Genomic DNA, 111,728 nt, shown 5'->3' on the forward strand with positions numbered 1-111,728 from the left:
CATAATATGATAGAATTTTTCATTAAGATGGAGAGTGAAGTAGTTGACTCAGAGACTAGCGTCCTGAATTTAAATAAAGGAAACTACAATGGTATGAGGAGCGAGTTGGGTAGGATTGATTGGGGAATGTCACTCAAAGGGTTGATGGTGGATAGTCAATGGCAAACATTCAAAGATCGCATGGATGAACTACAGAATTTGTTCATCCCAGTTTGGCATAAAATTAAAACAAAAAAGGTGACTCAACCGTGGCTAACAAGGGGAATTAGGGATAGCATAAGATCCAAGGAGAGGACATAAAAATTGGCCAGAAAAAGGAGTAAACCTGAGGATTGGGAGCAGTTTAGAATTCAACAAAGGAGGACAAAGGGATTAATTAAGAGGGGGAAAATAGAGTATGAGAGTAAGCTTGCATGGAACATAAAAACTGACTGTAAAAGCTTTTATAGATATGTGAAGAGAAAAAGATTGGTGAAGTCAAGCGTAGGTCCCTTGCAGTCAGAATCAGGGGAATTTATAATGGGGAACAAAGAAATGGCAGACCAATTAAATACATACTTTGCTTCTGTCTTCACAAAGGAGGACACAAATAACCTCCCAGAGATGTCGGGGAACATAGGGTCTAATGAAAGGGAGGAACTGAAAGAAATCAGTATTTGTATGGAAATGGTGTTAGGGAAATTGATGGGATTGAAGGCCGATAAATCCCCAGGGCCTGATAATCTACATCCTAGGGTACTTAAAGAAGTGGCCCTAGAAATAATAGATGCATTGCTGGTCATCTTCCAAAATTCGATAGACTCTGGAACAGTACCCATCCCACTATTCAAAAAAGGTGGTAGAGAGAAAACGGGGAATTACAGACCGGTAAGCCTGACATCGGTAGTGGGGAAAATGCTAGAGTCCATTATAAAAGATGTAATAGCAGAGCACTTGGATAACAGTGACTGGATCGGATAAAGTCAACATGGATTTACAAAGGGTAAATCGTGCTTGACTAACCTACTGGAATTTTTTGAGGATGTACCTGGTAAAATAGATAAAGGAGGACCAGTGGATGTGGTGTATTTGGACTTTCAGAAGGCGTTCCGATAAGGTCCCGCATAAGAGATTAGCGTGTAAAGTTAAGGCACATGGGATTGGGGGCAAGGTATTGACTTGAATAGAGAACTGGTTGACAGACAGAAAGCAAATAGTTGAAATAAACGGGTCTTTTTCCGAGTGACTAGCAGGGTACCGCAGGGATCGGTCCTTCGACCCCAGCTATTCACAATATATATTAATGATCTAGATGAGGGAACTAGATGTAATATCTCCAAGTTTGCAGACGACACAAAGCTGGGTGGGCGTGTGTGCTGTGAGGAGGATGCCGAGAAACTCCAGTATGATTTGGACAGGTTGGGTGATTGGGCAGAAGCATGGCAGATGCAATATAACGTGGATAAATGCGAGGTTATCCACTTTGGTGTCAAAAACAGGAAGGCAGATTATTATCTGAATGGCAATAGATTGGGAGAAGGGGAAGTGCAACGAGACCTGGGTGTCCTTGTGCACCAGTCGCTGAAGGTAAGCATGCAGGTGCAGCAGGCGGTTAAGAAGGCAAATGGTTTGTTGGCCTTCGTAGCGAGAGGGTTTGAGTACAGGAACAAGGATGTCTTGCTGCAGTTGTACAGGGCCTTGGTGAGCCCACATCTTGAGTATTGTGTGCAGTTTTGGTCGCCTTATCTGAGGAAGGATGTTCTTGCCATGGAGGGAGTGCAGTGAAGATTCACCAGGCTAATACCTGGGATGGCAGGAATGACGTATGAGGAGAGATTGGGTCGATTGGGCTTGTACTCGCTGGAATTTAGAAGAATGAGCGGGGATCTCATTGAAACTTATAAAATTCTAAAAGGACTAGACAGACTAGATGCGGGAAGGATGTTCCCGATGGTCGGGGTGTCCAGAACCAGGGGTCACAGTCTAAGGATAAGGGGTAAGCCATTTAGGACAGAGATGAGGAGGAATTTCTGCACCCAGAGAGTGGTGAACCTGTGGAATTCTCTACCAAAGAAGGCCGTAGAGGCCAATTCATTAAATATATTCAAGAAGAAGTTAGATATATTTCTTAAGGCTGAAGTGATCAAGGGATATGGAGAGAAGGCAGGAACAGGGTACTGAATTTGGATGATCAGTTATGATCTCATTGAATGGCAGAGCAGGTACGAGGGGCTGAATGGCTTACTCCTGCTCCTATCTTCTATGTTTCTACCTTTCTGACAGGTGCTAGTCTGCTTATCCCAATCTATATGAATGTTAAAATCCCCCATTAAAACTACTCTGCCTTTACTACATGCTTGTCTAATCTCTGCATTTATACAATCTAGCACTTCACAGCTGCTTCCAGGGGGTCTATGCACTACTCCCACTACTGTCTTAAATCCTTTCCTATTTCTTTCAATTTTACCTATAATATCTCCACTGCCTGCTTACCTCTCATTATATCCTCTCATCATTGAAGTGATTTCATCCTTAATCACTGAGGCTACTCCTCCACTTTTGCCATTTCTCTCTCTTTCCTGTCGACCTTCTAACCTGGTATATTTAGTTCCCAGTCCTGTCCGTCTTGCAGCCGCGTCTCAGTATTGGCTATCATGTCACACCCTCCAATTTGAATTCGCGCCTGCAGTTCATTCAATTTATTCTTCCGTGTGTTTGTATAAAGAACGCTTATTAGGGCTATTATGTCCGTGTATAATTGAGACACGGACTGCAGGAGTTGGTTATAACAGGTCTTTACTGAATGGAGGCAACCTGGAACTACTATGCAAATGTTACTACACAGGCTTATATACAGGGGTGGTCACTACTGGTACTGCAGTATACAGGGGCTGCAGAATATAGTTCCTTCTACAAAGTACATACACTACAATTCCTCCCCTTTTAGCTAAACAGTACATAACATTCGATTAACAATGAAATAACATATTTACAATTACAGTTGCTAGATACATTAGTTGAAGTTAAGCAATTATAAGTTCAGTCTTTGAGGAGGCTTCCTGATTCTGTCTGGATAACGCCTCTTTGGGGTATCAGGTTCTTCTGGCAACGTTGAGTCGTGATCAATGTCGTTGTTTGGTTCGTCTGCTTCCAATATCACCGATTCTGAGGTAGATGCAATTGGTACTTCGGTTTCATCACCAGGTGTATAGGATCGTGGTGTAGATTTGGCGTTTTCCAGTGACTCTAGAATCTGGTCAGCATGGCATCTTACAATGCTCTCTCCAACGTCCACGGTATACATTAGAGGTCCTTGCCGTGTGCAGATCGTTCCTGGCTGCCATTTCTCTATGTGGTAGTCCCAGGCCAAAACTGGTTGACCTAGCTTAAAACTCCTGGTTGGCCTTTCATTCATATTCTGAAACTGCCTGTTCTCCACATCTCTTCTGATGTTTGGCTTAACCAAATCCAAGCGGCATCTTAGTCTTCGATTGAAGAACATCATGGCTGGAGTTTGGTTGGTAACCGCATGTGTCACATTCCGGTAGGCAAACAAGATGTTATCCACCTTGTGTTGTAGGGGTATGTCTTCATTACACATTGCCTTGATAGCCTTCTTGAATGTTTGAACGAACCTCTCGGCCAATCCATTAGTGGCTGGATGATATGGGGCGGATGTGTAATGCTTAACACCATTGTTCTTTAAGAACCTCCGGAACTCTTCAGACACAAACTGTGGTCCATTGTCGGAGCAAATCTGTTCAGGCAGCCCATTCCTGGCGAATATGGTTCGTAAGACTGTGATAGTTTTTCTGTGGTGGTTGAGGACATTTTTATTACCTCTGGCCACTTTGAATGTGCATCCACCGCAATTAAAAACATCGAGTCCATAAATGGACCAGCAAAATCAATGTGCACCCTTTGCCATGGAGATGAGGGCCACTCCCATGGATGTAGAGGGGCTTGTGGTGGGGCGTTTTGGACCTTCTGGCATCCTGTACAGCTCTTGGTCATCTCTTCGATTTCTCTATCGATTCCCGGCCACCACACAAACGCCAGAGCTAAATTCTTCATTTTTACCCCTCCCAGATGACCCTCATGAAGCTCATTGAGCACTCTATCCTTCAATTTGGGTGGAATTACTACTCTGGATCCACACATCAAGGTTCCTCTGCACACTGACAGCTGTTCTCTTCTCAGCGAGAATGCTGGCAGCAGTGGTTCGCCATGTGCTGGCCATCCCTTCACTGTTAAATCATAGACCAAGGAGAGTGTCGGGTCATTTCGTGTTTCCTTTTCTATGTTTGCATTCGTCACAGGGAGACATTCGACTATGGTCGAGTGGAATATCTCCACTGGATCCACTGCAAGTTCTTCTTCCACTGTCGGCAACGGTAGGCACGACAATCCATCAGCATTTCCATGCTGTTTAGTTCCTTTGTACTCAATGTCATATTGGTGTGCCCCTAGGAAAAGGGACCACCTCTGTAGCTGTTGTGTTGTCATTATCGATACGCCCTTCTGAGGGTTGAAAATGGAGACAAGAGGTTGATGATCAGTAAGTAAAGTAAATTTCTGACCGTGCAGATAGTGATTGAACTTCTTCACCCCCCACACCAGGCTGAGGGCCTCTCTGGCAATCTGGGTGTAGTTACGCTCGGCTGAAGTTAACGAGCGTGACGCAAAAGATATCGGCCTCTCTGAACCATCAAGGAATTTACGTGACAGTACCGCCCCAATGCCGTAGGGAGACGCATCACACGCCAGTCTTATCGGAAGTGATGGGTTGTAGTGAGCCAATACTTCTCTTGAAGTGATTAGGTCCTTACTCTTCTGAAAGGCCCGCTTACATTCATCGCTCCATTTCCATGCTACTCCCGTTTGTAGTAGGGCGTTCAGTGGGTGCAGAATTGTGGACAAATTCGGCAAAAACTTATGGTAGTAATTCACCAATCCGAGGAATGACCTCAGTTGCAACACATTTTCAGGCGCTGGAGCCTTAACTACCACTTCAATTTTGTCAGGGGACTTATGTAACCCCTCTTCATCAATCACATGGCCACAATACGATATCTGTTTCTTAAAAAACTCGCACTTGGGGCGATTGGCCCGTAGCCCATGTTCACGTAGTCTAGTGAGCACCTGCTCTAAGTTGGCAAGGTGTTCACTGTCATCTTCACCTGTCACTAGGATGTCGTCCAAGTAACATTGAGTCCCTGGAATTCCTTGCAGGACTTGTTCCATCGCTCTTGCCATATCGCCGGAGCTGATGCCACTCCGAATACCAGTCGATTATACTGGTAAAGACCTTTGTGAGTGTTTATCGTGAGATACCTCCTAGAGGATTCCTCAACCTCCATCTGCAAATACGCTTGTGCTAGGTCAATTTTTGTAAAACGCTTCCCTCCAGATAGTGAGGCGAAGATATCTTCTATCCTTGGAAGAGGATATTGTACAGTGTGAAGGACTGGGTTCACCGTCACCTTGAAGTCCCCACAGATGCGAACCTTCCTTGGCACCTCAGACTTATTGTTTAACATTTTCTTCATGACAGGAACGATGGGTGTCGCCCACTCGCTCCAGTCTACCTTAGATAACATGCCTGCATTCTCCAGATTCTCCAGCTCTGCCTCGACGGCTGGGCGAATTGCATATGGTACCGGTCTTGCTTTGAAAAACTTGGGAATTGCATTCTCTTCTATTTTTATCGAGGCGGTTACGCCTTTAAGAGTTCCCAGTTCTTGTTGAAATACCTCTTTGGCGTTAGCTAAGATTGTTGACAATCGTCCAGGAGTGACGTCGTCATCCTTTTTACCAGCCACCGTCAGTGCCTGAATGGAGTGCCAGTCTAAACTTATCTTTCTGATCCATTCACATCCCAATAACGGTGGTCCACCATCTTGCAGTATGTACAGATACAATTTCTGTCTTTCCTTGCCGTTGTATTCGACAGGCACCCTTATTTTTCCTCTGGGTTATACTTTTTGCCCTGTATACATCTTCAAGACAATGGATGTCTCTTTCAAGGGTATGTGTGAGAATAGCCGCTTGTAGTCTCGTCGATTCATGACGGTTAGAGCTGATCCTGTATCCAATTCCATTTTGACTTGGGACCCTGCTATCGTGAGGGTGACCCAAATGGTTCGGTGATCCTCTTTTGCGATTACGTTGTGAAGTTTGAGACAGCTTAGTCTCTTGTTCCCGGATTCACTATCGCTCATCTGGTCTTTGGAACTACTGTCCGTCATCTTTTGTACTTTCCTGTACGGTTCCTTAGTAGCCTTTTTGTTGTCGTCGGTCTTCTTCCCAGACCCGCAAACTCGTGCAATGTGTCCCATCTTTCCTCATTGCCTGCATATTTTGTCCTTGGACCAGCAGTCCTTCTGGTCATGGGTTGTTCTGCCACAGCGATAACATTTTGCAAATCCACATGTCATTTCGTGGGTGCCGTATTCCTGTGGCTTTTGCTGTATTTCCGCAGCTCCCCTTGCTGCTGCTTCGTACGATACTGCCACGCTGAAAGCCTTATCTAGCGTCAGCTCTTTCTCTGAGAGTAACCTCTTCTGGGTTCCTTCACTCAGGAGTCCACAGACAAATTTGTCCCGTAAGGTATCTGCCAGTCCTGCTCTGAACTGGCAGTGCTTTGATAGCTTGCGTAGTTCCGTAAGGTAATCAGCATTGCTCTCATCTTTATGCTGATTTCTCCTGTGGAATTTAAATCTTTCTGCTATCAGCAGCAGTGTAGGATTTAGGTGTTCCTGTAGGATAGCAACAATTTCGTTAAAACTCTTCGCCTTCGGTTTGGCTGGAGTAATCAGGTCCCGCAATAGGCCGTACGTTCTTGCGCCCATTAAGTTTAGCAGTACCGATGCCTTTTTCTCATCGGCTACTTCGTTTGCCTCGCAATATACCTCGACTCTTTCCACATACGTGGTCCAGTCTTCTATTGCATTATCGAAGGCAGTGATAGCGCCAGTCTTTGGCATCTTGGAAATCTAAGATGGCACCTCCCGCGCTTTGCCTTCTTCCCCGATTTAACAAAATGGCGCCTCCCGCGCTTTGCCTTCTTCCCCGCTGGATTAAGATGGCGCCTCCCGCGCTTTCTGTCTTCTCCGCTGTTGCTAGCGCTGTTGTTGGCATTTTATGCCTTGATGGCGACGCCCTATGGTCTTCGCGCACTTCCCCCCGCGCTGCTGCTGACGCCGCTCTCCGCGGTTCCCGTGGCAAACTGCAGCTCCTCGCGGCTTTCTGCGCGTTTAATTTTTATTATTTCCCCGTCATCGGAACAACCCTGTGGGACTCTTGCCTCCCTCTTCTCGGGTCTGTACGCTGCCCGGCTTCGTAGCACCGGCCGCGCCCTGTGTGCTCCACCCTCTCTCTCTCCTCTTCCCGACAACGTTGCTCGGCCCCGTTGCAAAGCCATCCGCTCGAGCTCTAGACCGCCGCAGCCCAGGAAGGATCAGTGTACTACCTGCCACCAGCCCGATTAGCTGAAGCACCATCGACAGGATAACCAAGCCCCTCTCTCGACAGCCTCTCCTGCAAATCTTCAACTCCGCTGACTCAGAGGCGGATGCCCACGGTCGACGCCCGTTTCTTCTGTTTCTTTCTTCCTTCTGGCCTCGACCTCTGATAACTTCGCTTCAGGGATGGATCCCCATGAGGTGGTGCAGACTGTAGGTAAGTTCGTATCTGCTCGTCGCCAGTATTATGTCCGTGTATAATTGAGACACGGACTGCAGGAGTTGGTTATAACAGGTCTTTACTGAATGGAGGCAACCTGGAACAACTATGCACATGTTACTACACAGGCTTATATACAGGGGTGGTCACTACTGGTACTGCAGTATACAGGGGCTGCAGAATATAGTTCCTTCTACAAAGTACACACACTACAAGGGTCACACACCCTGGCCTGTCCTTCAATTCTAATGTTTTACTCACATGTTTCTTATTTCTCTCTCCTGGTTTAATCACTTTACATCTTTTAGTTTTCCCTTTACCTGTAATGCCTAAAGCACAATTTCACACCGTGGAGGAGTGGCAGTGGCTCTGTGGAGCATGAACCTGCTGACCTCTCTCAGGATGACAGCATTCGTCCTCCCACCTCTGCCATTCCGCCAGTGCCTTGTTGTTGCCTGTCAGCCAGCCAGTCCAGACTGGTGCCGCCCATGCTGAGGTGGTGCAGTCTACAACTGGGCCTTCTAGGCCCAGAGCTGCTCGAGATCGTCCGCCAAGGCCTTCTGTAGTCTTCTCCACTGAAAGTCAGCAGCCTACCACCAGCCATGCTGCAGCCATTGGGGTAGCACTGTGTAGGAGCATTAGGACAGGCAAAGGCACATGAAAGGCAGGCACTAAGGGAATGCACAAGGGTGATTAGTTGACATTTGAATGCAATATGGCAATATTTTGTTTGTAAATGTTATGTGGAATGTTAATTTTGTGTTGGCTTTTATTTTTGCATTGTGGCAATGTGATGGTCAGTGACAGGGAAGATAAGGTGTGGGACATTGGGGAATTGGGGTTGTGTCTACTGGTATCGCACTGGGACAAATTCTTCACGGACAGTCTGGCCAGAAAGGGGCTATCTAGATTGCCTCCTCCCTTCCTCCTCCTCATCCTTTTCCTCCTTTTTTTCCTCCTCCTTATGTTCCTGCTCCTCAGCTGGTCGCCATATAGCTGGTGGCAAGGGCTGTGTCCTCCATATGGCGAGGTTGTGCAGCACCAGCAGACCACCACGAATCTTGATGCCTGCTCTGGCAAGTACTGCAGGGTTATTCCAGCGCGGTCCAGGCAGTGGAAGCATTGTTTTAGCACACCAATGGTCGGCCTGCTCTATCACATTTTATGTGGCAGCATGGCTTTCATTTTATGCCTGCTGCCCACATGTGTGTGGGTTGCATACTGGAGTCATCAGCCATGATGTCAGTGGATAGCCCTTGTCACCCAGTAGCCATCCTTTGCTTTAGCGTGGTGGCTCAAATGCAGATGGCACTGCGGACTGCCGCAGAATGAGGCATCGTGACTGCTGCCAGGATGCCGGGCATCGACCTGCATGATTCTCTGCCTATGGTCACACACCGGCTGGCCGTTGAGGGAGTGGAATCCCTTTTGGTTGCGCCACATGTCAGAGTTTACATGCAGTACCTGCAAAGCGAAGTGCGTGCAGTCAGTGGCACCTTGCACCATGAGGTAGCCTACAGTCCTAGCGAAGCCGTGTGCTCACTCCGCCTGCTTGTTTCTAGCAACAGAGAATGAAATGCAGTCAGCTCTCTTTGAATACAGAGCCTCAGTGACACAACAGTGGACAGCAATATCTACAGCTCCAGACTGGAAGGAGCCCCATGCATAAAAATTCATCACCACGGTCACCTTCACAACCACTGGGAATGTGGTCCTTGACTGACTCTAAGGTTGCATTTGTGGTTGCAGCAGGTGGCAGATTTCAGTGAAGACTCTTATGTTCATTAATAAATAGACATTCTTATTATGAACACAGCTAGCTTTTGCTAGTTACTTTATTGAGCACATGTGGACTAGGTACTGTATCTGTAGAGGCTTCCATCTTGACTGCTGCCTTCTGGGTAGCCTAGTGCCTCATGGGTAATGTAGTCTTAATATACATACAGCTGGGTAGTGTAGTCTTAATATACTTACAGCTATATACAGCTCTACACAGCTCTACGGCTCCACCTAGTGTCCACTATAGAATGACATGTTATTGATCATTACATCCCCCTTTCTTTGAGGTTCAACAAAATCAATATCAATCAACTTTCAAGAAAACAATAAAGATAATATCAGTAACACTTTTGTTGGTGCTCTATAAACATAAACATTTTCAAAACAGTCAACACATTTTCAAAGCTTTACATTGTACTCAAAGATTAAGTCTATCAGGCTTTTTTACTTCACGTGTGGATCTTCTCAACACGGGTAAGTCTGATGTGTCTTCATGAGATTGTTCTGGCGGTGAATGACAAGATGCAGTTGCGGCATTGTCATCAATCTGGTCTTGAATAGTCTCTTCTGTTTTTAGGAGGGAACGGCGGTTCCTCCTGAGAATCTGTCCTTCCTCAGTTCTAACAGTGTATGACCTTGGTCCTACTTCCTCAAGAACTGTAGCTTTCCTGTTCCATGCATCTGGATCCTCAATCCTGACAACATCATCCCTTGTCAATGGTTTTAGAGTTTTGGATGACTTGTTATAGTATGATTTCTGTTTCAGCTTTAACAGTTGAAGTCTCTGTCTCAGTTCCTCACTTTGCTGTTCTTTTGCACAGCAGGGTAGCGTGGTGTGCAACTTGCGACCCATTAGTAGTTCAGCAGGTGAAGAACCACAGTCTAAAGGTGAGGCTCGGTAGCTCAGCAGGGCGAGATAAGGATCAGACTTGCTTTCTGTCGCTTTCTTCAGTAGCTGCTTGAGAACTTGAACACCTTTCTCTGCCTTACCATTTGACTGAGCATACAAAGGACTGGATGTGATGTGCTGAAAGTCATAATGTGCTGCAAACTGTTGCCACTCCTTACAGTTGAAGCACGGACCATTGTCGCTAACGGCAATCCTGGGAATTCCATGTCTGGCGAAGACGGATTTCACATGCATTATGACACTGCTTGCTCTGGTGCTTGAGAGCAGCGCCATCTCAGGATAGTTAGAATAGTAGTCAATCACTATTAGATAGTCTTTACCATTTAAATGAAAAAGGTCCATACCAACCTTTTGCCATGGTGCTGTTGGTATGTCAGCTACTATCATTGGTTCCTTTGCTTGTTTGTTTTGGTGTTTCTGACATGTCTCACATTTGCCTATCATGTTCTCAATGTCCTTATTTATGCCAGGCCAATAAACAGTGTTTCTTGCCCTCCTTTTTCATTTTTCAATTCCGAGGTGTCCCTCATGAATCCTTTTGAGCATGTCTTGACGTAGAGCCTGTGGAATGACTATTCTGTTCTGTTTTAGTAATAGTCCACTTGCGACACTCAATTCTGACCTTATGTGAAAATATTTTGGACAGGAACCTTTTGGCCAACCATGATGAATGTTCTCTATTACTGTTTGTAATACTGTATCTTTTACTGTTTCTTCTGCTATTTGCTTTGATTTTGTGTCTGACACGGGCAGCGCAGCAGTGACCATACTCACATGAACATCCACGTCTTCTTCAGTAGAGCTCACATGACTCGTTGTGGGTGCTCGGGATAGTGCATCTGCTAACACTATGTTTTTGCCTGGTGTGTAGATCAGTTCAAAGTCATATTTTTGCAGCTTCATCATGAGTCGTTGAATCCTTGGAGACATCTCATTCAGGTTCTTTTTTATGATGGCAACCAGTGGGCTGTGGTCTGTCTCAACTGTGAAGGTGGGAAGTCCATATATGTAGCCATGAAACTTTTCTAGTCCAACTACCAAGCCTAGACATTCCTTTTCAATCTGGGCGTATCAACACTCAGTATCAGTCATAGACCTGGAGGCATAGGCAACAGGCTTCCAATCTTCACCCTCTGCTTGTAGAAAGACCACACCTAGGCCATCTTTTGATGCATCCGTTGACACTTTGATTCTTTTTGTTGGGTCAAAGAAGGTGAGTACAGGTGTGGTTGTCAGCACTGTTTTGAGGTTTATCCACTCTTGTTCATGTCTTTCTGTCCATGCAAACTCATTTGTTTTATGTAGCAGGTCTCGCAGACAGGCTGTCTTGGCTGACAAGTTAGGAATGAACTTTCCAATGAAGTTTATCATCCCCATGATGCGTAGCACTCCTTTTTTGTCAGTGGGTCGGGGCATTTTGAGTATGGTGTTTACTTTTTCCATATCTGGCTCTATTCCTTTACCAGATAGATTATCTCCTAGGAAAGTGACTTCCTGGACGCCAAACTGACACTTGGCTTTGTTGAGCTTCAGTCCATTCTGGCGTATGCTCTGTAGCACTTTAGTCAGTCTCTCATTGTGTTCTTTCAGTGTGGAGCCCCAGATGATGATGTCATCAACATAGACCCAAACTCCTTCCAGACCTTCAATTATGTGTTCCATCGCTCTATGAAAGATTTCAGATGCAGATATTATCCCGAAAGGCATTCTGAGGAAACAATACCTGCCAAATGGTGTGTTGAAGGTACAGTATTTGGTGCTCTCTTCATCCAGTTTTAGTTGCCAAAATCCTTGTGAGGCATCGAACTTTGTAAAGTATTTGGCACCTGACATTTCACTGGTGATTTCTTCTCGCTTGGAAATCTGATAGTGTTCACGTTTTATGTTTGCATTTAAGTCCTTTGGATCCATGCATATTCTTAGATCATTGTTCTTTTTCTTTACACATACCATGGAGTTAACCCAGTCTGTTGGCTCTTCGACTTTCCTGATGACTCCTAGTGTGGTCATTCTGTCCAGTTCATTCTTGAGCCGGTCACGCAGGGGTGCTGGAACTCTTCGTGGAGCATGTACCACTGGCTGAGCATCCTCCTTTAGCTGGATCTTGTAAGTGAATGGTAGAACTCCAAATCCTTTGAACACATCCTGGAAATCATTCACTACAGAATCCACCGAGTCATCTGGTCTGCTTATGGCACAGTTTATACGGTAGACTCTCTTGACCAGTTCTAAGTCTTCACAAGCTTTGTCACTTAGTATCGAATCAAGTCTTTCAGCCAAAACAGAAAACATGAGATGATGCACTTTGTCTTTGACTGTCACTTTGAGTCTGCATACACCTAAGCTATCTATTTTCTGTCCATTATAGTCCTTCAGTAGTACTGACTTTTTCTGTATTTTGGGCTTTTCTTTCATATTGTTAATGTCACTCATACTGATTAAGTTTGCTTTTGCCCCAGTGTCTAGTTTCAAGGTAACTAATGCTCCATTTACCTGCAGTGGGATCATCCATTTGTCCACTTTTACTGCATTAACTTTATGTTCAGCATTGTCCATTTCTGAGTGCTGCACATTTTCTGCATCCTTTTTGATATCGTCACATGACACCATTTGTACAAAAATTGTCTCACTTAAATCAGTGTCCTCAATTACATTAACTCGTTGCCCTTTCTTAGTTTTTACTTTTGAAAAGCATTGTTTGGCAAAGTGATTCTTTCCATTACACTTTGTGCACATTTTTCCAAACGCTGGGCATTGTCTTAACTGGTGTTTGTAACCACAGCGTTTACAATTAAAAATTTCATCCTCCGATTGCTTTTCATTTCTGTTCTGCCCATGTTTCTTCCCCTTGTAGGACACAGCACCAACAGCAGCATTATCACTCATTACAATCGCATCATTATTGATTTCACTGAAAGTCTTCGCGTGCTTTCGAGCTAGCTCGCTGGCTTGGCATATTTTCACCGCATTTTCCAAATTTAGTTTGGTTTCTCTCAACAGACGTTCCCTGACTTTTTTATCATGAATACCAAATACAATCTGGTCACGAATCATGGATGCTTTGAGCTCAGAGAAATTACATGTCTGTGCTTTCAGTTTCAGATCAGTTATAAAGCTATCAAAAGTCTCATTTTGTTGCTGTGTCCGAGAACGGAAGATGTATCTTTCATACGTCTCATTCTTTTTGGGAGAGCAATGTGCATCAATTTTTTTTAGCACATCTTCTAATTTTTCTCTGTTCTCCGCTGGATTAAATACAAATGTATTAAATACCTCTATCGCCTGTGGGCCTGCAACCGTGAGCAGCAACGCTATCTTCCTTGCGTCTGGCTTCGTACCGAATCCGATGGCTGCAATGTAGAGTTCGAATTGTTGTTTAAAAGTCTGCCAATTGTAGTCGATTTTTTCTGTGAGTTTCAAACGCTCTGGTGGCTTCAAATTCTCCATGTCGCTTTTCACAATTTTCAGCAGATCTTCACCACCCTGGTACCATCTTATGTTCATTAATAAATAAACATTCTTATTATGAACACAGCTAGCTTTTGCTAGTTACTTTATTGAGCACATGTGGACTAGGTACTGTATCTGTAGAGGCTTCCATCTTGACTGCTGCCTTCTGGGTAACCTAGTGCCTCATGGGTAATGTAGTCTTAATATACATACAGCTGGGTAGTGTAGTCTTAATATACATACAGCTATATACAGCTCTACACAGCTCTACGGCTCCACCTAGTGTCCACTATAGAATGACATGTTATTGATCATTACAAAGACGTCCTCACTGAAGCGCAGGCGTCTCACACATTGTTCCTCGCTGAGGTTCAGGTACGAGAATTGCTCCCTGAACACGCTGGGTGGATATGGCTTCCTGCTGAGAGCCCTTTACCCCCTACGCCTCCTCCCCCCACTTCCAGCAGGTTGTCCTGCTCTGCGCACCCTCTGTCCATTCCCCAAGTCTTGCTGCAATCCAAGGGGATTGCCTACTAGTGCATTCATGTCTGTCAGCATGTGGTTTGTGCAGAAGCCTTGAAGTCAGGAAAAAGTCCTCCAACAGGTACCACACCACTCCCTGTAGACTTTAACAACTTTAAACTACTATAGATAGCACAAAACACTTGTAGAGTCATAGCAACAGCCAGTAGAAATTAATCAGCAAATAACCTGTAAGTAGGTGATGATCCCTGTAAATAGCACTTGTGGTGGGTTCTTCCTACTTCTGAATGCGTGTTCAGCTGCGTGAGGTTAAGAGAGGGCGTTAGCTGGAGTGTTGAGCTCCAAAATGGCAGCGTTGGCGTCAAATCAGCATTGCACGCGCAAACACCCTCACCAATACGTCGTCCGGTGTGACTCACACCAGAAGTGTGCGCATGCACCATTTTGGACCTCTAAGTGCACTCATAGCACTCAAAAAATGGGCGCTACAAATCAGAATTTTGCGCTCAAGATTTACTGATCTTCAAGCAGAAGCCCTGTCCACTGTTAGTTTTGTCCATTCTCAATGGTGTTTAAGGTAAGCTATATGCAGAAGGGCATTCTTAAAGGGACAGAGTGCTTCTTGTTTTTTTTGGCTTTTTTCCAGAAGGTTTTGAGAATTTGTATTTATTATTGGGGGGAGTGGATACTTTATGATAAGAACGTGTGCAAAACGCTTATGTTAACAGAAAAAACATCAAATCATTAGGGAAGATTTTCCTGGGTCTGCACCAAAGTGCACTGGATTGGTTGGTTGCAACAACAGTCGGATAATTGGGTGAGTCAAAGCATGTCTATAAATGAATCTGCCAGATTTTATTTCCATTTAAATGAATGAAGGAAATTCGAGTGGGTTCCTTTACAAGCATGTGCTCAAGCATGAGATGACCGGCCTAATTTTCTTATATTCACTGGGCCCGGGCAATCAGTGTGCCTCGGCACAGACCCAGGAATGCCTCCCTTATTGTCTCTAAAATCACAGGAAAGCCAGCTGACCGAACTGGAAGATTCTATCAGAAGTGGAGATCTGTAAAGTGGGTCCTAGAATGCAAACTTTTACTCTAAGCCAGGGAACAACAAGGCATCTAACTACAAGCTACAGAGTGCTGTACAGTTTTTCTGCACTGCTTCATTTCCTAAACCATAGGGGGTTCACTGGTGACATCTGTGGGGCTAACTAGGCCGCAGGTTCCTGTTCCCTCTCACCCTACTGTGACTTACCTGGTGCTACCTCCCCATCTCACCAACTACATCCTCTGGAGTGTGCATAATTATACTGCTTTTTGCAAACAGTGGATGCAGGGTGCAGTTCTTGTTCTGGACTTCTGGTGGGACAGGTAGGCCGCTCTTCCAGGCCTACAAATGACAGAGGATGACCATTTGCTGGAATACTGGCTCTAAGAGATACCTTATAACAGAGCTTGTGTTTACTGTCTGTGATGATTTTGTGGTTGCATCTATGCCTGCCTATGAATGAGTGAAGCTTGAAGAAACTTTGACTATATTTTACTGGAGCTGGGGAAATTTTTTTAAATATTTTTTTACAGCTTTTCATTTATACAAAGCTAGATTTGCATCTGAATGTCTCAACAACTGTGAGAGCACCAGGATATTTTTGTCCTCACCCACCATGAGAGGTTTTGAGAACCAGGTTTGGAATTCCCAATTAGCATTCCTTTGTTTGGCATTATAATGGAGGAGGAGGAGGAAAGGATGTTGGAGAGTGAGGCAGCATATGAGAAGGATGTACCCCTCTGGACATTTACCCTCTCCCAAAGAATTTGCAGGTCATGCAGAACCCCTGAAGAGCTTAATGAGGAGCTCTGCATCAGAAGAGTGCACTTCACCAGAGGCAATAGGGGGGATGTGCCAGCTAATGCAAGAAGACCTGTGGGCAAGATCACTAGTCTGGAAAACTTTGCTGTGGCTGTAGAGGTGACAACCACACTCAATTTTATGCCACTGCTAATTTGAAGCAGCTATGGAAGACCTGTGTAATATCATCCAGAGTGCCGTCAGACATATATTCACCAGATAGCTGACACACTTTCCTGCTGAGAAATTCATCTAATGTGGCATAACTGCAAGGTGGTAGTGTGATAGGGCCACACAGTTTTATGGTTGTGCTAGCTGCTCCAAAGTGCAGGGTGTAATTGAAGGCACCCATGAAGGCTCCTACAGTTGGAACTGAAAACTGGGCAGGGCATATAATGGATGGTCGATCTGCAACCGCCAGTTTAACACTTGCGCCAAAAGTGAAAATTTCCCCCCTATATTACATCAGACTTCATTGTCCCTACATGACCTTGTAAAGCTTAATCAGCTGATTGAATAAGTCAGCATGAAATAAAAGTGCACCCTTTCCTGTGTAACTACAGGCCGGGATTTTACTTGTCTCGGCAGGTCTGGAGTGGGTGATGATGGTGGCGGGTTGCGGCCCCGCTGCTGGCTCCATCCCGCTGTCTAAAATGAATTTAAGTTGATAGGACTTGTTAATCCTGCCCAGTGCACTTCCTGGGCCAATTAGAGGAAGCGGGTCTGGTGACATCATTCATGACGTGTCATCAGCCGGTTTCCTTAAAGGGACCATGGCCAACTTTCTTTTGACATTTGTGCCGTCAGTGTTCTACAGCATTGAAGTGCTGCAAACACTGACAATGACTGCACAGAGGCAGAGGGCTGCACTCAGGTTCTCCCATGATTCCCTCCATATCCGATTGGCAGAAGACACCCCCCCAGGAGACCAAAACAGCCTGGTTGCAGATTGCAGAGGAGGGCACAAGGAGGGATGTGGTCAGGAGGACCTGGGTGCAGTGCCGCAAACATTTCAATTATCTCAGTAGATCAGGAAACGTTCGTACAAAGCCACAGTCAATTTCATCCTGCTATGCCTCTCATCACATCCCCATCACTTTGCCTTCCCTATCCTACTCCTGCACATCCTTACTCATACTAACTTACCTTGCACCTCCACCCATCCCTCTCTCTCTATCTACATTATCACATCCCCATCTCACTAGCCACACCTCACACTCACCCTCATCCTAGTGCAATCATACCAACTAACAACACACAAGAATAGCCACTTGGGTCTTTTCTCCAATGTTTATGTAAAGTTTCTATTAATGTGCTGTCAAATATTGAAATCTTTACTTTCAACACTTTCTGGTCTTGGACAGATTTGTGTGCACCTTTGGAAGTGGCTTAGTGAGTTGCAGTGAATGGTGAGATATAACGGTATGCCCCGCAATGGTGATGAGTGTGAAAGGAATGGTTTGGTCATTGTAGGGATGCTTTATGGTGTTGGTGTGGGGTGGTGTCAGTGCCGTGCCCAGTTGCCAAGCCATTTGTGTCCCATTAGCTCCCAAAGGCACCCAATTTCACCCCCATTCTCTTTACTACAAGGAACTCAAAGTGACCATAAACTAACCTATTCTTTCCTTATACTGTGCTTCCCCTGGGTGTCTGAAAGTGCACGAGCCATCCATTACAGCACCCTAATAACAACAGAAAATGCTGGAAAAACTCAGCAAGTCAGGCAACATCCGTGGAGACAAATTTGAGTTGACGTTTCGGGTTTGACCCTTCTTCAAAACTGGAGAGAAAAGGAACTAGATCGAAGGCAGGGCTGCGATCGGACAAAAGAATAAAAGAACCAAAAGAAGTAAAAGAGATAAGAAGCTAGACGAGATGGTAATAGGCTGTGATTAGGTGTAAAGTGTACTGGCAGGGCAAAAGATAGCTGCCAGGTGTGAGAGAGAAACAAAAGGAAAGGGGGGGGGGGGGAAAGGAAAGGAGTGGAAAAATATAAGTGAAAATGAAATAGGGGCCGAGGTTATGATCTGAAATTGTTGAACTCGATATTGAGACCGGGAGGCTGCAGACTGCCTAATCGGAAGATGAGGTGCTGTTCCTCGAGTTTACGTTGAGCTTCCGTGGAACAGTACAAGAGGCCAAGGACGGTGAGGTCCGAGTGGGAATGGAGCGGTGAATTGAAATGACAGGCGACCGGAAGCTCGGGGTCACCCTTACGGACTGAACGGAGGTGTTCCGCAAAGCGGTCACCCAATCTGCGTTTGGTCTCCCCAATGTAGAGGAGACAGCACCCTGACAGTCAACTCACTGTGCCACGTACTTTCTTACTTAGCTGCTGCTCCCCCAACCTTCTGCTGCAATCTTCATCCATTTTGACTTTCTAAAGGCTGCACTCCTAATTTCCAAGCCACACAGGGTACAATTCCCAATTTACATAGGACTAGTGCTACTGACTTACCAATGGATATTTAAATAAGCTGAGCCCGCAGTTTACAGTGAGGTCAGCGCTGAAGAACATTGACAGGCGGAAGTCCTGGCTCAGGGGTGTAACACCTGAATTAAGGTACTCCTTTAAGCTCTTTAAAAATAGTGTTATTGAAAAGACTATTATGAGTTCAGTCTATGAGCACATTGAATAGATATGGCACAGCACAACGTTAGTATAAAATCTCAGCTCCTTACCTTCCCAAGGAGGTTGACAATCTCCAAAACCACTTTCAGACAATAAACATCAATAAATAGTCCACATCTTATATGTTATTAAGTCTAAACTTTATTTAATATCTCAGAAGGAAACAAAATTAAGCACTGAATCTGAATGTATATTAATCACATTTGTTATGTTAGTTCATTTATTAAGCTTTAAATTACCAAAATGAGTAGAACATTATTCAACATTTTCAGATCTCTGATAAACAATTATTTTTAATTATTAAGTATACATTCATAATGACTTTAATTGGAATATAAAATCCTAATGGGTCAAAGCTATAACATTTAAAGCAATTAATAGTGAAAAATTACCTTTAGCTACTGATAATTAGAAAATGCATCAGAACAACACAGTAAGATTTTCTGCGTAAATGCGTTCAACTTCATTTCAATTAACTAAACCTTACAAATGTGATATCCAAGTTAAAAGTGTTTTTGGAACTGTAGGGAAATAAGCTGAAAGCTAAATGCATTGTTAACAGAAATTAATAAACTATAGATCCAACTTTTCCTCTCTTTTTGCACTGGGAGTGATGAGTTCCCAGGCACACGAGCAGAGGAAAAAGAGAAGGGGAACCATTACATTGGGTCTCCAACCCTCTTTACATTGCTGCAGGATTTCCTGGTGCTTCCGTGAGAGGGGCAGGGCAGTTATGTTTCCAGAAGGAGCAGCCATGCAAATGAGATGGGAAGGGGTGTAATCACTTCATCCACCTCATTTTCCTCCCCCAACAAAATTCAAACCAAGTCTTTTAAAGTGTGGGCCTATCAAATCAACAACTGTGGGAGTACGAAACAACAACAGAAAATGCTAGAAATACTCAGCAGGCCATGCAGCATCCATGGGAGTACATTCACCACACGGACGGCAGCGGTTCAAGAAAGCGGCTCACCACCACCTTCGCAAGGGCAACTAGGGATGGGCAATAAACGCTGGCCTTGCCAGCGATGCCCAGATCCCATAAGCGAATATAAAAAAAATATCCTTCTATTCCTTTCTCCCTCATGTACTTATCTAGCTTCCCCTTAAATGCATCTATGCTATTCACCTCAACTATTTCATGTAGTAGCAAGTTCCACATTCTAACCATATTCTCGGTAAATAATTTTTTCCTGAATTCTTTATTGGATATATTAGTGACTATCTTATATTTATGGCCAAAATAACAACAGAAAATGCTGGAAAAACTCAGCAGGTCAGGCAACATCCGTGGACAGAAATTTGAGTTGATGTTTCGGGTCGAACCCTTCTTCAAAACTGGAAAGAAAAGATAGATCGGAGGCAGGGCTGCGATCGGACAAAAGAATAAAAGAAACAAAAGAAGTAAAAAAGAGACAGTAAAGGTATTAGAAGCTAGACGAGATGGTAATAGGCTGAGATTGGGTGTAAAGTGTACTGGCAGGGCAAGGGATAGCTGCCAGGTGTGAGAGCGAAACAAAAGGAAAGGGGGGGGGGGGAAAGGAGTGGAAAAATTACAAGAAAAAATGAAATCGGGGCCGAGGTTATGATCTGAAATTGTTGAACTCGATATTGAGTCCGGAAGGCTGCAGAGTGCCTAATCGGAAGATGAGGTGCTGTTCCTCGAGTTTACGTTGAGCTTCCGTGGAACAATACAAGAGGCCAAGGACGGTGAGGTCCGAGTGGGAATGGAGCATTGAATTAAAATGACAGGCGACCGGAAGCTCGGGGTCACCCTTACGGACTGAACGGAGGTGTTCCGCAAAGCGGTCACCCAATCTGCGTTTGGTCTCCCCAATGTAGAGGAGACCGCATCGTGAGCAGCGAATACAGTATACTAGATTGCGAGAAGTACAAGTAAATCGGTGTTTCACCTGGAAGGGGTGTTTGGGGCCCTGGACAGTGGGAAGGGGGGAGGTATAGGGGCAGGTGTTACATCTCCTCCGCTTGCACGGGAAGGTGCCAGGCGAAGGGGAAGGGCTGTTTGGGGTGCTAGAGGAGTGGACTAGGGTGTCTCGGAGCAGGGACCGCTCCCTGGTCGCTATGGACTCCTCCATTCATTCCACACTCGCAGCGACCCTGGAGACAAAACCTGCCAGAGACTCCTGCATCTGTGCATGGAGATCCATCACCTCTTCTTTTGCGGATGGACCCAGAGGCAGAGGGTCGTCATGCAGCACAGCTGAGCTGAGCTGGTAGAGTCCTGCGCCCTCCGACGAGGACTCTCCACTGCTGTCCCTGTCTCCAGAATCTGCTGAGGCTCACTTGTGAGCTGTGAAACACCAGGTGACAACACTACTCTATGTCCTGAAGGTCCCCCCGAGGTGTGAGTGTCTGCGCTGGTGCTGGGTGCGCTTACTTCTGCTGATGCTGTGCCCTCAGAGGTTGGAGCTTCCTCTGAGGAGTCTGGCTGCACAGCCTCTTCCTCCTCCACAGTGAGGACGGGGGCTCTGGATGGTACTGTGGGGGAGTAAAGGAAGGAGTTACTGATGTAATGCCAAGGTTCCTCTGGTGACTCCCAGCGAGTTGGCATCTGCTGACACCTGCATCCATGCAACATTGGTCTCAGTGGGAGGCCTCTTCCTCCCTGACCTAGGGAAGAGGACCTCCCTGTGGGCCCCAACCCCATCCAATAATGCCTGCAGTGAAGACTCGTCGAATCTGAAGGCAGCTCGGCCTCTGCCGCTGGCAGCAGCTGGTGCAGGCTCCTCTGCCATTGTGCAAGAGTGGTTGAGAAGCCTGCAGATGTGGAGAACCTTGCTGGACACTTTGAAAGCACCACAAATGATTACATCATAGTGTGGGGATTTCTGACTCGAATTGGACAATTAGCAAGGCTTCCCACATGCTGGGAATTAATTGGCCACTTGAGGGAAAATTGCGTGGAGCTGGCTGACACTTTTTTATGTGTGTCAGAAACCCCACATTCGGGGAAATCCGACCATTCCCCACACAATCCGAAAATTGGGGCCAATTGTGTATGTATTGAAAATAGAACAGTTAGGAGACACAATGTCTGCTTATAACCAGTTAAGGTGATATTAAGAATTGAAGTGAAGTCCTTTGTAAGAATGGCATCAATAGATACATCATTCATAACCATTTTTTATGATAAGTTTTTGAACATCTATACAGCAGACAGGATTCTGAAAGTTAACAGCTGAATTGACAGTAACAATAGAAAATAATTCAACAGAAGATGACTAGAGATAATGGGGGAAAATTCGGTATCGCCCCATTTGGGGCGCCGTTATTGGCGGTGCGCAAATTTTAGCGCCTGCCGCTAATTATCGCCTCCGACAGCAAGCTTGGCTTTTATCGCCCCTGGAGGTGATTGGAGCACTAAATCAGGCGCTACACACCTCTCTTAAGGCGCTAAGGCCGAGGAGCGAGGTGCTACCTCAGAGGGCGGGTGCAGCGCAGGTGCTGTCAGTTAGCGATTGAACACAGACACACTGGCGCCGGTCAGTTCTTAAAGGGGAGGGTCGATCTTGCTCTGCAGCCACACCCTGCACATCGGAGCCTTGAATCTCGGCCTGGGCAGACCTGTGGCTAAATCTTGCAGCCAAAGACTATGGAGAGGGCCAGGGCGCGAGCACAGCGCTTCAGCGAGCGGGCCTTGGAGGCTCTTGTTGATGCAGTGGAACGCAGAAGATCTATTCTGTACCCAGAGAGTGGCAGGAGGCCTTTGCCATGCGAGTACAGAAGAGTGTGGAGGGAGGTGGCTCAGAGAGTCTGCTCAAGCAGCATTGTGCCTAGGACCCATCTCCAATGTAGGAAAAAGTTCAATGACCTCACTCGGGTCGTCAGGGTGAGTGCCTTTTTTTCAAAATCTCTCCATCCTTCCATCTCAACCTCAGTTTATGGCCATAGGGTCTTAAAAGCCCCAGTGCCCAACACTCATCCAACACCTATGGCCCTTTCATCAAAAACACACACACACATTCCACACTTTGCATACAATAAGGGCTATTCAACTATGGCAGGCATTTCAGGCAAGACCATGGCTGCATACAATAAGGGCTATTCAACTATGGCAGGCATTTCAGGCAAGACCATGGCTGCATACAGTAAGGGCTATTCAACTATGGCAGGCATTTCAGGTAAGACCATGGCTGTATAGTTACTCAGACGCCATCCTTTTTCTTGCAGGCCAAGCTATCTCATAATAGGAGACAGCAGCAACGGACCGGTGGAGGGCGGCCTCAGCTGCAACCCCTCAGTGATCTTGAGGTGCGCGTCCAGAGGATTGTGGTAAGCCGGGTGATTGGTCCCGTCGCCACTGGAGACGCCGACCCCGTTCTGGACAGCAATGGTAAGGTTTATGTCCTCTCTCCTTCCACTTGTTCCTCACAACACCAGCCTTTGACACTTTCAATCCAAATTACTAAATCGCTGCACTCATGCCTCCCTTGCTGCCACCCTGTCCTCACGCTAAAGCCACTCTTGTACCTCCCTGCTTTCAGGTGGTGATTCACCAGGTGAGGAGACGGGCCCTGAAGTGGGAGTGAAGCTGAAGGCGAAGAGGAAGAGGAAGCCGGAGTATCAGCGCCACCCTCTCCTGAGGAAGCCCATGAGGAACACGCCTTCCCTGGAGGGGAGTAGGGGGGAATGGTCTGATGAGGGTGAAGCTCCAGGACCCAGCGGGCTGCAGCAACGCGATGGGGGTAGGGAAGCTCGGGGGCCTTCTCCCTGGAGGGAGAGTATGCTATCGAGTCCTGCTGCACTGGACGCAGAGGAGGAGCGGGTCCTCACTGAAATGAGCGCCCAGGCACACTGAGCTCATGGCTGCAGTGGCAAGGGTGCCCGAATCCGTTGAATCACTGGCAAGGAGTGTGGAGCTCTTCGGTGTAGCACAGGCGGCTGCCACGCAAATGCTTAGTGCTGCAATGCAGTCACTGGCTGGTCTCATGCAGATGCAGAGTGAGGCCACGCGAGCACTGACTGCTGCCACCCTCGCTGGATCGGGCACATTTCCCCGGGGCTCTCACTGCGCTGCAGCAGGCCAGCAATCTGTGCTCCATCAGATTGCTCCGGATGCTGAAGTGCTGCCCCATGGGAGTGCCAGTGTGTTGGTGAGCAGGGAGTTGCCGTCCTCTCTCAAGATGACAGCATTCCTGCTGCCACCACTGGCACTTCTCCATTGCAGTTGCCACTGCCTGTAGGACAGACTGCTGCCGCCCATGCAGAGTTGGTGCAGTCTGCAGCCGGGCCCTCCAGGCCCAGAGCTGGTCCAGGCCGTCCTTCAAGGGCATCTGCAGTCTCAGGTTATGCCAATCAGCAGCCTTCCACCAGCCTTGCTCCAGCCACTGGGGTCCCATTACAGAGGAGCCGCAGGGTGGGAAGGGGGGAAATTTCGCAAGGGAAGGAGATCACCCTCGAAGGGCAAAAAGTAGGAGGTGTGACAAAATGTTTTTCATTGTTTTATTAAAGGCTGAGGTTCGTGGTCAAATTTTTGTAACTGTTTTGGACATTGTCTCCAGGCTGTGAGAGCCAGTTATGTTAATGACTTTTTTTTTGTGTTTCTTTCTATTAGTTTGTCATGCGGAAATGAGACACACAGAGTTTGTCAAATAAAGAAGTTTCTGTATTCAATATGTACATGTTTGGTCTTTGCAATCATTGTTGCCTTGACTGGCTTAGGGGTTGCGGGATGGTTTCATTCAGGTTGTTTGAATGGCAGAAGCCATTTCCTCAGAGGGGGCCTAGAAGCAACTTGCTATGAGCCTTTGACGGACGGCCCTTCTACTTTGTACATTGTGTGCCTCCCTCCCGCCTTGGTGCTGCTGATGATCATCCTTCTCATCTTCCTCCTCCTCTTCCCCCTCCTCCTCTGCTGGTGCTCCAATGCCTGGTGGCATTGGTTTGGTCCTGAAGATTGCAAGGTTATGCAGCATACAGCACACAACAACGAAGTGGGAGACTTGCTCAGGCGAGTACTGAAGGGCTCCTCTAGAATGGTCCAGCCAGTGGAACCGTTGCTTAAGCATGCCGATCATGTGCTCAACAATGTTCCTGGTAGCTTGATGGCTCTCGTTGTATCGCAGCTCAGCAGGGGTGTTGGGCGTATGGACCAGTGTCGTCAGCCAGGTGCACAGAGGATATCCCTTGCCCCCGAGAAGCTAACCTCCTGGGTGATGTGGTGCCTGGAAAAGGTCTGCCACAGGAGTCTGGTGCAGGATGAAGGCATCGTGGCTGTTGCCAGGAAAGTGGGCATTGACAGCGAGTATCAGCTGTCTGTGGTCACAGACCAACTGAACGTTTAAGGAATGGAAGCCCTTTCGGTTGCGGAAATCTCGGCATTCTCTTGCAGCGCACGCAAAGCCACATGCGTGCAGTCAATGGCGCCCTGCACCATGGGGAAGCCCGCTATCATCGCAAAGCCCATTGTGCGTTTTTGCTGCTTGTCTGGGGTCATGGGGAAAGAGATGTACTCTTGTCTCCTTTTAAAGAGGGCATTTGTGACCTGACGGATGCAGCAATGCACCACAAACTGGGAGATATTGGCGATGTCCCCAGTAGCTGATTGAAATGAGCTGGTGGCATAAAAGTTGAGAGCCACAGTTGAGGCTGCAGATCTGGCTGAAGCAGGTGGCAGAGCTCAGTGACCACCTCCTTGCTGAAGCGCAGCCTTCGCAAACACTGCTCCTCAGACATATTAATGTAGGAGAACTGTTGGCGAAAAACCCTGGGAGGGTAAGGTCTCCTGTACAGAGGCCTGTTGGCCCTCCTCCATCTGGCCATGATCACCACTCTCTCTCTGCGTCTATGTGCCCTCCGAATGTGATGGAGAAGGACGATGTTCCCATCCATTGCAGCCCCCATAGTATCTAGGCAATCAAAGTTATGAAGGTCAAAAACCAAAGTACCTGCAAAGTTATGGTCAGAAGCCAAAACTACATCAGACAGCGTTGACTCAATGCAGAAGTCTCTCTTTCTCTCTTTGTCTCTCTCAAAATCTCTCTCTCTCTCAGAACGAGTGGTGCAAAAATGGCTACCACACAGAAGCCAGGAAAAGGCCCCCTTTAAATAGCGTCCCCCCAGCCCCACAGCGACTGGGAAGCGTTCCAGTCAACCTGTCGTTGGGTGCGCCAGGCAGAAAGGAGGGGGGCGCCACTCAATTTCTGTTCCGGGGCGTCACAAGGGCGTTGCACTCTCGAATGACTTCAAGATCTGTGTGCGCAGGAGATCTGGTGGTATTGTTTAGCGCCGCCGCAAAATGTCCGGTCAATTTCGCGAGAGGCGCAGATATTGCCACGCCCAGGTGCTAGTTGCTTTGCGCCCCACTTGGCACCCTCTTAAGGCGCTAATGGGAGGCGCAACCAACTTAATTTTTCCCCCAATTAGCTTACATCAGTAGAAAACTTCAAAGGATAAACCACTAAAAAAAGAGTATAAAAATATGGAACTTTCAGATAGAAAGTCAGAAGTCGCTGAAAGGGGCAAGCGATTCTCAACTTCAGAGGCAGGCTCTGTAAGTTTCTAACTCTTTGAGTCGCGGGGATCAAAAGGTACTCTTATTTGATATTGGTGGATATTCTGGATTAGAAATAAGACTTAGAAATGTAAAAATGTAATGAAGTTAAGATTTGAGAATAAGGGTCTCTGAGAATAAAAATGTAAGCTATTTGCATCTTGTGACTGAAATCACCAACTATGAGGTGAAGTTATGATATTGAGGTATGAGTTGGGATTGTTGGTAGGTGAGTGATGGGGGTGTGGTGCATTGAGCAGTGTGTGAGACTAGTGGTGCAGTTGGTGGGATATGGCATTTGAAGATGCATTCACTGATCTTGACCACTCGTGCGAGGTCATTAAACTTCTTTCAGCACTGGATCCAGGTCCTGGGGAAAGACTGGTGGCACTGACCGGTTCAGCAAACTGCTCCCAATGCCTTCTTACAATTTGTCTAGAGGGCCTCCTACAGTGGGTAGAGGATCTGTCTCCTCCTTTCAAACCCCTGTACTAAGGCCCCCAGTGCTTCGTCTGAGAACCGAGGTACCCTTTTGAGTCATAGGTACCTTCCCCTTTCCGTTGATACACTAACAATGAGGTGCTTCTTTCAGAAAGCACCTCCCCCTTAAGAAGTGCAGACTGCCTTTCATACTGCAGGCTACCTTTAAATAGAGATCATATTTCCCATGAAATTGGGCCCCCTATTGAGCCAAACAGCAGCGCGTTCAGCGCTGGGCTCAGCGCTTCAATCATGTTAATTAGCTGGCAGCATGATTTTTGCCTGCTGCTTGCATTACTTTCAATGGGTGCGGCAGATCACGATCCTGCGCCCATTTTCAGGCCTTATCAAATTTAGTCTCTGATATACCTTTAAGTAGTGCTCAAAATTCTGAGCAATGACTTGTTTACTTCTGTTCAGCTGGGCGCTGTTAGGAGAGGTTGTTAAATGAAGAGTGACCCACCAAAATGGCGTGCTGCCTCTTTAATGAGTGCTAGCAGGCAATGTTCCAGGCAGCCGATAATAGTGCTGGCTTCAACTCCTTTACCAAGATGACGGCTTGTGCTAAACGTGGGCTAAACCAGCATTGTAGCTTAAGATCCCATCTTGGCCACCTCTTTAAACTCTTTAGTACTGGGCCAAAATTGCCCCCATCAGAGGTTGGATCTGGATTTGTGAATAGTTACTCAAATTAGCTTAACCTGGAGAATTAAGTGCTATTTGCACTTGACAATTCAGGTGAGATTAACACCAGTTCTAAACCATTTAGAACTGACTTAGGCCTGTACATGAATATTGGTCTCATAATGCCTCCTCCAGAATGAGGAGAATCAAGTGAACAACCAGCTACGCCAACCATTACCACCTCACTTGGAACATGCACACACAAATACACACACTACACAAATGTAACTAATGGTGTTGATGATAAAGCACAGGGTGAGGCACAGTGCATGAGTGTGGAAGTGTCTACCGCCAAAGTTACAGTGGATGATTGGAAGAACCCCCATGGAAATCATAGAATCATAGAAATTTACAGCACAGGAGGAGGCCATTCGGCCCATCTTGTCCGTGCCGGCCGACAAAGAGCTGTCCACCCTAATCCCACTTTCCAGCACTTGGTCCATATCCTTGTAGGTTACAGCACTTCAAGTGCATATCCAAGTACTTTTTAAATGTGATGAGGGTTTCTGCCTCTACCACCCTTTCAGGCAGTGAGTTCCAGACCCCCACCACCCTCTGGGTGAAAAAATTCTCCTCAAATCCCCTCTAAACCTTCTACCAATTACTTTAAATCTATGTCGCCTGGTTATTGACCCTTTTGCTCAGGGAAATAGGTCCTTCCTACACTCTATCTAGGCCCCTCAAAATTTTATACACCTCAATTAGATCTCTCCTCAGCCTCCTCTGTTCCAGAGAAAACAACCCCAGCCTATCCAATCTTTCCTCATAGCTAAAATTCCCCAGCCCAGGCAACATCCTCGTAAATCTCCTCTGCACCCCCTTCAGTGCAATCACATCCTTCCTGTAATGTGGTGACCAGAACTGCATGTAGTACTCCAGCTGTGGCCTAACTAGTGTTTTACACAGTTCAAGCATAACCTCCCTGCTTTTATATTCTATGTCTCGGCTAATAAAGGCAAGCATCCTGTATGCCTTCTTAACCACCTTATCTACCTGTCCTGCTACCTTCAGGGATCTGTGGACATGCACTCCAAGGTCCCTCTGATCCTCTGCACTTCTCAGTATCCTACCACTTATTGTGTATTCCCTTGCCTTGATGGCCTTCCACAAATGCATTACCTCACACTTCTCCAGATTGAATTCCATTTGCCACTGTGCTGCCCACCAGATCAGTCCATTGATATCTTCCTGCAGTCTACAGCACTTTTCTTCATTATCAACCACACGGCCAATTTTTGTATCATCTGCAAACTTCTTAATCATACTTCCTACATTCAAGTCCAAACCATACACAATTAAACAGCACAATTGAACAAAATTAATTCATTTTTAATATAACTCACAGTCCCTCATTATTTCATTGAGTGGAAAATAAAGGTTAAGTGGTCAAAAGCTAGACAAATCTACTGTCTCCTGACATTTCCTCTGTAGGTACCTGGAAAGTCTCTCATAAAATGGTATTGCCGGGCAAATGGTTGATCTTGATTCAGATCTTTATGAATCACATGGTATATCTCAGTCATAGCATCCACAATAAGCCTGAGCCACCTCACACTCTGCTCCTCTGTCATGCCCAGATAGCTGACTCCGTTACAGTTGACCTGCTGTGTAGGTTGCAGATTTTGCAAGTTGTGGGCTGCCTATGCCCTCTGTGCACCCAAGACACCCTATCCTCCTGCTCCACTGAGACATACCCACCAATGCTATTGGGCACTGTGACACAGCTGTGCTGTTGGGCAGAACATTTCTCTATTCACTTCTTTCACTACTATGGTGCTAATTCCAAATCTGTCACTGCATAAATAACTCCAGGTCTTACCTGGAGTAAGATGCTCGTTACCAAAGTCGTAAACCGTAAGAATGGACTTTTGAACTCATTAGTAAACACAGGAATGTCAGGGCTAATCAAAGGCCGATTGTATCACTGCAGTCTGAAACTCTAACTTCTTCTCACAAATTGATACATAATCTCTTTCCACCTCAGTATAAGGTCCAAAAAAAATTCTTAATCTATCTCTAAAACAGATATTTTAATTTGCTGTATCTCATACTTTTATTTTTATACCATGTTTCATAAGGTAAATTAATAATTTTTTTACAGTGGATATTAACCTGATTTTTCTAAATCCATTTCTCTAATTTGAGACATGTGGCTCATGTAACTAAGAAAGCTTAATAAAGGTTTTACTTTAATTGGCATGCTTGCTATTTTTGAACTCACAAATTTAGGGGTACAATTAATTTTGAAATAGTTGACTATTTTTCTCCATATATCTGTATTATAGTGCCAGTGAAGACTCCAAAATTGTTGTTATTGATTTCTTCTTGCTGCAGTTTACAAGAGAGAACAAGTCTTAGACTGAGAACTTGGTGCCTTTTTTGCTGCGTCAGTAGCTGCTATTTGAAAAGGAGAGAAAAAAATGCACATTAAATGAAGTCAGGTTTGATTATGTGAAACAAATTAGATTGGTAGTTTTATAATATTTAAAATTATAGTTGACAAATTACTCCAACCACAAACACAATTTATATATATAGATATATACATCAGCTTTTGTCAGGACCCCAAACAATCTGAATGGTTGTTTACAATAGCAAAATACTGCGGATGCTGGAAATCTGAAATAACAACAGAAAATGCTGGAAACACTCAGCAGGCCAGGCAGCATCCATGGAGAGAGAAACAGAGTTAACGTTTCAGGTCTGTGACCCTCCGTCCGGATATAGCTCGGGGGGAAATCCACCCCTACATCTAACTTAAGACCTTTTACAAGATGCACTTGGCTGTATTTGTACTATTGTATTTTACTAGAATTTACAGCACAGAAACAGGTCATTCGGCCCAACTAGTGTATGCCGGTGTTTATGCTCCAGACGAACCTCCTTCCACCCTACTTGATCTAACCCATTCAGCATATTCTTCTATTTTGTGATTGATCTTCAGATGTCTAACCTTGTTTTGCTGCACGTTCTTCTTCCTTTCGTGCTTTCTCTTCCTCAATGGCTTTCATTTTTGCCTCATGCTCATCAGCCAGTGCTTTCCACTCCTTTCTGTTGTTGAGTATGCCACTGAACATAGGCTGAATTTCAGAATGAAATCTAGTGAATTCCTAATATAACAGAAATATTATTAGTGCAAGCACATATTTACTAACTAATTACACATTCACAACATTTAAATTTTAACAATGTAGTAAAGTGTGAGGTGATACATATTGGTAGGAAGAGTAAGGAGGCCATATACTCCTCGGAAGACAAGTGTCTAAATGGGGTAGAGGAACAGAGGGATCTGGGGGTACAGATGCATAAATCACTAAAAGCAGCAACCAATGTTCCCTCTAAGGGAAAAACCGTGCATGTGCTGTATTTTGAATGGGCCGCGCAGCCCCTTAAAGGGACCATGCACCTAAAAAAAATGAAAGGGACCATTGGTAGCAACACAGATTAATAAGGCCATAAACAAAGTACTGGGGTTCATTTCTGGAGGGATAGAATTGAAAAGCAAAGCAGTTGTGTTAAACTTGTATAAAACTTGGTTTAACCACGCTTGGAGCACTGTGAAGAGTTCTGCACTCCATTTTATAAAAAGGAGCTAGAGCCACGGGAGAAGGTGCAGAAAAGATTTATTAGAATTATACCAGAACTGAGGGGTTATACCTATCAGGAAAGATTTGACAGATGGGAGCTCTTTTCTCTAGAAAAGAGAAGACTGAGGGGTGACCTAGAAACATAGAAACATAGAAGATAGGAGCAGGAGTAGGCCATTTGGCCCCTCGAACCTGTTCCACCATTTAATGAGATCATGGCTGATCATCCAAATTCAGTACCCTGTCCCTGCCTTCTCCCCATATTCCTTGATCCCTTTAGCCTTAATAAATATCTAACTCCTTCTTGAATATATTTAATGAATTGGCCTCAGCTGTCTTCTGTGGTAGAGAATTCCACAGGTTCACCACTCTCTGGGTGAAGAAACTCCTCAACTCAGTACTAAATGGCATACCCCTTATCCTTAGACTGTGACCCCTGGTTTTGGACACCCCCCGCCATCAGGAACATCCTTCCTGCATCTAGTCTGTCTAGTCCGGTTAGAATTTTATAAGTTTCAATGAGATCCCCTCTCATTCTTCTAAACTCTAGCGAATATAAGCCTAATCGACCCAATCTCTGCTCATACGTCATTCTTGCCATCCCAGGTATCAGTCTGGTGAATCTTCGCTGCACTCTCTCCATGGCAAGAACATCCTTCCTCAGATAAGGTGACCAAAACTGCACACAATACTCAAGGTGTGGTCTCACCAAGGCCCTGTACAACTGCAGCAAGGCATCCTTGCTCCTGTACTCGAATCCTCTCGCTATGAAGGCCAACATACCATTTGCCTTCTTAACCGCCTGCTGCACCTGCATGCTTACCTTCAGTGACTGGTGCACAAGGACACCCAGGTCTCGTTGCACTTCCCCTTTTCCCAATCTATTGCCATTCAGATAATAATCTGTCTTCCTGTTTTTGCCACCGAAGTGGATAACCTCGCATTTATCCACATTATACTGCATTTGCCATGCATCTGCCCAATCACCAAACCTGTCCAAATCATATTGGAGTTTCTCTGCATCCTCCTCACAGCACACACGCCGACCCAGCTTTGTGTTGTCTGCAAACTTGGAGATATTACATCTAGTTCCCTCGTCTAGATCATTTATATATATTGGCCCAGAAATTCGGGTCCCAACGCATGAGTACAGACGGAGTACCCACGCGTGGACCCGATGGAAGTGCCGATTTCTTGCATGCACTACGCATGCGTGGGAAATCAGCATTTCCGATCCTCTGAACGAAGGGGTTCAGAGGTCGAACGCGTGCGTGCAGGAGTCTGCGCGTGCGCGTTGAACTTCTGCTTTTTTTTTTTTTTGACAGGTTTGCCCGTGCGTGAAGGCCTGTACTTTTTGCACATTTAAAAACCAGACGTAAGGACTTCATTTTAAAAGGTAAGTGGTCAATTAATTAAAATTAGAACATTTTTTCCACAGGTTTATTATTTTTAAATACTTTACAGTAAGGTAAGTGTATTTTTAGCCCCGAATTTTTTATAAAACTATTTTTTTCAAAAATTTAAATTATTGTTTAAAATAGTTATTTAATGTTATTTATAGTTGATTTAAATAGTGTGATTTTTTTTCAAATTTATTTTAAGGTTAAGTACTGTTTTGGGCGCCTGGAGTTTTCATGAGTTTGACAGGTCTTATGTCAAACTCATGAATGGACTTTTCCCTCCTCTGATTGGTTGCCCAGTGCTCACGTGATCCCAGCCGACGCATCGCACTAACTACGCCGCTGGATCACGCAAGCACAGCGCGCCGGGAGCTGGAGCGCGCCACAGACCGGAAATGCACGCAGGCCCAGGCCTCAACTGCCGGCGCGCTAGGTAAGTGCAGGTCGGGGGCTTGCACCCGCGGGAAGCCCCCGACCCGAATTTCTGGGCCAATGTGAATAGCTGGGGTCCTAGCACCGATCCCTGCGGAACCCCACTTGTCACTGCCTGCCACTCGGAAAAAGACCTGTTTATTCCAACTCTTTGCTTCCTGTCTTCTTAGGCAGTCCCTCGGAACTGAGGATTGTAAAGTCTGTGGGTTGTACAGTTAATAACGACACAGACTTCAGGAGTAACAAACAAACAGGTCTTTACTATTCAGAGGTCAGGGCGAATCTGCCCCAGTTATCCTGCCACAACACTTATATACTGGTGTGGTCACTGTCGGTATTACAGTATACAGAAGCCAAACAAATAGTGCCACACCTAAAGTAGTTCTCTTAAAGGTGAACGGTTACATTCAATAGTTCCCTTAAAGGTAGACGGGTACATACACTACAATCCTCCCTTTTTAGCTTATTACTTACAGAGTCCCCGTTAAACATACATATCTTCAACTTCATATAAAACAATTTACAGATATAATCTCGGTGGGAACAGTTCATAGATTCAGTCTCTGATCTTGACTCGTTCCGAACAGCATCTCTTTGGTGTAGCCGGTTCACATGGCTAGCGTGACTCCTCCATAGCCTTTTTCTTGACGTAACAGCTTGAACTTTCGTCCTGTTGAACCAGCAGTGCGGACCTTTACAACCAACTGGCTGTCTTGATAATTTCCGGTTTTTCAACTAATTTAGCTCCTTTCGTAGTGTCCCGCCTGAGATGGTAGAAGTGATAATATTTTAGACGGTTATTATCTTCTGCTTCTTCTTTTTCTTTTCTGCCTTTTTGAAACTCTCGGAGCTCCTTTCTCGGCTGCCAGCTGTAGCGCCACCAACTCTCTATGTTCCTTAGACCTTAAGTGCTTCATCCGGATTTCAGCACTTTGGGAGTTTTCATCACAAACTGAGCAGACCAGATCCTCGTAATATTCAGTGTCACTCAACAGGTCATGGTAATATTCGGGGTCGTCCTGAGTTAGGCCAGTGAGAGGCCCTTCTACTTCCTTCTTATCCATCTGGACGTTAGCCGACGGTGGTTCCTTCCCTAACCATCTTTCTTGAAAAGACTTCTTCAAACATTCATATTCATCCCGCTCTTCCTGGGTTGTCTGCCATTCCTTCACTACTGACCTCATTTGTGAGTTCAATACCTTCCCTTCCATCGGGGATTGCGTTATCAGGCTATTTAATCCTTCTACTGAAGCAGCTGTTTCAACATTCTTCTGTTCACATTGACGGGATTCAACGAACTCTTCATAGAGTAAACTGTAATACAAAATCTGTGTTGCCACCTCAGTTATTTCCGTAACTTTTGGGAGCTCCGAATTCCTTCCCTTTGAAGATTGAAGCTCGTGTTCCCATTGTGGAGTCTTGTCTCTCAGCATGTGAAGGAGTTGGCTGACCGTTAACTCTTCCACGGGGACTCTGTGGATCAGAGTCTTCTCCATTTCATCCACCTTTCCCTCCAATGCTTTCACCTTCCTTTCCTCTTGTACTTTGGTTTCAAGCGCTCGAAGAAGTTGCGCCTTGATGCTCCCTAGCTCATGTTCAGGGCCCATTCTTACAGTCTCTGTGTTTCTTACAGTTTCCTTTCCTTCCACTGAAAGGGTTCCCAGTTGAATTTGTTCTTCAAGTCGTTGAACCTCGGTCATTGCCGCCTCATATTTGACTTGGGTTTCCTTCAATATTTTTATGAGTTCTTGGACATCTTGGCCTAGAAATTCAGTTGCCTTAGCGCCGCTTTTGAGGCGCTAGAGGGACTAGCGCCAGAGTTATGGCCAGTTTAAAAATTCCCTGGGGCCCTAAATCGGCGTTGCACCGGTAGCGCTGCGCCGGCACCGATGACGTCATCGGTGTGCGCAGCGTCCCGGTTGCCGTGGTAACCCGCCCGAACTCCGAAATTGAGTTGCGGCCGCCTCGCCCGTGGCAGCCGCAAGCAACGTTCTGTCAGAGGTGCCTTACTCCAGTTTGCGCCGGCGCATTAAAGGCCCCGCGGCAGCCGGCCACTTTCCTGCCGGCCGCCTGCCCGCAGCTCCCTCCCCGGACTTCTCCCCCCACCCCCCCCGGAACAGATGCAAGCCCGGCACTTGTCCGAGGTGCCGGGCTCATTTTTAAGCTGATTTGCGCGGGCCGCGGCCGGGTGCAGGCAGCTCCTCCTTAACGGGAGGAGGAGGCCTGCACGTCCCCAGCCTGCCGCACCGCATCGGGTGCCGCAGTGCCGGAATTGCGGCGCAAAACGGCAGTTAGCGCCGATGTACCGCCGCAAAGACCCTTCAGTAGCGCCGGCAGCCGTTTGGGCGCGGCACTACTGAATTTTTGGCGCGCGCAGGGGGACTTAGCGCCGGCACTAACTTCCGGCGCTAAAGCCCTGCCTACGCCAGAACCCAATTTCTAGGCCCTTGTCTTTCATGTTCTGCCATGTCTTTCACCTCTAAATTCTCATCTATGGATGGAACTTCTACCGATGAGTCTGTCTTGGCCTTGAGCTCATCAAGAATTTCCTGCAGCCTTTGGACTTCTTGCTCATGTTCAACCTTTAGTTGTTCATATGCTTCTACTGAAACTAGCTTTTTGGAGGTTGCCGAGTTAATCCCCTCCAGAATTGTAGCCTGGGCCTGTTCATACTGTTCTTTCAACTTCTCACACTCTGCTTGTAAGGAGTCGTAGAGAAGAACTGGAATAAAATCCTGGCTTCCTGAAGATTCCTCTTCATTTGCTTCTTTCGCAATTTCCTGTTGGAGTTCAGCCAAGGCTGCTATGCTATCTGCCTCTTGAAGTCTCACTGCCATCAAATCTTCTTTATTCTTGCAGTCTATCTCAGCCATTTTCCGTTTACTTTCATTTAACTGAGTGAGTAGACCCTTATTCTGGGCTGAGAGATATTGCACCTTCTCATGTAGACCATAGCACTCCTTCTCTGCTCGACATAGCTGGTTACTGCTGATTTGGTTCTGTGTTTCAAGTTCCAACATCCTTTGCTTAGCTTCTTTCAGTTTCGCCCCTATAAGCTCCTCTTGCAACATGGCCACATTATTCACATCAGGTAAAGAAGCGTTTCTCTTTTCCATGTCCAAGATTTTTTTCTGCATCTCTTTAAGTGCACACTGCGATTCAGCTTCTCTTAACCTTGCCTGCACTAGCTCCGTCTCCAATTGCAGAACAAAATCCTCAGTGTAGCGTGGTTTGCCTTTATGCTGTATCTCTAGATCATGCAAATATTCTAACTCCTGAACATCAAAAGGGAGAGGTGATCGGTAATTGGTCACGATGGCTCTATGGTCGCTCTCTGCTTGAGCCAGCAGGTTCTGTTGTCTTTCCAGACTCTCCCATTCGGTGTCATAGAACTTTTTCATTGTTTTCATCTCTTGTACGAGACGGTAACTTAATTGTTCTAATTGTTGTCGTACTTTGAAATAACGTTGAGTTCGAGCCCGGTGTTCCTCCGTAATGCATATGTCTGTAACTTGAACAGACTCAGAATTCTCTGTCTTTATGCACGCCATCGTTTTTCCAACCTTAGTCAGTGAGTTCATGTTAACCTTGTTTTTCATACGTGGGCTGGACTTATCGTCTTCCGGCTCAGAGTCTGAGCTGCTTGTCTGCACCGAGTCCTCACTCGTCATTGCTTGTAGGTAGTGCCATTCCATGTCTATTTTCTTGATCCACTCCCGTCCTAGAAGTGGTGGTCCTCCCTCTGGTAGTACGTACAAGTTCATTCTTGGGTGTACTTTACCCCTATCTCTCACCTTGACTCTTATTTTTCCCATGGGGTATACTTTATGCCCCGTGTATGTCTGCAATACGAACTTGGTATCTCTTAAGGGTATGTGTGGGAATAGCCGGTGGTAATCCCTTTGATTTATGACTGATACAGCTGATCCAGTGTCCAACTCCATTTTCACTTGGACTCCAGCTATTTTTAGCATGACCCAGATAGTTTGTAGGTCAGCTTCCTCACTCACATGGTGGATACTCAGACTACCCAGCTCCTGGCCGTTTGGATCTGAGTCTGGATTCTGTTCGTCTGAACTCTTCTCAGCCCCCTTGTATACCTTGTTGTACTTTTCTTGTGATGGCTTCCTTTGGTTGTTGGTCTTCTTCCCTGACCGGCATACCTTAGCGATGTGACCCAGTTTGCCACATTTCCTACATTCTTGGTTCTTAAACCAGCATTGATTCTGGTCGTGTGTTGTCTTCCCACAACGATAGCATTTTGTTGTACTCGAGGTAATTTGGTCCACCCCGAGTGCCGCCGCCTTTAGTTGCATTTCCGCCGTTCCTTTCACTGCGGCTTCGTGTGATGCGGCTATAAGGACAGCCCTGTCAAGTGTAAGGTCGTTCTCTTCGAGTAGGCGCTTTTGCGTCCCTTCCTTGGACAATCCGCCTACGAACTTGTCTCGCAGTGCCTCTGTCAGATTCCCTCCGAACTGGCAGTATTTCGCTAGCCTACGCAGTTCGACCAAGTATTCTGCGTTGCTTTCGTCTTTCCGTTGCGTTCTTGCATAGAATTTGAATCGTTCAGCCAACATCAACGGTGTGGGGTTCAAGTGGTCCTTCAGAACAGCCACCATCTCTTCGAAAGACTGATCCGCCGGTTTAGCTGGTGCTAGTAAATCCTTCAAGAGCCCGTATGTCTTTGCGCCCATCGAGTTTAACAATGTTATCGCCTTGTCGTCTTCCTCTATTTTGTTGGCTTCACAATAGATCTCGATGCGTTCCACGTACGTGGCCCAGTCTTCTATCTCAGAATTAAAATCGTTAATATTCCCTCGCTTAGGCATCTTCCTTTCCTTGGAGCAGCACAGTATTTCTTTAAGTATTATTTATTATCTGTTTATTTCTAAATGGCGGTTTTCCCGCGAAAATGGCGGTTTCCCGCTCTTCCCTTCTCTCTCTCTCTCTCTCTCTGCCCACTTCAATGGCAGTTAAGATGGCGGTTTTTCCCACGAAAATGGCGGTTTCCCGCTCTTCCTTTCTCTCCCCGCCCACTTCAATGGCGGTTTCCCGCCTCTGTCGTCTTCTCCGCCTAATGGCGGCTTTCCGCGTTTCTTCCTGGTGGAAGGGGTACGCTTTCCCCACAGCGGACAGGTTCAGCCGCTGGGCTGGCTCTCGCACAGCTCCCCTTACTCGGCTCTGTCTCTCTCTCCCGCCCGCACGGCTCTACCGGCGCTGGGTACACCCCGTTAACGGAGGACACTTCAGCCGCTGGACTGGCTCTCGCGCAGTCTCTCTCTCCGTACCCGGCTCTGTCGCTCTCTCCCCCGCACGTTCGGTTCTACCGGCTCTGGGTACCCCGTTGGTGGAGAACAGTTCAGCCGCTGAGCTGGCTCTCGCGCAGCCTCCTTTGCTCGGCTCTGCCTCTCCCACACGCTCGGTTTCAGCGCTCCGCGGCTTCGTCGCCGCCCGGATCTTCCCCGCCAATCGCGGTCCGGCTGTCACCCGACGCCGTTGGACCCGACTTCTGACCGGCTCAGCTCCCCCTCGACCGAGGTCGAGTGCTCTGCCCTTATCCTCCGGATACTTCTACACCTTCCCCTACTCACAGTCTCTTCGGCCGCCTTGTTCCCCGCTGATCGGCTCACTCCGTACCGTGGTAGAAGGGTAGTCAGTGCCTGTTGCAGACGGAAGCTTTTGTTGCTAAGTCTTCCACCTTTCTCCTGCTGCAGCCTCGTGTTTTCTCCCAGCAGAACGACGAGGGCGGTTGCCTCTCTTCGACGCTCTTCTTGCTTTGGTAGTCTTGCCACAGGGTACGATCGGACTCGTTGCCACTGTAAAGTCTGTGGGTTGTACAGTTAATAACGACACAGACTTCAGGAGTAACAAACAAACAGGTCTTTACTATTCAGAGGTCAGGGCGAATCTGCCCCAGTTATCCTGCCACAACACTTATATACTGGTGTGGTCACTGTCGGTATTACAGTATACAGAAGCCAAACAAATAGTGCCACACCTAAAGTAGTTCTCTTAAAGGTGAACGGTTACATTCAATAGTTCCCTTAAAGGTAGACGGGTACATACACTACAAGGATGACTTGCTTCCACATTAAAAATGAGTTCTCAGGTGACTGATGAGTCCAATGCGAGACCTACAGTCTCTCTCACAGGTGGGACAGACGGTGGTTGAAGGGGCGGGTGGGTGGGGTGCTTGGGTTGACGTGCGCTCCTTGCGCTGCTTGCGCTTGGCTTCTGCTTGCTCCCGGCAAAGAGACTCGAGGTGTTCGGCGCCTTCCCGGATGCTTCTCCTCCACTTTGTGCGGTCTTGGGCCAGGGATTCCCAGGTGTCGGTGGGGATGTTGCACTTTTTCAAGGAGGCTTTGAGGGTGTCCTTGAAGCATTTCCTCTGCCCACCTGGGGCTCTCTTGCCGTACCGGAACTCCAAGTAGAGCGCATGTTTTGGGAGTCTCGTATCGGGCATGCAGACAATGTGACCCATCCATTGGAGCTGATTGAGCGTGGTCAAAGCTTCGATGCTGTGGATGTTGGCCTGAGCAAGAACACTGACGTTGGTGCGCCTATCCTGCCAATGGATTTGTAGGATGTTGCGGAGGCAGCGTTGGTGGTACCTCTCCAGTGTTTTGAGGTGCCTGCTGTACATGGTCCATGTCTCTGAGGCATACAGCAGGGCGGGTATCACTGCTGCTCTGTAGACCATGAGCTTAGTGCCGGGTTTGAGGTCCTGGTCTTCAAACACTCTCTTCCTCAGGCGACCGAAGGCTGCACTGGCACACTGAAGGCGGTGTTGGACTTTGTCATTGACGTCTGCCCTTGTTGACAGTAGGCTCTCGACGTATGGAAGTCCAAGGCCTTGGCGTGGATTTTGATAATCGGGGGGCAGTACTGTGTGGCGGGGGCAGGTTGGTAGAGGACCTTTGTCTTATGGATATTTAGTGTAACGCCCATGCTCTTCCTGTCTGCCAACCAGTTCTCTATCCAAGACAGTACCTTACCCCCAATCCCGTGTGCTTTAACTTTGCACGCTAATTTCTAATGCAGGACCTTATCGAAAGCCTTCTGAAAGTCCAAATACACCACATTCACTGGTTCTCCCTTATCTATTCTACCAGTTACATCCTCAAAAAATTTCAGTAGATTAGTCAAGCATGATTTACCTTTTGTAAATCCATGTTGACTTTGTCCGATCCTGTCACTGTTTTCCAAGTGCTCGGCTATTACATCTTTTATAATGGACTCTAGCATTTTCCCCACTACCGATGTCAGACCTACCGGTCTGTAATTCCCCATTTTCTCTCTACCACCTTTTTAAAATAGTGGGGTTACATTAGCTATCCTCCAATCCATGGGAACTGTTCCAGAGTCTATAGAATTTTGGAAGATGACCAGCAATGCATCTACTATTTCTAGGGCCACTTTCTTAAGTACCCTAGGATGTAGATTATCAGGTCCTGGGGATTTATTGGCCTTCAATCCCGTCAATTTCCCTAACACCATTTCCCTACAAATACTGATTTCATTCAATTCCTCCCTCTCATTAGACCCTATGTTCCCCAACATCTCTGGGAGGTTATTTGTGTCCTCCTTTGTGAACACAGAACCAAAGTATGTGTTTAATTTGGCCTGCCATTTCTTTGTTCCCCATTATAAATTCCCCTGATTCTGACTGCAAGGGACCTATGCTTGACTTCACCAATCTTTTTCTCTTCACATATCTATAGAAGCTTTTACAGTCAGTTTTTATGTTCCCTGCAAGCTTACTCTCATAATCTATTCCCCCCCTCTTAATTAATCCCTTTGTCCTCCTTTGCTGAATCCTAAACTGCTCCCAATCCTCAGGTTTGCTGCTTTTTCTGGCCAAATTATATGTCCTCTCCTTGGATCTTATGCTATCCCTAATTTCCCTTGTTAGCCACAGTTGAGTCACCTTATTTGTTTTATTTTTATGCCTGATAGAGATCATTAAGTATATAAAAGGGTCTGTTAGGATACATGTGCAGAAGATGTTGCCACTTGTGGGAGAGACCAGAACTAGCAGCCAAAAATATAAAATAGACACGAATAAATCCAATAGGGAATTCAGGAGAAACTTTTTTACTCGCTACCACAAGGAGTAGTTGAGGTGATGAGCTTAGATGCATTTAAGGGGAAGCTAGATAAACGCACGAGGGAGAGAGGAATAGAAGAGGAATAGAAGGATATGTTGATGGGGTTGGATGAAGAAGGCTGGGAGGAGGCTCGTGTGGAGCATAAACACCGGCATGGACCAGTTGGGCCAAATGGCCTATTTCTGTGCTGTAAATACTGTATAATACTATGTAAAGTTTGCTTAATTCTACTTAAGATGAATATAATGAACAAAATAACCTTGAGAAAAGTTGTTTTTTAAGTTTTTATAAATGGCTCAGCATTTCTAGCTATATGAGGATCGTTAGAATATTTCTGAAATGAGAACCATCTCTATTACCATTACAATAGGTAGTATACTGGGTTATTATAACAGGCCTATGTGTTATTGAAATGGGAGCGGGCAGGGAAGTGGAGTTGAGGCCAAGATCAGATCAGCCATGATCTTATTGAATGGCGGAGCAGGCTCGAGGGGCCAAATGACCTACTCCTGCTCCTACGTCTTATGTTCTTATGAAACATTCCACTGAGGAGGAGAGCCACACATCCTCCTGCTGAAATCTTGCCACAGGAAAGAAACTGTCAAGAAACACATTACTTGGTAGGTGGAACCAGTAGCTTTTGATTTTTAAACAATGAACCTGTTGTTGTTAAGGTTGGAAATAATACAGGCACCGCCATCCACTTCTGATCTTACTGAAACTAGTTGAAAATAACATGCTGACGGATCGTATGATGCAGGCTAAAAATTACTAATGAATCCCCTTTCCTTTGTCCATTTTCTGTCTCTTAAAAAACTTTTAATTTTAACCTGTATTATATGGTCTGTCTGCACGCTATTTTTTTCCATTAGCCAAATAATAATACTAGCTTTTCCCACTGACACTTTAAAATCGTTTCAGAATGATAAAAGTCCAGAAGCCAAAGTAATCCTTGTAATCTTAGGCCATACATTATTAAAAATAGCTTTTAGCTGAGAAAGATATTCCATAGATTCCTCCGTTTGCCTCTGGCCTTATAGTGGTACAGTAACAAGGGAGCTAAGAGCACAGGACACACAGCTAGTTTATATGCCTCCATTGCTTTTTGATGTTGAGCTGATACAAAAGAAGGTATAAGGTCCCTTCACAGGTAAACAGAACTATTAATCAAAAATACATTTCAAACGACTTCTCAGAATTCTGATAAGCAATTTGCATGACTTCAAGAGGAAGTAAAACTGCAAGTCTCACAGAAGCCCCTGATAGGACAATTGTAAACACCATAGACTGTAAATGTAAGCAGGTGACAGTTTGGTTATCAGTATTAATTATTTTTATTAATTGGCTGGATTTGATAACTACTACCCTTTGCTCGGCAGTATTGTAACTAGCACAATCCTAAATGCCACAAGTATCTGCCAAAGCAAACAAACTATTTTCTTTGAATGAGGCAATGCCTATAGGCAATCAGCTTAAACAGAGATGAATCATTGCCTATTAAAAGCTACGGACAATTTTGTGTAATCTACAACTTCCTTTATACAGAAAAACACAACCAATGTTCCCAGAAATTCTTACTGAAAGCAGTGTACAAGGGCAAATTTTGTGAAACACCACACTGTCAGCAGAGTCTTACATGCAGCTAGAGCAAACAGAATAATCACAGTCGTGTGTCTGCGATTACCCGATATGTGCTGGCTCTGTGCGAACTCCCATCTGCAATGGATGGCGTTGCAAAATGTATCTATAATTTAGACTGTATTATTGATTCATATGATCTGAAATAGGGCCAATGGGTCTGTCACAACAAGTAAATCCTTTCAGCATTCCGAAGGGACCGCTCCCTCCACAACACCCTGGTCCACTCCTCAATCACCCCCAACAGCCCCTTCCCTCCCCATGGCACCTTCCCATGCAAGTGCAGGAGATGCAACACCTGCCTTTTTACCTTCTCCCTTCCCACTGTCCAGGGCCCCAAACACTCCTTCCAGGTGAAACAGCGATTTACTTGTACTTCTTGCAATTTAGTATACTGTATTTGCTGCTCACGATGCGGTCTCATCTACATTGGGGAGACCAAACGCAGATTGGGTGACCGCTTTGCGGAACACCTCTGTTCAGTCCGTAAGGGTAACCCCGAGCTTCCGGTCGCCTGTCACTTTAATTCTCCGCTCCACTCCCACTCTGACCTCTCCATCCTCAGCCTCTTACACTGTTCCAATGAAGCTCAACATAAGCTCGAGGAACAGCACCTCATCTTTCTATTAGGCACTTTACAGCCTTCTGGACTCAACATTGAGTTCAACAATTTCAGACCATAACCTCTGCCCCTATTTTTTCAGGAGGTAGCTGTTGATTATTCTGCCATTGCCATTTGCAGCATTTAATCTCTCCTGCTTTCCACCCTATCACAGACCCTCCCTTTTGTTCTTTCCTCCCCTCCCCCCTTTCCCTGCCTCTGCACCTGCGTAAAATCTGTTACATCTCTAACTTTTTCCAGTTCTGCCGAAGGGTCACAGACCTGAAACGTTAACTCTGTTTCTCGCTCCACCGATGCTGCCTGTCCTGCTGAGTGTTTCCAGCATTTTCTGATGTTATTTTAAACTCTTTTGTGTTGAGTAAGGTTTACAATTAAATATTTCTTTGGAAGGGAAGTACTTTCAATTAAAATATTCGATCCAGAAAGATCCTAAGAAAGATTGTGTAAAGTGTCATCTCCTTTGCAGGAAATAATTTCCAGTTTACTATTGAAGAAGTAATCTTATGCAAACTTGCCACTTTGACTGCCATTAAAACGGCACAGGATTTGCAACATTCCTGGTCTTGAAAATTGATTCTGGTGTTCAACCCAAATAGAATTTCAGTACTTATAATGCTTGTGCTCAATTGTTCACTGCACTGGAATATAACTGCAGGGCAATTTGGGATGTAAACTTGTAAATTTCAATCTAGATAAGCATCTGTACTAGTAAGAAAACTGTGAAAACCTTGCCAAATTACACAAAGCAGTCAAAATAGACATACAAGTACACAAAAAGAAGGGTCAGAAAAGACCATCAGGCAATCACAGAATCACAGAAACCTCACAGTACAGATAGAGGCCATTTCGATCAGTATCACACTATCTGTTAAAAGGTGCAGCCTCATGCACCATGCAGCCCAATCACTAGTAATGTTAACCCCTGGGAGAGGTAAATATACAAAAAACAAAAAGCTTGTGGCCAATTTCCGGAAGAACTGGAAAATTCCGCTGCAACTCCCTAAAGCAATTAAGCATGCTCCAGGAGATCACGGTTACCATGACGCATCAATGGACATCCTTAACTATCCCTCGCTCTTCCCCCTCTCCCCCAAGCCCCTGGAAATGTCCTTAGACTGTACAGGACTGGAAAAGACCATTTCCATCCATCGAACAGTCCCAAATATCACAGACTTCTTTTCAAATCCTATTTCTCCTAATCTTCAATTGCCTTTTCCAAAAAAACTTTCTCCATAATCCTCCTAAAATTTATACCATCCTTCAAACTTTTACTGCCTTCTTTAATAGGCTATTCCACATAATCATATAATCACCACTCTCTGCATGAAGGTGTTATATTTTAACAATGCATTCACTTTGCCTTATTGTGGAGCTTAATATTGAACAACTCTTTGGGGTTGGGTGGATTAGGAAAATAAGTCACAAAAACTTCTTGTTCTGAGGGAATTTTCATAATTACATTTGTATATTAAATTCATATGTTTTAAATAATATTTCAATAACAGTGCATTATAGTAAAGCTGTTCTTAAGTATTGTATTGCCTATATTCTTACCTTGTATACAAATGTGCACACAAAGTCAATGAAACCAACTTGAAGTTTGGGAAGTTCAGCAGACTTGTTTCTGTCCATCATAGGCTAAAAGAGTCATGAAGAGACTAAGTAATATTTTTAATAACCAAAAATACTGTACAGTTCAAAATGTGTTAATTCTGACATTTGCCTGTCATTTTTCTCAAGTTCATTTTTTGAATACATTTTAAAATTAATTATTGAATTACAACCTGCAAAATACCTGTAACAAAGAAACATTTTTAGGAAAATATCTTGAACCTATCATTTTGTTTTAAAATTGTTGTGCTTCAAGCCATTGAACCAGCCATATCAGTACTTACAATAGGTTGCTGTTCTAATACAGTTCGTTCCAAGTCACCCTGTTCCCAGAATTCAGCTGCTACAGAAAGTGCTATCTTGAATAGAAGAGAAAGATGTCAGATTTGGGACACAGTGGGGGGAATTTTAACCCCACAAAACATCAGGTTTGGGTCAGGTGGTAGGTTAAAGTGTTAAAAATCTAAATCCTGCCCCCACCCCGCCCACTTCTGGTTTAAATGGAGGCAGGATGGGGGCGGGCAACCAACTCACTCCCAGGAGGCTGATTGGCACTTTATATATGGTAATGAGGCTGGAAGCCTCGGATTTAACCTGCTTTGCAGATTTAACAGCGGCCGGCCAAGGATCCCAGGTCTCAGGAAGCCCAGCAGCTGCAGTGAGGTGAGGACAACCTCGGGGAGCACTCTTTGTGGGCTGGAAAGAGCAGGAGTGCTCCTGGCCCCCCACCCCCCAAGCTCCCCCACTATCAGCCTCCCCCTCCATCCAAACGTCCCCCTCACCACCCCCCAGGGATCGGATACCCTGGGGTCAGGGATCAGAAGCACACCCCAACCCTGATGTCAGGGATCAGATGCCCACCCTCCCCGGGTTGGGGATCGGACCCCTCTCCCAGGATCGGGGATCAGACCTCCCTCCACTCCCCTGGGTTTGGACCCTCGGACCCCTCCCTCGGGGTTGGAGTCAGGGCTGCGGCCTCTTCTCCAGCATTCCCCGCCCAACTGGAAGCCAAGCCTGTCAATCAGGCCGACTTCCGGGCAGGGAACCTGTCAGTGATGTCACACGCATGCTGTGGAGTTAAAACTCCACAGTGTGCGGGGAAACCCAGCCCGTGCGCTACTGCCACTCCCCACCCCACTCCCGGTGGGTCCAAAAGTTAAATGACCTCCCAGCGTAACAGCACAGAATTGGCTGCCATCAATTTTAATGAAGGAATATAGGGCTCCCCAAAATTGTAACGCATATTGACAACCTGTAAGAAATGTTGTTCAGTTCATCTGTTTAATGGCTGGCTATTATTGTAATCATGGAGTCACTGGAGGTGGTAACTGACTGGTCTCACTTTATCCAGTCATCCAAGGAAGTGTTTGGCCATGCTAGTCGATGATTACCATGGATGTATGGCAGACATTGGGAATAGGAAATATGTCTCCAGTAATATAATAGACATCAATTAAAGAGCAATTGGGGTAATGAATCATGCTGGTTAGATCCCAACCCTTTATTGTTTTAGGATAATGGTTTCCATGGAGATGGGCGAGATTGAAGTCTAAGTGCTGCAGCCTGTGGCTTTTCTGATTGGGAAATTTTCTGTGGGAGGATTATTTGCTTGTCATACTGTTCAGAGAAGCCATGGTGTGGAGATGCCGGTGTTGGACTGGGGTGGACAAATGTAAGAAGTCACACAACACCAGGTTATAGTCCAACAGTTTTATTTGAAATCACAAGCTTTCGGAGCGCTGTTCCTTCATCAGGTGAAGTGGAGAGATACATAAAGACACAGCTTATATAGTCAGAGAATAGTGCCAGATGATTACAGGTAATCTATCTAACTACCATTTATCACATCTCGGCAGAGAGATAATCACAGCAATCAAAGGTGTGAATGGTGTCCAAACAGGTCAGTCAGGAAAAAATTACATCAAAGAACAATGAGGTGGGGTCACAAGGGGTCAAATGTTGCAGATGCTGGGGTCTGTATGAAAAACAAAAAACAGACAAAAAAACATTTTTTTTGCTGGAAATCACAGCAGGTCCGGCCACATCTGTGTAGAGAGAACAAGCCAACGATGACTCGAGTCTGGATGACACTACGTCAGGTAGGGTTATATGTAGCGTGACATGTGTAATGTATATACCTTTAAGGGGAGCTATCTTTTACAGCTCATGTAGACTGCAGTACCGGCAGTGACCACACCTGTATATAGTACTGAGTAGTAATCTGTACAGATCAGTTCCACTGTGAGCCACGTTGAGTAAACACCTGTTGTACCATTTCTCCTGCAGTCTGTGTCTTATTATACACGGACGCAACATTGGCGACGAGGCAAGTTCGAACCTACCTGCAACACTGCATCACCTCCCGGGGATTCGTTCCTGGAGATCAGTGGATTGGAGGTCAAGGCCAGAGACTCGGGCGTCGACCACAGGTAACCACCCAGTCATCCAGCAGAGACTCGAGAATTGCGGGGGAGGCTGTCGAGAGCCAGGCTTAGCTTTCCAGTCGAGGCGGTCCAGCGAAACGGGCTGGCAACAGGTAGTGCGCAGACCCTTCCCGGACAGCGGCGGGCTAGAGCCCGACCAAGCGGCACAGCAAAGGGCCGAGCAGCGTCGACGGGGGAGAGAGAGGGCAGAGCGCACAGGGCGCAGCCGGTGTTCAGGGGCCGAGCAGTGTCGAAGAGAGGGAGAGAGAGAGAGAGAGGGCAGAGCGCACAGGGTGCAGCCGGTGTTCAGGGGCCGAGCAGCGTCGGAGAGAGGGAGCGAGAGAGACGCACAGAAACCCGCGAGGCGCCGCCATTGCCACGAGGACCGCCGAGAGCGGCGTTGGCAGCAGCGCAGGAGAAGCGCGCGAAACCTACAGGGCGCCGCCATTGCCACAAGAACCACCGGGAGCGGCGTTGGCAGCAGCGGGGGAGGAAGGAAAGCGCGGGAGACGCCATTTTAAGTCATTGGTAGATGCCATTTTAAACCACACCCAAAATGCCGAAGAGTGGCAGTATTTGACAATGAAGTCGAAGATTGGACTACATATGTCGAACGAATAGAGGTGTACTGCAAGACAAATGAGGTGTCAGATGACAAGAAAGCGTCGGTATTGTTAAATTTAATGGGTGCAAAGACGTATGGTTTATTACGAAATCTAGTAACCCCAACGAAGCCAATGGAAAAGAGTTTTGAAGACATAGTAACGACACTACAGGAACATTTAAACCCCACACCGCTGCTGATAGCAGAAAGATTCAAGTTTCACAAACGGAACCAGCATAAGGGTGAAAGCAATGCTGATTATTTAACAGAACTGCGCAAACTATCGAAACACTGCCAGTTTGGAGCGGGACTGGCAGATACCTTAAGGGACAAGTTTGTGTGTGGGCTTCAAAGTGAAGGAACCCAGAAACGGCTTTTATCTGAAAAGGACCTTACGCTGGAAAAGGCTTTCAGCATTGTGGTTGATGGGCCTTCAATAACCACAAAACTAGAAGTTATAGACTTTAACAAGTTGGCTTTTAATCACTAAGATCAGAGCTAACATCTCAACACGCCGACTCGTTCACAGGAATGAGTCATACAGATCCTGGGATCTTTATGTAAGAGAAGTCAGGGGCAGAGCCAAGAGCCAAGACCTGGAACCTCCCAGGTTAGTCGGGAAAGAGGAAGTGAAACTATACACAGTGGGGGAGGGTAATATACATGAGTGCAAAACGAATACAGGATCAAGACAAACAGATTTCATTACAGCGGTATCATATGAAGCAGCAGCACGGGGCGCTGCAGAGATACAACAGAGACCGCAAGAATATGGCACAAACGAAATGTCATATGGAACAGAGAAGTGCTATCGTTGCGTCAGAACAACACATGACCAGAATGATTGCTGGTTCAAAGACAAAGTGTGCAGACAGTGTGGAAAAGTAGGACACATAGCACGAGTCTGCAGGTCGGGAAAGAAAACCAGCAATAAGAAACCTACCAAAGGAAAGTACAAGAAGGTACATAAGATGACGGAGAATAGTTCAGACGAACAAAAGAGTGATAACGGCTCCGAAAGCAGGGAACTGAGTTGTCTGAAACTACATAATGTGATCACAACGGAGGATCACCGAACCATTTGGGTCACTCTCAAGATAGCAGGAATCCAGGTAAAGATGGAATTGGACACAGGATCAGCCCTAACAGTCATAAACCGACGGGACTACGAGCGGCTATTCTCACACATACCCTTGAGAGACACAAAAATTATTTTGAAGACGTACACGGGGCAAAAAGTCTACCCCAAAGGAAAAATAAGGGTGACCGTTATATATAACGGTAAGGAAACACCAAAACTAGACCTGTATGTATTGCAAGATGGAGGACCACCATTACTGGGACGTGAATGGATCCGGAAAATACAACTGGATTGGCATTCCATACAGGCACTGACTGTGGCTGACAAAAAGGATGAAGACGTCACACCTGGGCGACTGTCAAAGATCCTAACTGATGCGAAAGAAGTGTTCCAGCAAGGACTCGGAACACTAAAAGGCATGACAGCGACGATTAAAATTGAAGAAAACGCAAGCCCAAAATTTTTTAAGGCCAGACGCCTTATGTGATCCACCCAGCCGTCGAAGCAGAGCTGGAGAGTCTGGAACGTTCAGGTGTACTATCCAAGGTAGACTGGAGCGAGTGGGCTACACCCATCGTCCCTGTGATGAAAAAGTAATTGAGCAGCACGCCTGGGGAACCAAGGAAGGTTCGCATCTGTGGGGACTTTAAGGTAACAGTGAACCCGGTCCTTCACACCGTACAATATCCACTTCCGCAGATTGAAGATATTTTCGCCTCGCTATCTGGAGGGAAACGCTTCACTAAGATTGATCTGGCCCAGGCGTATCTGCAAATGGAGGTAGAAGAAGCATCAAAAAAATACCTCACAATCAACACCCATAAAGGTCTCTACCAATACAACCGGCTGGTATTCGGGGTAGCATCAGCTCCAGCTATTTGGCAGAGGGCAATGGAACAAGTCCTGCAAGGGATCCCAGGGACCCAGTGTTATTTGGACGACATCCTGGTCACGGGCGAAAATGACAATGATCACCTTGCCAACCTGGAGCAGGTGCTCACTAGGTTGCAGGAATATGGGCTCCGAGCTAACCGCCCCAAATGCGAGTTTTTTAGAAAACAGATCTCGTATTGTGGCCACGTTATCGATAAAGAGGGGTTACATAAGACCCCAGAGAAGATTGAGGCAGTAGTGAAGGCTCCAGCACCGGAAAATGTGTCACAACTGAGGTCGTTCCTCAGGCTGGTAAACTACTACCATAAGTTCTTGCCAAATTTGTCTACAATACTACACCCACTGAACACCCTACTGCAAACTGGGGTGCCATGGAAGTGGAGTGACGAATGTAGACGAGCTTTCCAGAAGAGCAAAACACTAATCACATCGAAAGAGGTATTGGCCCATTACAACCCGGCATTACCAATTCGGTTGGCATGTGATGCGTCACCCTACGGCATTGGAGCGGTGCTGTCGCACAAATTCTCGGACGGCTCAGGGAGGCCAATAGCCTTTGCGTCACGATCACTAACCTCAGCCGAGCGTAACTACGCCCAGGTTGACAGGGAGGCCCTCAGCCTAGTGTGGGGAGTGAAAAAGTTCAATCACTATCTGCACGGGCAGAAATTCACCTTGCTGACTGATCACCAGCCTCTTGTCTCCATTTTTAATCCGAAGAAGGGCGTTCCGGTGATGACTGCGCAACGACTACAAAGATGGTCCCTTTTTCTAGGGGCGCACCACTATGAGATTGAATATAAGGGCACGAAACAGCATGGAAATGCTGATGGGCTATCACGCCTGCCACTGCCTACTGCGGAGGAAGCACCAGCAGTGGATCCTGTCGAAATATTCCATTCGACTATAGTTGAATACCTACCGGTAACTAACGCTTGTATCGAAAAGGAAACCCGAAATGACCCGACACTGTCTCGGGTATATGATTTGACGGTGAAGGGATGGCCAGCACATGGCGCCTCACTGTTGCCAGCATTCTCGACAAGGAGAAAACAGCTGTCAGTGTGCCAGGGGACCTTGATGTGTGGATCCCGAGTGGTAATTCCACCCAAGTTAAGGGATAGAGTGCTCAATGAGCTTCATGAGGGTCATCTGGGAGGGGTAAAAATGAAAAGCCTAGCCAGGGCTTATGTGTGGTGGCCGGGAATCGATAAACAAATCGAGGATCTGACCAAGAGCTGCTCACGATGCCAGAAAGTCCAAAATGCACCACCACAGGCCCCTCTACACCCATGGGAGTGGCCCTCATCTCCATGGCAACGGGTGCATATTGATTTTGCTGGTCCATTCTTGGACTCAATGTTTTTAATAGCCGTGGATGCGCACTCGAAATGGCCTGAGGTCATCAAAATGTCCTCCACCACCACGGAAAAAACTATTGCAGTCCTATGGACCATTTTTGCCAGGAATGGCTTGCCAGAACTGATTTGCTCCGACAACGGACCACAGTTTGTGTCCGAAGAGTTCCGGACGTTCTTGAAAAAGAAGGGGGTAAGGCATTACACATCCCCCCCGTATCATCCAGCCACAAATGGATTGGCTGAGAGGTTCGTACAAACCTTTAAGAAGGCAATAAAGGCTATGTACAATGACAACATTCCACTGCAGCACAAGGTGGACAATTTCCTGTTCACCTACCGGAATGCGACACATGCAGTCACCAACCAGGCCCCAGCCATGATGTTCTTTAACCGAAGGTTAAGATCTCGCCTGGATTTGCTCAGACCAAACGTACGAAGAGATGTTGAGAGTAAGCAATTCCAGCACATCCATGAGAAGCCAACAAGGAGCTTCAATGTAGGGCAACCAGTCTTGGCCCGCGACTACCGAACAGAAAAATGGCAGCCAGGAACGATATGCACACGGCAGGGCCCACTAATGTACACAGTGGACGTTGGGGAGAGCATCGTGAGACGCCATGCTGACCAGATCCTAGAGTCACAGGAACAAGTCAACCCCATGCCTCGCCCATGCGTACCTGGTGACGAACCCGACGTACAGGTCGCATCTACCCCAGAAACAGTAGCATCGGAAGCTGATGAACCAACCGACGACAGGGGGCCAGAATCGCCTCCGCACCAAGAGCAAGACACTCGGGAAAGGCGATATCCAGAAAGGATCAGGAAGCCTCCCCAAAGACTGAATATATAAATAGACTATTTTCAGCTAATGTTGCATGTTAAAAGTGTTAATTGTAATTAGTTTGATATTTAATTGTTAAATGAGTGTTATGGTACTGTTAATCTAAAAGGGGAGAAATTGTAATGTATATACCTTTAAGGGGAACTATCTTTTACAGCTCATGTGGACTGCAGTACTGGCTGCAGTACTGGCAGTGACCACACCTGTATATAGCACTGAGTAGTAATCTGTACAGATCAGTTCCACTATGAGCCACGTTGAGTAAACACCTGTTGTACCGTTTCTCCTGCAGTCTGTGTCTTATTATACATGGACAAAACAACATGAACCCAAGATCCCGGTTGAGGCCGTCCTCATGAGTGCGGAACTTGGCTATCAGTTTCTGCTCTACGATTTTGCGTTGTCGTGTGTCTCGAAGGCCGCCTTGGAGAATGCTTACCCGAAGATCGGAGGCTGAATGTCCTTGACTGCTGAAGTGTTCCCTGACTGGGAGGGAACACTCCTGCCTGGCGATTGTTGCGTGGTGTCCGTTCATCCGTTGTCGCAGTGTCTGCATGGTCTCGCCGATGTACCATGCTCCGGAGCGTCCTTTCCTGCAACGTATGAGGTAGACAACGTTGGCCGAGTCACATGAGTATGTACCATGTACCTGGTGGGTGGTGTCCTCACGTGTGATGATGGTATCTGTGTTGATGATCTGGCATGTCTTGCAGAGGTTGCCGTGGCAGTGTTGTGTGGTGTCGTGGTCGCTGTTCTCCTGAAAGCTGGGTAATTTGCTGCGAACGATGGTCTGTTTGAGGTTAGGCGGCTGTTTGAAGGCGAGTAGTGGAGGCGTGGGGATGGCCTTAGCGAGGTGTTCGTCGTCATCGATGACATGTTGAAGGCTGCGAAGAACATGGCGTAGTTTCTCCACTCTGGGGAAGTACTGGACGACGAAGGGCACTCTATTGGTTGTGTCCCGTGTTTGTCTTCTGAGGAGGTCTATGCGATTTTTTGCTGTGGCCCGTTGGAACGGTCGATCGACGAGTCGAGCGTCATATCCCGTTCTTACGAGGGCGTCTTTCAGCGTCTGTAGGTGTCCATCACGTTCCTCCTCGTCTGAGCAGATCCTATGTATTCGCAGGGCTTGTCCATAGGGCATGGCTTCTTTAACGTGGTTAGGGTGGAAGCTGGAGAAGTGGAGCATCCTGAGGTTGTCCGTGGGCTTGCGGTAGAGTGAAGTGCTGAGGTGTCCGTCTTTGATGGAGATTCGTGTGTCCAAGAATGAAACCGATTCTGAGGAGTAGTCCATGGTGAGTTTGATGGTGGGATGGAACTTGTTGATGTTATCGTGTAGTCTTTTCAGTGATTCTTCGCCGTGGGTCCATAGGAAGAAAATGTCGTCGATGTATCTGGTGTATGTTCTTCGCAGCCTTCAACATGTCATCGATGATGATGAACACCTCGCTAAGGCCATCCCCACGCCTCCACTATTCACCTTCAAACAGCCGCCTAACCTCAAACAGACCATCGTTCACAGCAAATTACCCAGCTTTCAGGAGAACAGCGACCATGACACCACACAACCCTGCCATGGCAACTTCTGCAAGACATGCCAGATCATCAACACAGATACCATCATCACACGTGAGGACACCACCCACCAGGTACATGGTACATACTCATGTGACTCGGCCAACGTTGTCTACCTCATACGTTGCAGGAAAGGATGCCCCGGAGCATGGTACATCGGCGAGACCATGCAGACACTGTGACAACGGATGAACGGACACCGCGCAACAATCGCTAGGCAGGAGTGTTCCCTCCCAGTCGGGGAACACTTCAGCAGTCAAGGACATTCAGCCTCCGATCTTCAGGTAAGCATTCTCCAAGGCGGCCTTCGAGACACACGACAACGCAAAATCGTAGAGCAGAAACTGATAGCCAAGTTCCGCACTCATGAGGATGGCCTCAACCGGGATCTTGGGTTCATGTCACGCTACATGTAACCCCACCTGACGTAGGGTCATCCAGACTCGAGTCGTCATTGGATTGTTCTCTCTACACAGATGCGGCCGGACCTGCTGTGATTTCTAGCAAAAAAAATGTTTTTTGTCTGTTTTTGTTTTTCATACAGACCCCAGCATCTGCAACATTTGACCCCTTGTGACCCCACCTCATTGTTCTTTGATGCAATGTTTTCCTGACTGACCTGTTTGGACACCATTCACACCTTTGATTGCTGTGATTATCTCTCTGCCGAGGTGTGATAAATGGCAGTTAGAAAGATTACCTGTAATCATCTGGCATTATTCTCTGACTATATAAGCTGTGTCTTTATGCATCTCTCCACTTCACCTGACGAAGGAGCAGCGCTCCGAAAGCTTGTGATTTCAAATAAAACTGTTGGACTATAACCTGGTGTTGTGTGACTTCTTACATTTGTTCAGAGAAGAACAGGAACAACATAAATATTTTTCATATGCTTTCCGTCTCTACCTCCTGGCTGGACCCTTTTCCTGAATTTTTATGTACTCTTGGCTGCATTTTGCACATTGCATTTTGTTGCACAGTAGATCTCCATTTTTTTGCATTTTTTTCTCCCTGCCATTTCTTTTCTTCCTTATTTCTGCTGGCTTTGGTGTGGTACCTGACCAAGAGGAGAGGATGCAGGTTCCGAACATAGTGCATAAATGACATGAGAAAGATGAGTTTGTGAGGAGAAAACAAATGCTTTTAGAAACTCTATTAAACTTGTCAGGCACAACTTGTCTTTTGCAAATCCATGCTGGCTGTCCATAATTAACCCACGTGTTTCCAAATGAGTATTAATTTTATCCTATTTTATGAACCCCCAAAGCTTACCAAGGGCGAATGGTCTTTAGTTAACAGGTTTATCCCTTTCTTCCTTCTTGAAGTGATGTTAACTTGGCAACACTCCAATCCACTGGCACAATTTACATATCTATGGATGCTTGAAAGATTGTGGTCAGAGCCTCAACCCCAACCTCCATCTTACTTGAAGCCACTTTGGATTATTGCAACATGCTGCATCATAGAGTGAATGCCTACGATTAGTATACAGTGAACGCCAATCACTGCCATTGTGCCCATTATTAAATAAGGCAGATTGCTATAAATAGGTTCTAATTCATAACACTTTAATCAACTCCTTAGCAAATTATCCATCTAAATTTAAAGAAAGAACACCAAAGCAGGAATAAAACTAAAAATATATATTTTTTACCTTGCTCTGCATTTCCCAAGGTTTTGTGATGGCAGATAAGTCACAGGCTGTCATCATCATGGCCCTAAATTAATGATGCACAGGATGATATATAAATAAGAAATTAAACTCAGTACTATAACCACAATAATAATTACAAGTAACCAATGTTCCCTGTAGGCTGCTGTATGTTCTGCGCGACCTGTTTCTTTCAATGCGTGGTCCCTTTAAATTTCTGCGCATGTGCGGTATGTCCAATGTAAAAGCTTGTGGACGGCCTGCACAGGATCTTGCAGATTACTGCGCGGCCGTGCACGCGGCGGCTTAGATGGAACACTGCAAGTAACCGTAGTATCATAACCCCAGCAAACGCCTTGGATGGAAACATAGCATAAGTAACATTAACTTGAAAATTCTCAAGCCAAGATTTAATTAAAGCTATGTTTTTTCAACAAATTTTAAAGTCTAATTGCAGGTTTGAAATTTCAAAGCGATTCCATAAAAAAAATCTAAAAATAGGCTTACATGATAATCTCTTTCCTGGTTGTTTGCAGTATCATAAACTGCACCCATTCTTCATTGTCTTCATATGTTTCAGACAGGTCTACTATCTTTTGAAACATTGTCCTTTTTCTGTCATGTAATAGAAATAACAATATTACACACTAATTGACTGTTGAATTTTAAACCAATAGAGTTTGCATTTAATTATTTCTAATGAAAATGACATAAAATCCCAATCTGTGATTTTTTTAATAAGATATTTGAAAAATATACTTGAAATAAAGTGCCAAGTCTGTAGCAATGATGGCAATGTCCATCAGATGGAATACATGTTCATACTGTCTTCGGTTGAGATTTTGGAAGATATTTAAATCCTGTTAAAATCAAATAACACCACTAAGTAAAACATGAGTCAGACTCAGCACCATCTACTACATTGCAGTAAAAATCACATGTAAAAGAAAAATATTTCAGAGCACATTATTAATGCTTTTCAAAATTCATTCTAATCTACCTTCTAATTTTTTCTAATTATTTTCTCCATTGGTATCTCTAGCCATATGTTTCCTATCACAACAGAATGGGAGAATGACTTAGCTCTGTGGTGAAAAAAAGCCAGTCTTAAACCAGCTGTTAAGAAGCATGTAGGATTACCCTGATGACATGCACTCTTTGATTTTCTCTACCTTCCTACAGAAAGTATTTACTCTCTACTCACTGCCTCCCATAGCAATGTGACAGAGATTGGGAACAATTCCAGGTGGGCGATTAAACCTGTGTATTGCCAATCAGTCACAATGTGCATTGGTGTTACAAAGAACTGTAGCCCTGGAGATGGAGCACACGGTGTCCGCCAGCACACTCGAGGCCTTCTGCGGCCGGTGGGCACCGCAGCGACTGGAGTGCATTATCACCCCTGGGAATACAATTTTAATTTAAGTTGTTAAGTTTTATTTAATGTTTTTGTTAAGTAACAGTTTATTTGTTTAGAGGGTGCATCAAAAGAGTACAAAGAATTGTGCCACTTGACAATGATGTCCTTTTTAAAAATAAATTATTTTTTGTGTTCATCAAGTTGAACGATGTCAACGCTGTGTACCTTCTGAATGCAGTGGTAACATTAAGCACTCCCAGGTTAGGTATAGTATATTGGTGAGATGCCCTAAAATTGTGCCTTAACTCCAGCAACAGATGACTACCAATTACTCAATCAATAATGGTGGGGTTCATTTTAACTTAACACTCCCGGCAGTAAACTTACGGTATTTGATCAGCTGCCCGTTTTATACCCTGCCCTACTTCACTTGCCATTGTGAAAAGTAAAATCGGGTGAGGTGTAAAAAAGGCAGCCACTCTGAACCCGTCCATTTCCTGTCAGGCGGGTTAAATTAAAATGATTCCTGATCTTACAATTTCCAACATCAATCATTCCATTCTTCTCCCTCAAACTTTTCTGGTACCCAGAATAACAACGATGAGACCAAAATACTGGCATCCGTTTGCGGAAAGCCTCCGATCACAAATTCAGGCCCAATGAAATTAAGATTGCAAGAACATAAAAAAAGCACCTCTATAAGTACTTCTGATGGGAATGTGCACTGACATGGTGCTTTGTTACTGATGGAGGTTAGAATCATATAGGAAAGGGTGCAGTTATATGATGCTGACAAAAAGAGCTGATGTGTTGGCAGCTTTTGTCAGCAAAAAATTCCTACCAGGAACTGTGCCAAAAATGGTGAGGAAATTCATCACCAATAGGAAGTGGAAAAATAACACAGGAGGAGCTTACATTTCACCAACGCACAATCATGTCTTGCAGGAAGTCTTGCTTACATCAAAACTTTCAAAATTAGGCTTGGCACCAAGGCAATGAAAATAATGTGGTATCAGTGCGAAAAAGAATTATGACTGCATTAAATGTGGAATAGCTTACACTGATGATTTAATTACAAGCAAACAAAAGAAGAATTTCCTTCTATTCTTGTGCAAGCTAATGGTTAATAGTGAAAATGTTAATGAAAATAACCATAGATACCTAGGTTACCTAAAAGCAACATCAATACATGTTCTTGCCATTTTTTTCCAATATTTATTGTATGTAAAATTATATGCAATCTTACTCTCTGATCTCTGAGTATTGTCTTTTTACATTTTCAATATAATAATCACTTAATATAAATAAAATATTTTAAATCTGTAAATTTTCCTTCTGTTTTCCTAGGAAGGCTGGGAATTACCACAGTTATCACATACCTCATCTTGGAGCAGGGTTTTACTAAACTCCAAATGATGTCGCTCCATAATGGATGACCCATGAAGTCTTGCCAATGGATCCTGTGACCTATTGGATTTATGAAATGTAATTAATAAGAGTGTTTCTTATAATAGCTTGACACAATAAGTGAACTAACACATGATAACTACCTTTAGTAATGGTGACTCACTTCATTTGATAGAGGTTGTTTGTTCCTCTGTGATCAATGTCATGGCAAAATGCAGCTGTCACCATAGCGAATGCCTCCAGATCTGTGTAGTAGCACTTTAAATTTCCAGTCTAAAAAGAAGTTCATAGGGCAATGTTAATGGCCCAGAATTTTCATGAGCGCGGCATCTCATGACGTGCCCTATGATTTTGATTTTTTTCCCTCACCCTTCAGCTCAAAATGTTTTTGTGCCGCACATTACTGGAAGTACAAACTGATAACAGGCAGCAGGGCACCTGGGACCTTGGTGAACAATGGGACCAACAGTCTATCTCCTTAACCAATGAGATTTAAGGATAGAGAAAGAAACAGAGGAATGATGGAGAAGGAAATATGGTGAATTAAAGTCAAATTAGGTACTGAAAGAGAAATAAAGAGAGGGAAAGAAAGACTGGATTAAGAGAGAGAGATTAAAGAGACAAGAAGAAAAAAAATAAAATTTTAAATGTTCAAAACCTCATAGAACAATTTACTACCTGAAGGAATAAGACTCCACAGTTTTATTGGTTCCCATTCTGGGCCGGAGAGGTTGAGTGGCATTGCAGGAACATTAATTTCATAATTAAAAGGGTCCTTACGCTGTTAAGTACCAGCATTAACTTTCTGCGGTAAGTTTAATTCATATTTACTGCGCAAATGTAGCAATTCCTTGAAACTCACGAGGAAGTTGACGGCGAGTTATTGTTTTCGCAAGACTATTAGCAGAGCAGCCCAAATCGTCCAGCAATTTGTGACGATTCGCAACTCACTGGGTATCTCTTCCACATCACAGATTAAGGGACAATTTATACATATATATAATGGTGTATGCATTAAACTCACTGTTATTTTCCCAGCGAATCTGGCCCAATGTGTTCTGACAACATTAAATATATATTTTGTTTACATACCAGCCAAACAACACTGAAATAAAAATGTTACACCACATAGCAACTGCAGCACCACTACCAATACAATATTTAAGAAAAATCTAACTGAAAGCGAAAAATACATTGGCCCAAAATTTGCGGTCAGTGGCGAAGTGACGGTGTTCGCCGCTGACCACGAAGAAAGCTGCCCACAAAGATCTCGCAATCTCTTTGGCAAAAACTTAAGCTTTCTCAGTGTTAATTTGATTGTAGTGCTGTCAATAGGGTCTCCCCAATGTGATGCAGTAGTGACATCATCAAGCTGTCTAAGCAGCCAATCACATTGAAGAATTCTCACAGACAGCAAGCCAGGAAATAAAAAGCACTGATTCAATTCACTTTTATAATTTTTTACATTGGGACATACACATGGGGTTAAGGTAGAAGCTGAAAATGATAAACAAACTTTTAAAAAAGAATTAAAAAGATAATGTTTTATTATTTTAATAATCTAGTAATTTTCTATCATAATGGAGAAATTTTACATTCCACAAATATAAAATGTGTTTTTCAGGGCCAGAACAGTTGTTCAGCAGTCAATACGGCATTAAAACACCAGTTACACCTATTCCAACAAGGCTGAACTTTTAATGGGGTAATTTGGTCAGAAAAGCTTTAAGTTTTCGCCAATTCAACTGATTTCACTGATTGCCAACTATGGGGAGTTACACAGCGCAGCCTGTGGCGGAGCAGTGAATGACTGACCGCAACTTAAGGATTTCCACATTTAGAAGCGCATGCGCTAAATCCTGAAGTTACGGTCAGTTTCAGGGGCATGTTCATCGTCATTACCATAGCAAAATCTGGGCCATTGTAATAGAAACATAGAAAAATAGGAGCAGCAGTAGGCCATTCGGCCCTTCGAGCTTGCTCCACCATTCAATATGTTCATGGCTGATCACTTATCTCAATACCATATTCCCGCTCTCTCCCCATACCCCTTGATGCCTTTTGTGTCTAGAAATGCAAATCCTTCCTATTTGTTTTGAACAGGTGCTTACGAACAAATAACCACCAATTTGAATTTGCATTTTAGGCAATAAACTTGATTTTGCTAATGTTATTCTGAGTTCTCTTGTAATTACATTGCTAGTAGACTAAAGACATCTATTTAGACAGTTATTAGGGAGCAGATCAATTTGATTTTAGCAAGTATAAATTTTGCACTATTGGAAAGCCTTATGATGCCTACATTACAGACTAGATTTTGATACTGGAGGCGTGTAGGAGGCGGGACTACAACTTTTGGGCTTGTAGTCCCGCCTCCATCGAGTTGTGGCCAACCAACTCGATTTTCACTTGATTGACCTTGTTGAGCCCACCCAGTGGGCTCAGCAGGCCAATTAAGGGCCACCCGGCAACAGGTGATGTCACAGATTGACATTTCATCTGTCAAGAGCTTTTGACAGATGAAATATCAATGTTTGACAGCTCTTTGAAGCTGTCAAACACTTACAATCTGTACATTAAGTTAATTCCTTCCTCTCAGGCTGATTTAGAGATCTCTCCAGAACAGAAAGCTGAATGCTGCAACTTTTGACAGCTCGCGCCATTCTGCTTTCTGTGCCGGTGGGATGAGGGACTCCCGAGACCTGAAGGAAGGAAGGCTGTAAAGGTAAGTAAAGGTAAGTAAAACTTCTTTAAACACTTTACACACACCAAACCCACTTAACTCTGCACTCATGCACCCATCACTCACCTGAACACCGGACATCTCGAACCCTCCAAGCCCACACTTCAGGAATAAAAATAGTGATTAGGCTAAAAACTGCCTGTTAACTACCTGTTAACAGGCAGTTAATTGGCACTAATCCCCTTCCCACCTCGGGGAGGTGGCTCCCAGCACAGGTTAGGTATCCACCTCATTTGAAACTGGCATGGAGGCGGGATGAGTTCGTGCCCCCCCCCCCGATTTCAAAATTTGAACCCCCAACATGCCTCCAGTCCCGCCTCCATGGCCCAGTGAAAATCCTGCCCTACAAGTTCCAATGGATGCATATTCCACTACTAAAATAGGACTAAAGCTGACTTTGCAATAAAAAAAGTTGTTAATGCAGTTATTGGCTACAGGCTTGTTTTAAATTTCAGGAAATGTCTTTTCTGATACTATTGAGAGTATCATGCCTAGCTGTAGTGATAATTCGCGTGATACATTTTTCCTGAGCGAAGAATTCTGATATGTGCTGGCTATATGTGAGGTCCCACCTGTGATGCAAAACCTTGCAAAACTTACCCACAACTGTTGGCTTTGAATATCTCTATAGTGAAAGATTTCCATACTATCCTTCTGGACAGGGATTACAGCTGATCTCTCCCATAGGGCCTGAACCCAGCTATAACTTGGGAATCTGTATTCAATGTGTTGTGAAGAACACTGCCACAAATATTTGCTGATCTCCTAAGATTGCCCAAGGTAATGAAGGTAAGCATGAGTATTCATGCACATCCTGAAGGAATGCTAGAGATATGACTCACCTCCACATCTACTTCTGCCACTGTTGAGGATTCTCTATGTTTTTCATGGAAAAGACTTGAACATGAGTTATCTTAAGATGTGTTTTTTTTTTAACAAAGACTTGCCTAAAAGGGGTTAGCTTTCCAAAACAGCCCCATGCTGAGTTGTGGATCGATAGGCAGACAACAACAACAACTTCCATTTATATAGCACCTTTAATATAGTGAAACATCCTAAGGTGCTTTATAGGAGCGTTATCAAACAAAATTTGACATCAAGCCACAAAAGGAGATATTAAGATAGGTGACCAAAAGCTTGGTCACAGAAGTAGGTTTTAAGGATCGTCTTAAAGGAGGAGAGAGTGATAGAGAGGCGGAAAGGCATGGAGAGAGACTTCCAGAGCTTAGAACCCAGGAAGCTAAAGCCACAGTCACCATTAGTGGAGTGATTAAAATTGGGAATGCTCAAGAGGCCTGATTTGGAGGAGCACCGAGACCTCAGAGGGTTGTAGGGCTGGAGGAGGTTACAGAGATAGGGAGGAGTGAGGCCATGGAGGGATTTGAAAACAAGGATGAGAATTTTAAAAATCGAGGCATTGCTCAGCCAGGAGCCAATGTAGATCAGCGAGTACAGGGGTGATGGGTGAATGGGACTTGGTGAGAGTTAGGATACAGGCAGCTGGGTTTAGAATGTGTCCAAGTTTATGGAGGGTGGAAGATGGGAGGCCAGTCAGGACAGCATTGGAATAGTCAAGTCTACAGGTAACAAAGGCATGGATGAGAGTTTCAGCAGCAGATGGTCTTGGTGAAAAATAAAGAAGAAAATAATAAAACTAGTCCAAGAACAGCCTAGAAATTCTTACTTTACCGTTTAGATGATTCCCCCTGCTAGAGCTGTCTATCGGGTAACTAAGTGTGACTTGGACGAGGCATTCTGCATGTCTGCATACCAGGAAGTTGCAATTAGGATATTTCCATCCCCTTCTTAATAATCAAACAAAGCTTCCATCAGCTTCAAATAGGAGTTTACACTGCTAGCACCAGAACTGATCAAGAAATCCACCAGTGTTGAAAATAGGCGGGATTCAGGCAAAACAGAATTCTGCTGAATTTAAAGTTCTGTTATGCGCAGTCAGCCACATGATGTCATCTATAACTCACACTAAAACTGTGTTAAATTATTTATTTCCTGCTGCCCATTTTCTTGCCAATTTCCCCCTCAATGTTTTATGATTTTATTCCTCAGCCAAAAGGTATGAGGTTCTCATACATTTGATAACACTATTCTGAAATCAACGTTTAGAAGTCACATGAGAATGTCATTGTTGATGTGCCTCTCCCACATTACTTTGCATAGATTAGGAGCTAGTTGGGCAATCAGGTTACCCAGTGAAATATTATCCAATAAATGAGTTTTGTAAGAATATGATGCTTCATTACATTGTCTACTTACAATACTTAATGATGACAGGGAACTGGAATTTGATATAGAATGCTAAATTATAATGATGTGAGGTTTCAACGAATAATGATTACAAACTGAATACTGAAATGTCCATATACAAGTAGGGACACTGATGATTGGAAAGTTACTGAAAACTTTATGAAAGTCACCAATTACAATGGGGGTAATTTTTAAAATCTCAAACCCGACCTCAACATGCTGCCAACCCGCCCACTTTTGGATTTAACGGAGCTGTGAGAGGGGGAGGGGCAGCCAACTCGCTCCTAGAAGGTGGGTTAGCCATTTAAATATTAGAATGAGGCTGGGAGCCCCACATTTAATCTGTTTTACAGGTTTAACCCTGGCCAGCCAGGTTTTTGGCAGCTCAAGGGAGGCGAGGACAGCTTAGGGAAAAGGTAAGTGCCCTTACAGAACTTCTTGCGGGCCAGGAGGAGCAGGAGTGCTTCCCCTGGCCCCCCAAGCTTACCTGCTTCCCTGGAATCACACCCCCTCCCCCATCAGACCATCCCCAACCAAAGACCAACCCCCCCAGGTCAGGGATCGGAGCCCCTCTGGATTGGATCACCCCGCCCCGGGGACAGGAATCGGACCCCTCCCCAGTTCAGGGATCCGACAACCCCTCCCTCCCTTCCTCACAGGGTCGGCGATCAGACTCTCCCTGCCCACTAACACAACAGCAGATTCCTTATCAATTCAATTCAATTCAATTCAAATCGCTTTATTGGCATGATAAGGTACATCTTATGTTGCCAAAGCATCAAAATACATTTATGGTTGAACACATAAACGCAGTTCTATTCATACAGTGTATAAACAGGTATATCCCTGAGTGTATAAATATACATTCGCATTATTTATACATACTCTTGTCTTAGTTTACTGGTTGTCCCTCTGTTCATGGCAAGCTGTAACATAGTGTGCCGCCAGTGCTACACAGCTTCTCTCCTCCCCCAGTAGGTATGGGAGTTTTTGGTTGCCATTCAGATTTCTGAATTCAGGGCATATTTGTGAGAATTTTTGGTAGAAATTCTCCCTGATGCCCTGATATTTTCCACAGGCTGTGAGGAAGTGCATCTCTGTCTCCACTACTCCCTGACTGCAGTGAGAGCATATCCTGTCCTCTCTTGGCAGCCTGGTCTGCCTGTGTCTGTCTTTTTCGATGCTAGGCTATGTTCGCTAAGTCTGTACCTTGTCAAGGTTTTTCTCAGTTTGTTATCCTTTACCATGGTCAGGTAATCAGCTATGTTGTATTGTCTGTTTAGGGCCAAGTAGCAATTGAGTTTGCTTTGGGTTTTTGTTGTTTCTGCCCAATATGTCAGATATTTTTCCTTTTGCTTAGCGACTGCTGTGGCTCCGGCCTCCTCCAGAGTTCGCCCCGCCCAGCTGGGAGCCAAGCCTGTCAATCAGGTTGGCTTCTGGGCGGGGATCCTGTTTAAAAAAAAAGACGCCACTAACGCCACAGCATGCGGTCCCAACCAAAACTCCCCCTCCCCTCCACCCCGGCTCGGAAAACCTGCCCCTCACAATATCGGGGCTAATGTTTCCCTTTGCATTTCACAGACTGAATGATTTAATTCAAGTTAGATGAAATGAAAAAAAACTGATTTCACCTGGAAAATCAGCAAGACTTACCATGAGCAGCGTAAACATGGTGTGTCCAACATTGAACCCATGGCGCCAGTTGTGATAGGTAATTTTTCTATATCCTTTACTCAGGCTATACATGAAACGCACCAGTACCTGCAGCATGGAAAAAGTTTTGACATTATTTTATTCTTAATAAAGCATTAGTTTTGAGATATGTTGATCTTCAAACTCACACCAGCTGGTTATGTTTTCAATAATTTGTGATCATTTTTCCAAAACACCAAGCTATTTCCTATTGAATTATATAGGCTGGATTTCCTTTAATCCATCCCTACATTACAACAGTGACTCCAAGTCAAAAGTATTTCATTGGCTGTGAAGCACTTTGGGACATCCTGAGGTTAAGAAATGCGCTCTTTAAATGCAAGATGTTTCTTACAGTGTCTCAGCAGGACTTCTGCCTATTGCCTAACTGTGCCCCAACCCTGGCCAAGCTTCCTGGGTTAGGGGCCATTATGGCGGGTTCCCAACCAGTTATCACTAGTGGTCACCAGGAAAATCAAGATGCTACAGAGGCAGTGCTACCTCTACAGCACCAGAAGAGGTGCAAGGAAATGTTAAACGGGGCCTCGTACATCTTTCATCGAGATCGAGGCTTTCAGCAGGTAAGGGATCAGGTAGAGAAAGAGGAATCCTCTACTGGGCCCTTCCTCTCTAATTTTAACATTTGTGACCATTACTGTCATTACCCAGGTCTACTACTACCTTCACCAAGCAGTCCTGGGGAGCAGCAGTGAGCAGGGTGGACAGGAGGAAAATAAACTGGGAATCTGGGCCCCACACTTTCACCAGCATTTGCCTGTGGTAGTCAGTGATGGAACAGTTAAGAGCGGTCCTGGCCTGGGGAGGAGTGAGGGAAATCAAGTTTGGGTTTTGTGGGCAGGAGTAGGCCTCACTGCCTGGATTTCCCTGTTGTTTCCCCCAAACTCTTACCTGATTTGGGGTGGAGAATTACAGAGGAAAATCCAGGCCCATACCTGAATTTACCAGAAACCTTTTGCAGAGATGCAAAAATGACATTTCATTGCCGTAAAAATTAAAAGTGTATGAAATGTACAGAGTGAAGTGCCACAACCTGGATTATATGAAAACTGTTATATCCGTGTATCTTAATGTTGTGTCCTTCAATAATCAGACAACAGACTGCAGGGAACGATCAACAGGTGTTTACTGAATGAGGGTTCAAACTGCAACTGACTGTACAGATCACTACTCAGGGTTTATATACAGGTGTGGTCACTGCCGGTACTACAGGGTACAGGAGCTGTAAAAAGTAGTTCTCCCCCTTAAAGGTACATACATTACAAAAACTATAGTTATTTTGAAGCCCTTTCTACATCATTAATCGCGGCATTTATCGTGTGCTTCAACAACTGGCATGGAGACAACATCCAATGATATTAACTGGAGAACAGCCAATAGTGAAATTCAGCCATTTCTTCTCACATTGCAAAGATTAAAAATAAATTGAAATAAAAAATAAAACAAAATAAACTATTATATAGTGGAACCCTTACTGAAGTGAAAGGTTACAATTATGATCTGCTAAAACGCATGTTATTACAAAATGCACTTGCTTTGTACACAAAATAAAATTCATAATGTACATATTAGGTGGTGATATTTTTCAACAGGATGGTTTTTGTATCTCACAGTAATGGATTACTGCATCTTATTTTATCACATAAATAATAGTAAAGCTGAGACATAAGTTTATTTGGTATGCCTTGTAGGTAAATAAAATTACTTACCTCCTGTGGTATGTGGAACTTATCAACCACACCAAGTTCATAATACATCTGTATTCCACATTTCACAAGTTCCAGTGGAGACCACTCAAAATCACAAAAGTGAAATTCATAGATTTCTGCTTCTTCAGCATTTGGAAGTTCTTGGTCCTTAAATATAAAATGAAAAGGTGAATAATAATAGACGATGGGGTGGAATTTCTGCAGGGCTTGTCCCGATCCCCTACCATTACTTCTGCATTACCCTGGAGAAATTACATAAACAGCCATTTACACCATTTCTGAGGGGTTTCTGTTGATCTTCTACCAAAATTATAGCAAAGGTCAGAAGAACCCCAGAATTGCGGGCAGGTGTAGCTAGATAGGTGGAAAGAAAGAAACCTATGGAAGCCTTGACATGCTGCATCGCAGTACGATGAAACACAGGTTGATGACTGCAGTCTCCTGTGTGCTGAGGAGACACCAAGCAATGTTCAAGCACTTCTCTCAGGAAGGAGGAGGGGGAAATCAGCGGGACAGTCACCTTAAGCTCTCTTGTACCCCTTCAAGTGGCAACTTCAGAGCAGCAATGGTGGAATCTTAGAGCAGGCTGCCCACCTGTTCATCCTTTTATGGGACTGTCTGTGGCAAGGGGAGGGGGGCAAGCTCTCAGAAGGGGAAGGGAGAAAATACATTTATTTAAAAATGTATGGAGACAATCGCTGCAGCCCATTATTCTGAATAATTATTGCAACTATTCTTAAAGCTACACTTTTGTTCAGTGTGTTTTTATCAGTCTATTTTTAATTATTCAATACCAAAAAAATTGCTTGTCATCTTTAAAAAAAAATAATAAAAAATAATTGTGCAATCTTAGCTGCAACTCTACTCACCAATAGTTCTTGAAGTTCTTCTTCTTCACATTCATTTGGTTCTTTATCAAAGTATTCTCTGGTTTTCTGATAAGTTTAGTGATATGGTGTTATTTTCAAAATCATAAAATTGAACGAAATGTAATTTCAATATTACATAATTTCTAAAAAATAATAGGTCTTCACTATTGTTCCAACATACCAGGATGTCCTGTATATCCTCGTTAGAGCATTTAACATGATAGTTCACCATGTCTTGGGCAATGTCTTTCCTGTTTTCTAGCTTGTTCATTTTGTCATATGTATCAGTGTTCAAAACAGACCACCCAAGGAACTGTGTCAAGGCCTGTAAAAGATAAAGAGCTCTCAAAAAGGCGCTTTCTGTAGATTGGTTGGGATTCTAAAGGTACCTCATTGAATCTTACTTCCATCAGAGTTTCATCCATGTCATCAAATGGCTTTCCATCCTTCCTGTTATAAAATGTGGCAACTCCAACAATTTCCTCTTTCTTGTTTACTATTGGCATTGAGAGCACATTCTTAATTGTCCATCCCATATTATCAAGTGGCTCCGTCTGTAAATGTGATACAGAATTTGATTAAGAGACACACAGGGTATTTGTGGCTAATACAGGAACTTATCTATGTACTTTAATTTTGGATAGGTCTATCCAGGTAAGCATTAATATGTTTATAAAGAAAGGGTTTCCCACCTGAAATTCAAAGAATTCATCTGCAGCTGCATTCATAATGTTGCATATCTGGGAAAACAACACATGAAATATAGGTGTTTTTCCCCTTAATCCCAATTCATTCTACATTACGTTAATAGTAGAAAACTTGCATTGTAAAAACAACCTGCATTTATATAGCGCCAAAGCACAGCAAAGTACTGTCGTACATGCTCTAGGATTTCAACACTTACAAGACTGTTTTCTGCAACATATGTTGGCAATCCACTAACAAGGGCCCAATGGTCCGCAGGAGGGGTCCTGGAAGAAAGTAAAGCACCCAAATTAGACGAGAAGGTTTCGCTTAAAATGGTAATTGAAATTATTTTCTTTGTATTTATAAGTAATACCAAACAAGTCTAATATTTAACAAGAAAAATAAAAAAGACTGTGATTGCTGGAAATCTGAAACAAAAACAATAAATGCAGACAGCATCTGTAAGGAAAAGTCATTATTTTCTAGATAGCACCTCAAAAACTGTAAATCCCATCTCAAATTAAACAAAAAAATTCTAATGAGCATTCTTGAATATTAATATTGGGTATAATTTCATCCTTTAGTTTGCAGAGTTGCTGGTCGCAGAAATGTTGCTGTGAGCAGAAAGAAAATTGAAGAGAAGGGCAGCCCTAGGCTACAATCATGGGCCACCTTCCATCCCCATTCAAATTAGGAGGAGGTTTGTTAGAAATAATTGATAAAAAATTTGCTCCACTCGAGTTGATTTTGAAATTAGGATCTCAGCCTTCAGTTTTCTTTTTGTTGTTGCTATTTTCAAAACGCTATTCTGATTTTTAAAATTGTTTCAAATAAATTGCTTAATTTGTTAATTAAAAAGAATGGAGGTTACCTCATACTAAAAATATTTAGATAATTTCAATTGCATTTGCTGCAGCCCAGAGGTATAGGTGGCGACATTGGGGTCAAAGACCAAGGTGCATGGAGTGCACACCCAGTGCCAACAATGGCACCATAATTAGTGTCCATCCAATTCTCACAGTAAGCAGCAAGCCTAAGTAAATTGAGTTAATAGAAACATAGAAGATAGGAGCAGGAGTAGGCCATTCGGGCCTTCGAGCCTGCTCCACCATTCAATGAGATCATGGCTGATCATCCAAATTCAGTACCCTGTCCCTGCCTTCTCCCCATATCCCTTGATCCCTTTAGCCTTAAGAAATATATCCAACTCCTTCTTGAATATATTTAATGAACTGGCCTCCACCGCCCTCTGTGGCAGAGAATTCCACAGGTTCACCACTATCTGGGTGAAGAAATTCCTCCTCAATTCAGTCCTAAATGGCTTACCCCTTATCCTTAGACTATGACCCCTGGTTCTGGACTCCCCGGCCATCAGAAACATCCTTCCTGCATCTAGTCTGTCCAGGCCTGACAGAATTTTATAGGTTTCGATGAGATCCCCTCTCAATCTTCTAAACTCCAGTGAGTATAAGCCCAATCGACACAATCTCTCCTCATACGTCATTCCTGCCATCCTAGGTATCAGCTTGGTGAATCTTCGCTGCACTCCTTCCATGGCAAGAACGTCCTTCCTCAGATAAGGCGACCAAAACTGCACACAATACACAAGGTGCGGTCTCACCAAGGCCCTGTACAACTGCAGCAAGACATCCTTGTTCCTGTACTCGAACCCTCTTGCTACCATTTGCCTTCTTAACTGCCTGCTGCACCTGCATGCTTACCTTCAGCGACTGGTGCACAAGAACACCCAGGTCTCTTTGCACTTCCCCTTCTCCCAATCTATTGCCATTCAAAAAATAATCTGCCTTCCTGTTTTTGCCACCAAAGTGGATAACCTCACATTTATCCACATTATAGTGCATTTGCCATGTTTCTGCCCAATCACCCACCCTGTCCAAATCATACTGGAGTTTCACGACATCCTCCTCACAGCATATCCTCCCACCCGGCTTTGTGTCGTCTGCAAATTTGGAGATATTACATCCAATTCCCTCGTCCAGATCATTAATATATATTGTGAACAGCTGGGGTCCTAGGACCGATCCTTGCGGTACCCCACTAGTCACTGCCTGCCACTTGGAAAATGACCCGTTTATTCCAACTCTTTGCTTTCTGTCCGCCAACCAGTTCTCTATCCAAGTCAATGCCTTGCCCCCAATCCTGTGTGCCTTAATTTTGCACGCTAATCTCTTATGCGGGACCTTATCGAAAGCCTTCTGAAAGTCCAAATACACCACATCCACTGGTTCTCCCTTATCTATTTTACCAGTTACATCCTCAAAAAATTCCAGTCGATTAGTCAAGCATGATTTACCTTTTGTAAATCCATGTTGACTTTGTCCGATCCTGTCACTGCTTTCCAAGTGCTCTGCTATTACGTCTTTTATAATGGACTCTAGCATTTTCCCCACAACCGATGTCAGAGTTAATGCTGTTTCGCTTTCCATTACAGACTTAACTATTCTTATCTGAAGGTGAGAGCCACTGCCCCAAAACAGTTCCTTTATGGAGCCTTGCCCAGCTTCAGCTATAACCAAATTCCATTCCTGCACCACATTGACCTCCAAGGTAACCAAAAACTGACTCTTCCTGGGAGAAGGAAGGGAGATATAGATTGTAATAAAGGGGACAGAAAAATGGGAATTGATTGAAATGAAGGAAACAGGGGAAGGGGAAACCAACACAGATCAACATTTTATTATGCTTGGACTTGGATAAATGTCAGCATTCTCAACTGCTCTTCTATTTTTAAGGATGAAGATGAAAGTGAAGGGAGACCAAACACAGATTGGGTGACCGCTTTGCGGAACACCTCCGTTCAGTCCGTAAGGGTGACCCCGAGCTTCCGGACGCCTGTCATTTTAATTCACCGCCCCATTCCCACTCGGACCTCACCATCCTCGGCCTCTTGCATTGTTCCACGGAAGCTCACCGTAAACTCGAGGAACAGCACCTCATCTTCCAATTAGGCACTTTACAGCCTTCCGGACTCAATATCGAGTTCAACAATTTCAGATCATAACCTCGGCCCCTATTACATTTTTACTTATATTTTTTATCCACACCTTTGTTTTGGCCTCCCCCCCGCTTTCTTTTTTTTTCTCTCTCCCACATGGCAGCTGTCTCCCATTCTGCCAGCGCATTTCACACCATCTTTTGTCTCCACTAGTCCTATCACCATCTTGTCTCATTTTGAATACCTCTTAATGTCTCTTCTTTTTTGTTCTCTCCCAGCCTGGCCTCTTAGTCTATTTCATTTCCTGTGCCTCTTTAGTCTTGACAAAGGGTTCACCCGAAACGTTGACTCTATTTTTTTCTCCACGGATGTTGCCTGGCCTGCTGAGTTTTTCCAGCATTTTCTGTTGTTATTTCGGATTTCCAGCATCTGCAGTATTTTGCTATCGTAATAGAGTTTACAAGCTTGTTTGGAATTTCCACCAAACCCCCTAAAAGCGAGGTCCATTCTCAGTAAAAGCACATTGTGTAATAGTTCCAGGTACATATCCTGTGTACCCTTATTAAAATAATAAATTTACCTTCAGCATCCAGAACCTGACTGTTAATTTAGCACTGTCATTATACTACAGAATAGCTACACTATAGCATCCATTGTTTTAAGAAGAGGTCATTAAACTGGGGTATGGAAATTGAGTTAAGGATTTCTGTGTCAATTTCATGTTATTTGGTATAGACAATACCAAATGGCAACAATTGGATTAGTCACAATCGACAGTCACTTAGTCAATCGGCATTACATCTATTGCTTCCCATCCCACCGATGAAAACCATGGCCCGGAATTTGCAGTCCAGATGCCGGCAAACTGACTGCAACTTCGGGATTTGACGCATGATCGTGAAGTTGCGGGCTGTCATCCAATGCTCCGACACAGGCTGTGCTATGCCCCACCAGTAACAGAGCCAACAATCAGTGACATCTCTCATATCAGGGAAACTTATGAAAACTTCAACTCTTCCGCAGTAAGTACGCTGTTAAATTCCCCACTAAAAATTAGTCCCAAAGGGATTAGGTGTAACTGAGGTTTTAACAGCGTATTGACTGCTAAACATAAGCTATGGGCCTGAAAAACAAATTTTAATTTTGTGCAGTGTCATCTTTATTTCAGGCTTACCTTTTCCCCATGCGAGAACCCCAATCCTTGTTTTGCTCACTAACATTTTAAAAAAGTTAGGGGGGAAAATTTGGTTGCTTTGTGACTTCCGTTAATGCCCGAGGCACTGTGCCTCCGGCGATGACATCAACGCTGTGCGCAATGCCCTGCTCGCGCCCCAGCCGCAAACTTCGCTCGCGCCCCCTGACCTACCGCCGGACACAATGTCCGACAGAGTCAGGATGCTGTGTTTACGGCCAGGGCGGCGCAAATTAAAGGGCAGATGCCGGGCGGCCATTTTTTTTGAGCCACCTGCCAGCACCTGCCCGCTCTCGCCTCCTCCTGCGGGGTGCCAGCCACGATCGGTCAGCCCGGCACTCCTCTGCAGTACCATGGGGCTACTGCATGTAGTGCTGCAATATTCAATGGGAGCACCCCAAGAGGGAGGGGGTGCACTTCCAGTAGCGCCCCACCTCCTGCTTGGGTCACTACCATTCAATTTCGGGCGCGGGGGCAGTAACTTTTTCGGGGTGCTAAAAGTAGCATCCCAGCAAAGTTAACGCCCCAAAGGGGGCACGACCCAATTTTTCCCCACTATACTCTGTTGATTTACTCTCCCTAGCATCTGTCTGAGGCTGAACCACACTGTTCGCAAACCTGGTGTCATATTTGACCCTGAAATGAGCTTCCGACCACATATCCACGCCATAACTAAGACTACTTATTTCCACCTCCGTAGCATTGCCCACCTCCGCCCTTGCCTCAGCTCACCTGTTGCTGAAACCCTCATCCATGCCTTTGTTAACTCTAGACTTGCCTATTCCAATGCACTCCTAGCCGGCCTCCCACGTTCTACCCAACGTAAACTTAAGGTGATCCAAAACTTGGCTGGCTGGGTCCTAACTCACACCAAGTCCCGTTCACTCATCACCCCTGGCTCTTGGTTAAGCAATGCCTCGATTTTTAAAATTCTCATCCTTGTTTTCAAATCCCTCCATGGCCTGCCCCTCACTATCTCTGTAACCTCTTCCAGCCTAATAACCCCCCAAAATATCTGCACTACTCAAATTCTGCACTCTTGAGCATCCCTGATTTTAATCGCTCAACCATTGGCGGCTGTGCCTTCAGCTGCCTAGACCCTAAGCTCTGGAATTCCCTGTCTAAACCAATCTGCCTCGCTACCTCTCTTTCCTCCTTTAAGACATTCCTTAAAACCTATCCCTTTGACCAAGGTTTTGGTCATCTGCCCTAATTTCTCCTTAAGTGGCTCGGTGTCAAATTTTTTGTCTTACAACACTCCTGTGCAGCGCCTTGGGACATTTTACTATGTTAAGGGCGCTATATAAATACAAGTTGTTGTTGTTGTTGTTATTGTTGAATTGAATGTCGGAAAACCTGAACTTCTCAATACACAGATCATGAGATCTTTGTGCAAAGCATACATTGGGGCCAGTGATGAATGCCTTTGCTTCACCGCAGACCGCAAATTCCGGGTCTTTATAATTTGTTTGAATTCCTACCCTATAAATACACCAATTAAACCATTCATTGAACTCCCAAAACAGCTAGCCGCCCATATGTTGACTGGTGGGCTTGTCCTTTCTCCTTGCTTCATACTTAAAGAATGCAGCATGTGAACTGGTGGGGCACTGGTATCCCACAAATTGGAGGGAAATTCTGAACAAGATTCCATTCTAAATATCGATACAACCAAATCCCTTTTTTTCCATTACATTTCTTCCCTTTCTTTTTCTGCGATTCTAAATGTGGGCCTGAGAAGTAAATTGCATTGACTCAGAGAAGTGTATCACTTCTCAACCTTTTTTTTTAAGCACAGACTTACGGGATGACTTTAATTTCCTCTTTTCCATGAAGGATGTAATCAATTATTTTGTAGAAGTTTATTTCCTATGGATAAAGCAAAACATGTAAGAATGAAAATGTTGAAACAATAGCAGTAACATTTGAATGAATCTAATAGTAAAGCATACCCTTCCATCTGGGGTTCTTGGCCCATCATATGGTGGTACTTCACCCATTTGTACTGGCCAGAGATCAAAAAATTCCTACGGTTAAAATGAATAAAAGCAAAATAAAAAGGAAGTTATTTGTACATATTACATAGTCATGTCAATGACTTGATATTTGAAGTACACTGATGTAGAAAATACAAAACCTTTTCCTTTGTCATGTCTAGGAGTGCAACCGAGTACCTATCACAGTTCAAATATCCTCGCACGGTGTAAAGGGCTTTGTGAAACTGTCGCTCAATATCAGTAAGTTCTTCAAATACTTTGCTTGCAGACCATAAAAGAACCTATAGAATAAATGCATATAGATTTTATTGTATTAGCCAGTAACGTTAACACATTCCCTGTGATATTCAAGACTGAAAGTTCATCAGATTCAACTTGTAAGACATATGTTAATTGTAACACAGGGAACAGCTGTCTTCTGGCAAAGAAACAGTAAGGCAATAGTGCATATTGACAGTCCTTACTATAATATGGCATTAGACACTTGGGAGATGGTTTCCTCTGTTTGTTAAGTGCGACACTATTGTAGACATGTGTACAGACAGTGGCTGGGGATTTCTGCTTCTGCTTGCCAGCCTCAATTATCCTCTAGATTAAAATGGATGTTGCGAAAATCATAAGCTGGCAAGTGGACAAGCAGAAACCCCTGACATGTTTACAACTTCACTGCAAACAATAGGAAATCTTCACCCAACTGGTTTGTATGTGTGTAAGTCAGTACAGGAAACTCTTGTTTAAACGACACCTAAATATCCGGAATTCTCTATTAACCGGCAAAATTCAGGAGTAGGGTCAGGTAAGTTTTACTGTATATTAGTGGCCGTGTAACCGGGGTTCCTGCACCTGTGGCCGTGTAACAGGGACTCTTGGATCTATGGCCATGTAACTGGGGTTGCTGCACCTGTGGCCATATAACAGAGACTCCTGGATCTGTGGCCGTGTAACCGGGGCTCCTGCACAAGTGGCCGTGTAACCGGGGTTCCTGCACCTGTGGCCGTGTAACAGGGACTCCTGGATCTATGGCCATGTAACTGGGGTTCCTGCACCTGTGGCCATGTAACAAGGACTCCTGGATCTGTGGCCGTGTAACCGGGGCTCCTGCACAAGTGGCCGTGTAACCGGGGTTCCTGCACCTGTGGCCGTGTAACAGGGACTCCTGGATCTATGGCCATGTAACTGGGGTTCCTGCACCTGTGGCCATGTAACAGGGACTCCTGGATCTGTGGCCATGTAACCGGGGCTCCTGCACAAGTAGCCGTGTAACCGGGGTTCCTGCACCTGTGACCGTGTAACCGGGGTTCCTGGATCTGTGGCCGTGTAACCGGGGTTCCTGCACCTCTGGCTGTGTAACAGGGACTCCTGGATCTGTGGCTGTGTAACAGGGACTCCTGGATCTGTGGCTGTGTAACAGGGACTTCTGGATCTGTGGCCATGTAACTGGGGTTCCCGCACCTGTGGTTGTGTAACGGGGCTCTCATACCTTGGTAGGTATACCTCTCCATTATCCAAAATTTTTAATCAACCGGCACTATCCCGGTCCCATAGGTGCCGGATACCAAAGAGTTTCCTGTATTTAGGAATTAATTTAATTATTGTCAGAGGTATTGATAGAAAACAGTGCTATAATAGTCCAAACTTGTTGTTGTGTTTGTACCGCTATACACAACTGCATAAAATAATAAAGCAGCAGAGACTGAGAGTAACTTCAAGTGATCTTTACTGGTTAACTGGAACTTCGGCACTGACTATACAAATCAACACGCGTCTGTTATATACACTCGCAACTAAGGATGTACATCCGCAAAACAAAGTAGTCCCTTCAATGTTGTATACATTACACTTCCTCCCCCTTTAGTTTAATAGTATATTAATGCAAAATTTCTATAATTAACATACAGAGCCTGTCTTTACAATAACCTTTTTGTTTTCTTAAAAGTAACAAAATTCAAATTCCAACATAACATTTTATTTTGTCAACAGCCCTTTTACAAGTCAAGTCTCTGGGGAGGCCTCTCTGCCTCTCTGGGTAACATCTCTCCAGACTCTTTTGCTTTGGGGAATGAGACTGTGCAGGGACAGATGCATTAGGTGAACTATCAGCACAGGTAGAGTTCTCAGCTGTGGATGAGGCTGATGCTGATGCTAATGAATCAGGAGTGTCTGTTTCCATGTCAGGTGAGTCTGGGCGAGGTATAGGGGTGTTTTCCACCTGAACATCCAGAATTTGGTCCACATGACGTCTCAAAACGTTCTCTCCCACATCCACTGTATACATCAGTGGTCCCTCTCTTGTGGATATTGTCCCTGGTTGCCACTTTTCCGTCCGGAAATCACGAGCAAGAACTGACTGTCCCACACTGAAGCTTCTTGTTGGCTTAGCATTCAAATGTTTGAACTGTTTGTTCTCTGCATCACGACGTACATTCGGTTTAAGAAGGTCCATGCGAGGTCTCAGGTTCCTGTTCAGAAACATCATCGCTGGAGTCTGATTAGTGGCTACGTGTACTGCGTTCCAATAAGCAAAGAGGAAATTGTCTATCTTGTGTTGCAGTGGTAGATTCTTGCTGTACATTGCTTTGATGGCCTTCTTGAAAGTCTGTACAAATCTTTCTGCCAAGCCATTTGTAGCTGGATGGTACGGGGCAGATGTGTAGTGCTTGATTCCATTTTTCCTCATGAAACCTTGGAATTCGTCAGAGACAAATTGTCGTCCATTGTCTGTGCAGATTTGTTCTGGTAGGCCATTTCTAGCGAACATGATCCTCAGAACTGAAATGGTCTTTTCAGATGTGGTTAATTTCATTTTAATGACCTCGGGCCATTTGGAATGTGCATCGACTGCAATCAAGAACATGGAGTCCATGAACGGTCCAGCAAAGTCGATGTGCACACGTTGCCATGGTGATGAGGGCCATTCCCATGGATGGAGAGGGGCTTGTGGTGGTGCGTTCTGGACCTTTTGACATCCTGAGCAGCTCTTTGTCAGGTCCTTGATCTGTTTGTCAATTCCCAGCCACCACACGTAACCACGGGCAAGGCTTTTCATCTTTACCATACTTAAGTGGCCTTCATGCAGTTCATCTAGCACTTGGTTACAAAGCTTGGGAGGAATCACAACTCGTGAGCCGCACATCAGTGTTCCCCGACACATTGATAACTGCTCCCTCCTAGCTGAGAATGCTGGAAACAATGAGTCACCATGCGCTGGCCATCCCTTCACAGTGATGTCATAAACTTTTGACAATGTAGGGTCATTGCATGTTTCTCTTTCAATGAGGGAGTTTGTCACTGGTAGCTGCTCAACTATTGTTGTGTGAAATACCTCTGCTGAGTCAACTGTTGTAGTTCTCTCTGAGGTCGGCAGTGGTAAACGTGACAAACCGTCGGCGTTGCCATGTTGCTTGGTCCCCTTGTATTCAATATCATACAGGTGAGCCCCTAGGAAGAGTGACCATCGCTGTAGCCGTTGTGCCGTCATCACTGGAACGCCCTTCCTTGGGTTAAAGATTGAAACGAGAGGCTGGTGGTCAGTTAACAGTGTAAACTGTTGACCATACAAGTAGTGGTTGAATTTCTTGACTCCCCACACAAGGCTGAGGTCTTCTCGGTCAATCTGTGCATAATTGCGTTCAGCTGTAGTCAATGATCTTGAGGCAAAGACTATTGGTCTTTCTGAGCCATCTGGGAACTTAAGTGACAACACGGCACCAATGCCATGGGGTGAAGCATCACATGCCAGTCGAATAGGTGAGGATGGGTCAAAGTGAGCTAGCACCTCTTCTGAAGTATTGAGTCTTTTACTCTCTTGAAAAGCTTGTTCACAGCTGTCACTCCACTTCCATTGTGACCCTGTCTGTAGCAGTGCATTTAGTGGATGTAACACTGTGGATAGGTTGGGCAAGAACTTGTGATAGTAGTTCACCAGTCCAAGATATGATCTCAACTGAGACACATTTTCAGGTGTTGGTGCATTAATCACAGCTTCAATCTTGTCTGGAGACTTGTGTAAACCGTCCTTGTCAATCACATGTCCACAGTATGAGATTTCCTTTTTGAAAAACTCACACTTGTCTCGGTTCGCTCGGAGCCCATACTCCCGTAACCTGATGAGCACCTGTTCGAGGTTGGAAAGGTGGTCGTTGTCATTCTTGCCAGTAATGATGATGTCATCAAGATAACACTGAGTACCTGGGATCCCCTGCAGGACTTGGTCCATTGCCCTTTGCCAGATTGCAGGTGCTGATGCTATTCCGAATACCAGCCGATTGTACTGGTAAAGGCCTTTATGCGTATTTATTGTCAGGTACTTCTTTGATGCATCATCAATTTCCATTTGGAGATAGGCCTGGGCCAAGTCAATCTTTGTGAAGCATTCCCCTCTAGACAGGGAAGCAAAGATGTCCTCAATGCGAGGCAATGGGTACTGTACTGTGTGGAGGACTGGGTTAACAGTCACTTTAAAGTCTCCACAGATGCGCACTTTTCTTGGCTTTCCTGGTTTTGTGCTGGAGGTTTTCTTCATCACTGGAACTATTGGTGTGGCCCATTCACTCCAATCCACCTTGGACAGGACCCCTAACTGCTCCAAGTTCTCCAGCTCTGCTTCTACTGAAGGGCGAATTGCATAAGGCACTGGTCTGGCCTTGTGGAACTTTGGATTTGCGTTCTCCTCAATCTTAATTTTTGCTTTCATGCCCTTAAGTGTTCCTATTCCCTTCTTGAACACTTCCTGAGAGTCAGAGAGTATTTGTGACAGTCTCTCAGGAGTGGCGTTGCTGTCCTCCTTTGCTGACACAAACAGTGCTTGGATGGTGTGCCAATCCAACTGTATTTTCCTGAGCCATTCACGTCCCAGCAATGGTGGTCCTCCATTTTCCACTACATAGAGGTTCAATTGTGGTATTTTTTTTTTCTTTGTATGTCACTGTCACTTTTATTTTATCTTTGGGGCACACTCTTTGTCCTGTGTATGTCTTTAACAGTACATTAGTTGGCCTTAGCAGTATGTGTGAAAACAGTCATTTGTAGTCATGTACAGAGATCACTGTTAAAGCTGAGCCTGTGTCCAACTCCATTTTCAGCCTAACTCCTGCCACTTCTGGAGTAATCCATATTATTTTGTGATTCCCGTGTCTCTTTCACACTGTGTAGTTTTAGACAAGCCAGATCCTCTTCCTCTGAGTCTGTGTCACTTTTTTCTTTATCTGAACTGTCTCCAGTCATGTAGTGTACCTTCTTGTATCTATCTTTGAAAGGTTTCTTGTTTTCAGTCACTTGATGTACCTTTTGTTACTCTGTATTGTATCAGTTTTCGGCTTCTTATTTGCTTTGCAGACTCTTTCAATGTGCCCTCGTCTGCCACATTGTCTGCAGTCTTTGTCTTTAAACCAACAGTTATTGTGGTCATGTGACATTTTACCACAGCGATAGCACTTCTTTTCTTGTTTCAGTGACATTTTATTAGTTGAATATTCCAGGGATTTTTGTTGAATTTCTAAAGCGCCACGTGCTGCTGCTTCCATTGATATTGCAATACTTAGAGCCTTCTCCAATGTGAGGTCTTTTTCAGACAGGAGCTTCTTTTGTGTGCTTTCACTTTGCATGCCACACACAAATCTGTCCCTCAATGCGTCTGATAAGCCCACTCCGAATTGGCAATGTTCTGATAATTTGCGCAACTTTGCCAAATATTCAGAAATGCTTTCATTTTTGCTCTGGTTCCGTTTATGGAATTTAAATCTTTCAGCTATGAGCAGTGGTTTGGGGCTTAAATGGTCTTGGAGTGTGTCCACTATTTGTTTGAATGTTTTGTTTGCTGGCTTTTCAGGGGTTAATAAACTACGTAGTAGCCCGTATGTCTTTGCGCCCATAACACTCAGCAAAACAGTGGCTTTCTTTTCTACCTCCACTCCGTTAGCCTCACAGTACAACTCCACTCTTTCAATGTAAGTTGCCCAGTCTTCAATGCTGCTATCAAATGCTGCAATCGTGCCAATCATCGCCATTTTTTTTTTCCAAACCCATTTTTCTTTCTTTACTACTTAGCTAGCATCATGCAAGTCCTGTGCACTTTTCACTTGACTTACGTATCCCCTGCCTAGCTTAGCAAGTGTGTTCCATTTTCTCTACCTTCTCACTCCTTTCTTCCAAGTTTCAGTGTCCTCTGGATGCGATGCCAGAATAGGAAGACGTAGGTTCATAATTCTCGTCGCCAATTCGTTGTGTTTGTACCGCTATACACAACTACATAAAATAATAAAGCAGCAGAGACTGAGAGTAACTTCAAGTGATCTTTACTGGTTAACTGGAACTTCGGCACTGACTATTCAAATCGATACGTGTCTGTTATATACACTCGCAACTAAGGATGTACATCCGCAAAACAAAGTAGTCCCTTCAATGTTGTATACATTACACTTGTAATAGATATACAGGTAGACTATCCTTTATCCGAAAACCTCGGGACCAGCCGTGTTTCGGTTTTCGGAAAATTTCGGATTTCAGAAGGTATTTTATAAGACTGGGAAATTTGTCGGGGGTGGGGGTCGGCGGGGGGGTCGGGGGTCGGCGGGGATCGGGGGTCGGCGGGGGGTCGGGGTCGGCGGTGGGTCGGCGGGGGTCAGGGTCGGCGGGGGGTCGGGGTGGGGGTCGGCGGGGGTCGGGGTCGGCGGGGGTTCGGCGGTGGGGGTCGGCAGGGGTCAGGGTCTTGCGCACGACTTACGCTGAACGAAACCTTTCGGTTTTCAGAGGATTTCGGTTTTCGGAAGTGCGGATAAAGGATACACTATCCCTTATCCGAAAGGGTGGGGGGTCGGCGGTGGGGGTCGGCGGGGGTCGGGGTCGTGCGCACGACTTACGCTGAACGAAAACACCTTTGGTTTTTAGAGGGTTTCGGTTTTCGGAAGTTCGGATAAAGGGTAGTCTATCTGTATTACTAAATTTCAACCATAAAATATATTAAATCCTGTTTTCTATAGGAAATTTCCTTAGCAATTTACAATCCTTTGTTTAAATGAAAGTCTTGTTTAACTTTACCTGCCCTTTCCTGGTTTCACAGCCATGGAGATAACTCAGATGATAGATCTTGAGTGTTATGTTGAGAAAATTGAGATACTTTAACAAAATCTGTAATTAAAAACAAATCATTTTCAATATAATAGGCTAAAACTCAGAAACTTAGGCCCCACAACTCCACAGCTCCATTTGCCCTGACATTGTGCTGCTAAGTCAAATTTTCCATCAGCCAATGCTAATTAGAGCTGACTCTGAAGTAAAACGTGGGAGCAGGTTATTCTCATATATTTATTAGCGTTTCAGTAGCGCAACACCCATGTAACATGAAAGTAATGCGTGGGGTGGGATTTAAAAATTAGGAGTATATCCTTTATAAAGCTAAGAATCACTGAAGATTGCAGGAGTAGGCTGGGGGAGTAGCAGGTAAGTTATAAAATGTTTGGCACAGTAAGCTGACTGTCAGCTAACTATAATGGATGCCTCATCTGAGTTTTTGTGCCAATTTTACAGACCATCTTGCATTGGAGGATCCGGCAGAGGCACCTACAGAAGAGAGCATGGCATTGAAAAGAGGTAGAAGAACCAACACTTTTCATGAGACTGATCTTCAGACACTCCTGGGTGAAATTCAGATTTACCAGAATGATAGGACGGCTTAAAAGGTTAAATTATGAGGACAGGTTGCATAAACTTGGCTTCTATTCCCTTGAGTTTAGAAAGTTGAGGAGTTAGCTAACCGTGGTGCTTAAAATGATAAAGGGCTTTTGTTGTGTATGTACCTTTAAGAGAGAACTGCTTTTATACTGTAGTACCGGCAGTGACCACACCTGTATATAAAGCCGTAGCAGGCTTCTGTACTTTCAGTTCCAGCATACCCTCTGTTCAGTAAACACCTGTTATTACCGTTCTCCTGCAGTCCGTGTGTTATTGATACGCGGACACTACAGCTTTGATGGACTAGATACAGAGCAACTATTACCTCTGATGGGGAAATCCAGAACGGGTGGGTGTAATCTTAGTGTTAGAGCTAGGTCATTTAGGAGTGAAGGCACAAAGCAATCTTCCACACAAAGGGTAGTGGAAATCTGGAGCTCTCTCTCCTAAAAGGCTGTGGGTGCTGGATCAATTGACATTTTCAATACTGAGATCAATAGATTTTTGTTGGGTAAGAGTATCAAGGGAAATGGAACAAAGGTGGGCAAATGGTGCAGATCAGCTATGATCTAATTGAATGTGCAGAACAGGCTAGAAGAACTGAATGGCCTGCTCCTGTTCCTATATTCCTGTGTTCCTAAATGCAACAAAGGAGAGAACAACAGCTGGGTTCTCATGGGAGGAAACCTGCTTTTTACAAGGTAAGTGGTGAATTAATTAAAATTAAAACATTTTTTCCACAGGTTTATTATTTTTAAATACTTTAAAGCAAGGTAAGTTGATTTTTAGCCCTGTTAGAAAATAAAATTATTTTTTTCAAAAATTTAAATTATTGTTTAAAATAGTTATTTCATGTAATTTATAGTTTATTTAAAAAAGGTGATTTAAAAAAAAAATTATTTGAAGATTTAGTGCTATTTTGGGGCTGTAGTATTTATAAGTCTTGACAGCACTTCCTTTGGCTGCCCATGGCCCATGTGATCCCTGGGGACGCATCGAACTAACTGCGCCCCTAGGATACGCAAGCACTGCGCGCCAGCAGCTGGACCAGGCCCCGGATCGGAATTCCACGCGGGCCCACAGCTCAACGGCCGGCGCGCAAGGTAAGTGCAGATCGGGGGCTTGCACCCGCGGGAAGCCTCCGACCCGAATTTCTGGGCCAATATATGTAATCCCTAACAGCAATTATTTGCATGCAGAACTTCAAGGGGGAAAAATTTGGTTGCTTTGCACCTCCTGTTAAAAGGGTGCTAACGGGGCGCAAAGCAACTAGGGCCCGGGCGCGGCGATGTTTGCGCCACTCGCGAAATTGACCAGACATTTTGCGGCGGTGCTAAACACTACCGCCACGATCTCCTGCACCCACAAATCTTGATGTCAGTCAAGCGTGCACTGCTCCGGTAGCCCCCCGGACTGGATATTGAGTGGCACCCCCTGCCTTTCCACCTGCCGCTAGCAACGACAGGTAGAGGGGAACATTTTGCATTCGGGAAGGGACTGGGGGAGTGCTATTTAAAGACGGCCGCTTCCTGCTTTTTTTTGTCGGTGACATTTTTGCACCACGCATTCTGAGAGACAGAGAGACTTCTGGAGAGATTCAATGCTGTGTGAAGGAGTTTTGGGTACTGCACAGCACTTTGCAGGTTCATTTTGATTTGACCTTCCTTGCATCGATTTAAAAGAGACTATGGAGGCTGCACTCTGGGCTCTTTCCCTGGGCCTCTACATTGTTCTTTCCAGCAGCATTGATGTACAGGTCTCTTCAGGCCGAGATTCAAGGCTGCAATGAGCAGGGTGTGGATCGAGAGCAAGATCGACCCTCCCCTTTAAGAATTGGCCGGCGCCAGTGTGTCTGTGTTCCATTGCTGACTGACATCACATGAGCTTCGCCAGCGCTATGAGGTAGCGCCTCGTTCCTCGGCGTTAGCGCCTTAAGAGAGGTGTGTAGCACCTGATTTAGCGCTTCAATCACCTCCAGGGGCGATAGAAGCCAAGTTTGCAGTCAGAGGCGATAATTAGCGCCAGGCGCTAAACTTTGCGCCCGGCTGATAATTGCGCCCCAAACGGGACGATACCGAATTTCTCCCCTAAAACTCTTACTCCACTTTAACAGGGTGAAATTATTAGATCTAATACATCAGCTGTCTGATACCACCTGGAAGTTATCCCTTAAATGTTAGCCTTTAGCTAATTCTCTCAATCTTGTTACAAAGAGCAACTTGCACAAAATGAAAAGGTAAAAGAACCAGAGACAGAACCTCGAAAACTGCATCCTTTAGAGGAGCAGGTGAAGTGTTTGCTGGGGAACATAATTCTTTCTGGTGGACCAAGATGATGACATTGAGGAAGAGGATGTTGAGAACAAGGCCATACAGGGGTCTCAGGACCAAGATCTTGCTTCATGTTCCTCTGCCTCAACCCCACTTGATGTCACCCCCGCCATCATCTGCTTTCACACTCTCATGCATCAACTCAGAAACTTTCTCCTGGGGGGAATTAGCAAGTGCAAGTGAGAGTGTGACACCGGATAATTCACAGAGCATACGGCAGCTAGAGGAGTGTGAAGCGAGTGAGGGTGTACCAGCTTCCCAGCAGAGGCAGACTTGTAGGTTGCTCATAGCGGTGGAGTCATGGGTACATGCCTGAAAAGTAGGATGCTCCAGGAAAATCACGCCTATATGCAGAAACTTGGGTCAGTCTCTGAGGATGTGTGGCAACTGACAGCTGTGATTCTCATTTGAGGTATCATCAAAGAAACTTCCTCCTCATTGCAGGAATCATTGGAGCATGTGGCAGCTTTTTTGAACAAGGGTGTAACATTTACAATTCTCCAGTCCTCTGGCACCACCCCCATTTCTAAAGAGGATTGGAAGATTATGGCCAGTACCTCTGCAATTTCATCCTTCACTTCCCTCAGCGTCCTAGGGTGCATCCCATCTGGTTCTGGTGACTTATCTACTTTAAGTACAGTGAGCCTTTCTAGTACCTCCTCTATCAATGTTTATCCCATCCAATATCTCCTCTACCTCCTCCTTCACTATGTCTATGGCAGCTTCTTCTTCCTTGGTGAAGACAGATGCAAAGTACTCATTTAGCACATCAGCCATACACTGTACCTCCATGTGTAGGTCTCCTTTTTGGTCCCTAATCAGCCCCACCCATCCTCTTACTACCCGTTTACTATTTACATGTCTATAGAAGACTTTTGGATTACCTTTTATGTTGGCTGCCATTCTATTCTCATACCCTCTCTTTGCCCCTCTTATTTTCTTTTTCACTTCTCCTCTGAACTTTCTATATTAGCCTGATTCTCAGATGTATTCTCGACCTGACATCTGTCATATGTGCTCTTTTTCTGCTTCTTCTTACTCTCTATCACTTTCGCCATCCAGGGAGCTCTGACTTTAGTTACCCTATCACTCCCCCTAGTGGGAATGTACCTTGACTGTACCCAAACTATTTCCTCTTTAAAGGCAGCCAATTATCCTTATTTATAGATATTTAAGTGACCCTCCCTCCAACTACATTAGTATGTGCATCATGGGAAAGCCCCAGACAGCAATAGAAACTGGACCACAGCCATTATGGGGCAGAAAGCCAGCGGAATTTTCATTCACCCCAATTTTTAGGTCACAAAAAACAAAATTGTCATTGCAGTGTCAAAAGAAGTGCTGGAAATGATGTTGAATTTCAAGGCCTTAATTTTCACAATATCCATTATATGCGTACAAAAAGAAGCAGCAAAATTCTTACTTCTTCATCTTTTGTGGTGAAATGTGGTCCGTCTACTTTGTTTACAGCCATTACAACAGCTACAACATCTTTTCCATTCATTATTGGAGTTGCCAGAACATTTTTTGTTTCATACTCTGTAAGAGTGTCCACAAAATCACTGAAATGGTCGTCCTAAAAACAGAAATAGTCAGTCAGTATAACTGTGTATAATATTTCAAGGATCATACCCCATTGTGCTGATAATGTTTAATCCAATTGTGACAAGCCAAACAACAGGATATGAAAGTTGCAGCAATTTGGAAACTCTCAACACATATCACAAAATCTATTACTGAAACCTCCAGAAAGAACACCACCACCTCCAAGTTCCCTACCAAGTCACACACCATCCTGACTTGGAACTATATCGCCGATCCTTCATCGTCACTGGGTCAAAATCCTGGAACACCTTATCTAACAGCACTGTGGGAGTACCTTCAACACACGGACTGCAGCGATTCAAGAAGGTGGCTCACCACCACCTTCTCAAGGGCAATTAGGGATGGGCAATAAATGCTGGCCTTGCCAGCGACACCCACATCCCATGAATGAATAACTCACTGTGAGCAGAGCGGGCCTAATCGGGGACCAGCGCGGAGGCAGGTAAATAAAGAGCGCGGTCGGAGAGGGGCCCAAACTCCATGCGAGCAGCGGAGGTGGAGCAGAACTAACTGGGGATCGGAGCAGAGAGTGAAAAAAAAATCAAAGAGTGACATCACAGGACAGCAGGTAGGCGATTGGTTGGTGAGTATTAGAGCATTTTTTTTGTCTCTAAGCTAGTGCAGTGTTTTAATCTAAGAGCTAGGGAACAATAACTAATGCTTTATTAAATGAATAACTTAACTAGAAAAACTAATTAATTAATATAACTCAAAATAATCAGTTGATTAAAAACTTTAATTAATTTTAATAAGCATATAAATAAAAAATTCTAGAGATAGGAGGGCAGGCTATGTGTCAGGACTGTAGTATGTGGGAGTTTGTGGACAGCGAGACTGTCCCAGATTTCCATATCTACAGGAAATGTCTCTGCCTCCAGTCACTCCGGCTAAGAGTCATTGAGCTGGAGTGCGAATTAGAGACACTCCGAAACATAAGGAAGGGGGAGGAATTTCTGGATAGTTTTATCCAGAATACAGTCACACCCCAGAGGAAAGCATAGGTTCAGGAAGGAGAGGGAATGACTGCTAGGGAGATAGGTTGCGACAACGTAGGAGAGGTTGAGATGGAAGTCCCGCAGATACCGGCCCTATCCAACAGGTACGATGTACTCACTACCTGTGAGGACAAGGAGAAACACTGCAGGGAGGACAGCCACAATGTAGACCAGGGCACCATGGCTCAGAAGACTGTCCAAGGCGGGGAAGAGCAGAATAGAAATGCGATAGTGATAGGGTATTCTATAATTAGGGGGATAGATAACGCCCACTGCAGCCAAGAACGAGAATCCCGAAGGGTGTGTTGCCTACCCGATGTCAAGTAAGGGATATCTCGGGGCGGCTGGAGAGGAATTTGGAAAGGGAGGGGGTAAATCCAGTTGTTGTGGTCCATGTCAGAACAAACGACATAGGCAGGAACAGGGAGGAGGTCTTGGTGAAAGAGTATCAGGAGTTAGGAGCTAAATTAAAAGGCAGGACATTGAGGGTAATAATCTCTGGATTATTTCCCGAGCCATGTGCAGATTGGCATAGAAGCAGCCTGATCAGGAGAATTAACACATGGCTAAAGGGCTGGCGTGGAAAAGAGAGATTCCTTTTCATGGGACACTGGCACCTGTACTGGGACAGGAAGGAGCTGTACCAATGGGACGGGCTCCACCTGAACCGGGATGGGACCAGTGTCCTAGTGGAAAGGGTAAATAGGGAGGTGGTAAAGGCTTTAAACTAGTAAGATGGGGGGAGGGATCTACAAGAAATGAAACTAGCCTAAATATAAATAAAACAGGAAAGGCGAGCATAGGAAAGAGTAAAGTAAGGGAGAACATTGATGGCCAAGAAATAAATGGAGTTATAGAACAGGAGTGTAAAAAGATGGCTAAAAATAAAGTGAAAGGAACTGCTATTAAAAATGAGTTAAACTGTACAGCAATGCACATAGTGTCCATAATAAAACAGGGGAGCTGAAAGCAATCATGCATTGCGAGGAACCAGACATAGTAGGGATTACTGAGACATGGCTACAGAAAAATCAGGACTGGGAATTAAACATTGCAGCGTATAACATATTTAGAAAAGATAGAGAGGGAAAAAAGGGAAGGTAGAGTAGCTGTACTTATTAGGGATAACATAATGGCAGTAGAAAAAAGTGACACAGCTATCAGCAAGACAGAAATAGAATCCCTGTGGATAGAGATAAAAGATAATAAAGGATCAATCACACTAATAGGGGTAGTCTACAGGCCACCTAATCGTGGAAGGGAGGTGGAGGGAGAAATATGCAGACAAATTAGGGAAATGAGTAAACAACATAGAATAATAATCACAGGGGATTTCAACTACCTCGATAATAATTGCACAGAAGAGGTAGGTAAAGGTAGGGATAAAGGAATGGAGTTCCTACAATGTGTGCAATACTTCTTTCTAACCCAATATGTAAAAAGCTCAACAAGGGAGGATTTGTTATTGGATCTAGTAATGGGGAATGAACCAGAGCAGATAAGAGAAGAAAAATTAGGGGAACATCTAGGCAATAGTGACCATAATATAATACGCTTTAAATTAATAATTGAGAAGGACATAAGTATGATGAAGACCAGGGTAATAGATTGGAGAAAAGCTGATTTTCAGGGGTTGAGAATAGAACTTGGGAAAATAAAATGGACAACAATATTGGCAAACAATGACATAGAACAGCATTGGGAAACATTTAAAAAGTTGTTCAACAGAGTCCAGGAAAAATATATTCTGCTAAAAAACAAGAACAAGCTAAACACTAATGAGACACCATGGATGAATAAAGCCAGAAGAGAAAAATTGAGGGTAAGGAAAGAGGCATACATTAAATACATGGACAACAGGGGAGAGCATGATAAGGGAAAATACAAAAAGAATAGGTGAGAAGTAAAAAAAAATTAGGAAGGCAAAGAGGAAATATAACATTAAATTATCAAGGAACATAAAACAAAATAGTAAAATATTTTACAGGTACATCAATAAAAACAGCAAGGTCGGGATGGGAATAGGACCACTAAGGGAGGAACAGGATAATACAGTGATAGAGAGTTGGCAGCAATATTAAATAATTATTTTGCTTCAGTATTTACCAGGGAGATAGAACAGGGGGACATGACATTGGATCATGAGATTAATAATGAAATATCTGCATTTAAAATAAAAAGAGGAGATATATTAAATAATCTAATCAAACTCAGGGCAACTAGGAATGGGCAATAAATTGACCTTGTCCACAACCAAGAAAATATAATAAAAATGTTTTTTATAAAACTACCCAATATTTCCCATGTACCTAATTATCTGGAGCACTTTGAGTGAAGATCCACATTTATTTCATTTGAAAAGCTATAAAATTATATTAAGTGCAGTGAATCCCTAAATTACAAACACTTCATTGGTCTTTTATTTTGCAAGTCATGTTTCTGCTTTTCTAAGCAAAGCATAATTGACACGTGGCTCAAATATTGTTCATTATTGTGCCACTAGAACATCTGGCATGATTACATAAAATATAGTGCAGCTATTAGTCAAAGATTTCCATAGTGGATACACATTTTGAAAGGTCTCATATTAAAGGGGCTGGATGCTCAATAGCAGTGCTATTCATTAATTTTTCTCAAGAGCTATCACCCCAACCAGTGTCTTGGTTGAGGGCTACTCTCAAGAATGCTGCACCTTGCAGTGATGCGGTCTGTGCCCGTGATTCTCTACATAGTGAGCTATTGGCCCTAAATTTCCGATCGGAGGCTTCCTGCGTGCGGATGCCTCTGATCGGAAAAAATCTACGCACTTACCTGCTGGTTCCGTAGGTCCCGAGACTTCCGATCCTGGGCCTATGCGCTACGAAAAGCACAGAGGCCCAGGTATCCCAGGGGTGCATGCGGTTCGCAAGCATCCCTGGGATCACGTGGGCCATGGGGAACCAATCAAAGAAGGGAATCCCCCTTCACACTTCTGACAGGTCTCTTTGTGCAGACCTGTCAAAAGTATGAATGAGGATCACAATTAAAAACACAGTTAAACATTAAGGGCTAGATTTTCAGTATAGGCAGTTTTGGGGCGCTAACCTTAGCGTCCGCCCGAAGTTAGCGCCCGCCCCAAAGTAGCGCCCCGTTGCCGGAAATTCAGTGGCTTCGCCCTAAGAGGTTGGTGGAGCGCTAAAAGAGGCGTTCCACTACTATCTTTAGGCGCTAAGCCGGCAGTCCAGAGGGATAGCGCCCAGGCGGGGCGCAGCACAGGTGCGGTCATTTTTGGACTGACAGCAGACCCTGTGGCGCCGACCAGCTCTTAAAGGGGGAAGGGACGAATTGGTCTGCTGCCACGCCCTGCACACTGCAGCCTTGCAAAGAGGCCTCAACACTGCTGCTCAGCCCCAGGGAGTCATGGCAACGCCAGAGAAGGCCCGTCAGCGTGCCCTGCGCTTCTCAGAGGGTGATCTGGACATAACGGTCACAGCTCTGGAGGTGAGGCGCAAGATCTTGTTCCCAGAGAGTGGGAGGAATCCAACCCACCACGACTACACCAAAGCCTGGAAGCAGATCGCCCAGAGGGTGACGTTCACCGGCGATGCCCCCAGGACCCACAAACAATGTCGTAAAAAATACAACGACCTGACCAGGATTGTCAGGGTGAGTACCCTTTCCAGTCTCCTCCTCATTCTTGCATGTACACCTGACATGATGGGCAAAGGGAGCTGAAAGTCCTATTGGCCAGCCCTCAGCCAGCAGCATTGGGACAGTCATGAGCATCATTTGGCCATTCGGCACTCTACACTCTGTCCAAGCTATTCCACCATGGGAGGCAGTGCACACTACATCAGGGCTTCACTCTGTCCAAGCTATTCCACCATGGGAGGCAGTGCACACTACATCAGGGCTTCACTCTGGCCAAGCTATTCCACCATGGGAGGCAGTGCACACTACATCAGGGCTACACTGCGCACTTACAGCCCGTCCTTTCTCTTGCAGGCTAAAGTAGCCTTTAATCGCCAGGCCCGTGCCAGGGGTGGCCGCACCAAGCTGCAGAAGCTCACTCGGCTGGAGGAGCGCGTGTGTGTGCTCATGGGAGCCCGTGTGATCGTCCCCACAGCGTGCGGAGTAGCCGACCCTCCACTGCCCGGCAATGGTAAGGACCTCGCCTTTTGGCCCTCTCGCGTCGCACTGGCCCATCCGAGCTACCTCCTTTGCCACTGTCCCACCAATGCGCTGAATGCCACCAGTCCTAACTCCCTCGCTGACGCCGTCTCCTCACTCTGAAGCTACTCTTGTGCATTCCTGCTTTCAGCTGGTGACGACCAGGACGCTGAAGCTGCCAGTGACAGCACCTCCGAGCAGGAGGAGGAGGAGGAGCAAGCCAGACCATCGGGGGAACAGTCACGTCCCGCAGGAGAGGAGGAAATGCTTGACACCTCCTCACTGGATGAGTGCCTGGAGGAACTGTCGCAGGGCAATGCAGCTTCTGGGACCAGTGGCGTCCAGCCACCCAGGAGCCGTGCGCGTGGCCCGCGGCCTTCCCCCCAAAGGGGGGAAGGATCAGAGGGGAGTGCTGCTGATCGGCACACTCGCCGCCACCAATGTGGCAAGGGTCCCCTAGTTCGGCCCCCTCCTCCCCAGTGGGAGAGTCGCGACTCCAGTCCGGACACCTTCACCTCGGAGGAGGTGCGGAAGCTGGATAAGATGGCCGAGGATTCGGACCGGCGCCACACGGAGCTCATGAGCGTGGTGGGGCGCATGCCTGAGGCCATCGAGTCGCTGGCGACCAGTGTGCGCGAGTTCGGGGCAGCAACTGCCGCGAGTGGCCGCATGCTGACTGATGCCGTCAAGACCCTGGCGGATGTGATGTGGGCGCACACCAGGACAACAGGGGCACTCACTGCTGCCACACGCGCTGTCTCAGGCAGGCATCGCCAGGGCAGCTGCCGCGCTGGACCATCCCAGCAAGCCGCCCCTCGGCTGATTGTTGCGGATCCTGCAGTGCGGGCCCGGCCGAGTGCCACCGCGCCACAGCACCAGCCAGCGCATCCCAGACGCCAGCTGGCCCACATTGCGCCATCCGTCGCCGCCATTCCCCCACTGGGGCGTCAAGGGCAAGCGGCTGCAGCTGATGGTGGCCAGGCTCAGGTGCGCCACTCAGCAGACGGCCCCTCGAGGCCCAAACGCCGTGTAGGCCGCCCCCCAGCGGCATCTGGCGGAAGGGCATCTGAGCCTCAGGCGCCTTCCCCCAGCCTCGCAGCAGCCACTGGGCAGAGCTTGCGAAGGAGCAGCAGGCCGGGCAGGGGAGGCAAAAGGCTGGGCAAGGTCTCGCCCTCGCGGGCCACTCAGTAGAGGGTGTGGCCAGCTTTCCTTTTATATGGCGGTGGCCATCTTTATTTTGCCCATGGTTGTGTTGTTGGAGGGCTTATTTTTTGCGTTAGGCCGACGTTGAGGCCCGGTTTGAAGAAATGTGGAGTGACTCCTCCCCAGTTTGTGGGAGTGAGTCGTTTGTTGGGCTTTTTGTGGGGCCCGTTTATTGTTTTTGGGGATTCATGTGGGAAGGGCTTTTCATTTTTGTGTAATAAAAAATTATCTTTATTCATGCAGTCTCCATGGTTGTTCTTCTTAGTGTTTGTTGGCTTCGCCGGCTGAGGGCTTGCGGAGCGGCTGCATTCATCTTCCCTCATGGCCCCTGGCCATTCCCTGACAGGGGGCTTAGAAGTACCGTGTAATAAGGTGGCATCGTGCGGCCCTTGGCCCTGGTCGCTCCCTCCTGGGAATGTACTCCTGCTCCTCCTCCTCCTCCTCCTCATGCTCCTCCTGCTCCTCCTCCTGAGGTGCTGGTCCAACGTCAGGTGGCAGTGCCTGAGTCCTGCGGATAGCCAGGTTGTGTAGCATGCAGCAAACCACCACAAATTGGGAGACCCGGTCCGGCGAATACTGGAGAGCTCCTCCGGAGCGATCAAGGCAGCAGAACCGCTGCTTGAGGACCCCAATAGTTTGCTCGATGATGTTGCGGGTGGTTTGATGGCTCTCGTTGTAGGCCTCTTCAGCAGCGGTCCTGGGCGTGCGGAGCGGGGTCATGAGCCAGGTGCACAAAGGATAGCCTTTGTCCCCGAGTAGCCATCCTCTTGGGGGAGGCTGTGCCTGGAACATGTCATGCACAGTACTCTGCCGCAGGATAAAGGCATCGTGGCTGCTGCCTGGGAAGCTGGCATTGACTGCCATGATGCGCTGCTTGTGGTCACACACCAGCTGCACATTCAGAGAATGGTAGCCCTTCCTGTTGCGATACTGCTCGCCATGCTCCAGAGGGGCCCGCAAAGCCACATGCGTACAGTCAATGGCGCCCTGCACCAAGGGGAATTCCCCGAGTCTGGAAAATCCCAATGCGCGCTGATGCTGGCTCTCCAGGGCCATGGGGAAGGGGATGAATTGGCTTCTCCTTCTGAACAGTGCTTCGGTCACCTGGCGGATGCAGCGATGCGCGCCGTACTGGGAGATGTTTGCTATGTCCCCAGCAGCGTATTGGAAGGAGCCGGTGGCATAGAAGTTCAATGCCACCGTCACCTTCACTTCCACCGACAGAGACGTCCTGCACCTGAGCTTTGGCCGCAGATCTCGGCGAAGCAGGTGGCAGATCTCTGCAATCACCTCCTTTCGGAATCGGAGCCTTTTAACACATCGCGCGGCACTCATGTTTAGGTAGGAGCGCTGCTGGCGGTATAGCCTGACTGGGTAAGGCCTACGTGGCCGACGCCTGTAGCCCCCTCTGCCTCTAGCCAGGGCTGCCCCTCTCACAATGCGTCTGCGAGCCCTACGGACATGGAGCTGCAGCTCCGCGTTGGCACCCCATGCAACCCCTATCAAATCCTGGCAAACACTCAAATTTCCAAAAGGCCACTTGCAGCGCTCTGGCCTGAGTCCAAAAATACCTGAGCTCTTGCTGCTTGAAACCAGTTAGCTATCCTCCTTGTTGTGTCTCAGAAATGCGTTGCACAAGAGTGTTTTCTGAAAAAAGGCTGGCCTTTATACTGGAGAGCACATCCCCTTTAATTTGCGCCCCTCGGGGCCCGCGCTGGTTGTGTTGCGTTCCTTTTTCCAAACGCTCCGGCCGCCAGCCGCACAATGGGGCGGTCCGACTGAAGTTTGGAATCGGGGCGGCCAAAGGGCGTTGCACGAGGATGTGACGTCATTTTCTGCGCGCACCCGGCCGGGCGCTAAACTTTGCGCTGGCGCTAACGGGCAACTTAATTTGGGGCGGGGCGCAAACTGCGCTGCGCACGGGCGCTACACGCATAGCGCCCGAAAATCACTTCTCTTAAGGCGCTAACTGCTGGCGCTAGCAACTGAAAATCTAGCCCTAAATACATTTTTTTTAAATCACTTATTTAAAATGAGTTAAAATTACATTCAGTTAAATATTTTAAACAAAAATTTTAATTTTTTGAAAAAATAATTAAAGTTTTTTACAGGGCTAAAAATAAACTTACCTTTTTTAAAGTATTTTTAAATTATAAATGAGTGAAAAAAAATATTTTTTTCTTTTTTAAAAACTCTTATGCTGGTAAAAGCAGGCTGCTTTTACCAGGCGTAAGATTTTTAAAGGTTTTCAGCGGGCAGAAGTTGTGCAGAAAGCGGAACTCTCTGCCCACGGAGGCACTTTTCCCAGGCAGGCGGATGATCTGTCAAGTGGATTCTTGACAGAACGCAAGTGCCGGTTTTCAGCATATGCGCTTCGCATGCCTGAAACCAGCACTTGCGAAGCCCCAACGGGGGCATACGCGCCAGTGGGGGTCGGAAAATCCGGCCCATTGATTTCAGTAAAGCCATAGAGGACAGTTGCCAGTGGAAGGTAAGCATTCTTCGACAAAAAAAGATGCCTAGAAGTTACTGTTGGCAATGTTAACAGGCAAATGCTTAATATATTTGTACAACAATCCTCTGTCCACTACTTTAGCATTTAAAATAAATGGAGTAAAGCCTGCATTAAAAGAGTGGACATACAGACATACTAAGTGCTCATCCTCTAAAATATTGTCAACAGTCATTTTAAGGTTTATAGGACCAATAATTCTCTATTAATAAGGCTCTTTCACTTGTGTGAAAACTGGGACAGTTCTGCCTCCTAAAGCCCTTGTGTTCTTTTACTGAAAAGTTAGAATTGAATCCCAGTTTGGACAACATTCCATAGCTGCCATGCTGTGAATGGATGCCAGAGGTACACGGAATAGCAAGTCTTGTGAAGGACACAGGTGAATGGAAGTGGGTGACAAATCGCTTCAGGGTTGTATGATGAGCATCATTGAACTACTAATAAGTCTTTAATAAATCTCTCCGGTTGGGAGAATTAATTATTGTCATCAGCTGTCATCAAATGGCTTTGGCATACTTTTATTTATTGATGCCAATTCATATCTATCATCATTAAATAACTTAGTACCAGCTGCGTACATAGAATTACACAGGTATACTGAACTATTTAAACCTGAAAAGTTTTGAATGAGCATCAAATTTCCTTTGAGTGAATGGACGCACTCACTGACTAAACTGTTGATGTCACCTGAGTGTGTATCTGGGCTTCCACTAAACACAAAAGGGAGAATTTAAACTCCAGGGTGGAAAGCTGGCAGGACGCATGGGCCGTCTGCCCAGGAGCTTTAGTACGAGACCCAGTCCATTTTAATGGCTGGATCTCATTAAAATTCCACCCGCTAGCTACCTGACCAAAGTGGGCATCCAGAGACAGCATCCCAGCTTTGAGCTTGTGAAGATGGAAAGACCCAAAGGCCACCAGACGGGAGTTCGATAAGTCACGTGGTGGGGGAGAGGGGGAGATGTTCAGGATGGTTTGGAGGTGGGGGTGGAGCCCATGATGGCAGTGGTAAAAACTTTCTTCGTGGGGTCAGAAGTGTTAAACTTACCTGATAGGGCCTTCACTTGGTGTCCCTCAGGTCTTAGTGAGCAAAGCATCTGTGGTGGACACTCCACTCAGCAGGCATTTAAAATTGAATTGGCGTCCTAATGAAATGATAGGGTCCCCATTTACATTTATTCATGAGGGTGCCGCCTGAGTCAGGCAGGCGCCTCAACTGCCCAAGAATCAGCAGCATTAAAATGGCTGCTGGGTGGGAAAAGAGCAATAAGTCCACCGCTTAGATTTTAACTTCCGTTCTGCCGGGTGTCCGCCAGGCAGGGGGAATTAAAAATATCCCTAAAGTGTCAGGGCTCCTTGACGTGGAGGGTAATAATGCTAGAATGTATTTTCCAAGCAGGTAAAAGGATTTTCATAAACTATATTGCTGTTAAGGAAATAATTAGACTATGGAAAATATTACAGAATATAATCCAACTACATACCCCATTGGTAATGACATTAAGTGTGGGTTGTGAAATGACTAGATAATCACAAAATATTTTCCTTGCTCCACTGTTCCTCATCATAGATTCTGGTTATGTTATAAAATGGTTGCACAAAATATTAAGCAATTCTAAATCATTCAGCAGGTATTCCACTGGATACTCTCATCTGCAACAATAGAGTAGCAATGCTTAACAATAGGATCAGGCATACAACATTATCAGTGGCATGTTGTTAGATACTAAATATCCCGTCACATCTGTTAGAATTTTATGCAATGTCTCTGGGCCACATATTATTTTATTCAAAGATTTACGTCCTCATTTCTTGGCATAAAAATGTTGAATCCAGAATTGCGATCCGGAGTTTGGGCCACTTCCATCACATGTTCCTCCCCCTTCCAAATCCCCAGAAATATGGTAAATATTACCACAATCAAATTTCTCCCCCATAAAATACAGAAAATTTAAGCCCAAACATAGATACATCCTACAAAATGCAGTAAACATCATCCCAAAACAGAACTGTACCCTAGAATTACAGTAAACACATCTACACCCCAAAATAATACAGAAATTATCACCCATACCTCCCCCACACACATACGCAATTACATTGGAAAACAATATTATAAATATCCACATACACAAACAGAACTAAACCATAAAATATGATAATAAATATCCCTAACCAAAACAAAAAATGTGATAAGTGAATATCCCCAACTATACAAGAAAATGATCGTAAATACCCCAACTATATCAGAAAATATTAGTCAATATCCTCAAGTATATAAGAAAACATGATAGTGTATATCCCCCACTATACCAGAAAAAATAAGTAAATATCCCTTTTTAAACAAGGGTACCACATTAGCAGTCCTCCAGTCCTCCAGCACCACACCTGAAGCCAGAGAGGATTGAAAAATGATGGTCAGGGCCTCTGCTGTTTCCTCTTCTGCTTCGCTTAACAGCCTGGGATACATTTCATCCGGGCCTGGGGATTTATCCACTTTTAAAGCAGCTAAACCCCTTAATACTTCCTCTCTCACTATGTTTATTTCATCTAATATTTCACACTCCTCCTCCCTGATAGCAATGTCTGCTTCGCCCCTCTCCTTCGTGAAAACAGACGCAATGTATTCATTAAGAACCCTACCGACGTCTCCTGCCTCCACACACAGATTACCCTCATGATCTCTAATAGGCCCTACCCTTTCTTTAGTTATGCTCTTACTCTTAATATATTTATAAAACATCTTTGGGTTTTCCTTGATTTTACTTACCAAGAATTTTTCATGCTCTCTCTTTGCTTTCCTAATATCCTTTTTAATTGCACCCCTGTACTTTCTGTACTCCTCTAAAGATTCTGGAGTATTTAGCCCTCAGTATCTGTCATATGCCTCCCTTTTTTTTCATTATTCTACCCTGTATGTCCCTAGACATCCAGGGGGCTCTAGATTTGTTAGTCCCACCTTTTTTCTTTAAGGGCACATATTTGGTCTGAACCCTCCGGATCTCCTTCTTGAATGCCTCCCACTGCTCTGACACTGATTTACCTTCAAGTAGCTGTTTCCAGTCCACTATGGCTAAATCCCCTCTGAGCTTAGCAAAATTTGCTTTTCCCCAATTTAGAATTTTTATTCCTGGTCTATCCTTGTCCTTTTCCATAACTAGCTTAAATCTAACAGAATTATGGTCACTAGCACCAAAATGCTCCCCCACTGATACGTCTTCTACCTGCCCAACTTCATTCCCTAAAACTAAGTCTAGAACCGCCCCCTCCCTTGTTGGGCTTGCTATATACTGGCTAAAAAAGTTATTTTGGATGCATTTTAGGAATTCCGCACCCTCTATACACTTCACACTAATTTCATCACAGTTAATATTGGGGTAGTTGAAATTCCCTACTATAACTGCCCTATAGTTTTTGCACTTCTCATAAATTTATCTACATATTTGTTCTTCTATCTCCCTCTCACTGTTTGGGGGGTCTGTAGTACACTCCCAGCAGTGTGATCAATTCGACCCATATGGCCTCATTTGATGATCCTGCCAACATATCATCCCTCCTCACAGCTGTAATAGTTTCTTTAATCAATACCGCGGCCCCCTTCCCTTTTTAGCTCCCTCTCTATCCCGTCTGAAAATCTTGTAACCAGGAATGTTGAGCTGCCATACCTGCCCCTCTTTCAGCCATGTCTCTGTAATAGTTATAATATCATAGTCCCAAGTATCTACCTGTGCCCTCAGCTTATCTGCCTTGTTCACTATACTCCTTGCATTGAAGTATATACCATTTAGTACAGGCAAACCTCCTTGTTGACTACTATCTAGCCCTTGATTCCTCTGTCCTTCCAATTTACTTTCTACATTTTTGTTTTCCAATTCCATTTCCCCCCCCTCCCTCTTGACTCTATACTTAGGTTAGCTAAGGTGGCTCTTGTGGAGAAAAATACTGGCACAGACTTGTTGGACATATTGAGTTGTTCTGAGCTGTGCTGTAACATTCTATGATTCAATGATGAGTTACTGATCCCTCAATTAAACAAGTTGGATAACAATAATAATACAGTAAGAAAACAAGTTTTATATTTATGAGATATATGTACAGCATTAGATTTGAAGCCATAAAAATGCAATGGTTTTTGACTATGTTGTTCTTTTAGTTTGAAAGTTTATTTTGAAATGAATAAATTGAAAAGTACCCTCATGACAAATGTAGTTTAATTTTCTGATTATAAAATGCAAAATGTTGTAAAAAAAAATACAATTTACAACCAATACAAGTGCTGACAAAGAAGTTCCATTAAATCAGCCTGTAGGACATGACCTACAAGGTAATCCGTGTGGTTATAAGGATTAGTTTGTATGGTGATTTCAAATTAATACTTAATTCTTCATGTAACAATTATCAAAACAATATAACCTTGTGTAATATGCAAATGCGTGCCTCATAATAAATAACTCTCACCCAGACACTATTCCACAACCCGAAATATCAATAACTTGCCATATTGCTTTACAATCGCTGACTGACCTGCTGTGTTTTTCCAGCAGTTTTTGTTCCATAATGAATTGCTATATATTAATTATTGCTGTTACTAATTAACTGGTTTAATCTTTCAGGATGTCTGACATTTTTAAGGTCTCTACATACACCATCATCTTTCCTTTCTAACAAAAGATTGTTACAGACCAATAGTGAAAATGGAAATCGCTGTCAGTGAGATTCAAACTCACCGTTTTGTTAAAATATAGCTCCTTACAGGACTAGCAAAATACATTTTAAATTACAGTAGTACAAATATGGCATTATTTTGATAATGTTTTATCTACTAGTTGTATCTAAATTCTGAAATATAACCTGATAAAGGGAGCATAAAACATTTAATCAATCATAAATCCAAAACCCTAAAACTTGAACACAAGATTGGGCTACAACAGTTCCAAATATGTTTCAAGTAACAAATTTTGTTCACATTTCAGTAATCTTCTATAGTATCTATTCTAATTACATTGCTAAACCAAATGCACTTTTCTTGTACTACATCAGTTATACACAGACTGCGGCTCGAATTAGAGAAATGAGCTCAGCTGCTGCATCATCTCTGTGCTTATGCTTCTCTGATTGGCATTAAGTGCAACAAACTCTTTTCAAGATACATGTCAGGTTTCATTTTATCAATTGTATGAAGTCATGTAAAGAATATATTTTCATTATGCTTTCCTAAAAGCACACATTGCGATGCATTATGCTGTATATTCCTTTTACATGTGGAGTTGTACCTACACTAAAGTGTATAGATATACTAAGCTAAAATATCTAGCTCACAGGTGGTGCTGCACTGATCCAATAGCAGCTCCGTATGTCCTCATTGTTACTGGTACAGGTTTATTATTGTTACATACAGTACCTGCATGGAAACCAGTTTGATATTTATTTTGGGCCACCTGTAGTTACAAGTAGAAATTGTTGTCCCTTGCAAATGTTCTAAACTAGAAATCATTACAGATATTTTAAATCTATTTACATAACTGCAGAAATAGAGTATGAAAACATAAAATGCATGAAGTAGTTTCTCTGGTGAATTAAGTTCAAAAAGAATTAAGCTTTTTGTTGGTATGTATTTAAGCATAATATTCTGCACTTTCCCTATTTGAGTCTTTAATAGTGTTCATGTAATTAAGTCTGCTAATGTGTTATCTATTGGTAATAGGCCTTTATATAGCTCTATTCAGATTTACATTTATTTAGTGCTCCTCATAATCCAAAAGACATGACACAGCTATCTTTCCTTTTTATCCTACAAAATTCTCTGATACTTTAATGGAATGTTCAATTACATATTGAAGCTTCATTATTACAAATTATGCTACTATAAAGCTCTTGTATAACAAATTCTTTGCCTGGTCCTAGCAGAAGCTCCATTATAGATAATGATAGTGTTCAAGCATTAAGAAGATGTTTTGAAGAACTATTTATACACTGGGCTACCTATTAATTTCTGATACCAAAATTGTACTGTAACAAAGATTTTGATTTTTTTAAATTTACCCCTTCAATTTCATTGCTTCTTAGCTACAAAGCAAACACATCTACCTTTGTCCTAAAAAATAAAATGTTAACTTACATTTTAATCAGTATTTATTGATCTCCTTGTTCACTGACATTTTTAGTGTCTGTCTTTCCTGCAAATGTCTTTGTTTCTCTCACAATCCATAATTCTGTCTTTCTCAACTTTCCTTGTTGATTTCCACTCTGTCTCACTCATTTTCTCATTCTCCATTTGCCTTCACATGCTTTTCCTTGTCATAATTTCTGTATATCTCTGCGCTAACTTTATGTCTTATCCTTTCTCTCTCTGTCTTTCTGTCAGCCTCTCCTTTCCTCTGTAAGTCTCTTTTATCCTCTATTTTCTATCTCCTCTTTATGTCTCCTACTCCCCTCTGTATGCCTTCCATACATGTTCCTTCATTACTTGACTCAATCTGGATGTTTTACTTTCCCTCACTAACGGACATACAGTGGCTCTGAGGGGAATAAACATTTTGAAAAATAAATGTACGGTAAATTCGCCTGCCCTCACCTGGCAACACGGTCTGTCTCTAAAGAATATTATATATATAAACTACATGGTTTCTGTCATTATTTTAAATACTCTTCATTAGGCTAGAACATTATTGAAACTAAAAAACACTTTCAGTACCTTCGCTACATCATGGGTATTTATTGTTTTCTTAGTGTGAGCCACATGACCAATGATCCCAGTGTCAAGAGGAAAAACTATTTCACATTCTGGTGCAACGAAGCAGTCTTCAAAAGCAGAATCTTTCTGAATATTGAACAGCCTGGTGGCAAGTTCAGGAGTGCCATTCCTAGATCTGAACAGGAACAAACTCATGCAGTCTGCATGAATGAGAAATGTAATCCTCCTGAGTGTATTAAACACTGTCTTTTCCATATTAATATCCTGCATGTCGCGAATTAGTTCAAAAATGATCTCACTTTCTTCCACACAGTTCACATCTCGGAAAGTGCTATAGTCTACATTTGCTTGTTGAGCTCCCAGCAAGTTAGCAATATGTACAGGTCGTAGTCTTGTGTCATAGTATTCCTTGGCAAAGGCAGGATTACTATCCAGGAACTTTTCCACATCTTCTTTTGTCAAAGTCATTTTGGAATATATGTTTCCTTTTCCACAAACAATAATGGAATAAATTTTCTAAAATAAGCTAATAATATATGATCATTCCTTCCATTCCAGAGTTTATGGAGTAATGATGTTTCATGGAAACAGTAGGTTTAATAACACCTGCTCAGATCTAAGGCTACCCATGCCACTTAACAGCTTTCAATTGCATTTGCTTAGTGATGCTGAAGGTGAAAGTAGGATTACGATTTATGATCACATGACATTGATTAAGCCTATAGCTAATCAAAATATACGGAGCTAAATTTCAATTTAAGAGAAGAATAAATCATATAGATTGATATTAAGTGCTAACCCCCAATATCTATTTAATTATACTACAGAATTTAAAACAGTTGCATGTAAACTTGTTAAATTTTACACAGTAAAGCACATTCAATTAATAAGGAGTAAGCTCATGTAGCATAAGAGAACCTATCAATGAACCCTGTTTAAATTGGAACAGGCTCAGTAATTTACATTCCTATAGAACATGTTACATTATCCAGGGTAGGGATAGATTTTCAAAGTCTGCTTGCACTTTACTTGAATTAAAACCTGAATCATTATCTATCAAACAAAGGATAGCAGGTATTTGGATTGGGTTTGGATTGAAAATCCTCCTGTCATCCCTTGTTGATTTAAATACTTATAATGAGATGAAGACATCTTTATCTGAGGATTAAGTTTGTAGGTAGGCCTTATAGGTACAAGGTTATTCTTGTAATGGCAACAGTGCAAAAATCTAAACTATTGTGTGCTTACATAATTATTAATTTATAAATGTATTTTGAAATAATTCACATTGCTAGCACTAATTCACAACACAACAATGTAAGTTATTAAAGCTACAATTTCAAGCACCACAGAGTAAATTATCCCATCGGGCATAAATGGGCATCACACTTGCTAAACACGTAAGGGGTACTTTTATAATGTGGCTAACGCTGACCCTTGTCCATTGGGTGGGCATATTAGAAATTCAGACATATGCTGTATGATTTTCCAACTATTTAAAGTGTAATGGTCATAAAATCATGCAAAGTCCCAAAATAGCCCAGTAGCGCCTTGGTCCCACAAGTATGGAGTCAGCCTCATTTTAATACTGTAGGCGAGTTCCACATTTGGAAGCTTGCCTGTTAATGGTGGGAAATCACATGCTGCTACAGCATTTACATTTCTGCCCAACTTAAAGGGTCAGAAGGCCCGCCCAGTGGCAAACCCGCTGAGTAAAACCTAGCAGGATTGGTTCCACAAACTGACATGACTGGAAGCTGGATTTAAAGGGGCACTCACCTACAGGCTTTAAGGCCATTAGGATCTGTGTGCTATTGTGAGTAGTGGATTTCCACTGCACTTCTGATCTTCCAATTCGCTTCCTTCTGATTTATTCCCCTCTTACTGATCCTGATTAAATGCTCAGTTGTAGAGTTTCTATTTTGGGCACAATTGGGAAGAATGGTAACTTGGTGCAGTTTTATTAATACAGTTGAAAATGGGTTTATCACCAAAAATAAGTATTTTTTAATAAGTGTGTCCAGTCCACCACCTGTGAGTAATCTGATTTAAAATCATGGAAAAATGATTTTAAGAAACTATACTGAACCATTTATAAGTTTCATGGTCAGTTTCTTATTAAATTAAATATTTTTTGATATGAAAACTTTTAAATTGTGCCTACTAGTGCCTGTGCGCCTAAAAAAAAAAAGCATGATTTGAAGAGCCTTCCTGAACTAGCACAATCGGTGGAATCTCAAAATTTCCCCTGTATCGTGGCCAGTTTTATGGGTGTGGTGAATTGAATCTTAAACCAGCATAAAAGATTGCGGAAACCACAAAAGTAAATGGTTTTGGGAGTAACTCGCGTACATTTAAACTTCCTAGATCTTTTGCGCTGGTTTGGCCATTTCCGCGCTGATAATTACTGGCTTAAGTCAAAGGAGGAAGCTTATAAAGTTGCCAGAAAAAGCGGTCAACCTGAGGATTGGGATCTTTTTAGAAATCAGCAAAGGGGGACCAAGAAATTGATAAAGAAAGGGAAAATAGAATATGTGCACAAACTAGCGAAAAATATAAAAATGGATTGTAAAAGCTTCTATAGGTATGTGAAAAGGAAAAGACTGGCGAAAGTAAATGTAGGTCCTTTAAAGTCAGAGATGGGAGAATTTATAATGGGTAATGAGGAAATGGCAGAGATATTGGCCCAGAAATTCGGGTCTCCACGGGTGAGTACGCACGGGGTACTCACCCACAGGCCCAATGGAAGTGCCAGTTTCCTGCATGGCACTGCGCATTCGCGGGAAACCGGCACTTCCGTTCTTCTGAACGAAGGGGTTCAGAGTTCGAACGCGGTGCGCGGGAGAGGCTGCGCGTGCGCATCGAACTTCGTTTTTTTTTTACAGGTTTTCCCGCTAAGGTAAGCCTGCAGAAGTTAGAAATGTTAAAAGCAGGCGTATGGCCTGATTTTTACAAGGTAAGTGGTGAATTAATAAAAATAAAAACATTTTTTTCCACAGGTTTATTATTTTTAAATACTTTAAAGCAAGGTAAGTTTATTTTTAGACCCGTTAGAAAATAAAATTATTTTTTTCAAAAATTTAAATTATTGTTTAAAATAGTTATTTCATGTAATTTATAGTTTACTAGCTGGAGTGCCCGGCGGTGCCGAGGCTTTTTCGAGGGCATGTTGTTGTTGGAAGAGAGAGGAGTAACTGGGGGGGGAAGAGAAGAGAGCGACTGGGGGGGAAGAGAGAGAGCGACTGGGGGGGGAAAAGAGAGCGCGACTGGGGGGGAAGAGAGAGCGCGACTGGGGGGAAGGGGGGAAAGGGGGGAAAGAGGGGGAAGGGGGAAAGGGGGGAAGGGGAAGGGGGGAGGGGGAAGGGGGGAGGGGAAGGGGTGGAGGGGAATGGGGGAAGGGGAATGGGGGAAGGGGAAGGGAGAAGGGGAGGGGGGAAGGGGAGGGGGGTGAAGGGGAGGGGGAGAAGAGGGGAAGGGGGAGAAGGGGAGGGGGGAGAAGGGGAGGGGGAAGGGGAGGGGGGGCAAGGGGAGGGGTGGAAGGGGAGGTGGGGAAAGGGGGAAGGGGGGGAGAGAGAGTGTGACTGGGGGGAGGGGAGGGGGGGAGGAGGTGGAGGGGGAGGGAGGGGAGGTGGAGGGGGAGGGGGGGAGAGGGGAGGGGGAGGGGGGAGGGGCAGGGGGAGGGGGAGGAAGGGGAGGGGGGAGGAGGGGAGTGGAGGAAGGGGAGGGGGAGGAAGGGGAGGGGGAGGGGGGGAGGGGCGAGGGGGAGAGGGGGGGGGAGGGGGAGGGGGGGAGGGGTGGGAGGAGCGAGGGGGCGAGGGGGAGGGGAGGGGGGAAGTGAGGGGGAGAGGGGAGTGGGAGGGGAGGGGGAGGGAGTGGAGGGTGAGAGGGGAGTGGGAGAGGAGGGGAGGGGGAGAGGGGGAGTGGGAGGGGGAGAGGGGTCAGGGGTGGGGTGAGGTTGGGGGAAGGAGGGGGGGGAGAAAGGGAGTGGGGGAGCCAGCAGACCCTCACCCCTCTGCTGGCGATGGCTCCACTGAGCTCCGTGCCGCCCCACACACTGACATGCCGAGCGCAGCGCCCCGGTGAGCCCGAGCCCTGCCCTCCCGAGGCAGGGCCTGAGACGGCCGATTGCGGCTGGCCGGGCCCGGTTTGCCTTGGTAACCCTCCTCCCCTCTCCACCTCCCGATCTCCGGGACCGGGCTGACCGGCTTGAGACGGCCGATTGAAGCTGGCGAGCCCGGTTGCCGGGTTAACCCTCTCGCGCCCCCCTCCCCTCCCGAGCCCCGCCCCCCCCCCATACCGGCTCACTTCTCTCTGGCCGCGCTCCTGTGTGGAGGTGCGCGTGCGCCGGTGCAGCACGAGCGAGGAGCTTGCAGTGAGCCCAGCCAGCCTTTACCAAGTTGGCTGGCCGCTGGTTCAGAAGCGGGCCCAGCGGGATGGCCGGTGCGTAGCTCGTGCGTGGCTGGGCAACAGACGCCCAGGCTTCGAGGCCTGCCTGGAAAAATGGTGAAAGGTAGGAAAATTATAGAGGTTAGAAAAAAGATTTACAAATGAATTAACTTTTTAAAAAACAATTTGTGTTTTAAAAGCAACTTTTTTTTTTGGTGTGAAATGCAGATTTGAAAAGTAACACGCAGCAAGCGGGAAAAAGAAATGAAAAGTTTGGAATCAAGATGGCGGTGACTCACCTCGGTTCAGAACAATAAGGCCCCCCCACACACGCACCGGTTGGTTGACCGTCAGGTCACCGAAGCGTAGGATTGGTCAATCGTCCCATCACTCGAATCTAGGAGGGCCCGCCCGCACGTGCCTGGAACCCGCCCCCACCATGCAGCGATTTGGCTCGACCGTCGGGTCGCTCGACCGTACGATTGGTCAACCTCGACGTCACTCAATCTTAATGAGCAGATAATGAGCGGAATTTTGAAAGTTTTTTGGATACCGCGGGCGCAATTTTGTCTGGCCGAAACGTAAATATGCTTACGACCGTTCTGGAATCGTAAGCTTTCTTTTGACGTAACGCACGTGTAGGTACGCTCTATAACTTTAGACTGTATAGCCGGACAGACACACCGTAGGACAGACAGACAGATAGACAGACAGACAGACAGACAGATGTATCCGTTTATATATATAGACTAGCTGGAGTGCCCGGCGGTGCCGAGGCTTTTCGAGGGCTTCTTGTTGTTGGAAGAGAGAGAGCGACTGGGGGGGAAGAGAGAGAGCGACTGGGCGGGGGGGGGGGAGAGAGAGAGCGACTGAGGGGGAAGAGAGAGAGCGACTGGGGGGGAAGAGAGAGAGCGACTGGGGGGTAAGAGAGAGAGCGACAGGGGGGGAAGAGAGAGAGCGACTGGGGGGGAAGAGAGAGAGCGACTGGGGGGTAAGAGAGAGAGCGACTGGGGGGTGAAGGAGAGAGAGCGACTGGGGGGGAAGAGAGAGAGCGACTGGGGGAAGAGAGAGAGTGACTGGGGGGGGAAGAGAGAGCGACTGGGGGGAAGAGAGAGAGCGACTGGGGGGAAGAGAGAGAGCGACTGGGGGGGAAGAGAGAGAGCGACTGGGGGGGAAGAGAGAGAGCGACTCGGGGGGAAGAGAGAGAGCGACTGGGGGGGAAGAGAGAGAGCGACTGGGGGGGAAGAGAGAGCGCGACTGGGGGGGAAGAGAGAGCGCGACTGGGGGGGAAGAGAGAGAGCGACTGGGGGGGAAGAGAGAGAGCGACTGGGGGGGAAGAGAGAGCGCGACTGGGGGGAAAGAGAGAGAGCGACTGTGGGGGAAGAGAGAGAGCGACTGTTGAGGAAGAGAGAGAGCGACTGGGGGTGAAGAGAGAGAACGACTGGGGGGGAAGAGAGAGAGCGGCTGGGGGGGAAGAGAGAGACCGACTGGGGGGAAGAGATAGAGCGACTGGGGGGAAGAGAGAGAGCGATGTGCGGGGGAAGAGAGTGAGCGACTGGGGGGGAAGAGAGAGAGCGACTGGGGGGGAAGAGAGAGAGCGACTGGGGGGGAAGAGAGAGAGGCGACGGGGGGGAAGAGAGAGAGCGAGTGGGGGAGAAGGGAGAGAGCGAGTGGGTGGGAAGAGAGAGAGCGAGTGGGGGGAAGAGAGAGAGCGAGTGGTGGGGAAGAGAGAGAGCGACTGGGGGGGAACAGAGAGAGCGACTGGGGGGAAGAGAGAGAGCGACGGAGGGGAAGAGAGAGAACGACTGGGGGGGAAGAGAGAGAGCGAGGTGGGGGGGAAGAGAGAGAGCGACTGGGGGGAAGAGAGAGAGCGAGTGCGGGGGAAGAGAGTGAGCGACTGGGGGGGGAAGAGAGAGAGCGACCTGGGGGGGAAGAGAGAGAGCGACTGGGGGGAAGAGAGAGAGCGACGGGGGGGAAGAGAGAGAGCGAGTGGGGGAGAAGAGAGAGAGCGAGTGGGGGGGAAGAGAGAGAGCTGAGTGGGGGGAAGAGAGAGAGCGAGTGGTGGGGAAGAGAGAGAGCGACTGGGGGGGGAAGAGAGAGAGCGACTGGGGGGAAGAGAGAGAGCGACGGGGGGGAAGAGAGAGAACGACTGGGGGGGTAGAGAGAGAGCGAGTGGGGGGGAAGAGAGAGAGCGACTGGGGGGATGAGAGAGAGCGACTGGGGGGGAAGAGAGAGAGCGACTGGGGGGGAAGAGAGAGAGCGACTGGGGGGGAAGACAGAGAGCGACTGGGGGGGAAGAGAGAGAGCGGCTGGGGGGGAAGAGAGAGAGCGGCTGGGGGGGAAGAGAGAGAGCAACTGGGGGGAAGAGAGAGAGCGACTGGGGGGGAAGAGAGAGAGCGATGGGGGGGAAGAGAGAGAGCGACTGGGGGGAAGAGAGAGAGTGACTGGGGGGAAGAGACTGAGCGACTGGGGGGGAAGGGGGGAAGGGAAGGGGGAGAAGTGGGGGAAAGGGGGGGTAAAGGTGGGGAAGGGAAGGGGGGAAGAGAAGGGGGGCTGAAGATGGGGGAAGGGTGGGCAGAAGAGGGGGAAGGGGGGAAGAAGAGGGGGAAGGGGGAAGAAGGGGGGGAAGAGGGGGCGAAGGGGTGAAGGGGAAGGGGGAAGGGGGGGAGAGAGATCGACTGGGGGGAAGAGAGAGAGTGACTGGGGGGAAGAGAGAGAGCGACTGGGGGGAAGAGAGAGAGCGACTGGGGGGGAAGAGAGAGAGCGACAGGGGGGGGAAGAGAGAGAGTGACTGGGGGGAAGAGAGAGAGCGACTGGGGGGAAGAGAGTGAGTGACTGGGGGGGAAGAGAGAGAGCGTCTGGGGGGAAGAAAGAGAGCGACTGGGGGGAAGAGAGAGAGCGCGACTGGGGGGAAGAGAGAGCGCGACTGGGCGAAGGGGGGGAAAGGGGGGGAGGGAGGGGGGGGAGGGGGGAAGGGGAAGGTGGGGAGGGGGAAGGGGGAAAGGGGTGGAGGGGAAGGGGGGGAAGTGGGAGGGGGGAAGGGGAAGGGGGAAGGGGAGGGGGGAAGGGGAGGGGGGTGAAGGGGAGGGGGAGAAGGGGAATGGGGGAGGGGGAGAAGGGGAGGGGGGAAGGGGAGGGGGGAAGGGGAGGTGGGGGAAGGGGAGGTGGGGGAAGGGGAAGGGGGGGAGAGAGAGCGCGACTGGGGGGAGGGGGGAGGGGTAGGGAGGGGGAGGGGGGAGGGGAGGGGAGAGGGGTGGAGGGGAGGGGGGAAGGGAGGGGGAGGAGGGAGGGAGGGGAGGGGGAGGGGGTTGGGGGGAGGGGAGGGGGGAGGGGGAGGAAGGGGAGGGGGAGGAAGGGGGAGTGGAGGAAGGGGAGGGAAGGGGGAGGGGGAGGGGGAGAGGGGGGAGGGAGGGGGGAGGGGGTGGGAGGAAGGAGGGGCGAGGGGAGAGGGGGGAGGGAGGGGGAGGGGTGGGAGGAAGGAGGGGCGAGGGGCGAGGGGGAGAGGGGGGAGGGAGGGGTGGGAGGAAGGAGGGGCGAGGGGGAGGGGAGGGGGGAAGGAGGGGGAGAGGGGAGTGGGAGAGGAGGGGAGGGGGCGAGTGGAGAGGCGGGGGAGGTGGGGGAAGGAGGGGGGGAGAAAGGGAGCGGGGGAGCCAGCAAACCCCTCTCCCCTCTGCCGGCGGTGGCTCCACTGAGCTCCGTGCCGCCCCACGCACTGACATGCCCGAGCGCAGCGCCCCGGTGAGCCACGAGCCCCGCCCTCCCGAGGCTGGGCCTGAGACAGCCGATTGCGGCTGGCGGGCCCGGTTGCCTTGGTAACCCTCCTCCCCTCTCCACCTCCCGATCTCCGGGACCCGGGCCTGACCGGCTTGAGACGGCCGATTGCAGCTGGCGAGCCCGGTTGCCGGGTTAACCCTCTCCGCTCCCCCTCCCCTCCCGAGCCCCCGCCCCCCCCATACCGGCTCACTTCCCTCTGGCCGCGCTCTGTGTGGAGGTGCGCGTGCGCCGTGCAGAGCGCGAGCAAGGAGCTTGCAGTGAGCCCAGCCAGCCTTTACCAAGTTGGCTGGCCGCTGGTTCAGAAGCGGGGGCCCAGCGGGATGGCTGGTGCGTAGCTCGGGCGTGGCTGGGCAACAGACGCCCAGGCTTCGAGGCCTGCCTGGAAAAATGGTGAAAGGTAGGAAAATTATAGAGGTTAGAAAAAAGATTTACAAATGAATTAACTTTTTAAAAAACAATTTGTGTGTTTTAAAAGCAACTTTTTTTTTTGGTGGAAATGCAGATTTGAAAAGTAACACGCAGCAAGCGGGGAAAAGAAATGAAAAGTTTGGAATCAAGATGGCGGTGACTCACCTCGGTTCAGAACAATAAGGCCCCCCCACACACGCACCGGTTGGTTTGACCGTCAGGTCACCGAAGCGTAGGATTGGTCAATCGTCCCATCACTCGAATCTAGGAGGGCCCGCCCGCACGTGCCTGGAACCCGCCCCCACCATGCAGCGATTGGTCGACCGTCGGGGTCGCTCGATCCGTACGATTGGTCAACCTCCGACGTCACTCAATGTTAATGAGCAGATAATGAGCGGAATTTTGAAAGTTTTTTGGATACCGCGGGCGCAATTTTTGTCTGGCCGAAACGTAAATACACTTACGACCGTTCTGGCAATTGTAAGGTTTCTTTTTGACGTAATGCACGTGTAGGTACGCTCTATAACTTTAGAGCGTTATAGCCGGACAGACACACCGTAGGAACAGACAGACAGATAGACAGACAGACAGACAGACAGATGTATCCGTTTATATATATATAGACTAGCTGGAGTGCCCGGCGGTGCCGAGGCTTTTCGAGGGCATGTTGTTGTTGGAAGAGAGAGAGCGACTGGGGGGGGAAGAGAGAGAGCGACTGGGCGGGGGGGGGGAAGAGAGAGAGCGACTGAGCGGGAAGAGAGAGAGCGACTGGGGGGGGAAGAGAGAGAGCGACTGGGGGGTAAGAGAGAGAGCGACAGGAGGGGGGAAGAGAGAGAGCGACTGGGGGGAAGAGAGAGAGCGACTGGGGGGAAGAGAGAGAGCGACTGGGGGGGAAAGAGAGAGAGCGACTGGGGGGAGAAGAGAGAGAGCGACTGGGGGGAAGAGAGAGCGACTGGGGGGGAAGAGAGAGAGCGACTGGGGGGAAGAGAGAGAGTGACTGGGGGGGAAGAGAGAGCGACTGGGGGGAAGAGAGAGAGCGACTGGGGGGAAGAGAGAGAGCGGACTGGGGGGAAAGAGAGAGAGCGACTGGGCGGGAAGAGAGAGAGCGACTCGGGGGGAAGAGAGAGAGCGACTGGGGGGGAAGAGAGAGAGCGACTGGAGGGGAAGAGAGCGCGACTGGGGGGAAGAGAGAGAGCGACTGGGGGGGAAGAGAGAGAGCGACTGGGGGGAAGAGAGAGAGCGACTGGGGGAGAAGAGAGAAAGCGAGTGGGGGGGAGGAGAGAGAGCGAGTCGGGGGAAGAGAGAGAGCGACTGGGGGGGAAGAGAGAGCGCGACTGGGGGGGAAGAGAGAGCGCGACTGGGGGGGAAGAGAGAGAGCGACTGGGGGGGAAGAGAGAGAGCGACTGGGGGGGAAGAGAGAGCGCGACTGGGGGGAAAGAGAGAGAGCGACTGTGGGGGAAGAGAAAGAGCGACTGTTGAGGAAGAGAGAGAGCGACTGGGGGTGAAGAGAGAGAACGACTGGGGGGGAAGAGAGAGAGCGGCTGGGGGAGGAAGAGAGAGACCGACTGGGGGGAAGAGATAGAGCGACTGGGGGGGAGAGAGAGAGCGAGTGCGGGGGGAAGAGGAAGTGAGCGACTGGGGGGGAAGAGAGAGAGCGACTGGGGGGAAGAGAGAGAGCGACTGGGGGGGAAGAGAGAGAGCGACGGGGGGAAGAGAGAGAGCGAGTGGGGGAAGAAGGGGAGAGAGCGAGTGGGGGGGAAGAGAGAGAGCGAGTGGGGGAAGAGTAGAGAGCGAGTGGTGGGGAAGAGAGAGAGCGACTGGGGGGGAAGAGAGAGAG

At 45.8% G+C, this 111,728-nt stretch overlaps 1 protein-coding gene across 2 annotated transcripts; it reads right to left on the minus strand.

The window, feature by feature from the left end:
* Positions 1 to 29,475: 29,475 nt before the first annotated feature.
* pde6a (phosphodiesterase 6A, cGMP-specific, rod, alpha) lies at positions 29,476 to 101,974 on the minus strand. 2 transcript variants are annotated; one of them, XM_085995319.1, is made up of 22 exons: positions 101,324 to 101,974; positions 85,589 to 85,741; positions 81,203 to 81,292; positions 74,308 to 74,448; positions 74,123 to 74,197; positions 73,975 to 74,039; positions 68,240 to 68,306; positions 68,028 to 68,075; positions 67,740 to 67,889; positions 67,517 to 67,660; positions 67,336 to 67,401; positions 66,467 to 66,613; positions 64,701 to 64,808; positions 58,203 to 58,312; positions 58,012 to 58,099; positions 56,032 to 56,132; positions 55,780 to 55,887; positions 55,276 to 55,339; positions 45,130 to 45,204; positions 44,789 to 44,872; positions 30,401 to 30,557; positions 29,476 to 29,841 (listed from the first exon to the last, which is right to left on the minus strand). In XM_085995319.1, the coding sequence occupies exons 1-22, from the start codon at positions 101,789 to 101,791 to the stop codon at positions 29,783 to 29,785; spliced, it is 2,568 nt and encodes an 855-aa protein (XP_085851445.1). In that variant the 5' UTR covers positions 101,792 to 101,974; the 3' UTR covers positions 29,476 to 29,782. The 2 variants fall into 2 exon arrangements, with proteins under 2 accessions (XP_085851445.1, XP_085851444.1); XM_085995318.1 differs by having other exon boundaries at positions 29,476 to 29,844.
* Between the last annotated feature and the right edge of the window lie 9,754 nt (positions 101,975 to 111,728).

This window comes from Somniosus microcephalus, chromosome 8, assembly GCF_052327205.1.
Source record: "Somniosus microcephalus isolate GS21.2 chromosome 8, FLI_Smic_1.0, whole genome shotgun sequence".
Taxonomy (NCBI): domain Eukaryota; kingdom Metazoa; phylum Chordata; class Chondrichthyes; order Squaliformes; family Somniosidae; genus Somniosus; species Somniosus microcephalus.

What these genes read in the sequence shown, in the direction of transcription:
- pde6a (XM_085995318.1), bottom strand. Translation starts at nt 101,791, where the DNA reads ATGACTTTGACAAAAGAAGATGTGGAAAAGTTCCTGGATAGTAATCCT. An exon ending in ATGAATTCTTTGAATTTCAG is followed by an intron (nt 67,890 to 68,027) that starts GTGGGAAACCCT and finishes TCACATTTACAG; the next exon opens with ACGGAGCCACTTGATAATAT. An exon ending in TGTGCACATTTGTATACAAG is followed by an intron (nt 30,558 to 44,788) that starts GTAAGAATATAG and finishes CTGTTATATTAG; the next exon opens with GAATTCACTAGATTTCATTC.